General features: G+C 42.6%; 2 protein-coding genes across 4 annotated transcripts; one reads left to right on the top strand and one right to left on the bottom strand.

Annotated features, from left to right (window-relative positions):
- The first annotated feature begins 1,422 nt into the window (after window positions 1-1,422).
- LOC139312830 (unconventional myosin-Ia-like) lies at window positions 1,423-60,700 on the top strand. 2 transcript variants are annotated; one of them, XM_070937957.1, is made up of 28 exons: window positions 1,423-1,545; window positions 4,755-4,870; window positions 5,011-5,105; window positions 8,043-8,147; window positions 10,660-10,706; window positions 12,295-12,358; window positions 15,582-15,680; window positions 17,139-17,242; window positions 18,566-18,713; window positions 22,367-22,485; window positions 26,011-26,097; window positions 29,023-29,088; window positions 32,486-32,590; window positions 35,265-35,327; window positions 36,400-36,600; window positions 38,370-38,596; window positions 38,724-38,924; window positions 39,645-39,738; window positions 42,298-42,447; window positions 43,838-43,906; window positions 46,026-46,112; window positions 47,576-47,650; window positions 49,834-49,968; window positions 52,475-52,581; window positions 52,679-52,811; window positions 54,167-54,319; window positions 58,703-58,830; window positions 60,393-60,700. In XM_070937957.1, exons 1-28 carry the CDS (start codon window positions 1,426-1,428, stop codon window positions 60,514-60,516), a joined length of 3,222 nt encoding a protein of 1,073 aa, XP_070794058.1. In that variant the 5' UTR covers window positions 1,423-1,425; the 3' UTR covers window positions 60,517-60,700. The 2 variants fall into 2 exon arrangements, with proteins under 2 accessions (XP_070794058.1, XP_070794057.1); XM_070937956.1 differs by lacking the exon at window positions 46,026-46,112 and having other exon boundaries at window positions 1,426-1,545.
- LOC139312831 (retinol dehydrogenase 16-like) lies at window positions 44,667-89,203 on the bottom strand. 2 transcript variants are annotated; one of them, XM_070937960.1, is made up of 5 exons: window positions 89,133-89,203; window positions 85,796-86,129; window positions 82,363-82,621; window positions 74,851-75,014; window positions 44,667-44,725 (listed from the first exon to the last, which is right to left on the bottom strand). In XM_070937960.1, exons 2-5 carry the CDS (start codon window positions 86,106-86,108, stop codon window positions 44,721-44,723), a joined length of 741 nt encoding a protein of 246 aa, XP_070794061.1. In that variant the 5' UTR covers window positions 86,109-86,129; window positions 89,133-89,203; the 3' UTR covers window positions 44,667-44,720. The 2 variants fall into 2 exon arrangements, with proteins under 2 accessions (XP_070794061.1, XP_070794059.1); XM_070937958.1 differs by lacking the exon at window positions 44,667-44,725 and adding an exon at window positions 69,917-71,414.
- Between the last annotated feature and the right edge of the window lie 32,693 nt (window positions 89,204-121,896).

The raw sequence follows: 121,896 nt of genomic DNA, 5'->3' as shown, positions 1-121,896 counted from the left end.
ACTTTACTACAAACTCTTTTTATAAGAGGAACATACATTTTTTGCTCATCAAAATGTCTCACGTTCAGATAATACACAGAATCGTCTAATTTAGTGTATTTCATCTGTGTTGCTACTTATACATTACCCTTTAAATCAAACTGCATCTCTAGTGAACTGCCCATTCGGGAAAAAAAATATGAAGTACTAAAGGACATTTCCCATCTAGAATAACTTTTGACAGAACCATGATAAACCTGTTCACTGTAACCACGTTATAAATTTACAACATCGTAATAGAGAAGTAACATTCCACTGATAATAAATTTAACAGTGGTATGTGCAAAGGAAATAGTATTCTAGTTATGTAATGACTGATGAAACTTAGTTCATAACATGAAGTTTAGGGAAGTATCAGTGTAATTGAGAGAAAGATAATAAATTGAATAAATATAAGAAAGATACTAATTCGGGATTTGTCTAGAGTCTGAAGTATAATTATTTTGCAAAGATATCCATTTATATGGTTGATTGATTGGTTGATTGATTGATTGACTGATTGATTATATGTCATCAAGTCATTTTTGACTCCTAACAATCAGATAGATAGCCGTGGTGGCACAGTGGTTAGAATGCAGTACTGCAACAGGCTACTTCTGCTGACTGCCCGGCTGCCAGCAGTTTGGCAGTTCAAATCTCACTGGTTCAAAGCCTTCCATCCTTCCAAGGTCAGTAAAATGAGGACCCAGATTGTTGGGGGCAATAGGCTGACTCTGTAAACCACTTAGAGAGGGCTGTAAAGCACTGTAAAGCAGTATATAAATCTAAGTGCTATTGCTATATGCATTTTCTCCATGACAATCTGTCTCTAATCTGATCTTTCAGATCTTTGAATGGTACCCATTACCGCTGTAATTGAATTCAACTACCATGCTGCTGGTCATCCTCTTCTTCTATTTCCTTCCATTTCTCTCAGCATTACAGTCTTTTCCAGAGACCAAGATCTTCACATAGTGTCCAAAATAGGATAATTTAAGTCTGATCATTTATGCCTCAAGAGAACTCTGGATTGATTTGTTCAATGGTCCATCAGTTTGTTTTCTTGGTTGTCTATGGTATTCTTGGGATCCTTCTCCAAAACACCCATTTATGGGCCATTCTCTAAATTGCACAGTTAGTCAAGCAGTGACCTAGATCATCTTAATTATTTGATTATTTCTACTGTTATAAAACTCGCATTGGTCTTTATGCTTTTTTTTTTGTACTTTATTATCTATGGATTGTCATTGGTACCAAGAATGAAACCAAGAATCTGCAACTGTTTTTCATAAGTCATTGTGTGAAAAGCTCTTGATTGTGTGGCAAAAACATCTGGATTTAACCCGTGACTCACTCACTTGCAGGTTACTTTCCTCTGTGTTTGGAATCCCGGCCGTTCTTGCAACCATGGAGAGTATGGCAGTGCTTGACTCTGTGGGTGTAGGAGACCTGGTGTTGTTGGAGCCGCTGACTGAAGACACATTGATGCAGAACTTGAAGAAACGCTTCGAACATCAAGAAATCTATGTAAGTGGAGATGGGGAGGGATACAGAGAACAACAGATCTGGGAGTCTTTTCGTTTAGGGTCAACAAATTAGAACCTGCAAAGATCTACTAGGATGCATGCAATCAGAGCAAATACTTTCACTGTCACAATGAACAGTACGATCCTAAAAAGGAGGGAATACAACCAACACAAAGGGCCAAATGGTTTTCATAAGTATTTTCATGTGCTGATTATTATGCACTGCTGCAAAATGAAAAAAAAGTGCTATAAAAGGAAAGCAGGACATCTCAATAGGAGGATGATCCATGTATCTTCTATTCCTTATTGTGGATGGACAACTTCCTCTGATTAAACCAGGCAATTCTTCAGATAGAGGTTACCTTCCATTTTGAGAGCAGTCACTTCTCAAAATTGAAACTATTGTTGTTGTTGTTGTTGTTGTTGTTGGTCGCACATTCGGCAGATTGGTTTTGGCATTTTTATCTATCTATTGAGTCCATCCCAAGATTTGAGATAGACAGATATTGTTGTTAGATGGTGTTAAAGGTACCATCACAGGATGTAAGCTGCTTCAGATAGAGCTGCCTTTTGCAATTGATCGATGTTGATTTTGTCAATGTCGATAGTGTTCAAATAGTGCTTCAGAAGTCTTGGGATTGCATCCCAGGCGATCATTATTATTACATTTGTATCCTGCTTTTTCTAGATATAACTCAAGGTGGTGAATAGACCCAATGTTCCTGTCTCCTATTTTCCCCACAACCACAACCTGGGCTAAGAGAGAATCCCAAATCATCCAACCAGTTTTCATGCCTAAGGGAAGCCTACAAGTCTCCATTTCCTGGTTTCCAAGCCAGCACCTTCACCACTACACCAAATTAATTTTTGTGCACAGTCTATTCAGAAGTACCTCTGCGCTGTGTGTTCAACCATAGGAAACATTAAGGGAGTTCCATCCTAATAATATTTGTATTTTTCATGGTCACTTTTTATTAATAAATTCTGCTTTAAAAGCCAAGGTAGGACTGGCTTTCAAGAGAATACAATGCATAGTCAGCAGAGAATAACTAATAGCAATGCAAAAATTAATGGAAACATTCAACTTGCTTGTGCCTTCTAAGTACTAATAATTTGTTCCTTGTATCATTGCCATTTATTTATACGGAGTACACAAATATTTAATAAGGGATTTGGAATAAAGAGGTCCCAACCCACAGGAGTTTATTCCTTAAAAAAAAAATCCATTATATCCAGGTTTAACTCTGCCCAGCACAGAAGATCATTGGAAAATAAATACTGAATCTAATTGCCTCGTCTCATTCATGGCAGGTGGCAGCACCTTGCCAAGCTTTGTTGATCTCAAAAAACAAAGCAAAAGCAGAAAAAGAAACTTCACAACAGTAAGCAGAGTGAGACCTGGCTCGTATTTGGATAGGAAACACCTGATTAGACTGGGAAATTGGGGGGATTATTAAATCCCAGAAAGGGACCTTGGCAAAGCAGTTTTCATACCCCTGCAAAAAAAAAAAAAAAAAAAAAAGTCTATAAAATCATCAAGAGCTGAGTTTGGTTAAGGAGTCTTAACTTTCTATCAAATGAAATAATCCTCTCTTTGAAGTCTTCCTGTGTGTTTTCTTTTTCCGCTGGTGCAACAAAAGTTGGAATAGTGCACAGTATCCATTGATCGGTAACATGAGAGTTTATTCTTCTAGAATCATCAATTATCAGATGAGATGGAGTGGAGGGAAGATGAGGAAGTGAAGGAGCCATGGGAAAAGGCAATAAGGGAAAGGCCTGTTAAGTAGGGCAGGTGTCAGGCTCCAAAACCAAGAAAGACATGTTGAATTTCATATTGTTCCTCAGCTATAAACAGAAATCTTGCCAAACTAAAAATTCGCATCATAGCAAGATCTGACTTGGTCTTTTTTCTCCCAATCAAATTATCCAAACTTTTGCTGTCTCTTGCTTCTCTGGAATGCAGCCCCTCCCTCCCTGGACTCCAGACTATATTCCACCACAGCAGCAGGATCCCACTTAACCAGATTCCTCCTCTTTAACACAGGTAGTCCTCGACTTACGACCAAAATTGAAGCCCTAAATTTCCATTGCTAAGTGAGACAGTTGTTAAGTGAGTTTTGCCCCGTTTTACGACCTTTCTTGTCACAATTATTAAGTGAATCACTGCAGTTGTTAAGTTAGTAACACTAATTTGTTAAGTGAATCTGGTTTCCCCATTGACTTTCCTTGTCAGAGGGTCGCAAAAAGTGATCACATGACCCCGGGTCACTGCAATCGTCATAAATATGAACCAATTGCCAAGCATCTGAATTTTGATCGCGCGACCCTAGGTATGCTGCAACGGTTGTAGCTGTGAAAACCGGTCATAAGTCACTTTCTTCTGTGCTGTTTGTAATTTCAAAGGGTCACTAAATAAATTGTAGGACTACCCGTACCTGATTTATAGTAATGGGCAGAGCCCAATTTCCCCTACTAGTTCTACAAAGCTTGGGTAACGTGACATGACACAGCTAAAAGAGGAAAGATCAATGGAATTTATTAAATCTATCAGGCTCCATGTTATAGGAGACCTGCAGTGGGTAGATCTTCTTTACCAGCATTAGCAGGACTGGACCAAGATATTATATTGCCAAATCCTAAACCCCAGAAGAGGCCTTCCCTTGGTCCATATACAAAACTGTCTAGTCTGGCAGATTGCTCTTTCTTGTTGCCTTTGTTTTGACAGTGGTCACTGAGCAGCTGCCTTGCTCTACTCAATGAATAGGACCAGCCTATTTGCCCGCCAAGTAGATAAAAAACGATTAGCAAGAAGATCATGGCAATGAGGCCTCTTTGCTTCCTGGTTCCCCCTGGTCTTCCTGAGCCAGAGTAGGAAATAGGAATAGAAGCAAATGGCAATGGTGAACCAGAGGGACAGATGTCTATGGAGACTCTCAGTCATCCAGGTCATGGTTGTCTCAAAGGTGCTTTTTCAAGAGGCAACTATACTTTCTGGTTTTTCTTTGAAGACGCTTCGCTTCTCATCCAAGAAGCTTGTTCAGAGCTGAAGAAGCTTCTTGGATGAGAAGCGAAAGGTCTTCAAACAAAAACCAGAAAGTACGGTAGCCTCTTGAAAAAGCACCTTTGGGACAGATCCAACCTTTGACTCTTTCTCCTACAGCCTGAGCGCTGCCCTCTTGCTAACGAGAACAACCTATTTCTGCCTCACAGACCTACATTGGGAATGTGGTGATCTCACTGAACCCATATCAGCCACTGCCCATTTACTCGGCAAAAACAGTGGAAGAGTACAGGAACTGCAACTTCTTTGCTGTCAAGCCTCACATGTAAGTGAGATGGGAATGGAGTGGGAATGATCATACCCAACAACTCTCAGGAACGGATTCCAGGGGACGAGAGGGAGAAGGCAGGTCCTGGGGGAATCCAAAGCAACAGCCCTCTTCACTCTTCTCCCTTGTTTGCCCAGTTATGCCATTGCTGATGATGCTTACCACTCACTGAAGGATCAAGACAAAGATCAATGCATCCTTATTACTGGCGAGAGCGGGGCCGGAAAAACAGGTGAGTGAGGATTTCTGGGTTCCTCAAGATGGGCAGAGAAAAAAGAAAGCATTGGCAAGAGGCAACTCCTAGCCAAGCTTGGCGGAGTTTGGAAGGGACAGGAGAAAACCAGGGGTGGGATCACTCATGAATTTTTTTTAAATTTGATTTATATGCCGCCCTTTTCCGGAGACTCAGGGTGGCTTACAATGCGTTAAGCAATAGCCTTCATACTTTTGTATATTTATACAAAGTCAGTTTATTGCCCCCACAAACTGGGTCCACATTTTACCTACCTTAGAAAGGATGGAAGGCTGAGTCAACCTTGAATCTGGTGAGATTTGAACTTGCAGTAATTGCAGGCAGCAGATGTAAGTGGATGTTAATAACAGTGCTTTAGTCTGCTGAGTCACCAGAGCTCCTCTGGTGATCACTACAGGGTTGAGTTGATCACTACAGGGACAGGTAGGGGATGCAACTGAAAACACCAAAAGGGATGGGAAAGTCTTCAAACCAAGAGGATTCGTTGCACAATCATCTTATTCCCATCCTCAAACTTTGTGGGGGGAGGACATTCTGATAACTTTGCTTAACATTTGTAATTCTGCTTCTTCGGTCCTTTTTCTTGCTAGTGTTAGGAGTTGCGTATTTGAAGTACTCGGAGATGAGCAGAGATCAATACGTTTTTCAACCGTCATCTAAATAGCATGGGAGCAGATCACTCTTGAAAGGCTCTCTTTAAATAAATACATTTTAATATGAGCTTTCACAAATCAATGAAGCAGAATATAGAAGCGGGAGAGGGAACCCAGGGGCAAAGTGGTTCATTAGAATTAGTTTAGTGGCACTGCCAGATGTCTACAAATTTAAGCAATTGAAGCAAACGTCCACAGCCTGTGTTGTATTGGGCTAGAATACCCCTCATCCCTAGTCAGAAAATCCTATTGGCCACTGGTGGGTTTCAAATTTTTTTACTACCGGTTCTGTGGGTGTGGCTTGGTGGGTGTGGCAGGGGAAGGATACTGCAAAATCCCCATTTCCTCCCAATCAGCTGGGACTCAGGAGGCAGAGAATAGATGGGGGCGGGGCCAGCCAGAGGTGGTATTTACTGGTTCTCCGAACTACTCAAAATTTCCACTACCGGTTCTCCAGAACTGGTCAGAACCTGCTGAAACCAGGGGTGAAATGCTCCCGATTCAGACCGGCTCGGGCGAGTAGGTAGCGATGATAGCCGGTGGTTCGGAGAACCGGTAGCAATGGCAGCTGGAAGCTCCACCCACCCGCCCCATTCCCCAAACTCGGGAAATGCACCATTCCCGGACTCCTACTGCTCACCTTTCTCCCGCGGCTGGCTGTCAGGGAAGGCAAGCGCCCGAAAGGTAGCGGAGTCGCTCACTCTCCTTCTTGAATGAGCTGCTCTGGTCCATGCGCCAGTTGCGCAAGCGCACATCCAACCTGCCGCTGAATTAAATAAACTGTGCGCTTGCGCAGCCGGCGTGTGGATCAGAGCGGCTCATTCAAGAAGGAGAGTGAGTGACTCCGGTACCTTTCGGGTGCTTGCCTTCCCTGACAGCCAGCTGCGGGACAAAGGTGAGCAGTAGGAGTCCGGGGAATGGGGCGGGTGGGTGCAGCCGCGGGAGAAAGAAATTTAAAAAGTTTTCCTACCGGGTTCTGTGGGCGTGGCTTGGTGGAAGGGAGTCTTGTGACTGAGTGGGCGTGGCTGTGAGTGACATTGAGTTGGCCACGCCCACTCAGTCACAGGACACCCCCCCCCACCGAGCCACGCCCACAGAACCGGTAGGGAAAAATTTTAGATTTCACCCCTGGCTGAAACCCACCTATGCTATTGGCTCCATTCCTTGGGATGATAGCAATAGCTGTGCAACCAATTTGGGACTACCAGGTTGGAGAGAGTTCCTTTACAATTGCTACTGCTTCGGTGGCAAGTTACATGGAAATTATTCCTCCATGAGGGATATATTCTTGAATCACATGGAGTGATATAATAGATGTGCCCTCTCTCCTTCCCAAATAACATAATCCAGATGCCTACAAGCAATTCAGTTCACCAATGAAGTTCTAAATGCTTTCTATGATCACAAGGAGGAATTTCCTCATGAATTAAGAGGCCTTAAGCAGTGGCACAGCCTGTCTCAAACTGTGGGTCTCTCTGCAGAGAAATAAAAAGAATTATCTGGAACTGGATAGCCACCTACATTAGGGATTGTTTAGTAGTGGATTCCTACTGAGGATTTTTTTCTGAGTAGGGAACAAGACAGGATAGCGTATGCCCAGGGGTGGAATTGAAAAATTTCAGCAACTGGTTCACTGCCCAGTTGCTAGATGGGTGTGGCCATGGGGGCGTGGCCTACTTGGCCTCCTGCACCGCACCTGGGAGGGGGCGTTTTCACCCTCCCCAGGCTCCGGAGGCTTTCCTTGAGCCTACAGGAGGGCGAAAATGGCCTCTCCTGGGCAGCAGAGGCCCTCCAGAGGCCGGAAATGGGCACTTTTCCGGACTTCTGGTACTTCTGGTAGGCCCGTTTTTTGCCCTCCCAGAGCCTCTGCGTATGCCTTGCACTTACCTGGCATCCAAAACAGGCCACATGGAGACTCCTGGGAAGGGAGGGAAGGGGTGGGCAGGGTCAAGCAGTCCTTGGAACAACCGGTTCAACGAAGCAGATTAAAATTAACATCCAATTCGCCCAAACTGGTCCGAACCGGCTGAATCCCACCCCTTCTCCTCTTTGACATGCCCTTGTCTCCTTTTTAGGGACTAAGAGAGAGAGACTGGCCCAAGGTGACCCAGCTGGCCTAGGGAAGGACTTGATCACATTGCCTTCTGATTTTTAGCCTTGTGTCCTATTCACCTCACCAAAACTGGGTCTTTTTAAATATCCCTAGTAGCAAGTCATTTATTCTCTCACTGATTCTTTGCTGCTCACACCTTTTCTTCCTCAGAGGCCAGCAAGTTAGTAATGTCCTATGTGGCAGCTGTATGTGGAAAAGGGGAGGAGGTGAATCGTGTCAAGGAACAGCTTCTACAGTCCAATCCTGTCCTGGAAGGTATGTACTTGCAGCCTTTGTAAGGGATGGGAAAGGGAGGGATCAATTCTATAGGAGCTGATCAGTACGTATAGGCATTCACTGGGCAATTACCTATTATCACATTTCCCCATAATGCAAAAACAGTATTTTGTTGCTGAGAAAGTGCACATCTCCCAACTGGGCACCTACACTGCATTTGCAGCGGTTATAAGGAGGGGTTGTTGGAGTTTTTCTTCACAGCTGAGTCAAAGATCTGTTCTCCAGCTCTTGAACTGGCAAAGAAAAGAAAAAAAACCAGTACTGCATAAAATTTGCTACCTGTAATGGCAATCCCTAACTTACCACTGGCATGATTTATAAGGCACAGCCCCTTATAAATGGGGAATGGCCGAGAGTCCGCAATGCAACTGTGATGCACTGAATCAACTATAACACATATAGTTCAAGAATTTCTTCTCAGGAAATTTGAGGGCACCTGGGATGATTTCATTGCAGCTGCACCAGAACCAGTTTAGCTTCTTTAGATATTGAATTATAACATCTATCCCATTTTGGACAATACAATATAGGAAATAATATCATCTATACACATACATACATAGATACACACACAAACATATGTGTGTGTGTGTGTGTGTGTGTGTGTGTGTGTATATGTTTATGTAAGTTTTCACGGTTATGTATGTGTGTATAGTTAATATTTCGGGTTTCTTCCCGTGTAATTGTGGATATATCCCTAAAAGGGTAGAAGCGACGTTTCGACAGAATCCCATCTGCCATCATCAGGCTTATGTCAGCAGTCTTTTGCAGTAACTTATACATACATATATATATATGTGTGTGTGTGTGTGTGTGTGTGTGTTCATGTATGTATATGTATATATATATATAGTGTATGTGTATGTGTGTATCAGTGGTGGGTTTCAAATTTTTTTACTACCGGTTCTGTGGGTGTGGCTTGGTGGGTGTGGCGTGGTTTGGTGGCCATGGCTTGGTGGGCATTGCAGGGGAAGGATACTGTAAAATCTCCATTCCCTTACCAATCCAGGGGAAGGTTACTGCAAAATCCCCATTTCCTCCCGATCAGCTGGGACTTGGGAGGCAGAGAATAGATGGGGGTGGGACCAGTCAGAATTTTTACTACCGGTTCTCCGAACTACTCAAAATTTCCGCTACTGGTTCTCCAGAAGTGGTCAGAAACTGATGAAACCCACCTCTGGTGTGTATACACACACACACACACACACACACACACACACACACTTTATTTAAACTAAATTTGTATATCAGTGATTGCGTGGCCTCTATAGATGCCATATGCTAAATAAATAAATAAAATTTATAGGACAATGGGATTAATAGAGCATGGGCACTGGTAGATTCCCTGCTCTGTTTTCCTTCTGCTCCTGCCAAACATTTCCAGTTAGCAAGAAAACATCAAATAATCATGCTTCTTGGGACATGGGGGAGGAAATTTATTTATTTATAATTTCAATTTCTAAAGTGCTCACTCATAAAAGACTCTGGGATAACAAGGATTAAAACCAAGTTTAAAAGAAATTCCTTTACTTTTTTTTGTTTTTGCAATTCTGGGAGCACTGGGATATTCAGTCTTTCAGTAAGAAATACTGAAAGACCCGCCCTCCCTCTCCTTCTGGAATGGGACAATTTACCTCAGCCAACTCACTGTGGCCATCTTGCTGCCACCAGCGAACATGTTAAGGATACTTCTGGAAAAGTTGGAAAAGGTCAGTTCTCTGAAGCCAACTTGCCACAGCCATCTCGCCACAGGACAGCTCGCCACATCCAACTCATAGTACGCCAACTCACCACGGAAAATTCCACGCGGGATAACTCAACACAATAAATGTTACTTGCCACGGTTTCCTCAACATTATTTCCATTTTTGTCAATGGATATAATGTCAAAGAAACAGTCAATGGATATAATGTCAAAGAAACAGTGCCAATTGTCGCACTGCATAGAATTGGCTATGTCATTGTCCTGCAGCAAGATGGCCGTGGCAAGTTGGCTGTGGCAAAGTCACCTTTTCCAACTTTTCCAGAAGAATCCTCAACATGTTGGTTGGTTGGAATTCTCCCCTGTGTACATTGGCTATACTGGTTGGCTAATATGTTAGAAGGCACCAAATTGGGGGGAAACTGATGCACTGATAGTTGTTTATTGTTGGTCTATATTGCACCAGGGTTCTCCAAAGTGGTCGGTATTGACCCCCAGCTATCCATGGGATTATTCATTGCTGTTATTGTTGTTATTCATAGTACTATTAATTAAAGCAATATTTATTAAATTGTTTTCATATAATGAATGTTTGGGGGTCAATGAACAATCTGAAACTTCATGAAGGTGGTCAATGAATGAGCCCTTTGGGGACCCCTGGTCTATATTTACTGGTACATTGCCTCCCTAATTTTGCCTCAAGGCTTTATAATGCTGTGCTGCCAACAGCTAGACTTGCCTACAAAATTATTCCTAGGGAAATGAGCATTTTTTCCTCCTCTTCTTTCAGCCTTTGGGAATGCCAAAACCATCCGCAATGACAACTCCTCCCGATTTGTAAGTAGTTGATGGAGAATTACTACTGAGTAGATCTAGCACAACTTCTAACATTTCTTAAAAGATATGCGTTATCGATCTAGACTTGGGAGCAAATCTAGAGTTACAGTTTTTTTCAAATCCTGGGTCCTGCAACTCAAGTGGTGCACAAAGAAAAATTCTTCTGCTAGTCATAGAGCCAAGTAGATTTATCTTTTCACTTTTAGAAACGGTGGAAGTGCTTCTTTATTCTCTCTTTTTTTTCCCCTCCGTCTCACACACAAACTTACTTGGACTTTTCCAGGTACACAATTCTATTTTTGCTGTTTTGAAGGCTAACATGTTTTTAAGAAAATTAGAAATAGAATTGTGACCCAACTTGTACAATTAAATCACACTTAACATTTATCCTGATGTAAACACTTCCTGGAATCTACCAAAACAATTCTTGTGTAGCGCAACATTTCATTTTTGTGTTCTACAGTCAGTTCCCTCATATAGAACACAATGAAATTGTGCTGTGAAGCAGTTGCTATAGAAAAAAAAAAACCCGACATAATTTAAATGCATTTCTAACTGGACATGTTGTAGCTCACGAAAGTGCGTTAACAATGAAAGATGGGTCTCAACGTTGCAGTAATGAGACTTTAGAGCAAAGAAGGAAAGGAGAATTATCTTAAGTCCCTCTAGTGCCAATTCATCTAGATCCCATATGTAACTTTTACTTGTGCACTGCGGAATGTGTACATATCAAAAGTAATTTGATCCTTAGTTACTGCCTTCAGACAATTTCCAGAAGAGTAAATATGTCAAATCACTGCAACGAAACCAACAGCCTGTAGCAGAAGAGCCTGTAGTACAGTGGGCTAAAGCACTGTTATTAACAACTGCTGCTTGCAATTACTGCAAGTTCAAATCTCACCAGGCTCAAGGTTGACTCAGCCTTCCATCCTTTCAAAGGTAGGTGAAATGAGGACCCAGATTGTGGGGGGCAATAAGCTGACTTTGTATAAATATACAAAAGCATGAAGGCTATTGCTTAACGCATTGTAAGCCGCCCTGAGTCTCCGGAGAAGGGCGGCATATAAATTAAAGCAAAAAAAAAAAAAAACCAGATTGTTTTGTGTCACCTTAAATGCTAATCTGTATAGAGCTTTAAAATAGGAAATTCTTCTTTCAATCAAGATCAACTCCTGATGAGTTCAGGGATACAACCCAGCTACAACACAGAAATGGGCCGCTATTGTCTTTTGCAGAGTGCTAGACTGAATATGGTCTAATCTAGAGCCGTGGTTATCTCCCATGCAAGCAGACTTAGCTTGGCTTCCAACTTCAAAAAAGATCATTCAAGTGCTGCCACCTGCTGAGGCATTTATTGTTCACATCACAATAAGGAGATTAGTTTTTCGAATACCACCAGACTCCTCTGTTTTCAGAGAGTTAAGTTTCAAACGCACCCAGCTACATGTCTATGCAATACCTTGAACTAGCCCAAAGCAACAACAACAAAAAAAAAAAGGGGGGGGGCAGGGAAGCCGTCACATCCATTAGGGATTCAAGGCTTCTCATTCGAATCTAAATGTTCCCCTCTGTTTCTTTTTCTCTCCAGGGAAAATACATGGATATTGAGTTTGACTTCAAAGGCGATCCTCTAGGTGGTGTCATTAATAATTGTGAGTATGGTCTTCCAGATCGTTTCAATAGGAGGGGAACATCTGCTAAAATTGGAGTCAGAATCAGACATGTGCTATTTACCATACAGGTAGCCTTTGACTTATGGCCATTCATTTATTGACCATTCGATAAACAAATGGGGGGATTCTGACAAGCAAAGTCAATGGGGAAGCCGGATTCACTTAACAGCCACGTGACTCATGTAACAACTGAGGAAAAAAAGGTTTGAAAAATCGAGTCCTGACTCGATTAACAACTGCATCCCTTAGCGACAGAGGTTTCGGCCCCAACTGAGGTCATAAGCCGAGGACTTCCTGTACCAGAGGAACTCTTTGGGAACAGAGACTGAGGATATAAATTATTAACGATGCATATATGCACAGATAATCCTCGACTTATGACCACGATCGAGCCCAACGTTTCTGTGGTTCAGTGAGGCAGTCGTTAAGTGAGATTTGCCCCACGTTACAACCTTTCTTGTCACAGTGGTTAACTGAATCATTGCAGCGGATAGGTTAGTAACATGGTTAAGTGAATCTGGCTTCCCCCTTGACTTCGCTTGCCAGAAGGCCGCAAAAGGGGATCACACAGCACAGCGTGTGGGACACAGCAAAGATCTCAAGTATAATCCAGGTGCCAAGCATCTGAATTTTAATCACATGACCATGGGGATACTGCAAAGGTCATAACTGAGAAAAATGGTCATGTCACATTTTTCAATGCCGTTGTAGCTTTGAACGGTCACTAAATGAACTGTTGTAAGTCAAGGACTACCTGTACTTTCTAAATTAACGGCAGCCACCTTTACATGAAGATTTTGTGCCAAACTGGCTTCAGACCTAGTTATTGTTTCTGCGCTCATTCTGCTACGGTTTATTGAAAACTGGAGCAAAGTTGCTTTTTTTTCCTTTGCAATTTTGCAGCTTTGGAGGGCTTATGGGGGATCTGTTTTCAAACCAGTGGAAATTCTTAATTTACCTCCCATCCAAATACTGGTCTACTTAGCTTTTTGAGATGAGCTAAGATGGGACAGGTGCTACGGAATTATCCAATGGGGCATATATTTGATTGCCAACCAGTAACAGAAATTCTGTGTCATTCCAGGAGAGGCTGACCTCCAGATTTGCTAAGTGGCAATTTGCAACATTCCTCACCATTGGCCCAGAAGCTGGAAATGTAGGATTAAAGTTCAGCAATATCTGGAGGTCCAAAGCTTTTCTAATCCTGTGCTTATTTCCTTATTTAAATAATTTATATGTCTGCCCATCTCACAGAAGCAGAATAACACAGTTGGAAGGGACCTTGCAGGTATTCTAATCCAGCCCCCTGTTCAAGCAGGAGACTCTATACCAGTGTTGGGTAACCTTTTTGCCATCGCGTGCCAAAAGCAGGGGGGGTTGCCCGCACGTGTGCCCACACCCATAATTCAATGCATCCCACCCCCCGCGCATGCATGTGCGATCCCCCCCCAGCACTCCCCCCATAGGCCCATTTTTCGGCCTCCCCAGGCTCCAGAGGCTTTCTTGGAGCCTGGGGAGGGTGAAAACAGCCTTCCCCACCCCTCCGGAGGCCGGAAATGGCCCATTTCCTGACTTCCAGTGGACCCAGAAGACCCAAAAATCAGCTGGTTGGCACGCGCATGCGCACTGGAGCTGAGCTAGGGCAACACTCACGTGCCCACAGATATGGCTCCACGTGCCACCTGTGGCACACGTACCATAGGTTCGCCATCACGGCTCTATACCATTTCAGACAGATGGCTGCCCAGTCTCTTTTTAAAAGCCTCCAGTGATAAAGCACCCACAACTTCTGAAGGCAAGCCAATCCACTGGTTTATTGTTCTCACCGTCAGGAAATTTCTTCTTAGTTCTAGGTTGCTGCTCTCCTTTGTTAGTTTCCATCCATTGTTTCTTGTCTTTCTTGCCTTCCGGTGCTTTAGAAAATAGGTTGACCCCCTCGTCTCCCCCCTCTGGGAGGAGGTTTCAAAGTATTTCTAGCACGACTTCCAGATTCTGTAATAGCTTTGTTCCCTATGCCATCCGTCTGCTAAACTCACAAGATTTGTTTTTCTCACCATGCACGTGTATATATACATCCGAATTAGACAGCGTTGTTTCTCCATGTCATATTTATATCTGGATACATACATAATTTTGTATTTATTTATTTATCTTGTCATGTTTATGTAGTGCATATTAGAGGTAGGGACCTTTTGAGAGCTGTATGCAATGAAATTTCATTTTAATATATGCCGATTAGTGTACATTCAAAGTGACAATAAAGTTGTCACTAAATTCTAAGTCTTTTTGGCAGCCCCTCAAATATTGGAACACTGGTATCATGTTGCACATCTAAGTAGCATACAGAGATTAAAATAAAAAACACAACACAAAATCTGTAGCGTCCAGAGCTAAAACAGTAAACCTTAATTACTGTATTTTTCAGAGTATAAGACACACTTATTCCCCCTCTAAAAGAGGATGAAAATTTGGGTGCGTCTTATACACCGAATATAGCCCTGCCCACCCGCCGGCTCCCACCCTTCAGCCTCTGCCTCCCAGCAATTTGCGTCCTTGCAGCAAAGAGCAAACAGCCCGTTTCAGTTTCGGCACAGCCTGATTAGCACAAGCAGCTGATTGTCGGTTGGATTGGCCTCCCGACCATCAGCTGTTTCAGGCTTCAGGGATTGCCATTGCCTATTGCCGCCTCGGTGCACCCCATTTTCGGCCTCTGCTGTTTGCTGCAAGGAGGCAAATTGCTGGGAGGCAGAAGCAGATTTTTTTTTCTTGTTTTCCTCCCCAAAAAAGGTAACTGCGTCTTATAGTCCAGATCGTCTTATACTCCGAAAAATACGGTAATCACAAAAAGAAAGCACACCAACAACAGCAGAGTCTACTTAAATCTCCTGGTCCAGGTGCCTATATTGCAGTGATCACATAGTAATAACAGCATGGATGGATCAAGCAGGAAAAGTGGGTAAACTAGATAATGAACTTGAGAGCAAGCAAGCCCAGAGAGCACAAAGGACCCCTCATTTCAACCCTGAGCTACAAATATTCTCTTTTATTGGAACTTGAGAGTGCCATTGTGTTCCTTGGCTGATAGAGGACATGTTCTAGCCATCCACATCCGCAGAGGGAACAACTTGGCCTTAAATTCTCCCCACCGATGCCTATGTGTTTTCATACTTTTTTTTCATTCTTGTCCTGCATTTACTTGCAGACCTGCTGGAGAAATCCCGAGTGGTACATCATGTGAAGGGCGAGAGAAACTTCCACATCTTCTACCAACTCCTATCTGGAGGCTCAGACCAGTTGCTCAGTATGTCCTTCACACTTGACTTGGGTGGGATTATTAGTCCCCATACTCCCTCCCCCCCAAAAAAGAGAGAAAAGGACATGAGATGGGGGGAGGTTGAAATAAGGGGAATGCAGGAACAATCTATTTTCTGGAATTTGGAAAACTTGTTACAGGAAATGTTGAATCTTCTCAACTCATTTGAGGCGTGGCTAGCCAAAGATACTAAAGCAATGGTTCTCAACCTTTTCCTCACCATGGACCCACTTTAAATGGCCATAGATTATAGCCACGGACCCCCAAAGATTTAAATCATAACATTTCTTCAAGTCTGCGGATCACAAATTGAGAACCACTGTGCTAAATAGGTCTATGACAACTTGCCATGGCCAACTTGCTGCACGACAACTCATTCTGGGACAAGAGTTACACTTATATCAAAGAACTGATGGAACAGAATCATTAAAGAAAGGATACAAAAGGAGGGACAGAATGAAATGTGAATGGCAAAAATTTAAATAAATTTTTAAATAATATTATTTAATATTTAATATTAAAAAATAAAAATAAATTTTTATTTATTTTAAATAATTAAATTGAATCGGTAAATTGTCCCGCAGCAAGTTTTCCCGCAGGGAGTTTGCCATGATGAGTTGGCTGTTGCAAGTTGGCCATGGTGAGTTGGCCATAGCAAGTTGGCTATGGGAAAGTTGTCCCTTTCCCATGTGAAACCATTTCTTCCCAGCAGCTGGGAAGACATAGAATAGCCGGAACCAGAGCATCATTCCCATCCCAGTACATTGTATAAAAATCTCCATCATATTTCCCCACCAGCCTGCTAACTGGCTATGGTAGTTATAGACGATTGCATCTAGAAGATATCAGTTTATGATAAATGGAGTTATTCAAGTCAGTACTTTTGGCCAAAAATACCAAGTCATATTAAAGGCAAGATAGGGAATCTCTCCATTTGGTTGAAACTGATTGGCACATGAGAACTGAAGATACATTATAGGTAATCCTCTACTTACAACTGCAATTGAGCCTAAATTTTCTATTGCTAAGTGAGAGATTTGTTAAGAGAGTTTTGCCCCATTTTATGACCTTTCTTGCCACAGTTGCTAAGTGAATCACTGCAGTTATTAAATTAGTAACATGATTGTTCAGTGAATCTGGCTTCCCCCTCGACTTTGCTTCTCAGAAGGTCACCAAAGGTCATCACATAACCCCACGACACTGCAACCGTCATAAATATCCGTTGCCAAGTGTCTGAATTTTGATCATGGGGATGCTGCAATGGTTGTACGTGTGAAAAACGGTCATAAGTCACTTTTTTAAGTGTCTTTTTTTTAAAGTAACTTTGGCCGGTCACTAAATGAACTGTTGTAAGTTGAGGACTACTTGTATAGCATCTGAAAAAAAATCTTGACTGGAGGAGGCGCTACTCAGGACTCCGTTTCCACAATTCCTTCTCTTCAACAGAACAGCTGAAACTTGAAAGAAAATTCAGCCTTTATAACTACCTCAACAAGGAGGCTGCAAGCCTGCAGGGCATTGATGATGCAGCCAACTTCAAAGCTGTTCAGGTATGTGTTATATTATACTCTTTGTGCAAGGTATAATATAAATTATAATGGCTTAGCTCTAGAGCAAAAGAAATGCTACGCATACTAGCAGCTAGTAAATATCCAAAGTTTGACTCATGCATTGCAAAACCACAGTAACCAAAAGAGGGAGGCAGCAGCTAATTGCTGAAATTAGTGATCTATGAAACAACCTGAAAGAAAGAAAACAAAGGGAGAAATATCCCCCCCAAAAAAATAAAACCAAATTTTAATGGGAAACTGACCATGCCCCATGGTCAGAAAATGCTGACTGGTTGTTTCAAGGGAAAAACAGAGAAAATGGGTAGAAGGAGAATTCACTCTTCTGAACCAACACCTTCTTAAACAGAAGCCATTCAGGTACATTGCAACGTGCCCTGTTGTTACAGGTCCCACTTTTAAAATTATTTTTCTATGAATCCACAAACTAGTCTCAAGACCAGTGGTAGGTTTCAAATTTTTTTTACTACCAGTTCTTTTTTTTATTATTATTATTATTTTTAACATTTTATATTTTAAATTACTAACATTACAAACAACATATACAATATTTCACCCTGTGCTATACATAAGAAAGGAAGATTTGGTTCTTCGGATATATCCTCATGATCGCCAAAATCCACGTTCTCGGGGCACAGGTACTGAAGCATCCAATTTTCCCAGCGCATAGTCCACAAATGGTTTCCAAATTTTCCAGAAAATGTCTTCTTTATAGTCACCATTTCTAATTTTAATATCACATGTCATTTTATCATTTAAAGCTAATTTCCACATTTCACAATACCATTCTTCTATTCTAAAATTCACATCTAATTTCCAATATCTGGCTACCAGTTCTGTGGGTGCGGCTTGGTAGGCGGGGCATTGCTTGGTGGGCGTGGCTTGGTGGGCGTGTCAAGGGAAGGATACTGTAAAATCTCCATTCCCTCCTTAATTCAGGGGAAGGTTACTGCAAAATCCGCATTCCCTCCCGATCAGCTGGAACTCGGGAGGCAGAGAATAGATGGGGGCAGGGCCAGTCAGAATTTTTACTACCAATTCTCTGAACTACTCAAAATTTCCGCTACCAGTTCTTCAGAACTGGTCAGAACCTGATGAAACCCACCTCTGCTCGAGACCTTTTGAACTCTATGTAGCTGAGCAATCTAAAGGAGTTCTTTTCACTGGGTGTTCTCTGAAAATACCACTTGACTTTCCTTTCTACCTCAGTGCTATTAGGCACATATGGCTTTCCTTGGATGCGGAGAGAGGTGAGTCGTGCTCTTTCTGAGGTTCATGCTCTTCCCTGAAACTTCTTTCATGCAGGATGCCATGCGAGCCATTGGGTTCACATCCTCAGAGATGACAGAGGTGCTGGAGGTGACGGCGGTCGTCCTCAAACTCGGCAATGTGCAATTTGGAGAGCAATTTCAAGCTGGTGGGACGCAAGCTTGTGTTATCCAGAGTGACAAAGGTAAGTAGGCGAGAAGGATCATTTCCAGAGTTACATAGGAATGCAATGGCATTATATGAAAAGAATTCTTTCCAGTGGTGGGTTGTTCCTGGTTCGCACCGGTTCGCAAGAACCGGTAGTAAAAATTTGTAGTAGTTCGGAGAACCGGTAATAACATTGGCTGGCCACGCCCCCAAACCGGTCCCCGGCCCAGTCGCTGCTCAATTACCCTGCCCACCTCATCAGGCTTTTTTTTTTACTTTTAAAAGCATTTTTTCTACAACCTCTTCGGCCGAAAAAATGCTTTTAAAAGTAAAAAAAAAAAAAGCCTCTGATGATCGCGTGCAGTAGTGGGTTGTTCCCAGTTCGCACCGGTTCACAAGAACCGGTAGTAAAAAATTTTAGTAGTTTGGAGAACTGGTAATAACATTGGCTGGCCACGCCCCCAAACCAGTTCCTGGCCCGGTCGCTGTTCGCTTACCCCACATCACTGCCCGCATGCAGCCCCGGGACTCCGCCCTTTGCCAGCCAGGAGCGCTGCCGCCAGTCGCTCCTGTGCACCCGGCTGCCTGCCTGCCTTGTCACCGCCACCATGAGGAAAGGCCCCGAAATTGTGCTGCCTGGGATCCACGTGGGCTGCCGCAGGGAGAAGCCAGGTATGGCTGGCTGGATGCTGCCTGGAGCTGAGCTCAAGGCTGGCAGGAGGAGAAATGTTGCCTCTTAGCCGTCTCGAACTGTCTGCTGCCATAGCCTGCCACCATCCCCTCTCCCCTGCAAGCTGCTCCTGTGCGAGAACCGCTGCTGCCAAGGGTGAGGGGGTGGTGGTGGCAAGGATGGGCCATCCGGGGCTTCCTTGTCTCCCCACCCGAGCAGACTTCTGGCACAGCCCCGGCCTCTGGAGGGAGGGAGGGAAGCCCTGGCCTGCTGCTCCTGCCGCCACCAGCCCCTTGCCTCCAGCAAGAGGAGTTCTCGTGCTGCCGCTTCTCCAGCAGCACCAGGAGCAACTGCCGGGGCAGAGAAGGCGGGGCAGGCTATGGTGGCGGGGAGGCGAGCTGCTCCAGGAGGACCGGAGGAGAGCGCAGCTTCTCACTCATGGAGATCTACCGGTGGGGAAGTGGGCGCGGTACGGTGTGCGCTGGCCAGGAAGCAGTTATGCTGGAGTGAACAGTTGCACGTTCACTCCAGCAAAGGTTTGTGCAACCCTCTCTGGCCAGGGAGCATAACCGCTTCCTGGCCAGTGCACCTCATACCGCACCCACTTCCCCACTTCCATGAGTGAGAAGCTGCACTCTCCTCCGGTCCTCCTGGGGTGGCTCGCCTCCCTGCTGGCAGCTTCTCCTTCTTCTGGCTGCTCCAGGAGCAACCTGTCTATTACCCGGTGAGAACTGCCTGCCACCACAGCCTGCCCCACCCTCTCTGCCCCGGCAGTTGCTCCTGGTGCTGCCGGAGAAGCGGCAGCATGAGAACCGCTCTTGCTGGGGGCAAGGGGGTGGCTGTGGCAGGAGCAGCAGGCCAGGGTTTCCGACCCTCCCTCCCTCCCTCCAGAGGCCTGGGTCTATCTTTAGCTTCGCTCAGCTGGCGTGGGAAGCACGGGGCCCGGTGGATCCCCGGGTGAGGGATGGGAGGAAGGAGGCCTGATTGGCTGACAAAAATGTCCACAGAGGAACCGAGGACGCGCCTATCCTTGACCCTGCTTAGCACCTTTCTTCTTCCTAAAACCAGGGACCGCTCTGCTCTCGCAAGGCACAGGGACGTCCCATCCCATTCCCTCCGTCAGGACTGAGGAAGATGCACCAAGCTTCTCTTCAAGGGGTTGTTAAGGGGGGGGGAGAAGGGCAGCTGACAGAAAGAGCACCTGCAGGGGGCATAGGATGTGGGGGTTCGCCTCGGTGCCTCGACACCCCTCGACCTCCGTGGGCGCCAGCCCCAGACAAGCGCCTCCGTCTTTGTGGCTGCGGAGCTTGGGACGGGAGGTCAGCTGGGGTTTTCATTCAACGCCCACCAGGGGCTGAGTGAGCCTCCTTTCAGTGCACAAACTTGGGGGACCAGATAAAAGCCGGGCTGGCGGCTCCGGTGCTGCTTTGATGGAGCCGGGTAAACCAAGGGGAGGAAAGAGAAGGAACTGATGGGCATGCTAGAGTAGCTCGCTTTCCCCTCAGCGGGACTTCCCCATCGGAGCAGCAGGAGGAGGAGGAGGAAGCGGTGGGAGAGGCTTTGCGGGCTGCGCGGCCGGGACCCAAAGGCGGCGGCTGTAATAGGGCGCTGGGTACGCAGAGGGGAGTGAAAGAAGGGCGGGCGATTAAATGTCTTGTGAGTGTATCAATGGATGTTTTTTGCATCTTTTTCTGCAACCTCTTAAGGTTGTAGAAAAAAATGCTTTTAAAAGCAAAAAAAAGTTGGCCACGCCCACCCAGTCACATTACCCCTACAAGCCACGCCCACAGAATAAGCCGCGCCCACAGAATTGGTAGTAAAAAAATTTAGAACCCACCCCTAGTTCTTTCGTGATCTTTCGCCTTCAGTGTTCTGTTGCCTTAACAACCTTATCCCTGTCCTTGCCTCAGAGTTCCATTTATTAGAGTAGGTATACTGGCACATCTTGGGAAAACCCGAATCTGAGAGTTCTGGATTTTCTCTCAGTAAATCAAAACCCCCAAAACCATCCCCTCACTCCTCAGTCGATCACATGCTCCAATCACCATCTGATCCATCTTGAGACAGCACTCCAACCACTCCTTCTCCATGGGAAGAATGCTATTTTGTCTAAATACAAAACCCTCAAATAAATTCCCCCTCCTACTTTCCCACACACGAGAAGGTGGCAGCTTGGAAGCTTCTGGCCAAATATGGCTTCCAAAGCTGACACCCTTGGCACACTACACAGAGAAGCCAGGTTTTCATCACCTTGAAAATAGCTTTGTATTAGAAGTTGCACGTAACATTGGCTGCCGTGTGGAAAACAGCCAATAATGTAAGGCTGTTAGGGAGGTTGATCAATTGTTCCAGAGGAACTTCTTCTTCTACTCAAAGACAAAGCGCTACATCTGCTGTCCCTTCTTTAATATCAGACTAAGCAATACGTGCCATCCATTTTGAGTTTCTCCAGCCTTGCCTCCAGCAGTCAGTAAATAGAGATGAAGCCAGAGAAACTTGCAATGGCTTGCTGTTGTTACATCAGACAATGTCTGTAGGAGATGACCAGGCTGAGCCCAAGGGAGGGGTCAAACGCGTCATAAGTCATGAGTCCCTGCGTGCCTGCAAGAGATCTAAGTCCAGCCCTCCTTGAATGCCTTTCTTATCTCCCACTCATTTCCCTTGACTGTTCGTTGGTCAGATTCTTGTAGAGAGAACCTTGCAAGAAATCTTTATATTCATTTGAACTTCCTGAATTTCCTGATTTCCTCAGCGTTTAACAATATCTGGGTTTCCGCAGTGCATTTAACCAAGTCAGTTACTGATCCAGTAGACACACTAAGATGACATACTATAAGCTTGGTTAGTTTTAACTGTCCTTAGAAATTAGCTATATGGCTTAGGATACTGTGATATACCCACCCCATTTAGGTGGGAAATGATCCCATCACAAACCCAAGCCATGCTCACAACAGTTCAAACCTTCCTTGCCAGTGACTCACTATTGCATGCATTGTTTCCTCCATATTCTACTTCTACAGTGGTACAAGAGATCTGTCAGCTGATCCAACTGGATGAAATGGTACTGGAACAAGCTTTGTCTTCTCGAACAGTGGAAGCCCATCAAGATAAGGTGGTGACATCCCTGAATGTCTCACAAGTAAGTGTTGGGCAGGTTTGTGTACATGAGATCCCTGAAATATGGCTGGTTCCCAAGCAGAAGTGTTAGTTGGGATAATTCTGTTAGTTGTGATCAGTGGTGGGATTCAAATAATTTAACAACAGGTTCTGTGGGCATGGCTAAGTGGGCATGGCTAGATGGTCATGTGACTGGGTGAGCATGGCTAGGTGGTCAGGTGACTGGGTGGGCGTGGCTGCTGGGTGGGCGTGGCTGGATGGGTGTCATGTGACTGACTGGACGTGGCCAACTCTACACCACATGGGTGGTGCCTTTATGGGATCGGCAGGGTTGGTGAGGGAATCCAGAGGTCTCTGGTGGGGGGGGGGGGACCGGGAGGAAAGAAAGATCCAACATGTGTGTGTGTGTGTGTGTGTGCAATCTTTCCACAGGGGAAGGGAAAGTTTTATCGGTGCAGGAGCGTCACTCGGGCATGCCCCTCACCGCCTGTCTCTGCCCATTTGTGGCAGAGCAACTTCTCCCTCACTGGGTGTTAGCCAAGGGGAAGCAGCAAAATCAGTTTTTATTCCTTTGCTAAAGCTGCCGTTGCTTGGGATCGCCAAACAGTGGAGAGGGAGAGGGAGAAGAGGGCAGCGGCGGCCATTAGCATTGTCTGTGGAGCTAGCAAGAGCAGCAGCAATGCCACCACCTTCTCCTTCTCCCTCCCGGCTACTGGGCGATCCCGTGTGAAGAAGGGAACGGCAACTTTAGCCAAGGAATAAAAATTGATTTTGCTGCTTCCCTTTGGCTAACGCCCAGCGAGGGAGAAGTTGCTTGATATTTCCACCCCCGCAGACCCCAAGGCCAACTGGCAGAGCCCAATCATTCCACAGAGGAAGGGAAAATTTATTGGCGTAGGAGTGTCACTCAGGCATGCTCCTCACCACCCATCTCTGCCCGTTCTTGACAGAGCAACTTTTCCCTCGCTGGACATTAGCCAAGGGGAAGCAGCAAAATCAGTTTTTATTCCTTTGCTAAAGCTGCTGTTCCCTTCTTCACACGGGATCGCCCAGCAGCCAGGAGGGAGAGGGAGAAGGTGGCAGCATTCCTGTGTGCTGCTGCTCCTGCTAGCTCCACAGACAATGAGAGCAGCTGCCACTGCCCCCTTCTCCCTCTCCCTCTACGTGGCCTTTTTACTTTGTCCTAGGCTGAGGGGATGCACTGGGCACAGGTCATCATCAAAGGTATGGGCAGCCCAGCTCTCAGCTTCTGCTGGCCCTCCAGGTGGCTGCCATCCATTTGTCCTCCCCTCTGCCTCGGATCCTGCTGCTCACAAAGGGGAATGCACTTTTAGGCCAGCCTGGCTGGTGGGTGGGCGAACAGGCAGCCCACTCTGTGCCCGCTTCTCTGCTGTTGCCGATGGGCACAGACCACCCCTTGGGTGCCACCAGCTTGGGTGCAAATGTACTGTGATAAAGAGCCCCCCGGAATGGGCAGCACAAAGGCAAGTTACACTCTGCACACTTCGGCTTCGGCATTCGTTATCCGCCCGCACCGTCCCCTCTTGTTGCCACAGCATCATTACTTTTAGGAAACTGCCTCAAAGATCACACGGCAAGAGAAAAGGCAGCTGCATGTGCTGCCACTGCCTTCCAGTCTGCCCTCGTAATTGGACTCCCTTTCTTCCAGCACTTGTGCGCGGAACCCTGGAGCTTAGCAGCAGCATATTCCATGCCTTAACAAGCCCGCCAGTGACCTTAGTGTGCCTTTCCTCTAATTCCAGCAATTTAATAACCGGTTCGCCCGAACTGGGCCGAACCGGCTGAATCCCACCACCGGTTGTGATCATTCTGCTCCATGCTGAAAAGTGTACAGGATACTCAGCATAACATATACTTCAAGCACAGGTTCATTGGTTCAAATATAAAAACAACAGGATGCCAGGCATTTGAAGTCACAAGAGCCTTGGTAGTACAGTGGTCTAAAGCACCCTGTTATTAAGACCAGCTGCCTGCAATTACTGCAGGTTCGAATCTCACCAGGCTCAAGGTTGACTCAGCCTTCCATCCTTTCTAAGGTAGGTAAATTGAGGACCCAGCTGTGGGGGCAATAAGCTGACTTTGTATAAATATACAAAAGGATGAAGGCTATTGCTTAGCACATTGTAAGCCGCCCTGAGTCTCCGGAGAAGGGCGGCATATAAATCAAATTTAAAAAAAAAAAAAGTTACTCAGATGTTTGCAGGTAACACTATATCTGGATTTAGTTTTCTTCTCCAGAAGAACTATCAGGCTAACATAAGTTGATTGGTAACTTATTCCAGAGAGTCTTTGAAAAGAGCGAGCCCAGGCAGCTTTCATTACTATGTTGCTCTTGAAATATGCTTTATCTTGTTTTAATATGGGTCACTGTATGGTGAGTGTTTTGTTAGCTGACCTTAGGAAAAATACAGCCTGAGTGATGTGAATTTGATTTAGCGGGACAGGATCTGTTGAATTAATTAGATGCTGGACAAGCTACCAGTAATTTGAAGAGCATGAAGGAAGAAAACGGAGCAGAGGCAGAACAATACTGAAATAGCAATTCAGCATGAATATGATTTCTTTGGGGAAAAAACACAATTCTTTAAAGTTGAGCTCAATGCCTAGAGATTTCATGTCCGCATAGTTTTCTAGGCAAACACACAAAAGGACTTTGCCATGGTCGTCTTCCAGGTTTTTTAGTTTCTTGTTCTTAATTTCCAGTCTAGCTCACAGCCAGCCCCTTCACTCTGGAACAGCTGTCCGACTGTAGTCAGCATGGTCTCATCCTGTTTTTACAAACTGGAAGGCAGTGAAAACTGTGATCTTTGTTAGGGCCTTTGGCAAGAAGAACCCCAATTAGATGGACAATGGCATTAGGCGATTTTGAGACATTGTTTTAAGTGGGATGTTTGTTACAGCTTTATAACTGTAAACAGGCTTAATTCAGAGAGACAGCAGCATAGAAACAGCTGTACAGTATAAGCAAACAAAGAAAAAATAGGAAACCAATCAATTTATCTGCCTCTACTCACCAAATGCCAGTTGTTTGTATCCATTCTCTCTCTCTCTGTGTGTGTATGTGTGTGTGTGTGTGTGTGTGTGTGTGTGTGTGTATTAGAGAATATTAGTTCTATATGCTAAAAATGGATATCAAGATTCTACAAGTTTTATGGGTATGCAGCAGTGGTGGGTTGCCCCTGGTTCGGACCGGTTCTATAGAACCGGTAGTAAAACCAGAGGGAGGCTCCGCCCACCAACCATGACATCATCAGAACGCTTCTGCGCATGCGGCCCCGTTGTGAACTGGTAGTAAAGGTAAGTAGAACCCACCTCTGGTATGCAGAGAGTAACTGATGGAACTAAAATGTCTTTAAAAGTTGTTTAAACCTGAACAATAGACATGTGCAGTGAATGTTTAAATCTGGAATGATTCTAACCCAAGCTCTAGTGCAGGGATTAATTCCTTCCCCCCCCCCCCACACACACATGATTTTTAGTCTTTCTTAGCTTCTGAATGACTAACCACCACTGTCTTTGCTCCTAGGGCTACTATGTGCGGGATGCCTTAGCAAAGAACATTTATAATCGTCTCTTTAATTGGCTTATTAACAGGATCAACGAGAGCATCAAAGTGAGTATGCCTCACCCTGCTTCATAGTTAGATTCCATTCACAATAATTGAATGAGATCTTTTGAGAGAGCTTTTCTCGGAATTTCTAACTAATACTGTATGGCCATTGCCTTTTAAGTCAAATTGTAATCTAGGACACCTGGAGGCACTGCGTTGGATAAGCCTGGCTAGAGTATTGTATTAGTTTTCAGTCTTCGTTGAAAAGGCAGGAGGTGTATAGAAATTAAAGCTTTTAACCATGGAAAAGAACACAAAGATGTTCCAGTTATACAAATATAGCTTTTTAAAAGGTATGCAACAGCTGTTATGAAAACAGCAGCTTAGTCTGGAAAGATGGGAGAGGTGAGGAAGAAACTAAAAATTGCCATTCTTTAGTTCTTTTTGGTATAAGAGGGAAAGAGAGCGAAATTTTCAAAATTTGGTTTCAATTCCATGTGATGATAGAATAGATTTCTTGATGACATCATAGGAGAGCCATATCCGATTATGGTGCAAAAAATCAGGAGAAATCTAACAGGATCTTTTCCAATTAACATATTTTAATAAAAGCCACACGCTTTTGTGAATTGCAGCTCACTTGATCGGATGCACAGGGCAGCATTTGATGAAGTGAACGGCAGCTCACAAAGCCTTATGACTTTTAATTCCATTTGTTAATCAGAAAAGGTGTTATCTGATTCCTTCTGAGTGTTTCTTGCTAGGTCTGCTGACCTGGACTATCTTGAAGTAACACTGCCTCTTGCAGCCTTAGTTCACTACATGGAGGAGAAGAAGCTACATTAAGGATTCCCATTAAGGATTTGGAAGTTCCTAACAAGTAGAAACAGACATTTTGCTGTTATGTCACTGAGGGTCTTTGGGCAAGATGCCCTTTCAACCTCACCTTCTTCTTAAGCTTATAGAGAGGATAAAAATGGGAAAACAACACTTTGTTCCTGCTTTCGATAGGGCCGTGATGGCGCGGTGCCACCCTCTCTGCTGGCACCGTGCCATCGCCCCAGGTCAGACCTCCATGGTGTTTATTTCGTGAGCTTCTGTTTCCCTGCAAATGACGAAACAGAAGCTCACGAAAGAAAAAGATCTTACCTCTTGCCTCACTGCCGGTGTTGGGATACCCTGTCTCCTGCCGGGCAGCTGGTCTTCGGATCTCTGCTGCGCATGCATGCATGTGCGTGCACGTTCATGCATGTGTACGTCCGCACATATGCACCAGTGGTGGGTTCCTCCCAGTTCGGTCCGGTTCGGCCGAGCTGATAGCGGTGACGATATGACATCACCGAACCGGTTCTCCCCCCCACCCCTCCCCCCCACCCCCAATCTATTGCTGCCACCTGAGTCCCAGCTGATGACTAGAGGGGAAAAAACTGTTTAAACTCTTGCCGGGGGGCTTCAAAGGGCCGTCCTACAGCTGATCAGTGTTAAAAGCAAACAAATGAGTCGGGTCGTAAGTGCGAGGACTGGTCGTAAGTGCGAGGACCTTCCAGAAATGATTCTGAGCAGCTAGCCACACCCACCTAGTCACATGACCTCCAAGCCACACCCACAAAATAAGCCACGCCCACAGAACCGGTAGTAAAAAAATTTAGAACCCACCCCTGATACGCACCTTTCCATTTGGGCATGCGCGCGCGTGCAGTTTAGGCACTTGGTGTCTAAAAGGTTCTCCATCACTGTCATAGAGGCTTCTAATTTTAGGCCCTGGTCTTATTTTTCCTTGTTTTAATGGTGTGAATTGCAAGAATTAAACCATCCTTCAATATTCAAATCCCTTTCACAATTGGCTAGAAATTGCATTTCAGGTGCCAAATTTAGTCTCTGAATCCCTGAAATGAATGCGCCATGCAGTACGGGGCCTGTCATGCTCTGTCATTTCACACGTTACCACTTTACACTGCCACTTTCTTTATTCGATTTATACAGCCACATTTATCTAATACTTGGCTCACAAAGTTGAAACAAAATATAAAAACCAACAGTAACAAAAAAACCAGCAAAAAACAAATCAAAGCAATTAAAAACAAGGAACCCATAAAACATAAAACATGAAATGAGAAATGCGGAAGAGTACCAACCAACACCTTAGGAACAATATAGCCATCTCACCAGCTCCATACAGCCATGAAATCCCCAGGCCTGGGGACAGAACCCTGTCTTCAGGGTTTCCCAAAAGGCCAATAGGGTTGGGGACCAATCTAACCTCAATAAGGATGATGTTCCAGAGGACGGATGCTGTGGCTTCAAATATCCTATGATCAGTGCTGGGATTCAAATAATTTAAGAACCAGTTCTCTGCCCTAATGACCAGCTGAGTAGACGTGGCTCGGTGATCATGTGACCGTGTGGGTGTGGCCAACTCAATGTCACTCACATCGATGGCCGCTTTGCCTTAGCTGTTACAATGTAATAAGGGTTAACCAGAGAGGCAGTTTCTGTAAGCAGGGCAATACAGATTAGGCTAGAAACAACACCAGAATGTTTCCTTCCTGCCTTCCTTACAGGATTAGCGCTGTAAAGTGGAAAAAAAAAACAAAATAAGATTTCTTCCAACAACCGGTTCTCCGATCTGCTTAGAAAGTTAACAACCGGTTCTCCCGAATACGTGCGAACTGGCTGAATCCCATCATTGCCTATGATCCTTGCACATTGCTCATGCTGTCAGTGTATGATGGGAGCAATAGCACATCCAAACTGTAGGGACCCAAGCCAGGCAAGTCTGCCTTATATGTTGCTTTGCAGCTACTTGGAATAAGATGGAACATAGCAATGAGGTGTGGGGTGCTTTTTCCCTTCCATGCTAGAATTGGTATTCACAATCTGGGTTCAGTATACAAGTGATGCCCTGATTAAAAGAGAAAATTGGGGATACTTTCAGAACATTGGGATTCTTTGAAATTAATCCTCATTTCCACATACACTTCCTCTTAGGTGACAACAACTGAGCGGAAGAAAGTGATGGGTGTTCTGGATATATATGGTTTTGAGATTTTTCAGGTAAGTGTTGGATATTCCTGGAATTATCTTCCTGAACGCATGGATTTAATAAAGAACTACAAATTGGTTTCAGAATTAACTGAGGTTTACTAGTGCTTTAAAGTGTGTGGGTCTGTGTCTGTGGGTCCATATGTGTGTGTGTGTGTGTGTGTGTGTGTGTGTGTGTGTGTGTGTGTGTATCTGAAAAACATCACAAGGGATTCAAATATTCCAAACTAATTTAGGTCATGTTTTGATGTATACTTGCCATGAGAACCTGTCAATTTTAGCAATAGTGCAACCTGCAATCACACATCCTACATTCTAGCTTCTTTTGAATTAATATTCCCTATACAGTAGTAGCCAAAATTGTGAAAACCTTTTGGGAAAAGTGTATTTTTGAGGTTTGATGGTTAATAACACCACTCTTTTTTGGATTTTTGAACATAATCATATTCCACTGCTGGAATGGCCTGGGAATAGCCCAAACCTTAACCCAATTGAAAATCTATAGAGCCGAATAAAGAAACCTGTTACGTCAGAAGTGACCCAGCAATAAAACCCAGTTAATAGAAGCAATCATTCAATCTTGGTTTCACATTATAACAGATGCAGAACTAAAAGACTTGGCTCACTCCATGGGAAGATGTTGTAAGGCCGTAAATCATGCTAGAGGTTACCCAACTAAATATTAACTGATGTGATAATTTGAACTGTAGAAAGCATTTGTAAAAGGGGCCTTTGCAAAGTGCACTGGTGTGAGAAAAACACCCCACTTCAAAGCACCGAAGCAGCTTTCCTCCGGAAAGGTTGGTGCAGCTTCTCTGAAGTGTTTTCCTACCTTCAGAGAAGCTTCTACCTGTTTGCATACCTGTACATGCAAGGCACTTCCTGGACATGAACAGAGGACTGAGTCAGTTTTCAAAGGTATATACTGTAAGGCTTTAAAAAGACGTGGCTGCTTTAAGAGAGGTGCATGTTTTCTTAATTTGTACACCAAATTACAGCTCATTTAGTGCGACCTTAAAAAAAAACACCCAGAAATTTGAAAAAATGAAATTGACAATCTGCAAAAGTAGTAGGAACTGAACTTGACAGATTCACACGGAAGAAAAACCAACACAGACAGATTCATTAATCTGTAATCAAGAGAGGAAGCTGTTCTCTATCCATTTTGGAACTACCAAAGATAGAAGATTTTCAGCTGATTGTCCCTCATTCTGCAGGCTATGACCAATGTTCTTTCTAAAAACATTATTAACTCCAAACTTGGTCATGTGGTGAGAAATGGCTCATTGAGCCTGCAAAATGCTAATAACTTGGTTTAAAACCTGATGTCCATTATATCTTGTTGGAAAAGGCAAAATAAGAACACTTGAGAAATATGGTGGTACATATAACACCTCTGCTATGCAAGCTGCTTTGGGTGCCACTTTACTTCCTGATCCAATTCAAGGTGTTGGTTTACCCATCATGGCATGGGACCAGGATACTCGAGGAACCATTTTTCCCCAATTACATCAACCCATCCCATCAAGTAAGGAAGACATGCTGCATATCCTGTCAGTCAAGATGTGTTAACTGGTGGGATCTAGGAGGAACCTGACTAGGTGGCTCAGTGGCTAAGACAATGAGCTTGTCGATCAGAAAGGTCGGCAGTTTGGCGGTTCAAATCCCTAGTATAGTTCTCCTGTGTGAGCAGGGGGTTGGATTAGATGACCTCCAAGCTCCCTTCCAACTCTGTTACTGTTACCTTCTCAGCCCTTGGGAGTACCTTACTCATAGAAGCAAGACGAGTCCCCTACTCTTCTGGTTTTCCAGAAGAGTGTTAAGATCTTTGGCAATAAGCATGGAGGTCTACAAATATGATGCAACCCTAGCAATAGCTGGTGGCCTAAGGACACTTCTACTGCCTTATTAACCTCCTAGCCTCTTGAATTTTGTACCTTGATTTTTGTAATCTTTACCTGGTAGATTTTAACCTGTTTTTAGTTCTGTTCTTCCTTTAAGCTTTTCTTTGTGTATTTATACAGTTTTATTACTATGCCGTAAACTGCTCAAAAGTCACTTAGGTGAGATGTGCAGTATAGAAATTTTATAATGTAAATGAATAAATAATAAATAAATGAGACACAGGTATGTCCTTGCCAGATCTGAAGAGTAATTCCCCAGTGGAATGCTTTCATAACACAGAGTATTTTGCCTGCCAATTTATCATTAGAGAGAGAGAAAGAAAGCAGATGTCAAGACATAATATTCCTGTGATTGAACTGATTATTAGCAGTCCCTTCCATAATAAACAGTTGTAATATTAACATAACAGCCTTAAAACCTATAGTTGTTCATTCCTGAAGTACATATGCCTGAGGCTTACTTGTAGCAGAGTAGTACAAATAAGCCATGGCAACTGCAGAAAAGAAGAAGAAGCTAACCTAATCTCCAAAGCACCTGAAGGCAGGACAAGAAGCAATGGGTGGAAACTAATAAAGGAGAGAAGCAACCTAGAACTAATGAAAAATTTCCTGATAGTGAGAACTATTAATCAGTGGAACAACTTGCCACTAGAAGTTGTGGATGCTCTAACACTGGAGGTTTTTAAGAAGAGATTGGAGAACCATTTGTCCAGAATGGTATACAAGAGCCGAGGTATACAAGAGTCGAGGTGGCGCAGTGGTTAGAATGCAGTACTGCAGCTACTTCAGCTGACTGCTAGTTCAGCAGATCAGCAGATCAAATCTCACCGGCTCAAGGTTGACTCAGCCTTCCATCCTTCCGAGGTGGGTAAAATGAGGACCCAGATTGTGGGGGCAATATGCTAATGCTAATGCAATATGCTAATATGCAATATGCTATATGCTAACTTTGTAAACCGCTTAGAGAGGGCTGTAAAAGCACTATGAAGCGGTGTAGAAGTCTAAATAATAAATATATGATCTCCTGCCTGAGCTAACTGATGGTAGATAAGGTTCAAATAGAAGACCTCGAAGGCCCCTTCCAACTCTTATTCTGTTAAAATATTCTCAGCAAGTGTCGAGTGCCTGTAGGAGATGACCAGGCTGAGCCCAAGGGAGGGGTCAAATGCATTATAAGTCTTGAATCCCTTCGTGCCCACAAGAGATTAAGTCCAGCCCATGTTAAATCCCATTAACTCTTATCTACCATTAATTAGCTTTGACTCTTAGGAGTTCAGATTCTTGTAGAGTGCATAAGCTTGCAGTAAACGGTTGTATTCATTTGAAGGGCCTGGACTTTCCCCATGCTTGACAGTTTCTTTTCTAATAAAATTCTTTCGCAACACAGATAATCAGGCTTGTTGAACTAAGTAGAACTTTAAATGTGTTATTAGACCTCCTAGCTACACACATCCTTTAGCCTGTTGTCTTTGGTTTTTGATATTTGTCTTGTCTCTTCTTCCCAGGATAACAGTTTTGAGCAGTTCATTATCAATTACTGTAATGAGAAGCTGCAGCAAATCTTCATCCTGCTCACCTTAAAGGAGGAACAAGAGGAATATATTCGTGAGGTAGCCAATTATTTTGTATCTGGGTTGGGTTCACTGATAGAAATATTCATATTCTGTGCCAAAAAAAATTGACCAAATAATCCAAATGTGTTGAGGTCTACCTTAAACTCAAGGTTAAATGGAATATTTTTTTAAAAAAAATAAACTGGGGTTCTGATAGATTTTACACAAGGGAGGAAATGGCAGATTTGGCTGAATCGGTGATACAAAATGAAGTGATATCTGCAGGACACATATGTTTCAGTGTACTGTAGTCCATCATGAAGAGCCAGTTTGTTCTACAGGTAATCCTCATTTAACGATTGCCTCGTTTAGTGACTGTTCCCAATTACAATGGTGATAGCAATAGCACTTAGACTTATATACCGCTTCACAGTGCTTTACAGCCTCTCTAAGCGGTTTACACAATCAGCATATTGCCCCCAACAATTTGGGTCCTCATTTTACCCACCTCGGAAGGATGGAAGGCTGAGTCAACCTTGAGCCTAGTGAGATTTGAACTGCTAAATTGCAGACAGCCAGCAGTTAGCAGAAGTAGCCTGCAGTACTGCACTCTAATCACATGCGGCACCGTGATGAAAAGGTATGAACAATCCTTTTATTTTTTTAAAAACAGTTTTATTAAAAGTTTTTAAAAAGAAGATTAAAAACCCATACGGACTAGTAAATGCAAGAAAGAAAGAAAAAAGAAATTAAGGAGAAATCTAAAAGTGCAAGAAAAGAAAAGTTAAAGAAAAGAAAAGAAAGAAAAAAGATACAAAGAAATAGCTTCCAATCTTCTTTGCAGCAGTTATCAGTATAATTATAAATTTATCTCTTACTCCATGATTGCAACATAACTCTCTTCTTTCTATAATCTTTCCTTTCTAATCATCAAAACCATAAATCGTAAGTTCATTTTTTTTCTGTTTTCCGCAAGAAGTCTATAAGGGTTTCCAGTCAACAATAAATGTAGATATTGTCTTTTCTCTAATCAAAGAAGTTAATTTAGCATCTCAGCAAGTTCCACCATCTTCACCAATCATTCTTCCAGTATAAGTATTGCCAAATCTTTGCATCTTTGTGTGTATAATAATCTCGCTGCAATTATCATATACAAAAACGAAGTTCCATGGCTTTTTTTCAACTGTTTGTCCATCATGTTCCTGTCCCAGTGGCAATCATTCCCAAAAGAAAGGCCTCTGGTCTCAATTGTATACTGATCCTTAAAATCTTTGGTATCAAAATATGTATTTAAATCCAATTTCTTTGGATTGTTATATGTTCATCAAGCATGATAATATTTCCAACATATATTTGAACCACCTTTTAAATGTTGCAGTCATCTTTTTGCCAAACTCTTCAAACATTTTCTGCAATAAATTTGATGAAATGCTCTTTGTCTGTAAGTTCTTCTAGTGAACTCTTGTGTTTTCACCAAATTTGGCAGCTTTGCTTGGTTGTTATGGAGAGAAAGTATGTCAGCTACTACTGTGAAAGTAAAAGCAGACTTCTCTCCACTCCCCCAGGGGTGGCTTCAAAACTTTTAGCAAGGGGTTCTCTGCCTGGTTGCTGGGTGGGAGTGGCCATGGTGGGCGTAGCCTAGTTGGCCTCCTGCACCATGACGGGAGAGGGGCGTTTTTGCCCTCCCCAGGCTCCGGTGGCTTTCTTCGACCCTCCGGGAGGGCGAAAATGGCCTCCCCAGGCTCTGGAGGCCCTCTGGAGTTCCTGAACTTCCGGTAGGCCCATTTTTCGCCCTTTTGTGCATGCCCTGCACTTACCTGCATCCAAAATGGGCCATGTGGGGACTCCTGGGAGGGGTGGGGTGGGGTGATGGGGCCAGTCAGGAGTGGGATTTGGGGGTTCTCCAAACTGCACAGAATCTTAGCTAGAGGTTTTCCCGAACCCCTGCGAACCCCCAGCAGCCCCCCTGCTCCCCATTTTGCATCTTTCTATTTTGAACACTTTTGTTCCAACTCTGTAGTTACAATCCCACAATTTAGCTCATATTATCCTTCTTTTTTTTTTAAATAATCCAATTACTACTAGCCTTAAAAAAAAACAATCAACAGTCCTATGAAGTTCTGGTCTATTAATTGAATTAATTTTATTATTTTCAAAGGTACTTTAAATTATACAAAAATCCATGTCTCCTTTGTCCATTTAAAACTTTCTTAGATCATGATCTTGTTAATTTTTTTGCTTTTAAATTGAAACACTTTAAAATAGTGAGGGGGGTTCCTCTTCTTAATTTCAAAAAGAAGGCACTCACCGAGAGTCTTTGACCTTCACTGTTGCTCAGAATATCTCTTTCAGGATGTAAAGTAATTAAAAATCATAAAGTGTTTTAAAATGTGAAGCTTTTACCAGTCAAATGTCTCTGAAGGCTGCACAAAAATTAAGGGCACCTTGTAAATTTCACCCAAGGCATTCAACCCACAATCAACCACAAGAAACTAAATTCCTGGGCAATTCTGGAGCACCAGTGGGTAATCTCCTGATTTCTCCTTCCTCCAGAGAAATTTGAATCAGATCTAGGCCGTTGATCAACCAGGAGTTGGTCTCAAGAGTTTCTCCCTGCCACTTCTCTGTCTTGGTCAGATGTCATAAGAGTTTTCCACACACACATTGTAATAAGCAGTATCATAAGACTCCTTCTATTGCTGATGTAACTTTCTTTTTTCCTCCCTCCCAGGGCATTACCTGGACCCATGTGGATTATTTTGATAACAGCATCATTTGTAACTTGATAGAAGATGTAAGTTGCTTTCAAAACAAGGGAGGGTGAAGTAGGGGCAATGTCAGTACCAGCCAAATCTATTCTTTTTGTTAATGCCTATAGAGTTTTCCAGAGTCTTTGCAATGTATTGCAGTGCTGGCACTCTGACTAAAAAAACCTGGATGCAAATCTGCATAAATCGTTGGGAATTTGATAGCTTAGAGTAGACCATTATTCCCTGACCTTAGCATTCTGCAGATATGGGCATTTTAACTTCCAGAAATAGTCATGCTGGTTGGGGAAGTTTGGATACCTAGAATATTTATTTATTTATTTATTTGTTTGTTTGTTTGTTTGTTTGTTTGTTTATTTATTTATTTATTTTGTCAAGCACGTATTAGATAATATATATATTATCTAATAATATATATAAACATGATTTGAGTACAAAAAATAGATACAAATAAAGGGAACATTAGGACAGGGATGGTAGGCACGCTGGTGCTCTTATGCACGCCCCTTACCGACCTCTTAGGAATGGGGTGAGGTCAACAGCAGACAGTCTTAGGTTAAAATTTTGGGGGTTTGGGGAAGAAACCAGAGTCAGGTAGTGCATTCCAGGCATTGACCACTCTGTTGCTGAAGTCGTATTTTCTGCAATCGAGTTTGGAGCTGTTCACTTGAAGTTTGTATCTATTGTGTGCTTGTGTATTGTTGTGGTTGAAGCTGAATTAAGTCATTGACAGATAGGACATTGTAGCAGATAATTTTATGAGCTACGCTTAAGTCAGACCGAAGGCGGAGTAGTTCTATGTCCAGGTTGGGGGATACTGACTTAGAATCTATGCCAAAGTAACTTTGAAAATTGATGGGTAAGATTTTCTAGCTGTCTGTGAGCCCCCACCCCACTCCATATCTCTCCATAGCTTCAAGGAGCCCCTATCAGCAAGATGTGGTGTGGTCTGGAGAGCTTCAGGGTATATAGATTTTTTTTTAAAGATCACCATTGCCTTTTTTTTTCTGATGTTTCGGACAATTGTTCAAACTGTGCAAGGTCTGGAGTGAAAAAATACAGGGAGAACAGCATTATAATTGGTACCTCTTTTAACAGAACAAAAGCGGAATTCTAGCTATGTTGGATGAAGAGTGCCTTCGCCCTGGGAAAGTGAATGAAGAAACATTCCTGAACAAACTTAACCAGGTCTTTGCAACACATCAGTGCTTTGAGAGCAGAGTTACCCAGAATGCCAAGCGCATCATGGATGCCAGCTTACCTGTCAACTGCTTTCGAATCCAACACTATGCTGGAAAGGCAAGTACTGTTGGGGGTCGTTCTCAGTTCTTGGAAGCAAAGAAGGAAGAGAATAAGAAGACCACTGTATTTGGGGACGGAGGGCACATAAGCCCAGTTTTCTAAACTTGGTGATCTTGGTCTCTTTGGAGAGGTTCTCAATATTATTAGTGATACGGTCCCTAGCACTATAAAACTAATTAAAAGAGTTCAGTCAGGGAAGTTAGATGAGTATTTTGTGTCCGGACTGAAATGTAAGCCAGGCAAGGGTAAATAACAAAGGGTAGATAACAAAATGTATGATGTAACGATGTAGAATGAGTGAGAACTCATACATATGTAGATACATGAATGTATGTATATATATTATATACATTAAAATATTTCTCTTTGGGAGTAAATAATATTATGCAACATGTAGAATAAGAATAAAGGGTGGTGAACAAATACATTAAGGCAAGAGATAATAAAGAAGGTGTTAAGGATATTGTTGTGTTACCAACCAGCAGAGTAAGTGCTCAGAGAAACGGTACTGAGAGCAATGAATACAATACATACAAACTGGTTTAACAAAGCTTTTACTTTGTAGTGAAAAACAATTGCATAGTCTTTTAGTCAATCCAAGTCTTCAGCCATTCAAATCAGTCCGAAGTTACAGATATCTTCTTACCATACAAACAGCAGTTGGTAATAAACAGCAATTCAACGCTGGTAACAAATCATGATGATAGCATATCCATCCACGTCTTCACACACGACAGTAACAGTTTTAACCAGCAAGTCAAGCAGCAAGTCAAGCAATGATGACAGCAGGTCCAACAGTGACTATAGCTCGGCTTCCTCCTTATATACAGTTTACACTAGTAATTATCCACTTAAGATAAGTGAAGTCAGCAGTGCAATGACTCAACAGTACAATTATGATAATTGCAGTCAGCAGTTAGTCAGCAGTCAGTTACAATGACTCATCAGTACAATTACTCAGCATTACATCTGTTACAGCATTACATAAAGTTACAGAATAACAGAAGGGATTTGAATCAAATGGAACCAGGACTATATGGTTATAGTAGTATAGAAAAGGAAAATGTGACACAAACTTTATTATCTCTAGTGTCATTAAAAATGGGAAGGAAGCAGTGGTGGGATTCAGCCAGTTCACACCACCAGGAGAACCGATTGTTAACTTTCTGAGCAGTTTGGCAAACTGGTTGTTGGAAGAAATCATTAGGGTAGAGAACCGGTTGTTAAATTACTTGAATCCCTCCACTGGAAAGAAGACAGAGGAATTATGTACCAGGAACAAAATTCATAGTCATGGAAACTAGATAAGGGCTAGTTTATCATAGAAACAGATACAGTTTGGGGAGCAGGAACAAATTTAGAAATCTGAGAGCACTTTCATAAATTGGCTGCTACCTTGCAAATTGGCAAAATTTATGACATGGTAAGTCAGACAAAAAAGCTTCGCATTTACCAGAAAATAAACTAGATGCCCAGGATGTTCTCCACCTCTGGGACTCCTTAGTGGGGTTCCAAGACATAATAACAAATAATAAATAAATGCTAATAAATATGATGCTAAAAGCAGATTAAATTGCAGCACAGAGAAATACGTTGTGAAGTTCCTTTAGGAAAAATGATGAACAGAGTTGTGGGCGTAAGCCAGAATATTTAGTAACCATTTAATGGTGGACATGATGCTTCCTTTCCGTGAGTTTCCTAAACACAATGACAGATGAAGCACTGTGCCTGCTAAAGGATATGACTAAAGCCAGTCTCTCCCACAGGTAACTTACAATGTGACTGGATTCATTGAGAAGAACAACGACCTGCTCTTTCGAGACCTGTCACAAGCCATGTGGAAGGCCAAGCATGTCCTATTACGCAGCCTCTTCCCTGAAGGGGACCCCCAAAAAGCCTCACTCAAGCGCCCACCTACAGCCGGTTCTCAGTTCAAAGCCTCTGTGTTCACCCTCATGAAAAACCTCTATTCCAAGAACCCCAATTATATCAGGTAATGAATGCCTACTTCCATATGAGGAACTCCAATTTAGGATTAAATTGCATTGGGCTTTAGCTAAATGTATGGATTAGTTTATTCTGTCTCAACAAGGCTCTGCTCATATTCCCTCTGCTGTCAGGTGTATCAAGCCTAACGATAACAAGATGCCGGCTGTATTCACCGATGGTCTGGTCCGAGCACAGGTGCGCTACCTTGGGCTGTTGGAAAATGTGCAGGTCCGGCGGGCTGGATATGCCTTTAGGCAGGCTTATGAGCCATGTCTGGAGCGTTATAAGATACTCTGCAAGGAGACCTGGCCACGTTGGAAAGGAAGTGGAAGGTAGGCCAAAGTCCTGTGCTAGAGTTGTTGTTGGCAAGGCCTTGTGATAACCTTCAGTATTCAGCAGAAGGTCCAGATGGTGAAAGCTAATGGTTTAACACAGTATAATGTGCTTCAAAGGAATTTTGAAAAATTGTGATGAACAGATATGGTTGCAGAGAACATGACAGGGACATCCCATAACTACAGGTAGTCCTCAACTTAGAACAGTTCGTTTAGTGACTTATGACCGTTTTTCACACAACCTTTGTAGCAACCCCATGTTCATGTGGTTTAAATTCAAGCGCTTGGCAACTGGTTCATACTTATGACGGTCGCTGTGTCCCAAGGTCACGTGAGCCCCTTTTGGTCTTCTGAGAAGCCGTCAATGGGGAAATGGGGATTCACTTAACAACCATGGTACTAACTTATCAAATGCAGTGATTCACTTAACAACCTTGGCAAGAAATGGGGCAAAACTCACTCAACAAAGCTCTCACTTAAAAACAGAAATTGGGGGGGGTTCAATTGTGATCATAAGTCGAGGACTATATGTATTCTAGGCATGAGTCTGTATAAAATTGAGACACTATCTGGGGAATTTAGTTGGTGGTGGCATAACCAATACCTCTTGATGTTTGGCCAAGGAACTGTGGACACACAGTTGTTTGCCAAACTTGTGACCACAGCACTTATTTGCCTACTTAAATAATATCTGATCTCTTCTCCTTTCTGGTACAGGGATGGTGTTCAAAGTATCTTGAACAGTTTGCCTATTGACCTCAAAGAACTGGCATATGGACACACCAAGATTTTCATCCGAAGCCCATCCACGGTGAGCTAATGGTACTTCAGGGCAACAGAGGCTGAAGAGATCATGATCGCTATGCTAGTTAAAAGGAAAAGAAGATTTTGCTTGTAGGACTCTGCTGGATAACTCCTCGCTTTGAATTTCCTAGTTGAAAGCAGGGATTTTAATGCCTCCTAAAAATATGCCTGTGCAGCTAATCCATTTTTTTCCTTTATATTCTCTCGCTTCAGTGATACCAGACTCTTGCCGCTGTTGCTTCCTCTTTTTTTTTTTTTATTCCACTGGTGTATTGATTACACAGTGAAAGATTTGCTCATCATAATATGATGCGCTCAACCAGATTTGGCTGTCTAATTACATACGGAGAACAAGAAAGAGCAATTGAAACAAATGTTTTGGAAAGAAGTGCTGAAATAACATACAAAATATTGTCAACCCCGCCAGCACTGTTAGAATAATTATCGCTTAGCTGCAACTGCTCATCTTTATATAGTGTGATATGAATAAATCTAAAGTATATCACTGCTTCCTGCTGAGTCTTATCAATCCCTTAACTAAAACAAAAGGGGGAAAAAATGACAAATCCTTCCCAGTGCTCTTCCAATTCCTTAGGAATTTATTGTAGTTTTCTAAAGTTTACATTAACTAACCCAGAACTGAACTACTGAAAGGAGTAATGAAACCTAATGAATCTTGACTGGCCTAGAGTGATAAGCAGGATCAGATTAGCTGGGTTGGAACCATCAAGAAATCCTAGTGCTGCAGGCAAGACAGGGAAATCAAAAAAGCATTTCATAAGAAAGCAATGGCAAAATCCCTTCCGGGCCATGCCAAGAAAACTGTGTGAAGGTGTTGAAGGAGATATTACAGGTAGCCCTCGACTTACAACAGTTCATTTAATGACCATTACAGCAGTACTGAAAGAAGTGACTTTATGACCGTTTTTCACACTTTAGGACCATTGCAGCATCCCCTTGGTCACATGATCATTGCCATTTCAGATACTTGACAACTGACTCACATTTATGACGGTTGCCGTGTCCCGGGCTCATGTGATTCCCTTTTGCGACCTTCTGACAAGCAAAGCCAATAGGAAAGCCAGATTCACTTTACAACCGTGTTACTAACTTTAACAACTGCAACGATTCACTTAACGACTGTGTCGAGAAAGGTCGTAAAAGGAGCAAAAGTCACTTAACAATTGTTTCACTTAGTGACATGCATTTCGGGTTCAATTGTGGTTGTAAGTCGAGGACCACCTGTAATTGGTAGCCATACTGGAGATGTTTCCTTGAAAAAAGAAGAAGAAAAAAGACTGTGTTGAGGAGAGAAGAGGGACATATTCTTAAACAACGAGAAAGGGGAAATTTTGCAGGAAATAATCTTCCAAACCTCACAAGATTCTCGAGACAAAACCCACAAAGAACAGGACCTACTGACATTTAACCAATTAGGCCTGTGATGGCGAACCTATGGCACGTGTGCCACAGGTGGCACGCAGAACCCTCTCTGCAGGCACGTGAACTGTCGCCCAGCTCAGCTCCATTGCACATGGGCGCGTGCGCCTCCCTCTGGCCAGCTGATTTTTGGGATGCGCAGGGGGTGGGGTGCATGCAGGAGACCCGTGCAAGTGCGTAGGGTGTTGTGCACGGATGCACTGGGGGCGAGGAGAGCATGGGGGTGTGGTGTGCCCCCCACAGCCCATTTTTTGGCCCAGGAGGCTCCCAGGAGTCTCCACGCGACCCGTTTTGGATGCCAGGTAAGGGCAGGGCCCACACGGAACCAGAGGAGGGCAAAAAAAAGTCCTCCCAGAAGTTCCGGAAGTCCGGAAATGGGCTCATTTCTGACTCTGGAGGGCCTCCAGAGCTTGGGGAGGGTGAAAACGCCCCACCCTCCCCGCTGTGGTGCAGGCATCCGAGTAGGCCAAGCCCACCATGGCCATGCCCAGCCAGCAACCAGGCAGAGAACTGGTTGCTAAAATTTTTGCATGTGCAAGGGTGCAGGGGGTTGTGGGGGGTCGTCCATGTATGCACGGGGGCATTGCATTATGGGTGCTGGCATGTGCACGCACTATCGCACATGCGTGCGTGCACTTTTGGCACACAAAGAGAAAAAGGTTAGCCATCACTGAATTAGGCTTAGGTTAAAGAACTACAGGGAGTCCTTGACTTATGATCATTTGTTTAACAGTTGTTCGAAGTTACGATGATACTGAAAAAAGTAACTTACAACAGGTCCTAAGACTTACAACCCTTACAGCATCCCCACAGTCATGTGGGGTATGTGGCAACCGGCATGTATTTATGCCGGTTGCAGCATCCCAGTTCGCATGATTCGCATTTATTACCTTCCCAGGGGGTTTCAGACAAGCAAAGTCAATGGGGAAACCTGGATGACCGTGGTGATTCACATAACTGTGTCAAATATAGTCATAAAATCAGGCACAGTTCACTTAATGACCACATTGCTTAGCGACGGAAGTTCTGGTCCCAATTGTGGTTGTAGGTCAAGAATTACCTGTGTAAAATGCTACCTGTAGTCAAATCTCAGTCCATCTTGGTGACTTTCCAACCTTCTTTACAGCTTTTTGATTTGGAGAGGAGACGCCAGCAGCGAGTAGAGGAGTTGGTTGCCTTAATCCAAGCAGCTTTCCGAGCATGGAAGTGTCGTAAGCATTACCAAGAGATTCGCAGGAGCCAGATCCTTATTTCGGCTTGGTTTCGGGGCCAAAGAGTAAGAAGCAAACAGACACTGCATTGTATATGTTTAGCTGCTTTTAACAAGCAAAGTCTAGTGATTTTGGTGCAGAGAGTGCAGAGAAGAGCAACAAGGATGATCAGGGGACTGGAAGCTAAAACATTTGAAGAAGAGTTGCTGGAATTGGGTATGTTTAGTTTAATAAAAAGAAGGATTAGGAGTGACATGATAGCAGTGTTCCAATATTTCAGGGGTTGCCAAAAAGAGGGAGTCAAGCTATTATCCAAAGTACCTGAGGGTAGAACAAGAAGTAATGGGTGGAAACTAATCAAGGAGTGAAGCAACCTAGAACTAAGAAGAAATTTCCTGACAGTGAGAACAATTAATCAGTGGAACAGCTTGCCTCCAGAAGTTGTGAATGCTCCAACATTGGAAGTTTTTAAGAAGAGATTGGACTGGCCATTTGTCTGAAATGGCATAGGGTTTCCTGCCTGAGCAGGGAGTTCAACTAGAAGACCTCCAAGATCCCTTCCAACTCTGTTATTCTGGTTTTGCAAAGGTCTCTATGGCAGTTCAGCTTTAAGTCTTTGTGTAGCCTGTGCCCATAACAACCAGTGCCAGATCCACCCAACTACATTGTACTTTCCTGGGTGCGCATCTCTATTAGGATTTACCTTCTGTGCTGAGAGCAGCCTTCAGAAATTATTGAGTTTGCTTAGTGGCAAGATATGGAGAATATGCATCCAACTCCCACTGTAGCATGGGGACAGAACAAGAAACACAGAACATATTCTATTAATGCGATTAATTTCAGTAACAGGACTACAGTGGCAGGATATCACACGTACTGAAGATAGTGTGTGCTTTTCCTCTCCATTTTCATGTTGAAAAACCATATAAAATTGCACTTCTTGTACAATCCTGTCTCTTGGGTCTTCAAGGCTGGAGTGGGGAGGGGGATTCAGTAGCCACATGATATCCATAGGCTGACGATCACACACACGTGGAATAGAACTTCTGCCAGGATGAAACTAAGTAAATGTTGGTGTGCACCAGTGGTGGGTTTCAAATTTTTTTACGACCGGTTCTGTGGGTGTGGCATGGCTTGGTGGGCATGGCTTGGTGGGCGTGGCAGGGGAAGGATACTGTAAAATCTCCATTCCCTCCCCAATCCAGGGGAAGGTTACTGCAAAATCCCTATTTCCTCCCGATCAGTTGGGATTTGGTAGGCAGAGAATATTTGCTGGTTCTCTGAACTACTCAAAATTTCCGCTACCGGTTCTCCAGAACTGGTCAGAACCTGCTGAAACCCACTTCTGGTGTGCACAATATCTTTGGCTGCTATGCGTGCAGATCAAACAAAAAACTGGTTTGCCTACTATCTGTTTCTGCATCTCTCTAGTAAAGTAGACGTTTTATTTTGCAGGAAAGGAAGAAATATTTAAAAATCCAAACATCAGCTATTCTTATTCAGGCCTATATCCGAAGTTGGAAGGTAAGGAATTGCGTGTAATGGATATAGCCAGGCATTTAGAGATTCTGGATTAAATGCAAAGTTAACATTTGTAATTAAGAAATTGGAGATGTGTTGCTAAATTTATCTTTATTTGCCTTATTTTATATTCAAACCATTACAGAACAAAATGTGCAATCATAGTATTCTGTTCTTTTAAGCATAGTCAACATAGGACAGTCTTCTGATTCCTGTTGCCTTTTAGATATCCTAAACTTAATGTTCCTAGTTTTCACCAAGATGCTAAACAGAAGGATGAATAAATGAATTTTCATACAATTTCCTGGATATTGATAACATGCTTTTGAAATATGCATGCAAACCACAGATGTACAGTCAATGACTTTGCAGAATGTCAGGGTAGAAACTAGATATAATATGTGATGTTCACTTGTCTATGAGAAATAGGAATGAATTCAATAGAAATGAACAAACAACTCAATCCTTCCCCTCACCCCCCCCCCAAAAAAAAGTCTGTTCCGTATACAAGACATAATATGGGAAATAGATATCACAATTGGTGCAGGACTGGAGCTAATGTGATTATTGTGCTAGATAAAATATGCAGCAGGATTTTGTTGACCGTATAGAAAATCTTGGTTATTCCTGGTTTTCCAGTGATATCTTCAGTTGCATTTTCATAATTTGAAGGGCCTTAGAATCCTATTTCCCATCGCCTATTATATTTGAATTGGTGCGATCCGATCAGTAGAGCAGGACACAGAAATGGTTAATGATGAAGGGAATGAAAGTGGTTTTCAGAGACCTTGAACCAATTCCAAATGACACAATAGGATCATGCTATCAAAAGAAATTGCAAAATGCCAAATGTGAGGTGAGGAAAACGAAACCACTGCTTTATTTACTGGCACAATATACTTAATGACAGGATTCCAGTTATACTATGATACCCACATTTTATGAAAAGTCCTTTCTTTTTTCCTGATATATATATACTTACTTACATATGTAAAAAGTTAAAATCTCGGGTGTATATATATGCATGCATGATGTGTGCCCAACACCGGACTCAAGATAACACATGACACCACCACCAATCATCCTCACCAGATTCAAACCCAAACCCATCCCATAGATGAAACACAACCACTATCCAGGAGCCAAACCACGGCGGCATCACCAGCTGCTGCACCCCCCTCCGATCCCCGCACAAAGCAAACTGACACACGCCATGAACACATGGCAAGACCTCAAACTCGGAGCCAAACCAAAGCCCGGGATGTGGCATCACAGCCATCTGCTCAGGACATTACATCAAAAAACTCAGGATATCACAACACTAGAACTCAGGATGTTAACACAGAGCCCATTATCCAGGTCGTTAAAACACAAAAGACTAATGGGCACACATCAAGGACCTCACCCAAACAGGATGTTACGAAACAGCTGACTAATGTGCAAACATCAACTCCTTCAACCAATCAAGATGTAACAACACAGGCAACCAACCTGCTCACAGCAACAAAGCCAGCACCCCAAACCTCCCCACCAGTATTTATAGAGACGGCAGCTCCGATCATGCTTTCCTCGCACAAGCACAAAGCCGAAGACACCAGCCTGAAGATGACGAGTGAGACCTCGTCGAAAGGTCGAAAATAAGACCCTGTCTTATATTTTTTTGAACTCTGAAATAAGCGCTTGGCCTTATTGCCATGCACTCAAAAGCCCAATTGGGTTTATTATCAGCGGATGTCTTATTTTGGGGGGAAACAGGGTATACACATATACACACACACACACACAAACATATATAATATGTATATAAATATAATATATATTTATAAAATTATTGAATTTTTATAAATTAAATTAACATAATTAAACATATTAGGTTTAATTATGTTAATGAACATATGAAGAACGGTTGCAGGAATTGGGTATGGCTAGTTAGAGAAAAGAAGGACTAGATGACAGGTCTACTGTGCCACAGTTTACACAACAAGGAGTCCTGTGGCACCTTAGAGACTGAGTAGTATAACAGCAACCTCAAGACAAACTATGAAAATGGAATCTGCTCACTGTCTCCCTTTTTCTATGGGCTCCTTTGGGTTTCTTATCTATCCTTTCCTTTCCTCTACAGTCTCGTAAACTCCTGCGAGAGTTAAGGCAACAGAAATGTCGAGCTCAGGCTGCCACCACCATTTCTGCTTACTGGAAAGGTTATCAGGTATGGTTGGGGAACATGCCTAGATCTAAGCACAGTGGCCCTGATTAGCCCTCCCTTATTCATACCTCTTTAGTCAGGGGTAAAATCCAAAATTTTTCCCTACTGATTCTGTGGGCATGGCTTGGTGGGTGTGGCAGGGGAAGGATACTGCAAAATCCCCATTCCTTTCCCACTCCTGGGGGAAGGATATTGCAAAATCTCCATTCCCACCCCACTTTGAGGCCAGCCAGAGGTAGTATTTGCCGGTTCTCCGAACTGCTCAAAATTTCCGCTACCGGTTCTCCAAAATCTGTTAGAACCTGCTGGATTTCACCCCTGCTCTTAGTTAATTCTCTGTTTTCAGGATGTTCAGCTTAAAACCTAAACTACTCTTCTTTATGGAATGCAGAAGAATCGGCATGAATTAGAATTAACTCTTGCCTTTGTAACACAGTTATACTGAACATTACCTATGGTAATAGTACAAAATGAGTCCCAATTGACTTTCCCAAGAATTTCTCCCCTTATGGGAATCTATGCAGTACATTAAAAGATATAACTTTGCAGGAGAAGTTGCTTCTACATTCACAAAACCTTTTCCCCAGTTTTCTGAAAGAAGAGGCAAAAGTGACATCCACATATATTTATATTAGTTCAGTGCAGATTAATAGTCATCCCTTTTTTTTTTGTTCTCTGGTGTTCTAGCTTGGTGGAGGGTATTCTTTTCTTTAGAGATCCTATCTTCCTTCCTGTCACCCCTCATATATTCATCTAGTCCTCAAGTTACAACCATTTGTTTAATAACCATTCAAAGTTACAGTGGTGCTAAAAAAAAAGTGATTAACAACCAGTCTTTGCACGTATGACCATCAAAACATCCTTGCAGTCATGTGATCAAAATTTGGACCCTTGGCAACAGGCATGTACTTACAAAGTTTGCAGCATCCTGGAGTCATACAATTACCATTGGTAACCTTTGCAGGTGCCTTCCAACAAGCAAAGTCAATGGGGGAAGCTGGATTCACTTAATGACTGTGATGATCAGTGGTCCCTGATGTTGTAAAATCAGGGACCACTCACTAAATGACTGCATCGCTTAGCAACAGACGTTCTGGCCCCAATTGTGTTTATAAATTGAGGACTATATAGTACAATTCCCACAATGACCCAGAGAATAGAAACAAGGTAGCTACTTCCAGAACTTTAGAACTGTGCAGGAATGTAGCCTTAAGAATACAAGAATATAAAAATAAGAACAACAAATGTAAATATTATATACAAGAGCCATAAGGAAGAAACAATCGTTCAGTCCTGAATTGTATGCTTTGTGCACAAAGTCACAGATTCACTACCTGGTGCATTACCCAATAAGAAATGTTAGCAGATAAAGATCAGACAGCAGATAACATCAGAAAGTATGAATAAAAACTCTGTCCATGGTATTCCTGTAACATGTTGCTAACATCTATTTTTCCTCCTCACAGACAAGGAAGGAGTATAAGAAATATTTCCGCTCTGGGGCCTCTGACCGTATTGCCAATTTTGTTTACCGAAGACTGGTAAGTGTCTCCCGGAATGACTTCAAAGTGGAAAATAACTAGCCAAAAAAAAAAAGTCTACTGAACCTATAACTAGTAAAAAAAAGTCTGTTGAAACAATCCATTGAACCATAACTAGCAAAAAAAAGTCTATTGAACCATAATTAGCAAAAAAAAAAAAAAAAAACCCCAACCCTCTAGGAATTGAATACCTAGAACCTTTTGGGCTCAGCGTATCAAAAATTCGGACCATGCCTAATTTGACTCTCAGTTTGTCATACCCCCTCACCCACAAACAAGGGATCTAGGCCAACTTAAACAGCGGCCCTTGGCAGCAGCATTCAGGCTGGGCCTGAAGTAGAATCTCGGTCCGCAACTCAGGCCTAACCCCACCACCGCCACACTCAAAAAGAGCACCTCACACCATCCCCCAAAGTATTTGGGTCTTGGGGAAACAGCACAATTGTCTCCATGGCCCAGCACCCTCAGGGATGTAGCGTGTCCTGCTTACCTTCGAGCAGTGTTCTCTTTCTGGTGACAGGCCCTTGCTGCCTGTCCGAGGCTGCTCTGGGTCTCACGAAGGTCTTTGTTCTCAAAACAGCTTTGAGAAGTACTCTTATATGTCCTCTGCAGCATCCAAAAACCACACAAAACTGTGCCCCATTCTCACGTGTCTTTCAGTGGTTTTCGAGGCTACGCAAGAGTTTTACCCAATTCCCATACAACTTCCATGGCTTCCAACTTTTGCATAAGAACAGGGCGTGCTTTTGGGAATGTTTGCTGTTAATTTTGATTTAGGTTGATATGTCACTCAGAACGTGGTGTGGCAACTTTGATGCTTACCATTACTGACTTAGAGTAACAACTCTTGCCTTTATAAGAGGATGCATAGACATAGCTGCATATATACAGTTTCTGATACATGACGTCCAGTGGTTAGCCAAGGAACAGTCTATAGCTCAGGATAAGAACTTAGGAGATTCAGTCTTTGGAACCTACAGCCATGGTAAAAGGACTCTGACCTAACCTTTGTGAACTGCACCATTTTCAGTAAACAGATTCAGTTTGTTAAATAATCATATCAGTGAAAGTACCTGCATGTGTGCAGTTATTCTTTCTCACAAGCCATCTTACTTACGTTTATCTTGTTTTGCAAACTCAAAGATCTTTGGCTTAAAGCAGGGGTCACCAACCTTTTGGACCTCAGGGACCACTAAATTCATAATTTTAAATCCCGCGGACCACTAATATGAATTTTTAAAAAAGATAAATAGTATTTAGTGCAATATAAAAAAATGCAAATAATTTTTCTGCGGAAAAATTTTCCGCAAAAATTCCACCAAAATTTTCTCACGGGCCACCAGTGGCCCATGGACTACCAGTTGGTGACTGCTGGCTTAAAGCACCTTAAAGAACCCATGAAAACTCATTTGCTGTCACTAGTAGTACATGATGTACTGCAACTTGGAAAACTGCCAGCAAGACATCGATGGCTGATTACAAGTTGCCTAATTTAAGAAGAAGGAGCAATTTTAGCATATATGCTTAAACCCAAGATGCAGATCTTGTCGTGCTTTGCCCACAGCCCCAAAACTGTATTTTCGCAGCCCCAAAACAGTCAAAGTAAGGAAGCAGTAGCTGCTTCTTGGCTAAAGATTGAAGATACATTGCATGCTGTAATTCAAGATGCTAGAAGGAAGCTATGTATGCAGTTTCTTTCAGTTTAGGTTCAATAGCAGTGGTGAATTTATAAACATAATGTAATCAGAATATCCAAGTACAAGTAGTCCTCAACTTAGGGCCACAACTGAGCCCAACCTATCTGTTGTTAAGCGAGACACTTGTTAAGTGGGGCTCGCCCCATTTTACAACCTTTCTTGCCACCGTTATTAAGTTAATCACTGCAGTTGATAAGTTAGTAACCCAGTCATTCAGTGAATCTAGCTTCCCCATTGACTTTGCTTGTCAGATGGTCACAAAAGGGGATCACATGACCTTGGGACCCAGCAATGGTCATAAATCTGAATTTTGACCACATTATTATGGGGATGCTGCAATGATGGTAACTGTGCAAAATGGCCATGTCACATTTTTTCAGTGCCGTTGTAACTTTGAATAGCCACTAAATGAACTGTTGTAAGTCAAGGACTACCTGTAACCTTCTAACACAGGTCTCACAATTTCTGCTTCTGTTCTGCTTCTAGGTACAAAAATTCTTCTTGGGCCTGAAGGACAACCTCCCTTCCATGTCAGTGATCAATCAAAATTGGCCCCCAGCCCCATACAAATTTCTCACAAATACCAATCAAGAATTGAAGAACATATTCCACCACTGGAGGGTTAGGCACTAATTTTGACTCATTCTATTCATTGCTCTTTCAATCTAAAGCAGGCTCTTGGGGTTTGTTCCTTTAAGAGGTTCAGAAGCAAGTTTATATGTTTCTGGCCTGTATTTAATAGTGATATTATGGATGTGTTGGGAGGATGAAAGCTTGCCTCTCACTTTGCTTAATCTTAACATGCTGCAATGCATTCTTCTGAAAGCTCTCCCTCTGTGTTGAAAAGAGATGGCATTGCAAGACCAAATCTGAAAATGCTTCACCCCTCCCTCATTTTATCTTTCTATCTTTCTATGAACTAAACACTAAACAGTGGCAAGTGCCAGGCATTTTCTCAGGTTGCTTGGAATGATCTTAATCTTTGCCCTGATCATGGATCTTCTAATGTCAGCTGTCAAAGGGAATTCTATGTTGTTAGCTAAAACGCCTGGCTGATTTGTTCAATCCAGGGTGCAATACTCAGGAATGATGCTTTAAAAAAAAAAAAAACTTTATTTCTGCACAGATTTATTTCGTCTACAGTCAGGTCCAGAAATATTGGGACATCGACACAATTCTAACATCTTTGGCTCTATACACCACCACAATGGAGTTGGAATGAAACAAACACAATGTGCGTTAACTGCAGACTGTCAGCTTTAATTTGAGGGTATGTACATCCAACTCAGGTGAACGGTGTAGGACTTACAGCAGTTTGTATATGTGCCCCCCACTTGTTAAGGGACCAAAAGTAATGGGACAATTGGCTTCTCAGCTGTTCCATGGCCAGGTGTGTGATATTCCCTCATTACCCCAATTACAATGTGCAGATAAAAGGCCCAGAGTTCATTTCAAGTGTGCTATTTGCATTTGGAATCTGTTGCTGTCAACTCTCAAGATGAGATCCAAAGAGCTGTCACTATCAGTGAAGCAAGCCATCATTAGCCTGAAGAAACAAAACAAACCCATCAGAGAGATAGCAAGAACATTAGGCGTGGCCAAAACAACTGTTTGAAACATTCTCAAAAAGAAGGAATGCACCGGTGAGCTCAGCAACACCAAAAGACCCGGGAGACCATGGAAAACAAGTGTGGTGGATGACCGAAGAATTCTTTCCCTGGTGAAGAAAACACCCTTCACAACAGTTGGCCAGATCAAGAACACTCTCCAGGAGGTAGGTGTATGTGTGTCAAAGTCAACAATCAAGAGAAGACTTCACCAGAGTGAATACAGAGGGTTCACCACAAGATGTAAACCATTGGTGAGCCTCAAAAACAGGAAGGCCAGATTAGAGTTTGCCAAACAACATCTAACAAAGCCTTCACAGTTCTGGAACAAGATCCTATGGACAGATGAGACCAAGATCAACTTGTACCAGAGTGATGGGAAGAGAAGAGTATGGAGAAGGAAAGGAATTGCTCATGATCCTAAGCATACCACCTCATCAGTGAAGCATGGTGGTGGTAGTGTCATGGCATGGGCATGTATGGCTGCCAATGGAACTGGTTCTCTTGTATTTATTGATGATGTGACTGCTGACAAAAGCAGCAGGATGAATTCTGAAGTGTTTCAGGCAATATTATCTGCTCACATTCAGCCAAATGCTGCAGAACTCATTGAATGGCGCTTCACAGTGCAGATGGACAATGACCCAAAGCATACTGCAAAAGCAACCAAAGAGTTTTTGAAGGGACAGAAGTGGAATGTTATGCAATGGCCAAGTCAATCACCTGACCTGAATCCCATTGAGCATGCATTTCACTTGCTGAAAGCAAAACTGAAGGGAAAATGCCCCAAGAACAAGCAGGAACTGAAGACAGTTGCAGTAGAGGCCTGGCAGAGCATCACCAGGGATGAAACCCAGCGTCTGGTGATGTCTATGCGTTCCAGACTTCAGGCTGTGATTGACTGCAAAGGATTTGCAACCAAGTATTAAGAAGGGAAAGTTTGATTTATGATTATTATTCTGTCCCATTACCTTTGGTCCCTTAACAAGTGGGAGGCACATATGCAAACTGCTGTAAGTCCTACACCGTTCACCTGAGTTGGATGTACATACCCTCAAATTAAAGCTGACAGTCTGCAATTAACGCACATTGTGTTTGTTTCATTCCAACTCCATTGTGGTGGTGTATAGAGCCAAAGATGTTAGAATTGTGTCAATGTCCCAATATTTCTGGACCTGACTGTATATTACAGAAGATTGAATTGGGCACGGAGCAGTTCCTACTACTATAGTAAGAAAGAAGGATTTCTTACTCACCGATGTCCTGCGATGCGCGGCATAGGAGGAGTGGATTTCCTCCTTCGTGGACATTCTGTGAGCTCTGGAACTTAAAATTTTAAACTAATTAAAAATTTTAATTATTTTAAAATTTTAAATTCCGGAGCTCGCAGAATATATAAATATGCAGTATCTAATGTTCTCAAACCACTTTAAGCCTTTTGGGTGGGGTCTCTGTATTTTATAAGAAGGAATGTTGCATTTTGTCCCCTCCCTTGTTTGCTCCATGCCTTTCTGGTACAGTGTAAGAAGTATCGAGAGCAGCTTTCCCCAAAGGATAAAGAAGCCTTGCAGGACAAGTTGTGTGCCAGTGAACTTTTTAAGGGGAAGAAAAGTTTGTACCCTAAGAGGTGAGTGCAAAGCATGAAACTTACACCACCTAGGCCAAGAGGCCTTGACCTCCCCAGGAATGGGGCAGATCACAATCCAGATTTTATGCTTTTTCAGCCTCCCCCAGCCTTTCCGAGGGGAATACCTTGGGTTGAAAGAGAACCCCAAATACCGCAAGCTCCAAACCACTGCCAACGACAAGCTAGTGATGGCCGACCATGTGAAGAAAGTCAACCGAGGTGATGGAAAGGTGGGACATGTCTCTTTAACTTGCTTTGGCTTCCAAGGGGAGGAGACCAGGAACTACAACAAGAACATGCACAGTTTCTCTCACTTTGCTCCTGTAAAGGGAAGAGACCAGAGGTGATATTCAGCAGGTTCTGACCAGTTCTGGAGAACCGGTAGCGGAAATTTTGAGTAGTTCAGAGAACTGGTAAATACCACCTCTGACTAGCCCTACCCCCATCTATTTTCTGTCTCCCAAGTCCCAGTTGATCAGGAGGAAATGGAGATTTTGCAGTAACCTTCGCCTGGAATGAGATGGGAATGGAGATTTTACCTGCCTGCCACGCCCACCAAGCCACGCCATGTCATGCCTACCAAGCCACACCCACAGAACCAGTAGTAAAAAAGTTTGAATCCCACCACTGGAAGAGATCCTGGAATGAGCAAATACTTTGCAACATGTTTTGCTGTAACATTTGGGAAGCTACACCCACATAGATTTCACACTCAGTTGATCTCCTCAACAATCAAGATAATAATTATCTGATAATAATTCATTATCAGGACAGGCTTCCTTGTGGCTAAAACTATTTTTTTCTCCATCTCATCTTTTTCTTAACTTACGTCTGCCATCGCTGAGGCTAAAATAAAATACGGCTGCTAGAGTCCCATCTATGAGAAGGTTCTTATCAGGGGATCGTTTTTGGGCATTTGCAAACACTCACTGCGCTATTATAGCCATTTTGGCAGGCAGTCTGGGGGAACTCTATGGTCATCCAGGTCATGCATATCTAACAGAAGCATTTGGACAGAAGCAATACACTTGGTTTGTATTAATCTTGAGGGAGGGGATGTTTTCGAGTTGCATAGCATGTCATGCAAGGTTTATGGGGCAATATATAATGCACATGGAAATAATGGTTAATTTAGGAATTGGGTTAACCGCATTGCATGAAAGAACCCATAATAGCTACTTCTGTTTTATCAGCCACATGTTTAACAATGATGTCAGAAATCATGGTAAGGAATTGTTGTTTTCTTGCTTGGAAATAACCCATGATCCTTACAAATACAGAGGAAGTAAACTTTCAGCTCAGACCCACAAGTGTTTTTTCAAAAGGCAATTGGACTTTCTGGAAGGATTTATATTCCTAATAGTAATCCTTCTATTCTCCACCATCCAGTCAGAGCTGAAGAAGCTTCTTGGATGAGAAGTGATACGTCTTCAAAGAAAAACAAGAAAGTCCAGTTGCCTCTTGGGGGGAAAAAAAGCACCTTTGGGACAACCATGTCCTGGATGACTGAGAATCTCCGTAGACTTTCAGCTCAGACAAGCAGATATAGTACATGAAATAGGAGCTTTTCCTCTCTTTGTTTCAGACTTCTTCTCGGATACTCCTTCTCACGAAGAGTCACATCATCCTGGCTGATCTCAAGGCTGCTCAGCCTAAAACAGTCATCACATTGAATGACATTGAGAGTGTTTCTGTCAGTTGCTATTCAGATGGGCTTCTTGTTCTGCACATTAGAGAGGTAAGTGGAGGGGGAATGGGAGGGAGAAGAGAAAAAGCCTTTCTCTTTCAAGATTGGTGGGGAGAGAAGGTATAACCGATGACAGGTAGTCCTTGATTTACAACAGGTCATTATGGGCTGTTCAAAGTTAAAATTAAAGTTAAAAAAGAGCCTTGATAGTACAAGGGTTTAGTGCACCCTGTTATTAACACAGCTGCCTGCAATTTCTGCTGGTTCGAATCTCTCCAAGGCTCAAGGTTGACTCAGCCTTCCATCCTTTCTAAGGTAGGTGAAATGAGGACCCAGTTTGTGGGGGCAATAAGCTGACTTTGTATAAAATATACAAAAGAATGAAGGCTATTGCTTAAAGCATTGTAAGCCGCCCTGAGTCTCCGGAGAAGGGCGGCATATAAATCAAATTAAAAAAAAAAAAATGGCATTGGAAAAAGTGATTTATGATCACGAGACGCAACAAGAGCTGTGGTGGTGCAATTGTTAGAATGCAATATTACAGGCTTATTGCAATATTACAATATTCTGCCATCTGCCAGCAGTTCGATTCTCACCAGCTCAAGATTGACCCAACCTTCCATCCTTCTAAAGTGGCTAAACTAAGGGACCCAGATTGTTGGGGAAAATATGCTGACTCTGTAACTGCTTAGAAGCTGTAAAAGCATTGTGAAGTGGTATATAAGTCTAGGTGCTATTGCTATTGCTATAGTTTGTTCTAGTGCACCACAGTTGCATTGCGGGCTCTCGGCCATTCTCCACTTAAGGGGCTTTGCCTTATGATTCTGAAATTGGAAACAATATATATAAGTCTACGTGCTATTGCTATTTTCACCCTTATAACCATTGCCACATACATACGGTCCTGTGATCAAAACTCAGATGCTTGGAAACTGACTCATATTTATGATGGTTGCAGTGTCCCTTGGCTATGAGATCACCTTTTGCGAACTTCGGACAAGCAAACTCAATGGGGAAGCTAGATTCACTTAACAACTGTGGCAGGAAAGATTATAAAATGGGGCAAAACTCACTTAAAAACTGCCTCACTTAGCAATGGAAATTTGGGGCTCAATTTTGGTCAATCAATCGAGGACTACCTGTGTTAAAGAGGAGGAATCTGGTTAAGTGGGACCCTGCTGCTGTGGTGGATTATAGTCTGGAGTCCAGGGAGGGAGGGCCTGCAATTCCAGAGAAGCAAGAGAAAGCAAAAGTTTGGATAGCTTGATTGGGAGAAAAAAGACCAAGTCAGATCCTGCTATGAGTTCTCAGAGTATGTTTTTAATGATGCGTACAGTTTGTTTTAATTTGGCAAGATTTCTTGTCTACAGCTGAGGAACAATGTGAAATTCAACATGTCTTTCTTGGTTTTGGAGCCTGACACCTGCCCTATTTATATTCAATTATATTCAACGTAATTTTGGGGCACAATTTGATTGTACGTTCAGGATTACCTGTATTGTAGAACAGCGGTCCCCAACCTTTGCAGCTTGGCAGTCCAGCAGACGGGGGAGGGGGTAAATGGGTTGTGCGAGCAGCAAACTGGCATGGATGCGCAGCTCAACTTGTGCAAGTCGAGCTATGCGTGCATGTGCATGCTCACCGGCCCACTGCTTGTGCAAGTCAACCTGTGTGTGCATGTGCGAGTTGCAAATAGGCCACAGCCCAGTAATGGGCTATAGCCCCAGGGTTGGTGATCCTTGCCTATAGAAAGCTCCCTATAGACAATTTTATTTTGCTTATAGCTATTTGCTTTGGAATAGCATAGCTATCCCCATTCAAAATGTGAAGTTGCATCAAGTTTAGGGTTTGGGGAAGAACATATTTATAATGCCACAGTTGAAATAAAAACTCACTTGAGTTTGAAAAGCTAAATCTGATGTTCAGGTTAGTTTCTTAAAAATCGGCTTTGAGGAACATACCTTTTTGAAAGAAAAGACTGGGTGTTCATCAGGGGTGAAATGCTCCCGGTTCGGACCGGATCGCCCAATCCGGTAGCGATGGCGGCGGGTGGTTCGGAGAAGCGGTAGCAAAAATCCCTCCCCACCCCTATGCCCAGCTGAGCCGCCCAATCATCAGAGGCTTTTTATTTTATTTTTAAAAGCATTTTTTCTACAACCTCTTCAGCCGAAAAATGCTTTTAAAAGTAAAAACAAAGCCTCTGCTGATCAGGCAACTCAGCTGGGATGGTCAGAGGCTTTAAAAAAAAAAAAAAGAAAGGAAAGCCTCTGCTGATCAGGCAAGTCAGCTGGGATCGTCAGAAGCTTTTAAAAGCATTTTTTTTACAACCTCTTCAGCCGAAGAGGTTGTAGAAAAAATGGTTTTAAAAGTAAAAAAAAAAAAAAAGTTGGCCACGCCCGCTCAGTCATATTACACCACCACCACCAAGCCATGCCCACAGAACCAGTAGTAACAAATTTTACATTTCACCACTGGTGTACATCAACAAGGCTGTCAACTGACTGAAGGGACTTCAGTCCTACATATATAAGTAGTGCTTGACTTACGACTAGCCACTTAGTGACCGTTCAAAATTACGACACATCCCCAAAAAAGGATCTTATGATCCACATTCACTGTTCCAATGTTTGCCACCACCACCTCCAGTCACATGACCGCATTTTGGGCACTTAGAAAATGCCCTGCATTTTTGGCCATTTGCAGCATCCTAGTGTCATGTGATTGCAATTTATGACCTTTTTAGCAGAAACTGACATATACTTCAAATTTCCGGCAAAAAACACCACGTAGCAGACAATGGGTTCACTTAACGACTGTGGTGTTCCCTTTATGACAGTCACTTTCACTTAATAGCAATAGCACTTAGCACTTAGACTTATAGACAGCTTCATAGTGCTTTACAGGACTCTCTGACCAGTTTACAGTCAGCCTATTGCCCCCAACAATCTGGGTCCTCATTTTATCCACCTCAGAAGGATGAAGGGCTGAGTCAACCTTGAACCGGTCAGGATCGAACTGCTGGCAGTCAGCAGAATTAGCCTGCAATACTACAGTCTAACCACTGCGCCACCACGGCTCTGTGGCTAATGACCACCACAAAAAAGGTATAATTGGTGCAGTCATGGGATGACCTGCTTACAGCTGTCATGATTTACAACTGAAATTACAGACTAGTTATGGTCATAAGTCAGGGAAGTCTGTTTTTAAGGTATGATTTTAAAGAGTGGGACTCTACGGCTGGGTAAATATATTAGGGTATGTTTTTAATTAATTAAATCACATTTTTTCTCTAGGAAATTTATCATTGAACTGCCAAGTATCTCACTGTTTTCCCCGTAAATGTTGAGGTGTATTTTAGTACAAAAGAGAGGAAGGGAATAGAATAATAGAATAGAATAGAATAGAATAGAATAGAATAGAATAGAATAGAATAGAATAGAATACAATACAATACAATACAATACAATACAATACAATACAATACAATACAATACAATACAATACAATACAACAGAACAGAACAGAACAGAACAGAATCAGATTTGGAAGAGACCTTGGAGATCTTTTAGTCCAACTCCCTGCTTAGGCAGGAAACCCCATACCATTTCAGACAAGTGATTGCTCAATCTCTTCTTAAAAAGTTCCAGTGTTGGAGCATTCACAACTTCTGCAGGCAAGTTGTTCCACTTATTAATTGTTCTAACTGTCAGGAAATTTCTCCTTAGTTCTAGGTTGCTTCTCTCCTTGATTAGTTTCCATCCATTGCTTCTTGTTCTACCCTTAGGTGCTTTGGATAATAGCATGACTCCCTCTTCTTTGTAGCAGCTCCTGAAATATTGGAACACTGCTATCATGTCACTCCTAATCCTTCTTTTTATTAAACTAAACATACCCAATTCCAGCAACCGTTCTTTAAATGTTTTAGCCTCCAGTCCCCTAATCATCTTTGCTGCTCTTCTCTGCACTCTTTCTAGAGTCTCAACATCTTTTTTTACATCGTGGTGACCAAAATTGGATGCAGTATTCCAAGTGTGGCCTTACCAAGGCATTATAAAGTGGTATTAACACTTCATGTGATCTTGATTCCATCCCTCTTTATGCAGCCTAGAACTGTGTTGGCTTTTTTGGCAGCTGCAGCACACTGCTGGCTCATATTTAAATGATTGTCCACTAGGACTCCCAAGATCTCTCTCACAGTTACTACTATTGAGCAAGGTACCACATATACCTTGCTCAATAGTAAATGCATTTACATGCAATGTGCATTTTGTTTTTCTTGCCTAATTGTAGAACCTTCCTTTTTTTCACCATTGGATTTCATTTTGTTAGATAGCGCCCAGTGTTCAAGTCTGCCAAGATCCTTCTGTACCTTAAGCCTACCTTCTGGAAAGATATTGAGTATCTCCAACACATGTGACTACTGTTCTCTTACAGTCTTCCACAGCGGACACCAAAGGGGACTTCCTCCTTATTAGTGACCACGTGATTGAACTGGTTACCCGGCTTCACCAGACCATGCTAGAGGCTACGAAGCAAAAACTGAAACTCCAAGTGGCTGATGAGTAAGGACGGAGTTGGTCACGGGTGGGAAAAGGGAAGGGTTTGGATGACAGCTTTTATTTAGATTTTTTCTACCTTGGTTCTCTTGTACTGGTATTGAAAACCTAGCAAGATTTAAACTGAAAGGGTTCTGAAAATCCAGACATTGAAAGTCCTTTTTATCCTTTCTTGGAGCCTCCATGAGGGAGTCACTCCATTGGAGACCTCTGACTTTCAAGGGGACAAAGGAGGGTTTGGATCCAATTTTGCCAAATCTTTCCTCCCCTCCCCCCACAATTAAAAAGCTCTGGTGTGTCAGAAAAGGAAAAGGGGTCTGCCTTTCGCCTTACTGGGTTTAAGGAAGCAGGCCTTGATGTCAGAAGCTATCTGAATACGCAGATAAAACTTGCCACCAAATTCCCATTTTGGTAATAACAAGCTTATGTAAATTATATATTATGGCCTGTACATCTGGAGCTTGTACACCCCTAATTATAGTTCGCGTGGTTTGTTGCATTGTATTCAGGTTGTTTAGCTGCAGCAATTAATACATTTCACATCCCTTTTCCAATTACAGTAACTAATAATTAAATGATGAAACATTTTAGCTTCAAGAGCTTGTAAATATAATTGTAAATCTGATCATGCCCACAGACTATTGAATATTATACCCTATTTGACTGAAAATAGTACACCGCAAACCTACTACTGTATTTCTTTATTAGGGACAGGAAAGTTCCCAAATTGTCCAGCAGTGACCTTACATTGGAGTTAAATATGTTTGCAGAGTTAATCTCCCCCAACCCTTCTTTGAAATCCATAGTTCACTTGATAAGGTTTCAGAAGAAGTTTACCCTTGTCTGCTTCTTAGGGCTCAGAGAATGTGACTGGCTCAAGGTTACCCAGCTGTCTTTGTGCCCAAAGCAGATTAGAACTCACAATCTCTCAGTTTCTAGCTTGGTGCCTTAAACATTAAAGCAAACTGGCTGTAATCCTAAAATTAAGGCTGCCTTATAGTCAAGGATGGGCTTCAAAAACTTTAGCAAGGGGTTCTCTGCCCAGTTGCTGGGTGGGCATGGTCATAGTGGGTGTGGCCTAGTTGGCCTCCTGCACCATGGTGGGGGGGCGTTTTTGCCCTCCCCAGGCTCTGGAGGCTTTCCTTGAGCCTCCAGGAGGGGGAAAATGGCCTCCACAGGCTCCGGAGGCCCTCTGGGCCCATTTCCAGCCTTCCCAAATTTCCGGTAGACTTGGTTTTAGCCCTCCCTGAGCCTCCGCATATGCCCTGCACTTACCTGCATCCAAAACGGCCCGCATGGGGACTCCTGAAAGGGGAAGGGTGGGCTGGACGGGGCCAGCCAGGAGCTAGAGGTTGTCCCAAACCCCCGCGAACACCCAGCAGCCCACCCCTGCTTATAGTTGTACTCCCCACGCTTGTATATAAGGTTTTGATCCAACATGGCATGGAAGCCTCCACAAGACAGACAAATTGTGATGCAAAGTTAAAACAAGGGTTGTGTTGTGTTGTGTTGTGTTGTGTTGTGTTGTGTTGTGTTGTTCAGCTGACCTTTGATTTGATCTCTTACAGATTTCTGGTAAAGTTTAAGCAAAGCAACATCACTGTCAAACTTGTGAAGACAGATGAGACACAAGGCACAGCTCCTGTTTGCAGGAAGAAAGGCAGCCATAGGATGGAGGTGTTGGTCCATTAAAGTGAAGTTATTGCTGATTCAAAGGCAGCTACCTTGGACAGTGGATCACAAAGTATTGAGAATATGATTTAGACTTGACCCACTCCAGGCATTGATGCCTTCTAGGTTTCTCATCAGAACGTTTACAGCATGGAGCAACATGAATTGCATACATTCCAAGGCCAATCAATACATTTGCAGAAAGTGTAAATGGCACCTTCCTCTGTCTTGTCAATATCTTCAGAATTGGCTTCTTTCTATAGATGGTTTAAGTGGAAAATTTGGGGAGAATGTCAATTAAAAACAAACAAATGGAATGAAATGTCAACTCTGCTTTGATTTAAGCTGCTTCGCAAGGCTATACTATCTTTAAGGACACCAAAGAATCCAAAGCTCGAATTTGGCTACAGACTACAATTTTTTTTGAAGCTACCTGAATAATCTCCATCCTATTTTGAATTTTTTTTTTTTTTTTTTTTTTTTGCTTTTCTCCAGAGATATTCAACCGGGCAAGTGGCAAAGTCTCATTGATTTATTCTTTGGTCACACTAGGTCTCTGCTCGAATTTAATTTTAAAATGAATGGGAAACTAGCATACTAAAAAGCAAATCACTAATTGCACACATACATTATGGGCTACATAGACCAGAAACAGTTTTAGAAAGTGAAATGGTGCAGAGGTAAAAATAAAGGTAAAGGTTTCCCCTGCCCAGTCAAATCCGGCTCTGCTCATTTCCATTTCTTAGCTGAATGAAGACACTTCCGTTGTCCTCTGGCCAGTATTGCTCAAAGGCACACAGAAGGCTGTTACCTTCCCACAGAAGTGGTGCCTATTTACCTACTCGCAATTGCATGCTTTGCTTTGCTTCCCTTATGGGTATTTTCTGATCAGCTATTCCCATGACACATCTCAAAATTTCACATGTAGAATTGGTCAAAAAGCTTTGGGTGGGTGCCTGGCTTTTTCATACATAGCCAGCCTTTCCACTAAGAAGCCCTAGAATAGTGATGGCTAACCTTTTCCGGACTGAGTGCCAAAAGCGTGTGTGTGTATGCCCGAACCCCCAAAATGTAATGTGCATGCCCCACATGCATGCCCCCTGCCCCCACGTATGCGCGTGACCCCGCTGCATGCACCCCCTGTGCATACGCATGTGACTCCCCTGCATGTGCCCTCCCCCCCGCACATGTGTGCGTGGGCCCTCACATGCGTGCACAGGCCCCCTGCATGCGCCCCACCCCCATGCATGCACACGTGCCCCCTGTGCACCCCGCTGTGCATGCATGGCAGAGACCTGAAGACCAGCTGGCCAGCGGGAAGCATGCAATCATGCGTGGCAGAGCTGAGCTGGGCGACAGCTCGTGTGCCCACATCTCTGGCACGCATGCCATTGGTTCACCATCATATGCTTAGGGTCATCCCTGATTTATTCTTAAAATAATTCTGTGAAATCACTTAAGTTGAAGGAAAGGGATTGATTCAAAGTCATTCAGTGAGTTCAATGGTCAAGTGGGAATATTTTAACTATTTCATCACATCAACATATTGTGGTTTATTTCATCACATCAGCATCAATGGTGGGTTCCTCCCGGTTCGGCCTGGTTTGGTCCAGTTTGGTCAAGCCAATAGTGGTGACGATGTGACATCACCGAACCGGTTCTCTTTGTCCGAGAGCTGGGCCCTCCCACCCCCGCGTTATTTCTACCTTTATTTCTTCTTTTTTAGCCCAGCTGATAGGTGCGGCAGAGTGGATTGCTGCACCTCAGCTGGGCAGATACCTAACACGCTTGCGTGGCACGTTAGTTTGGCACGCATGTGAGTGAAGCAAGCATGCGCGCAGCGATCGTGCACAAAGCATGTACATGAAGAGAACCGGTAGTAAAGCTGTTTGGAACCCACCACTGATCATCATATTAAGTGGTTTTGTAGCACTTGCATATTTATCCTATTCATGGTAACTAATTTACTCAAAGTTGAGCAGATCAACAGCAGAAAAGCAAAGGGATATCAGTCAGAGTTTCTGAAGCAAAGGCTTCCCTGAGTCATTTTGCTTCTCACAGGAGTCTGTAGAAAAGTAGCCAAGATTCAATCCAAATTTCAGAGAGCCAAACAAGGTTTACCAGCCTGTCCAGGGCCGAGAACAGTGGTGGGTTTCAAAAATTTTTACTACCTGTTCTGTGGGTGTGGCTTGGTGGGCGTGGCAGGGGAAAGTTACTGCAAAATCCCCATTTCCTCCCGATCAGCTGGGACTCGGGAGGCAAAGAAAAGGTGGGAGCGGGGCCAGTCAGTATTTACCAGTTCTCCAAACTACTCAAAATTTCCACTACTAGTTCTCCAGAACTGGTCAGAACCTGCTGAAACCCACCTCTGGCCCAGAGTTTTACACGTCTTACACAAATCAAAGGCAATGACACACCAGACACAAGAAATCAGATGGTTGTTTGGGTCAAAGCCACCTCTTAAGTGCGTTTGCAACCAGATGTTAAGACAAGAAGACTTATTTGGTAAGGAGCCTCATTGAATATTATTGCTGTGTGCCAAAACCAACTACTTGGGAGCCATGACCTAATCATTCTGTTCCTGCCTGTGTTTGAACCTCACATAACCCGCATACAAATCACATGATTTGTATCTTCTGAGACTGGAATTCCACTGGTGCAACTTCTTCAGATTCAAAGCCCTGGTCCAAGACACTATCTTGATCTGTGAAAAAGTATAACCTTTCTCCTTGAGAATAAGATTGTAGGAGGTGAAAGAGTCATATTACAAAAGTCTAATGGGATGCATGGCTTTCCAAATAGCCATTTTGAAAGAGTATGATATAAAATTGCTTTCATAATATTTAACTAGGACTCTTTGATACATTTAGTACAGATATGTATTAAGCAAGAAACACTGGAGAAATAGCTCCACCAAATGGCAAATGGCATTTTGCCCACCTTTTAATTTGAAAAGGCAGAAATGTTTATTGTACGGCAAACTGATCTCCCTTTTATAAAATGGGCTTCCTGGAACAAAAAAGGGAAATTCACAACATAGTACACCATGGAAGATTACAGGGTTTCTAAAGATGTCATTTAACAGATTAACAGAATTGGGAGCAGTGGTGAAATCCAATTTTTTTTTACTACCGGTTCTGTGGGCGTGGTTTGGTGGGCATGGTGTGGCTTGGTGGGCGTGGCAGGGGAAGGATACTGCAAAATCTCCATTCCCACTTCACTCCAGGGGAAGGATACTGCAAAATCCCCATTCCTTCCCCACTCCTGGGGGGAGGATATTGCAAAATCTCCATTCCCACCCCACTCTGCAGCCAGCCAGAGGTAGTATTTGCTGGTTCTCTGGACTACTCAAAATTTCTGCTGCCGGTTCTCCGAACTGCTCAAAATTTCCACTACCAGTTATCCAGAACCTGTCAGAACCTGCTGGTTTTCACCCCTGGTTGGGAGGGACCTTGTAGGCCATCTAGTCCAACCCTCCACCCTCCACCATTTCTGACACATGGCAGTCCAGTCTCTTCTTGAAAGCTTCCAGTGATGAAGCTCCCACAACTTCTGAAGACAAGCTGTTCCATTGATTGATTGCTCTCACTGTCAGAAAATTTCTCCTCATTTCCAGGTTGAACCTCTCCCTTGTTCAGTTAGGAGAAGTTCAACCTGGAAATGAGAATTTTTTTTACTAAGGCATCTTTATACCACAGCGAGCAGGACACATTGATCCAGTGGTGGGTTTCAAATTTTTTTACTATTGGTTCTGTGGGTGTGGCTTGGTGGGCGTGATGTGGCTTGGTGGGCGTGGCTTGGTGGGCGTGGCAGGGCTAGGATACTATAAAATCTCCATTCCCACCCCACTCCAGGGGAAGGATACTATGAAATCTCTATTCCCTCTCTAATCCAGTGGAAGGTTACTGCAAAATCCCCATTTCCTCCCGATCAGCTGGGATTTGGGAGGCAGAGAATAGATGGGGGCAGGGCCAGTCAGAATTTTTACTACCGGTTTTCCGAACTACTCAAAATTTCCGCTACTGGTTCTCCAGAATTGGTCAGAACCTGCTGAAACCCACCTCTGCACTGATCCCTATCAATCTGATCCCTATCTCAAGATTAATAATCTGCTCTGGAAAATGAAGGAAATCTCCAGGGAGCCCTGGACTGTTTGACTGCCTCAGACCAGTTTTCAAAAAAGGGTGCCATAGGAAACGGATGGCAGGCAAATTTAGGATTGAGCAAAGGGTGCAAACTTACCATTATGACCAGCTGATGTCTTGAGGGTAATAATGCTTCAGAACTGAACCATTCTTTAACATAGAAACGGAAAACTGATGGCAGAAAAAGACCTAGTGGTCCATCAAGTCTGGCCTTTGAGGGTTGTTGTTTTTTTAATTGAAAGTTGGACATGTGTTTGTCTCAAGCATATTTAAACACAATTACTGATAACCCATCAGTAATTTCTAACCAACCCTGGAAGTTGGTTCCAAGCTTCCACTACTCTTTCTCTGAAGTAATACTTTCTAAAATTAATAGTTTGTTACAGGTCTTTTAATTTAACAGGTCAGGCAGATGGGCCTTCTTATCTTTTCTGATGTGTCCATGGGAGCAACTTTAGTTTAATAGTAACAGCAGTCATCAGGGAGAAGGCTTGGAAACAATGGGATTCTCCATTCTATGCATGCTTATTCCTGTATTGACAGATAGGCCACAGTCAGTAAGGATGGGATCTCACCATTCCTCTACTCTGATACTAAGCACAGGAGCCCCCCAGGGTTGTGTGCTAAGCCCTTTCCTTTATTCCTTGTACACACATGATTGCACCCCATTGTATAACTCCAATGCAATTATTAAATTTGTGGATGACACAACAGTGGTGGGGCTCATTAATAAGAACAATGAGTCTGCTTACAGGAAGGAAGTACAAGGGCTGACATTGTGGTGTAAAGAAAATAATCTTACACTTAATACCAAAAAAACTAAAGAACTTATAATTGACTTCAGGAGAGATGTACATTTACCATTGTACATAAATGATGAGGAGGTGGAGAGGGTTGGTAGTTTTAAATTTCTGGGCATTTATATCTCGAAGGACCTCGAAGGACTATGAATGTTAACCTGCTTGTGAAGAAGGCACAGAAGAGGCTGTACTTCCTGAGAATGCTCAGGAAGATAAATCTATCTCAGCATCTACTTCTGTCCTACTATCGCAACACCCTTGAGAGTGTCCTGACATACGGCATTCTTGCATGGTATGGGAGCAGCTCTGTAACAGACAAAAAAGCTCTACAGAGAATCATTAAAACTGCCTGGAATATCATTGGACTCCAGCTACCAGCCCTGGATGACATCTTCGAATCCCGCTGTTTGAGAAAGTTGCATAACATTCTCAGAGACTCATCCCATCCTGCTTACAATCTTTTTGGACTGTTGCTTACTGGCAGAAGATACAGAACAATTAAAACTCGGACCACACGTATTCTGAATAGTTTTTATCCCAGAGCTATAATTGCACTCAACAATGAACTAAAGGGCCACCATCAGTGAGCTGTTGGACAGCATTATTTGGTCTGTTGTGTAGATGTTTGGGTGGTTTAGGGGTGGGGAATTGTGGTGGGTGGGAGTGTGTTTGGGGATTGTTATGTGTGTTGGACCTGGTCTTTGGGTGTTAAGTGAATTTCGTTGTATGGGTATACGTACAATGACAATAAAGTTATTATTATTCATTGCGGTGGAACAACTTGCCTCTAGAAGTTGTGAATGATCCAACACTGGAAATTTTTAAGAAGAGGTTGGACAACCATTTGTCTGAAGTGGTATAGGGTTTCCTGCCTGAGCAGTGGGTTGGACTATAAGACCTCCAAGGTCCCTTCCAATTCTGCTATGCTATGCTATGCTATGCTATGCTATGCTATGCTATGCTATGCTGTGCTATTCCCATTCCCATTCCATTCTTTACTGTGCAAATAGGCTGTATCCAGTAACTATTGAGTTGAAATTGCTAAATAGATCTCTTATGTGTACTTTTGAGTCTTTCACAATCTAGCATTTTCTATACATAACCCATCATCTCCCATTGTGACTGAAGGGGCCAAGGAATTATAGATGTACAGGCAGTCCTTGACTTACAACTACAGTTGGAATTTTGGTCACTAAGGGGTACAGCCATTAAGCAAGCCATCATATGATTGGCCCCAATGTTTATAATTTTTACTGCGCTTGTCAAGTGAATCAAACTTCTCCTATTGACTTTGCTTGGCAGAAGCTGGCTGGGAAGGTCCCAAATTGTGATCATGTGCTTCAAACCATCATTCAGCAAATGTTAATATATTGAGGACTACTTGCATTCCAGCTTTCCTTGGGGGGGGGGTCAGTATCTTGGGAAGAACAGGATATTTTCCATAAGGCCACAAATAGTTCAACATGATTTGAAGTTTTCCTGAATCCCAAGGCATATATGTCATAAATGCCAAAAGAGGACAGGTCTATGAAGATTCTCAGTCATCTCAGTCATGGTTGTCCCAAAAATGCTTTTTCAGGAGGCAACTGGACTTCATGTTGTTTTTTTTAATTTTGAAGACATTTTGCTTCTCATCCAAGAAGCTTCTTCAGCTCTGACTGGATGGAGGGGAATGGAAGGATTTATATTCCTTGCAGACAGCTGGTCACTTGCATTCTTTTTAGAGAGTCATTGAGGCCACTTGGAGGTTTATCTGTGTCCTCAAGGTCACCTGAGTAGTGCAAATAAGTGAGGAGCCTTCTTGGCTGCAGGAAGTTTGCTGCCCTGTGTCCTGCAGGCTGTTGGGGATGAGTCTGTCCTGCCTGTATCTCAAACTGAAATGCAAATGGTTTCTGTAATCTGATTTTTTTTTTTTCCTGGAAATTCATACTCCCGCACCATTCAAAGGGTGTTCATCCCAAAGTGCATAGTTAAGTCTGTGGAGATTCTCAGTCATCCAGGCTCAAAGGTGCTTTTTCAGGAGACAGCTGGACTTTGTTGTTTTTTTTTCTTTTGAAGATGTTTCGCATCTCAGCTTGTTTTTTCTTCTGAAGACGTTTCGCTTGTCAGCTGAAGAAGCTTCTTGGATGAAAAGTGAAACGTCTTCAAAATAACAATAACAAGAAGAAAGTCCTGACAGTTAGCCAGTCTCTCTTGATTTTATGATTTTATGGTTGGTTTTAAATTTTGATATGGATTTTAAATTGATAAATTTTAAACTATGGGCCAAATTTAATTATTTTAAATCTATTTTTAATCGTACCTTATGTATAAATGTTTTTATTTTGGCTGTTCACCGCCCTGAGTCCGAAAGGAGAAGGGCAGTATAGAAATTCGAATAATAAATAAATAAATAAAAGAGGACAAGGTATATGGCATGAAAGATGACAAATTATATATTAGTGTAGGCAACAAGATAATGTTGGGTATTAGTTTGTCCACACGTATTTCCCTTGGCCTCTGCCAGGACTCATTCCCAGGTTATTTTGGACATTCTTTTAATTTAGATAAGAAACAGATAAGCTTCAAAATAAAGTGCCACCATCCTTTAGCTCCGCATAGGACCCAATGGCACTTTTATAAAATAAAAATGATGGACGGCTAAAACCATGGCTGAAATAAGCTGCATCTAATGTTGGCATCATCTTGTTTTCTAATTCTATGTCTGTTTTGATAGTCAATATTAGCGATGGCTATTTTGTGACAGCATGTCCAGCATTCTTGCAACCTTCCCATTAATTTTTTTTTAAAAAAGACAGGCATAAGGAAATCCATAGTTTTATTCATTTTATCCATTCACAATGACTTACATTTTTAACAAACTAAGAATGAAAGAAAATGATAAAAAGCATCGATGTCTTTGGCAATTTATGGTCTCCTCAGGAACTGAATGCTTTAGCTCCTGTTCTCCATCGCGGTATACAAACCAGGGGTTAGCAATAACAAATGAGGTTTTATCAAAAGGATGGGGATTGCAGGTAGTCCTTGAAATATGACTGTAATGGAGCCTGCCCATCATGATGGTAAGTTGTAATGGTTGTAAAACATTACTGATCTGATTTTGTTATTTTTTTGGGTGGTGGTCATTGTGTGAACACAGTGGTCATAAGTGCATACCCATTGTGGTGCAGTTTTGCTGGAAACCTTAAAAAGAAGTCACATCACTGTGGGACATTGCAAACAGCTCTAAACGTGGCCCTGTTGCCAAACGCCCAAACTCAGGTCACATGACCACAAAGGGGTGGCGACATTCAGAACTTCAGATCTGCATGTAAGTTCCTCTCCTTTTCAGATTGGTTGTAACTTCAAATGGTTGCTAAGCAACCAGTTGTAAGTCAAGGATTACCTATATTAGCTTTCCAGATATTTCTAAACTGCAGTTCTCAATACTTTTCACCATTGTTCCTACTGCCTGAGACTGTAGTCAATCAGACAGCTTTTCCACAACCCTCAATTGATTTCATAAGTTCTGTAAGATAACTGAAGAAGGCTTAGCTTCTACAGCTCTTTCAGGACATAATTCAATGGTGAAATCCATTTTTTTTTACTACCAGTTCTGTGGGCATGGCTTGGCGGGCATGGTATTGCAAAATCTCCATTCCCACCCCACTCTGGGGCCAGCCAGAGGTGGTATTTGCCAGTTCTCTGCTACTGGTTCTCCGAACTGCTCAAAATTTCTGCCACCGGTTCTCCAGAACCTGTCACAACCTGCGGGATTTCACCCCTGACATAATTGTCTCATTTGTGTTATTTGTTTTTGCTTTAGTTGATATGCTGCCTCCTTATCCTGCATGTACAAATATTTTTAAGGATTGTTGGATTCTTTAGTGTGAGATTTTATCATATTCTTTTAAATTTCCAAATAAACAAATTTTATTGCCATCCTTGAAACATTGCTGTAATTTTATACATATTTTGCTAAGACCTATGGTTGCATATACATGTTTCAAATACAAAAATTACAATGTTAATCTATCCTAGTGCCTGCTAAACATTTTGGACCAAAACTCTCATTATTATTAGTCCAATTGGTCACCTATCAATTGACAATGCTAAGAATAAGATCTCCGGTTGAGTGAAGCTGGCTATTAAATCACTGTCATCTACCTGTTTAATAGATATCAAACAACTACAGATTTCTGTTCTCTTCCAACCCTCATGCTTTTGACAGATTTTAGACTTTAAAAAATGTGGAACAATGATGTGCCCTTTGCCTTCTTCCCAGGTGGTTTTGGAAAGTCTTTGTTGCAAGCTAGCACCATTTTGTATGTTTTCAGATGGCCATCATACTGCATTCACAGCTATCCTCTACTACCAGCATGGCTTAAAAACCAGCTCTGTGTTTTCCTCCCCTCCCTTTTTCTCCTGGATCATTATAATTCTTTAAGTTTTCAGATTGCTTCACTTTCAAAGGAAGAAAGGTTCACATGTGCCACATCAATTTAATTACTCTGTTTTATTCCACGATGAGGTTACCATGTTTTTTTTTTTAATTATCATTTAAAACTGAAGCTAAGACACAAATTGTTAATATTGTGATTTAAACAATATAGACAAAAGGGAAATTGTGAAATTGCTCCAACAAGATTAATTTGGTTAGGACTTATGGTGATCAGCATTAAAAAGTAATTCTGAAAGAGCTGCGAATAGGCTAAGCAACAAATAGTAGAGCTGGCCTTCACAAGGGCTCTGGAAGATGGAGAGTCTGGGAGTAACTCTGTAGTAGAAAATCAAGCGAGTAAAAAATGTACAGAAGTGTAAGAATTTCCTAAGGGTGCCTGAAATAGTAGTCTCAGAGCAAGTTTTCCTTGTAGATTAGTTCTCAAATTAATAGAATGCAGTCAGGAGGACCATCTACCTACAGACTGTTGGGATTATCTGGCTGGAATCCTCAGCAGACTTTGAATCCATCCTGAACAACGGGCTCTATGTCATATTATTGCACAGCTATGGCAGTTCCAGGCTGCTGTTATGTATAAGTTGGGTTGACAAAATCAGAAATGAGGAAGTGATAAGCCGCCTGGGAAAGCCAAGGGAAATCATCAAAACCATAAAAAAGCGAAAGTTAGAATATTTTGGACATGTGATGTGACACCCAGAAAAATACAGCATACTTCACTTAAACCTCCAAAGAAAGATGGAAGGCAAATGAGGTCCAGGCAGAAGAAGAACATCTTGGCTTCAAAATCTAAGGGACTGGTTTGGACAAAACTCAACGGCACTTTTTCATGCGGCTGTGGATAAAAACAGGATCGCCAACATCCAATGATGGATATGGTACAAGAAGAAGATTGCAGTTCCCAACCATAGTTTAGTGACAGACATTTGGAGGTTCATCCTTCCTGCCACCAATTATCAGGACCTCAAAGATCCAAGGTTACACGCTAAGTTGGACAGATCAATGGTTTAGAGAAATTTTGTATGCTCTTGCCCTGATAATACTTTAGAGTCAAAATCTAGATGAGCATCACTCCTACAAAAGATAGAACAGGTGGATGGTGGGAATACCCATACCCACAATAACTATGTAACAAGGAAATTGGCCTGATGTAATGAAAGATAATTTAGGATATACAGTATTCTGGAAACAAGCATCATATAATAAAAGGACAGCCTATAAAAACCCACCCAAGAATGAAAGATTCTAAAAAGAATATGTTTCCGAGCCCAATCCACCAGTGTCAAACTTTCCTCTTGAAAACTAACATCTCCCCACCCTAAGTGCTCTCTTTTGGTTGAGGGTAAGACCACAAAAATAGTTGATCTGTTAGCCTAGTTGGCAAGTAGCTTACAGGGAGGTAAAAGAGTTTGGCATCCCAACCAGCTGAGTAGCGGAAGCGAGGATGCACAGCAGTCAATGCATGTTCCATGCAGTCGGTAACCAGATGAAGTTTAGTATTGCAGTTGGCTTGCAATTTAGAGGTTCCTTCCATCACTACCGAAAGAGAGATGGGGAAAAAATGAAATAAGAATACACTTGTTCTTCACGAAATATAAATTAGAACCACCCTAAGCTCTCATTTAACAATCCTGTATACAAATGGCCCAGGCCATACCTATTCTTTACAACTATAACTTTTGCTCATTACAAATTTAGGTGCCTGAAATTAATATCCTGAGAAGGGTGGGTTTCGTTTATAAAATAGTCAATGTGGTAAGAATGCATTCAACCAGAAATAATGCTCAGGATTACAGCGTAATTCGAATATATAGAAGACTTTCTGTAGATATGTGGCTCACTGTACCAAATGCATTGGCCCCAAGAAGATCGATCTCTTTCATCCAATAAACAGGGGAGGTTCTAACTAAGTAACTTCCACCCAGGCATACATCATGGCCACAGCTGCTTAGTAATTGGCGTGTTCCAAACCTCCAGGAGTTCCCAAAGAAAGCTAGGATACTTCAGAAAACTAGGATAGTTCATATAAGTTAGTTATTAGAAAACAAATATCAAACGTTCCAAAACTGTGTGTAATTTTTGACACATAAGACAGAATCTAGACACAGAGGGCAAGCAGATACAGACATTTATACCAGCAAAACATTTTTCATGGAACTAATTTGATTCAGCTTCATATGCTCCTTATATGAGTCATATGGTTATTATGTCCTTCTTTCTTACAATTTTCCCCTAATATTATGGACATGGAGGACAACATATTTATTTTGGAATCCAGCTGAACAAAGTTAATGTTTGCACCCATTGTTCTGATTATTACAATATTTTATTCAAGTTTCTGGCCCTTATCATTGCAAGGATAGGTATGACATTCTTCAGGTGGTTTCCAACAGGGTTTTTGAAGCCTACATATAAAGATAGTCCTCGATTTACATCCAAAGTGACTTACAGTCAGGTCCAGAAATATTGGGACATTGACACAATTCTAACATCTTTGGCTCTATACACCACCACAATGGAGTTGGAATGAAACAAACACAATGTGCGTTAATTGCAGACTGTCAGCTTTAATTTGAGGGTATGTACATCCAACTCAGGTGAACGGTGTAGGACTTACAGCAGTTTGCATATGTGCCTCCCACTTGTTAAGGGACCAAAGGTAATGGGACAGAATAATAATCATAAATCAAACTTTCCCTTCTTAATACTTGGTTGCAAATCCTTTGCAGTCAATCACAGCCTGAAGTCTGGAACGCATAGACATCACCAGACGCTGGGTTTCATCCCTGGTGATGCTCTGCCAGGCCTCTACAGCAACTGTCTTCAGTTCCTGCTTGTTCTTGGGGCATTTTCCCTTCAGTTTTGCTTTCAGCAAGTGAAATGCATGCTCAATGGGATTCAGGTCAGGTGATTGACTTGGCCATTGCATAACATTCCACTTCTGTCCCTTCAAAAACTCTTTGGTTGCTTTTGCAGTATGCTTTGGGTCATTGTCCATCTGCACTGTGAAGCGCCGTCCAATGAGTTCTGCAGCATTTGGCTGAATGTGAGCAGATAATATTGCCCGAAACACCAGAATTCATCCTGCTGCTTTTGTCAGCAGTCACATCATCAATAAATACAAGAGAACCAGTTCCATTGGCAGCCATACATGCCCACGCCATGACACTACCACCACCATGCTTCACTGATGAGGTGGTATGCTTAGGATCATGAGCAATTCCTTTCCTTCTCCATACTCTTCTCTTCCCATCACTCTGGTACAAGTTGATCTTGGTCTCATCTGTCCATAGGATCTTGTTCCAGAACTGTGAAGGCTTTGTTAGATGTTGTTTGGCAAACTCTAATCTGGCCTTCCTGTTTTTGAGGCTCACCAATGGTTTACATCTTGTGGTGAACCCTCTGTATTCACTCTGGTGAAGTCTTCTCTTGATTGTTGACTTCAACACACATACACCTACCTCCTGGAGAGTGTTCTTGATCTGGCCAACTGTTGTGAAGGGTGTTTTCTTCACCAGGGAAAGAATTCTTCGGTCTTCCACCACAGTTGTTTTCTGTGGTCTCCCGGGTCTTTTGGTGTTGCTGAGCTCACGGGTGCATTCCTTCTTTTTGAGAATGTTTCAAACAGTTGCTTTGGCCACGCCTAATGTTCTTGCTATCTCTCTGATGGGTTTATTTTGTTTCTTCAGCCTAATGATGTCTTGCTTCACTGATAGTGACAGCTCTTTGGATCTCATCTTGAGAGTTGACAGCAACAGATTCCAAATGCAAATAGCACACTTGAAATGAACTCTGGGCCTTTTATCTGCACATTGTAATTGGGGTAATGAGGGAATATCACACACCTGGCCATGGAACAGCTGAGAAGCCAATTGTCCCATTACCTTTGGTCCTTTAACAAGTGGGAGGCACATATGCAAACTGCTGTAAATCCTACACCGTTCACCTGAGTTGGATGTACATACCCTCAAATTAAAGCTGACAGTCTGCAGTTAAAGCACATTGTGTTTGTTTCATTCCAACTCCATTGTGGTGGTATATAGAGCCAAAGATGTTAGAATTGTGTCGATGTCCCAATATTTCTGGACCTGACTGTATGACCTCTTTTCACTTTTTATGGCTGCTGCAGCATTCACATGATCAAATTTAGGCACTTGGCATGTTTATGACAGTTGTACTGTCTTGGGGTGATATGATCACCGGGGTGGCACAGTGGTTAGAGTGCAGTACTGCAGGCTACTTCTGCTGACTGCCGGCTGACTGCAGTTCGGCAGTTCGAGTTCACCGGCTCAAGGTTGACTCAGCCTTCCATCCTTCTGAGGTGGGTAAAATGAGGACCCAGACTATTGGGGGCAGTATGCTGACTCTGTACACCACTTAGAGAGAGCTGTAAAGCACTATGCTATTGCTATCGCCATGTATAATCTTTCCAGCTAGCTTCTGAGAAGCAATGTCAATGGGAGGGGGGGACTGATTCCCTTAACGACCTCTTGGCTCACTTAACAACTGAAGTGATTCACTTAACGACTGTGGCAAAAGTTTGTAAAATGGGGCAACACTCACTTACCACATGCTCCACTTAGCCACCGAAATTTTGGTCCGTACGTCGAGGACGATCTGTACATAAACTCACATACTACTGTATAGAACAGGTAATGAGTAGTGCTAACTACTAAGGGATCTGCAACCTTAAACACTTAAACAAGAGCCATTTAGACCCATTTCCCAAAGAAAAGAAAACACCGGGAGCCACAAAACCTGGGTGGGTGTGGCCAACTCAACGTAACTCCCACCCAGTCACATGAACCCCCAAGCCACGCCCACCCAGATTTTGTGGCTCCTGGTGTTTTCTGTGGAAAATCTCTCTCTCTCCCTCCCTCCCTCCCTCCCTCCCTCCCTCCCTCCCTCCCTCCCTCCCTCCCTCCCTCCCTCCCTGACATCAGATTTGAGAAAATAGGAGAACCTCACTCACGTGAATTATAATAATCCTCTCCATACGCTTCCTTGGTTTCTTCTGGAAGACGCTCCCAGAGGTTCCTGAAGTTCTGGTGCAAGATTTTTTCATTGGTGACTGCAGTTTGGAAGTAACCTGGCTCTATTATGCAGACTTTCACTCCAAAGGGGGAGAGTTCAAGCCTGAAAAAAAATTAATATTACCTACTGCAGGTTCTGGAAGATAATTATGGCTGTGATATCTTGAAAAAAATGCGGGAGCATGGACAAAAGGAAAGAACGGGGAGTAAAAGAAAGTGGAAGGGGAAAAATACAAAAAGGAGAAAGTACAAATTCTACATTCTGTATGAAAAAGTATTATAAAACAGATTAATCTCCCCAAAGAAAGCATGGGAAATAATGTTAAGGCTCTTACTTCTATACACTACGCTTCTACAGCACATAATATAATTCTTTGTACATGAAAGTAAAAAGTCTGTGTTATAGAAGTACAGGTAGTCCTCTACTTACAACAGTTCATTTAGTGACCGTTCAAAGTTACAATGGTACTAAAAAAATGACTTATGTCAGTTTTTCACAATTAAGACTTTTGAAGCATTCCCATGATCATGCAATCAAAATTCAGATGCTTGGCAACTGGTTCATACTTATGACCGTTATGGTTCATACTTATGACCGTAAGTATGGTTATACGGTATGAATGTAACTGGTTCATACTTATGACCGTATGTCCCAAGGTCATGGGATCCCCTTTTGCGACCTTCTAACAAGCAAAGTCAATGGGGAAGCTAGATTCACTTAACAACTAGGTTACTAACTTACCAACTGTAGTGATTCACTTAACATGTGTGCCAAGAAAGATTGTAAATGGGGGCAAAACTCACTTAACAAATATCTCACTTAACAAGAGAAATTTTGGGTTCAATTGTGGTCATAAGTCGAGGACAACCTATATGTGGTGTTAGACGAATGGGAAGTATGAAAAAGGATGCTTGGTGAAATGATGAAACAAAAGTGACTGTGAATGAGGGATGGGGAGAAAAAAATGGAGGACAAGAGAAAAAAATGTGACAATGTGTTTTTTTTGGGTTGTGTGTGTGTGTGCAAAGAATATACTATAGGAGTTAGGAATAGCCCAGGATAAGAGAGGTAGAGAAAATGCAGAATGATTATGACAGATATAAAAAAATGTTGTGGAAGTAGGGGAAGAAAGGATAGGATGCAACAAATACAAATCTGAAAAGTGAATAGCAAAAGTTAGGTTTGATGGGGGAAATGGAAGTTATATCTACACAGAAAGAAACTGGAACACGTCAATTATTTTAGGTGCCGTGCTAGAATATTTACTGTTCTTCTGTCAACTCTATTATATGGAAGTGAGAATTGGATATACTGTAATATAATACATAAAAATGTAAAAATGCAGTAGGAATGATCTTAAATACCCCATCCCTACTATTGTATCTTGGTATGTATGCATGCATGGGTATGTCTATATAGTAAAGCAAGAAGAGAGGGCCCTTTTTTAAAAAAACAAACCAACTATTTTTATCTTACTTATACAGTTTATAGGCTGCCTGACTCCTATCTCTAAGTAACTTACAATTGAAACTTAAAAAAAAAATTACAAAAGGAAAACCAAAAACTTTATCAAATAGGGGCTCAACTTTCACTTTGCCCAGCCTGGGAGAACAGCCTTTAATAACGTCTTGAACATCCCCCAGGTGGGAACCATCTAGATCTCTAGGGGGATATAAATCCAGAGGGGAGGCATGACCCATTGTGAAAGAACAGATTGCTTAAGAAAATTGCAGGCACCTGTGCCACCTTAACAAAGAAGGCCTGCTTCCTGCACTATGACACTACTAGATTAATGGCATCTATACCATGTTCCCTCTGGCCAATCTCGCCAAATGGGCAGAAGAAAACTAGAGACAGGTGGTCACTCGAATAACTAGGCCCCTACGCCAGTGGTGGATTTCAAATTTTTTTATTACTGGTTCTGTGGGCGTGGCTTGGTGGGCATGGCAGGGGAAGGATACTGTAAAATCTCCATTCCCTCCCCACTCCAAGGGAAGGATACTGCAAAATCCCCATTTCCTAACGATCAGCTGGGACTCGGGAGGCAGAGAATAGATGGGGGCGGGGCCAGGCAGAGGTGGTATTTACCGGTTCTCCGAACTATTCAAAATTTCCACTACTGGTTCTCCAGAACTGGTCAGAACCTGCTGAAACCCACCTCTGCCCTACGCCATGGTGGGCTTTATGGGTGATAACTATGAGTTGGTGGCAGTTGTGGCTAGAAGAGCCTTTGCACAATTTCGTTTTGTGCACCTGTTGTGCCTTTTCCTGGATTTGAAGTTCCCATGCTCAGTCCTTCAAGCCCTGGTCATCTCACACTTGGACTACTGCAATGAATTCTATATGGGGCTACCTTTGAAGAATATCTGAAAACTTCTGCTGGTGCAGAACACAGCTGCATGGGCAATTCTTGGGGTCCCTAGCTTGGCTCATGTTATACCACTATTCCATGAGATACACTGACTGTCAGTTTGCTTCCGCATCCAATTCAAGGTGTTGGTTATCACCTTTAAAGCCCTTCATGGCATGGGTCCAAGCTATCTTGAGAAACTGGCTCACCCCAATGGCATTAGCTTGCCCCAGCTGTCCAGATAGAAGGAGCATACTGTGAGCCCCGTCAGCCAAGAAATTTTGGCTGGTGGATTCCAGAAGAGTCTTTTCTGCCATGGCTCCTGCCCAGTCTAGAACATCATGACCCCCCAAGGTCAGATCTGCTCCCACCCTTTTGGCCTTCTAAAAGTCCTTGAAGATGTGGCTATGCCAATTAGCCTGGGGCCCAATGGGAGTGTGGCAAGTTGGAGGTGTCTAATGAAGTAGAGAATGTTACACCTCCTCCTATGTGCACTTTGCTCCCTCCCTCTCCATCCTGCTTAGTTTTATTTTAATTGAAATTTTATTTCAATTAAAATGAAACTAAGATCTTGATTGTTTTAATGTTTTACACTGCATTTCATTCAATATCTATAAGTTGCCTACAGTCGTCTTTGGAGAGACAGGCAACATACAAGTTTGATAGATGATAGACACAGACAGACAGACAGACAGACAGACAGACAGACAGACAGACAGAGATAGATAGATAGATAGATAGATAGATAGATAGAAGATAAATGGATGGATGGATGGATAGATAGATAGATAAATAGAACATAAATGGATGGATGGATGGATGGATGGATAGATAGATGATGGATGGATGGATGGATGGATGGATGGATGGATAGATGGATGGATAGATAGATGATGGATGGATGGATGGATGAATAGATAGATTGATAGATAGATAGATAGATAGATAGATAGATAGATAGATAGGACCGACCGACAGACCGACCAGGATTATGAATTGTACCTGGAACTCAAATGTTAACCACTGCAGCTCCTGAAGTGATGGTGTCATGTGGGCATAATGAGCCATGCTCATCACTGCCCATGTTGGTCCCTTCCGCACCAGCTGGTGCTTCCAGGTGATCATCAAGAGAAGCCCACATGAAGTGCATTTCAGTAGTCCATTTGTACAGTGACTAAGGCAAGAGTGATTACCTGAAGAGCCTCCCAATCCAGGAGAGGGCGCACAAGATACACAGTGCAAAGACTCTCTTTGCACATACTTCTATGAATGAGTATTGAATGCATATGGATAAAAAGAGTGAGCAGTATGAAACAAGTACACCGAGATAGCTTGATCATACAAAGATGACTTTCTATCATGAAGATTTTTTTAACAGTCTGGCTTACAGTTCTGAGATTTCTTGACAAGTCTACATTCAAATATTACCCAACTCTGTCCTGGTTAGATTTTGAGCTCATCCAAGATCCAATATTTAGTTTCCAGTTTAAAACAATAGCTATATTTGATTTGATTTATTTGATTTACTTAAATTTGTATACCGCCCTTCTCCCGAAGGACTCAGGGCGGTGAACAGCCCTGTTCAAGATATATGAATATATCTTATTCTTTTGGCTAAAAACAACATTCATCAAAGAGAGGGAAATCATTTATACAAACTTTGTTTTGACTTCCCTCTTTCCTTTTTTAATTTGTTTCATTATTCTTGGTGTTTAGTTTATTTTTTATTTATTTTTAAAACTTATATGTCCCTTAGAATTCAGGCTACAGGCTTAAAATGGCAGGTCTGAATATTTTTTTTTCCCCTCAGTGCTTTGCAGACTGCAGACTGAAAAAGTCTGCAGACTGCAGATTTTCTGTCAAGTATTTGCAAGCCATTGGCACGTGTCTCATATAGACACCAGTGGAGGCAGAGAGTGTCACCACCCCTATGTGGAAAGGAGGGGCTTACCCTGAGTATAAAACCCCCTCCAACTTTTTCCACCTTGCTCTCTCTCTCTCCGTCTCTTCTTGCGTTTGTTCCTCATGAGACTTGATCTCTGATCAGGGTACATAGTTTGTACATAGTTTGTATGTAGTTAATATGATTTATTATATGAATAAATACATTTAAGACATTTATTCACGCATCTGCCTCTGAGCTCTTCTATGCTCTTGGGTGTTTCTACGATCCCAACTCCACATTTTCTATTCTCTAACTCTTCTTTTTAATTTAAACTCTGCTTGTTTCAGATAGGCTGAATAATAAGTTAACTCATTAATAATTGATAACAAACATTCAATAAAAGTCCAAGAAGGACTCTGAAGCAAGATCAGTGCAAAGGTTTTCTATTTTCTGTTTCCACCTAAGCAGCCTAATGCCTCAAAACAGACCAAACCAGAAATGAATTTTGCATCCTCATGCTTGTGTTGCACAACAGCTGTTCTTTCAAAATATCTCACTTTAGATACTGGTGGCAATACTGAACCGCAAGGGCTAGTATCCATGTATTCATTTAATTTCTTCTAAAAGTTGTTCATGCCGGTGATTATTATTACACCTTGTACTAAAATATTTCCTTATCTCTTCCTTGTTTAAATGCAGCAGTCAGATAACAAACCTCCAGATATTTTGGAGGTGAACTAATTTTCAGAAAGAGTAATGCAAATTTAGAGCAAGGGTGAGGAATCTTGTTCATCTGCCTGATTCCCTTGGGGGTATTGTCTAAATGGTTCTTGCTTGTCTTGCTTGTCTGCATGTTCCCAGGGAGTCATCTGTGGGTTTGAGTCTACAACTGTGGGATAACTCTAGAATTTAAATTGGCCAGGTCTGTCTTTTTTTTTTCTTTCCCTTCCCCCCCAGCCAAGGGCCCAGACCAGAGGTGGTATTCAGCAGGTTCTGACCAGTTCTGGAGAACCGGTAGTGGGAATTTTGAGTAGTTAGGAGATCCGGTAAATACCACCTCTGACTGGCCACGCCTCTATCTATTCTCTTCCGAGTGTCAGCTGATATGGAGGAAATGGGGATTTTGCAGTAACCTTCCCCTGGAGTGGGGAAGGAATGGAGATTTTACAGTATCCTTCCCCTGGAGTGGGGTGGGAATGGAGATTTTACAGTATTCTTCCCCTGTCATGCCCACCAAGCCACGCCACGCCACCAAGCCACACCCACAGAACTGGTAGTAAAAATGTTGAATCCCACCACTGGCCCAGACTTATCCAACCTGGTTCCCCCCCCATGCATAGGGCTTTACCTCTTATAACTCTGACCAGCATGGGCTTGAGGGGTAGAATTGTGGGAAGCCAAGGCAAATGCAGCTGGAGGAGATCAGACTGGGAAAGACCAAATTAATTCAAGCTGTGCAAATTTAAAATCTCACAAGGGATTAGCTATTCACACTGTGCTAACCATAAGGGGTTTTGTTCGGAACTCATTGTGAGGCATGAATTCAGTCACTGTAGGTTGTAATGTCATGTCTGGGAGCCTTGATGGAGGGGGTCATTTTTTTTTTTAATGTAGCCCTCCAATTGCATTTTTAACAATTGCACACACACACAAAAATTCTGCCCTGTCATAGTTATGACAAGTAAGGCAGTTGCTAATCAATTAAGCACTCCAGTGATCAGATCCCATCTTGGCTTGTAAAACAAGGGATGTGGCATTGCAATGAACATTTTATAGTGACCAGAACGGACAAGATTGCAAATACTACAAATATGGTTTTGCAAATCAAAAACCATCTATGCTGGGGAATTACTCGGTTTCAGAAAAGCATGTACTTGAAGCAGGTAGAAAGCTGGAGAGAAAAGCAGGGGTATTCTGTGTGAACTATTTCTATATTTTGGATAGAAATGGGTGACAGGCATCTGTTTCAATGGGAATAAGTTGTTGGCGCTGGAACCCAGAACTTTTGGGAGAAATCGACATTTACGATGCTGTGTTAACGTCATTTTTCAGAATGTATGCATTTGTGTATATTTAATAAAGTTTTACCTGCAGGCACAGGTAGTACTCGATGTACAGCCATAATTGAGTCTGGGATTATGGCTGTAAATTGTGTCGGTTGTTAAACAGGTCACCAGATGACTGAACCCGATTCTACAACCTTTTTTGTCGTGGTCATTAAGTCACCATAGTTATTAAGTGAAGACACCATTTGTTCAATGAATGCATTGTCTGCAATGGTTTTTTTTTTTTGCCAGAAACCAGAAGAGCGAGCTGCTTTCCAGCAAAAAAGCCATAAATTGTGGTCATGTGACTGCAGGACAATGGAAACAGCTGTAGATGCAGGCCAGTTGCTGAATGCAGTCACGTGTGTCTATGTGTCTCTGTGTGTGTGTGTGCACGCGCCATCAGAACTTCAAATCCAGGTTGTAAGTAACCTTGGACAGGTCTGCCATAAAAGGTTCTACCTGTATTCGACTTTGTTTTTTAGCCAGCAAGATTTACACTGATGTTTTATGTTTGTTATGCCTTTCTCATGTACCTGGATCTAACTGTCAGTTCTTTTAAAGGACAGCTCACTCAGTTTTACTCACAAATCAGTCTCCTTGCACTTGCAAAGGTTTAGCTCAATTTAATTTTCTGTTGGATTACAGTTCAAAACTTTTTCTTCTTTTAGCCTGAGCCAAACATCCATGAGTCACACACTCTGTTACTATTAGCAGAGGAGTTTCAACATGGCGATGGCCAAACATTCTTATTACAGTAATTAATAATTATCAATCATCTGTTTATGTATCAATTTTTCTTTTACTGTAACATTTTTTTAAAAAAAATAAAGCAATTGGGACATGCGTGATGTGTCAGGAGGGGGGGGTATTAAAATCCCTGGTTGGAACATAAACGTTTGCTCAGCAGTTTGGAATGTTGGTACTTATAAAAGTAGGGTCCAGGTTTGGATTGTAGACATTGTATTTAACTTTGGTGCTAAATGAGAAAATTGATCGGTCTGCAGTTACACTAGTGTTGTATCCTGCAACACTTCTGTAAACTAACACTTATTACTGCGACAGTGGCTTTTGTATTCTGAAATGCATCTGTTTTATGAAAGAATTCACCCCACCATCCCAGAAACATTTGAATTTTTGCCAATACTGTTAACAGAAAACAGCACTTACCTGAGACTATCAGAGAAAGATTCCACCCCATATTTTGAAGGACAGTAGCCTCCGCCAAAAAGACTTAATCGGCCCATTATGCTGGCAATGTTGACAATACGTCCCTTGGCTCTTCTCAACAATGGTAACATATGTAAAGTCACATCAATCACCCCAAGTAGATTGATATCTATGACTTTCTTGAAATCCTCCTTGGTTAGCCACTCATTTGGGGCAGTCGGGATAGAAATACCAGCATTATTTACCAATCCCCAAAGTCCTAATGAGAAGAAGAAAAACAGGGGACATCAACTAAGTGATAAGAGGTCTCTACAACAGCATCCCTCTGGAATACCTTCTCTCATTATACGTTAGGCAAGCCAATCTTGTTCTTGAAACATGTGAAGAAGACAGCTTAGAGATCTAATAGCAATAGCACTTAAGACTTATATACCGCTTCACAGTGCTTTACAGCCCTCTCTTAAGCAGTTTACAGAGTGGGCCTATTGCCCCCCAACAATCTGGGTCATTTTACCGACCTCGGAAGGGTGGAAGGCTGAGTCAACCTTGAGCCGGTGAGGATTGAACTGCCGAACTGCTGGCAGCCGGCAGTCAGCAGAAGTAGCCTGCAGTACTGCCTTTTAACCACTGCGCCACCATGGCTCTAAGACATCCGTACAGTATCTCATGAAAACAGAACAAAATTAAGTAACTGATAAATATTTCTTTCTTCTCCAACATCCTCCACTTTGTTATATCAAAACATTGGAGTTCATAAAAGTAAGGGGGAAAAGGACAGCTCAAACAAATCTAACTAATATTATCTCAGGGGTCAAACAGTTAAGGTGTTGGGTGAGGAACCCGGAGGCCCATGTTAATAAACTGGATTTAGGTATGCAGGGTCCAATTCAGCTCTCAAGAACTGGGATTTATGGAAGCCTAATCTCAACTCACAGACTTGGGAAGGTTAAGTAATATTTTTGACACCTCTCCCTAGTAAACAATAAGACACATTGCAATAAATATCTTGGTCACTTCTTTTAAAGTTATGTTTGCCTAAAAAGGATTAAGAGCATTTTGGTTTTGGCCATGTATTTTCCTTCTCATTAAAACCTGTTTGTAACTCAAGGTGGGGTACTCTTGAGCTTGCTTTCATTTTCCCTACAAGAATAACCCTTGACAAAGATTAGAGGAAAGTGACTGGCCCAAAGTCACAAAATGAGAATAAACTAGAATCTGGGCCTCCCTACTCTTAATCTTACATTTTAATCACATTGGTCCACTGGTGTGAACCGCACTGGTTCACACACGTCTCTGTTATGATTTCATGCAACAACCAATTTAAATATGATGGACATGTTTTTATTTGCCTTGGCATTTGATAGTTAATAACAAAATCTTTCCAGTACTTGTGATCATTATTTGCAATGGTCTGTGGAAATATCCTTGAGAGACAGGAGGAGGAGGAGGAGCTGCTGCCAGGACAGTAGTTGCCAGGGTTCCGACAAATGCCCTAATTCAGGGGTGGGCAAATGTGGCTCTTTTACAACCTGTGGACTTCAACTCCCAGAATTCCTGAGACAGCCAAGCTTGGCTGTCTCAGGAATTCTGGGAGTTGAAGTCCACAGGTTGTAAAAGAGCCACATTGGCCTACCCCTGCTCTAATTAAATCATGAGCCTTGAGCCATGGATGATTTGCAAGTTGACAATAGCCAGGTAAGAGACATCTCAGACCTCAGGAGAATGGAGATGTGGGACATGTCTTAGAAGAGACCCTCTCTAAGCCCTTGGAAAGTAAAGCCAAGGGGAAGAAATGTGCTTTCAATTCCATTATAGCAGCCTTCTATTGAAGGTAGTACTCAATTTTGCAAGTCCATACAAATTGGGACAGTGTCCAAATATTGTCAGATCTGTCAATCTGATATATGCCTGGCATGACAAATACCCACTGCTGCTGCTGGAAGTAGTAGTAGTATAGTTAGTCCTTGTTTAGCAACCACTGAATAGCTATAAATCTGGCTTAGTAGTTATGGCACCATATAAGAAACCATAAGATGTGAATTCTAGTCCTGATTTAGGTATGGAAACCAGCTGTATCACTCAGCTGTCTCTGAGGTCAATTCACCTCACAGAGTTGTGTGGGGAAAAGCAGAAAAGGTAGGAACATTAGGTACAGTATATTCAGTGTCTTCAGTCATTTATAAAAAATAATGAAGGCAGGATGAGACCTTGAAAAAAATTGAAATGGACAAGTTGATTGTTAAGTGAAGCAGTCACTAAGTGAGATCACCACTGTGCTTACGTTCTTACTTCAACTTTCCTTTGCTTTACAAACTTGTGAAAGTTGCAAATAACGGCTACAAAATTACTTTTTCATCATCATTATATCTGCAAATGGTTGCTATCCAAGGCAATCGCTACTATTGATAATAAAAATACTAATTGATGGGTAAACAGCTAGCATTGAATCTGGATGGGCAAGCAAAATCACTTCAGTATTTAAGTTGGTGTATTCTTTTCTGGATAAAACAAAGCTGGCCATATCAAAAGCCAGTTTATGTTAATGGATTTCTATGTATAATTTTTGAGGTTGGAAGGCCACCTTGGCTAAGATCATACCATAAATGCCATGACATAACAATTAACTGTTATACAATTACCATGAATCGAGGCAGGAAATGCTGGCTGCATTTAGTACTGAAGCCAGCAAATGTTAATAAAAAGTGAAGGCTAATCTTATGGGATGTATGTACTATATTTCAAGATTAGTGGGACAAGGGAAAAATTGAGCTTTCCTGATGTAGCTAACACATGGCTGTGTTGGTTGGAGCTGCATAGAACTTACACAACATCTGCATGGCCACGACAACCTGATTCAACCTGTGGTCAGGCATTTATATCTTTATTACCAATTGCAATGTGCAATTACTACTTCCTGAAACTGCTTGTGAGAAGAAAGATCAGTCGCAGCCTCAGAAGACACAATGAGCAAGAACAAAATTGTATGTAGTGAAGGGCAAGCAACTTGCAGGGGGGTTCTGGACAACTCCCGTAAATGTTTGCCATCGTCTGTACTCAGGCTGATGGGAGTCTAAAACACCTGGAGCGTATTAGGGCAACCGTTCTGTCCAGTTTAGTACTGGTAATACTTGTCTCCAGTACATACTGTAATAATGAAGAGTGTTGCACAATGGTCACATTGCCCAATATATACAGAGTGGCAATGTGTAGAGATGAGATTAAAAGAAATGGACTTCAGACCTAGAGAAGCTAAGGTCAAAAGCTCCTGCTTAGTCTCTCTTTTTTTTTTAATTTATCAGTTTCAGAGGCCTATTGTCACGAAAAGTGGGGCTAACTCTTCTAAAAATTCACCCTAATTTACACAAGAAGACTATTATTCCATTTTTAGTCAAACCCTAAAAAAAACCCAAGACGGCCTGAATTCTGTGCCAACCTTTGTCTCCTACTTGGCTTTTCACCCATTCCGTTGCTTTGTCCAAATTTTCTGGGCTGTTGACGTCTACGAGATTGGTCTGCAACCGTTCTGAAGTGGCTTCTTTCAGTTTTTCTGCACCCTGCTGAGTCAGACAACCTGCCAAGACCCGAAGGCCTTTCGCATCCAACTGCCGAGCCAGGAGATTGCCAAATCCAGAGTCACAGCCAGTTATGAAAACATATTTCTCTGTCAGGTTTGGCAAAATCTGTTTTTCACGGTACCAACGGAACAGGAAATAGAACCCCAGCAAGGCCACCACATAAAACCACATGGTCTTCTAATACTTCTGTGGCTGGAAGAGAAGAATGTTACTGGAAACATCAGATTATCAACCGAGCGGAGGGAGAGGAGGAGAGAATAATCCATAAACAATTATTTCTTGAATAAACCACATGCTTGGATTCACACAAGTTATACTATAACTCAAGTTTTACAAACCAGAGTGGTTAAGAGTTCCCACTCTACCGCAAGCCAAGCAGCTGAACGATGACGGTAATGTCATTATCTTTCAATAGTTTTTTTATCTGCTGTGTTTTTATAATGAATGATTTTAATGTTTTCAGTGTTGTTATATTGTAAGTTGCCCAGAGTTATTGGATACGAGATTGGTGGCAAATAAAACAGATAGACAGACAGACAGACAGACAGACAGACAGACAGATATAATAATGATGATAAATAAATGATGGTAGATAGAGATAATAATGATAGATAGAGATAGATGATGATGATAGAGGTAGATAGGTAGGTAGGTAGGTAGGTAGGTAGGTAGGTAGGTAGGTAGGTAGATAGATAGATAGATAGATAGATAGATAGATAGATAGATAGATAGATAGAAAAGAGAGGAAGAGAGAGAGTTTCTCTGCTAATCTGACCTTGCATGGAAGAGCAGCAAAGAGAGTGAGCCATAACTTCAAAATCCCCAGCTGAAAGGTGACATTTGGCCAAGGATACACAAAGTCGACTTCAGCAAAGGACTTCTCCCTTGCTGAATTACATTGCTTTTTGTTATAGAGTAAAGACCACCCCACAAAAATGCTATTATATTACTTTCCTACTTTAAAAAAAACCTTGAGAGATGATGCATGAATCTCTTCTCTCTCACACACACACACGCATACCTGCATGCCTACACACCCCAACACAACCACACATCCATCCACCACACCCATCACCACCACTTTATCCCAGTGGCTGTTCTGTAAAATCAGTGAAGCTAAAAAAGATGATTGTCCCAAAGCCATTCAATCAGGCTCAGGGCTAAATGGGGACTTTGAACTCAAGTCTTCTCAATTGAGGTCCAACACTGGTTTTTTGGAATAAACTCTTGATATAATTCTATTTATATTTACTATATTACAATTAATATTATATAATATTAATAAAAAGCATAGCTGAGAAATTCTTCAGGATGCAGGAAACCTCAGCAGGCTTTGCTCTTCTGGTGGATTCCCAACTGCTTACATTATTGCCCAAACCAAGAGACAGGTGTCATTTAATCACCTTGACTGGCATTCTGTATAAATCTACCATATAACAGCGGCCATTTAATGACAAATATTGGCGCCGGAGTTAATAGCCCTTTTCTCTCCAAGGGAGAAGTAGGGCACAATTACGGTTGTAATTCACCTCCTAGCTGAACTCCACCATTCATTTGTAAATGGGTCAGCCATAATCGTGTAACGTCTTGTTTTACTCCCTTTGGGAATAAAACAAGACGATACTATCTTTGCAAACCAGATTGTTCAGCCATTTTCAATTCACTGACCAAGGAAGCTGCAAATGTTATTCTAGGAAGGGATACATTTCCCTGCCCCCAAATGCTTAAATAGGACAGCTGGTAATCACACTTTTTTGGGGGGGGGCATTATTGTTGCTGTTGAGGCAGTTGTGGACTCCTGGCAACTGCCTGAACAAGAAAAACTGTAGTTATCTTGGCAAGATTTTCTGAAGTGAATTGCCCTTGCCTCTTTCTTAGGGCTGAGAAAGAGTGAATGTCCCAAAGCGAACTTTGTGAACTAAGGTGGAACTAGAACTCCCAGCCTCCCAGTTTTTAGCCTGGTGCTTTTAACTACTCCACCAATTCACAGGATCACAGGGCCTGCAAGACACTGACAGGGTTCATAATCTCAGAATCAGTTTGATATGAGAGCCAGTTGGGTCTAATGGTGAAGGCATCAGGCTAAAAACCAGGAGATGGTGAGTTCTAATCCCACAAAAAGGCTCAGTGGCTAAGACGCTGAGCTTGTTGATCGAAAGGTCGGCAGTTCAGCGGTTCGAATCCCTAGTGCCACGTAACAGGGTGAGCTCCCGTAACTTGTCCCATTTCTGCCATCCTAGCAGTTCGAAAGCACGTAAAAAATGCAAGTAGAAAAAATAGGGACCACTTTTGGTGGGAAGGTAACAGTGTTCCGTGTGCCTTATGACTAGCACATACATGCGAGGGGAACCTTTACCTTTAATCTCACTTTAAGGCGTGAAAGCTGCCAAAGTGAGTTTGAGCCACTCATTCTCTCTCAGCCCAACCCACCTCACAGGCTTGTTGTTGAAGAGAATTAGGCATATTTGCCACCTCAAGCCATTTGTAAAAAGTAACAAAGCTGGGATAATAAATAACATTAAATAAACAAAACCTTTTGTTAACTAAATGTCTTGCAGGGGCATCCAACGTCAAATCTCACTGGAATGACTGAAGGCTGGTTTAAAGTATGACATTCCCAGATTCATTGCCTCAGCAGTTAAAAAGAAACTATTTACAAGGTCTGGAAATCTCTGAACAAAACCAAACCAAGGGAAGTTCAAGGTGGCATATGGTGGTTATCACCATTCCTATTTTACCTTCACCAGCTGAGGTGGAAGTTTTGTGCTATGAGAAATAAATCAGGTGAAGGGAAGACTGGATATAAAACAAGTAAAGGGGGGGGGTGAACCCTAGGAGCTAAAAGACTTCTATTTGAGACACTTTAATTAGAGTTTTAAGAAATTAACAAAACACTGACTTGAAGCATTAATTAAAGCATTCTCCCCATTTTTCCAAAGTGAGCTCAGCTAACCTCAGCAGGATTGGGGTTTTTGGGGAGAGGCGGTTAAAGGGGAGACGAAAGAGACCAGAGTGGATTCAATATTTCATAAACCGTTTCAGGTTTACTCTACTTTGAAAATAAGCCGCCCTGTTCAATTTTACGAAAACGGAGCACTTTTCGCCATTTCTTCTTAGCTAAAAAAGAGGGGAGCCGACACACACCCAGCAATACCGCACCGATTAAATCACCGTAAACCCCATAAAAGAAGTTACCTGTTCAAACGTCCCCTTGCTTAGCCGAAGCCACGACAAGCGCTTCAGGAACCGCGATCGTCTGACTTGTTTTTGCCGATTTCTTTGCATTGAAAAACTGAAACTAGGTGGAGTTTACTGCCCTCAGAGCCCGCCCACTCAACTGGAAAGGCAGGCAGGGATCTGAATGGGGATTCTGTCACTAACGTCTTGTGTGTAGCCTGTTGCCTACGGTAATTGTTTAAATAAACTATATTCATTACAGTAGGAGGAGAGACGCTAGAACAAAAGATGTGGCTGCAAGACCGATGAAGCCATTGTGCCGAATGGCCATCAGTAGAGATGTAAATGATTAAGTTTTGATAAGGCTGGACTGAATTTATATTTATATAATTTTAATTTTATAAATATAAAATGATTTACAGTTTGTACAATTTTAATTATAATTTATATTTATGTAGATTTATAAACCGAATGCAATTTATATAAACTTAAAATATATAACTGAAACAGAATACCAGTAAATGGCCCGAATCTATAAGTCAGGAAAGCCTAAGTCTCAGAATTTAGTAAGACTTGCAAAAAATGCCAAAAATAAAAAATAAAAAAGTTTTTTTCAACATGTAAGAAACAAAAAAAAAGCCAAGGAAATATGGGTCCACTAATGGGAAAAGATGAGCCAAGGAGGTTATGGGTAATAAGGATCTACAGTATATTGCATATAAATGCCACAGAACTGCATCCAATTCTGGTGACCAAGATACAAAAAAAGATTATGATATTCTACTAATCCACATGATGAATGACTGAAAGAACAAGGTATGTCTAATCTGACAAAGAGAAGGACTAAGGTTCACCCCTGATTCAGGGGTGGGTTCTACTTACCTTTACTACTGGTTTGCAATGGGGCCGCGCACGTGCCTGCATGCGCAGAAGCATTTTCATGACGTCAGGGTCAGTGTGTGGGGCCTCCCGCCGGTTTTACTACCGGTTCTATAGAACCGGTGCACAAACCGGGGGCAACCCACCACTGCTAAGGTTGATATAATAGCAGTCTTTCAGTACTTGGGCTGTCACAGAGAAGAGGAAGTCAGTTTATTCTCCAAAGCACTTGAGAGCAGAATAAGAAGTAACAGATGGAATCATATCAAAGAGAGATTCAACCTAGATTTAAGAGAAATTTCCTGACAACGAGAATCATTGGAATAACTTGCCTCCAGGAGTTGTGGGTGCTCCATCACTAGAGGTTTTCAAGAAGAGACTGGACAATCATTTGTTGGAAATGGTATAGGATCTTCTGTTATTGTCAGGGGGTTGGACTAGAAGATCTCCAAGTTCCCTTCCAACCCTATTGTACTCTATCAATTGTTTAGATCTATGTCAGCCAGGCTTCCGGATGGGTTGTGGAAAACAAATTGCTTTGGCTAGTATGAAGGATGGCCTTGGCTGAGAGAAAGCAGAGTGTGGTAGGGTCATGCCAGGGGTGAAATCCAGCAGGTTCTGACAGGTTCTGGAGAACTGGTAGTGGAAATTTTGAGCAGTTTGGATAACCGGCAAATACCACCTCTGGCTGGCCCCAAAGTGGGGTGGGAATGGAGATTTTGCAATATCCTTCCCCTGCCATGCCCACCAAGCCATGCCCACCAAGCCACACCACACCCATCAAGCCACGCCCCACAGAACCGGTAGTAAAAAAAAAATTGGATTTCACCACTGGGTCATGCTAATTCTCTTTGATCGCCTAACAGCTCATATCCTTTTCCATTGCTGTATAGATAGTGTGTGGGGTGTGTGTGTGTGTGTGTGTGTGTGTCTTAGTGCTTTCTGAACTTGGTGGTTTTCTTGCAGATGTTTCATTACGAAATTAGGTAACTTGCTTTATGGTACACTTCAAAGTTTGAGCAGGCAAGTCTATCTCTCTCTTTGGAATTTTATTTGACCCCAAGTCTTTTTCTGCTCCACATGAGGAGGAGGAGGAGTTGGAACTGGGACTGTCCAACAGGGATGGCACATCTCCCTTGGCATGTTTGGAGAAGCCAGAGGCTGAGCAACATGCTGTCCCAGGCCCCTCAGTCATTGGGGGAGGTAGTCGACCGGATGAAGAGCTACCTGCTCTCACAAACACAGGGGAGGATTGGCTGCTGACAGACAATGGTGCTGATAGGCAGCAGATCCCCTCTGATGACGAACAGCTGCCTCCCCCACTCCATCCAAGGGCACAGAGAGTGGAGTGTAGGCAAGCATAGAGAAGGGCTGCAATGCTGCTTGGGAGAAGGTTACACCACCCATTCTCACAAGGAACACCTGGAGTAGAGTGACTTAAGGAGAAGCTGTGGAGAGTTAGTTTTTGCCAGGAACAATTGTTTGTTTTGCATTACACTCCCCCACCTCCCCAGCTTTGATTCATGCCTTTTTGCCTTGCTTCAAGGACTGCTTTTTTTGCCTTTGCTTTGAGGACTGCCAGGGACGCGGTGGCTCAGTGCCTAAGAAAGGTCGGCAGTTCAGCAGTTCGAATCCCTAGTGCCGCGTAACGGGGTGAGCTCCCGTTACTTGTCCCAGCTTTTGCCAACTTAGCAGTTCGAAAGCACGTAAAAAATGCAAGTAGAAAAATAGGGACCACCTTTGGTGGGAAGATAACAGTGTTCCGTGGCGTTTAGTCATGCCAGCCACATGACCATGGAGATGTCTTTGGACAGCGCTGGTTCTTCGGCTTTGAAACAGAGATGAGCACCACCCCCTAGAGTCGGGAATGACTAGCACATATGTGCAAGGGGAACCTTTACCGTTTACCTTGAGGCCACTTGTCTTGCTCTAACCTCGTGGACTGTTTATGCCTTTGCTTTGCTTTACCTTCAGAACTGCCTTTGCCTTGTATTTTGTCTTTGCCCCGAGGACTGCCATTTGTCTTATGCCTGGGCTTTGCCTTGTGGACTTTCCTGGTAATATATGTGTCAACTTGCAAAGCTTTCAAGTTGCCATGAGCAGGAGGGAGGGAGAACTGATAGAGCTGATTGATTTCCCTAACTGAAGTGCATTCCATACATTCTTCCTGACTGCAATCAGAAGGAGGGTGTTGGATTTCACAGCCAGCCAAAGGGGTTAATTGGAGAATGTGATTTATGACATGGCCAGAGAGGAGGGGAGAGACAGGGTCATAGGGGAACGTAAATCTACGTGGGATTAGTTCTAACTGCATCCGAATATTGCCGAAATGATGCTCCTAATAAATGACTGTATTTCTTTTGAAGTTCAGCTCATGGCTCATGAATTAATTAGGGCATCTTTCGGAAACTTCACAATATGGGCTGTTGTTCAGGGGACTGAGGCAGGGGTGAAATCTAAAAATTTTTGCTACTGGTTCTGTGGCCATGGCTTAATTAGTGGGCGGGGCTTGGTGGTAAGGTGACTGGGTGGGCGTGGCCAAATCAATGTCACTTCTTTGCCCTTTTTTAACCTACAAAACACAACACAACACAACTGGCTCACCCACAATGTAAAAGCAGCTGTGCTAGACTCAAAATGGCCCCGCAACAAGCAGGAACCTCACACAGCCACAAAAAGCTCAAAAAAACAACTTTCACACTTTACACACACACAACACAACACAACACAACACAACTGGCTCACCCACAATGTAAAAGCAGCTGTGCTAGACCCAAAATGGCCCCTGCAACAAGCAGGAACCTCACACAGCCACAAAAAGCCCAAAAAAACAACTTTCACACTTTACACACACACAACACAACACAACACAACACAACTGGCTCACCCACAATGTAAAAGCAGCTGTGCTAGACCCAAAATGGCCCCTGCAACAAGCAGGAACCTCACACAGCCACAAAAAACCCAAAAAACCAACTTTCACACTTTACACACACAAAATTCCACATACAGCTTTGTGAGATTTTGTGTGTTTGTGTAGTTAGAGTGAAACACTACAGAAACACACTAAATCTCAGAAAGCTGCACAAATATTATTTTATTTTAATTTATTTTTATTTTTATATAAAAGCAGCTAAATTTAAAACTTCCTAAACTTTAAATGGCTAGGTCTAAAAAAAGAACAACTAAAAAAAACCCCAATTAACTATTTTTTTTAAAGCTGCCAAAGGGGGAAAAAACTTACCCAATAGAACAGGGGTCTCCAACCTTGGCAACTTTAAGACTTGTGGACTTCAACTCCCAGAATTCCTCAGCCAGCTTTGCTGGGAGTTGAAGTCCACAAGTCTAGGCAGGCAGGCAGAAAGAGCTGCTCACCGATTAGCTTGATTGCAGGCAGGGAGATTCAGTTGCTTGCTGATGCATGGATTGCGATTGTCATGCAATCAGCAGCTAAGGTAAGCAAGCTGGAGGCTGGGAGTGGGGGGGAGAATAAAAGAAACTTTTTTTCTTTTACATGGCTCTGGCGATCCAAGCTGAGTTGCCTGATTAGCAGGCAACTCTGCTGGGATGTCAGAGCTTGGCTGGTCAGAGCCATTTAAAAGGAAAAAAAAGCTCTGATGATCACGGGGCTCAGCTGGGCATGGGGGGCGGGGGCAGGGATTTTTGCTACCAGTTCTCTGAACTGCCCGCCGCCATCACTACCTACTCGCCCGAGCCGGTCCGAACCGGGAGCATTTCACCCCTGGACTGAGGGTGGCTGTCTTCAGGGTAGCATGGGTGGAGCCTTACTAGTCGTTGGAGGGGCACTCGTTGAACATTTCTTGAGGACAATAAAGGACTCTCTAAAAGGCCTGCCTTGCTTTGACCACTGGGTCATAACTATCTCTTGCCCCCTTCTCCATCAGCCAACAGAGATTTACCTGCCTATGGACCTGGGACTTGAAACTTCCTGCTGGTTTCTGCACTGACCTTTATTGTGGGAAGCCAGCAATTAGAAGCCTCACCTAATGACTGTGAGTGTCAGCCTTGGAAGCCATCTTTTGCATTGGATCTTCAGACCTGCCACATTTAGTGCTGTGGGAAACTGGGAGGGGGTATTGTATGGAGCAGGGGAGATATATAGTCATAATAACATTCCTTTCTCTGAGAGTCAAGGACATCTTGCCCTTGCACCTGGAGTGGTGTGACTGGGAGGCATCTCCAGTTGGGACGGTGCAATGATTGGGCCATGTGATGGACATGTGGGTGCAGAGGGAAGGGACCTGGACTTTCTTTTGGGTGGGGAAAACCTGGAGGCTTTCAGATTCAGGTTTTCCCAGATGTGCCAATATGACATCTCTAATAAAATGGAACTTTGAGGAACTTCTAGCCTCGGAGTCTTCTTTCATTGGGGAAGTTACTTGGAACCCTGACAGTGAGATTCAATTATTGATAACAGCTGGGATGGCAAGATTTCCATCGCTAAGCAACATCATCATTCTTTATGACCACATCACTTAGCAATGAAAATTCTAATCTAATTGTTGTCATAGGTCAAGGATTATGTGTATAATGGGGCAATTAGGAAGTCCATCCATTAATGGGACTGAAATAAACCTTGTTTATATGTTGAAGAAGTTGGATCAGTGGTGGGTTCCTCCGGTTCAGCCTGGTTCCCCCAAACCGGTAACAGTGATGATATGACTATGGTGTTATAAGAAAACAAATGAGTAGACCAGTGCCTGCAAAAATACATGAGTAGACCAGTGCCTGCAAAAATACATGGGTAGATCGGTACAGCTCTGCAAGCAGTTAAAAGCCTGGTAGACCAGTACCTCTGCTAAATCCTAAATAATTGTCACATGACCATCAAGCCATGCCCACAAAATAAGCCACACCCACAGAACTGGTAGTAAAAAATTTTAGAATCCACCCCTGAGTTGGATCACTATCTGGGTAGTCATTAGATTTAACTGAGTAATGACTGGATGGCAGCCGAAGATACAGCAGAAGAAAAAAATGAATATGATGGAACTTGGCTATGCAACTTTACTGTTGTATAATATCCATTGTAGCAGATGCCCTGAGGACTATATGAAGGCCCAGTGTGATTTTAATGAACCCAGACAGAACATGCATTCTTATTTATTTCAGTATTTCTTTTTGTAGCTATTATGCACATACAGAGGGGATTTTGCAGTACAAAGTAGGGCAAATGGTTTCTGACTTTACCCCCATCTTAGTGTTTTACAGGGAGTCCTTGACTTACAACCATTTGTTTAGTTATCATTAGAAGTTACAACAGCATTGAAAAAAGGGACTTATGCCCGTTGTTCACGATCATTGCAGCATCCCCTTGGTTGCAGGATCAAAATTTGAACGCTTGGCAACTGGCATGTATATATGACGGTTGCAGTGTCTCAGGGTCATGTGGTCACCTTTTGCGACCTTCTAACAAAGTCAATGGAGAAGCCAGATACACTAACAACCATGTTATTAGCTTAATAGCTACAGTGATTCACTTAACAATTGTGGCAAGAAAGGTTGTAAAATGGGCCATATTTCACTTAATGACTGTCTTGCTTAGCAACAGAAATTTTGGGCTCAGTTGTGGTCATAAATCGATGACTACTTCCTATCGCCCATCTCCTCCCAACTTACGACTGTATGACTAACCTTGTTGCTGGTATCCTTACGATTTATATTGACTGTTTCCTAATATGATTTGATTGCTTATTTTGTACCCTATGACTATCATTAAGCATTGTGCCTTATGATTCTTGACGAATGTATCTTTTCTTTTATGCAGACTGAGAGCGTATGCACCAAGACAAATTCCTTGTGTGTCCAATCACACTTGGCCAATAAAGAATTCTATTCTATTCTACTTATAGTTGTTCAAGTAACAAAGTAAGCCTTTAACACTTTAATACCATTGGCTTTTTTTCCCAGTGACAACTCTATCTTCTATGTAGCTAAATTTGTGTGTAAAACAAACTGGGACACACAGAGAGCAGAACTTTCTTGTCTGAACTAATTGAACGTTTAAAAGATTTGATATGATGGCATCTTTCTTGGAAAACCTTGGAGAAGAACACTTCATATCAGAGCAGGGTGGGAAATTGATTTATTGAATCTCTTCCAGTACTATGATCACATGGCGGTCCACAGTAAAATGTATTTATTTTTATTTTGTTTATTATATTTGTACGCTGCTCGATTCCCAACAATTCTGGATGACACATATGTAAAAACATTTTTTAAAATACAATAAAGGTAAAGGTTTCCCATGTCCAGTTGATTCTTACTCTAGGGGTGATGCTCATTTCTGTTTCTTAGCTGAGGGAGCCAGCGTTGTTCGAAGACACTTTCCATGACCATGGGACAGCATGATTATATGCGAGGCACATGGAATGCTGTTACTTTCTTACCAAAGTGGTACCTATTTATCTACTCGCATTTGCATGCTTTCGAACTTCTAGGTGAGCAGGAGCTGGGGCAGGAATGGGAGCTCACCCCATTAAGTAGCACTCAGGTCTCAAACCCAGGATGGCAGCTTTCCAGATGATAAGCTCAGAATCTTTAACCGCTAAGCCTCCGCACCCTCTAAAAAATACAATGCCATGCCATGCTGTACCGTACCATACCATACCATACCATACCATACCAGCAATGGATGGAAACTAGTCAAGGAGAGAAGCAACCTAGAACTAAGAAGAAATTTCCTAACAGTTAGAACAATTAGTCAGTGGAACAACTTGCCTCCAGAAGTTATGGATGCTCCAACACTGGACCTTTTAAGAAGAGATTGGACAACCATTTGTCTGAAATGGTATAGGGTTTCCTGCCTGAGGATGGGGTTGGACTAGAAGACCAAATCCTATCCTGTCCTGTCCTGTCCTGTCCTGTCCTGTTCTACCCTACCCTACCCTACCCTACCCTACCCTACCCTACCCTACCCTACCCTACCCTACCCTACCCTACTCTTTCTTTTACACCTGACTCAAAATATGAACTGGTAACTTTTGGATACCCAAAGCATTTTCCTGCCAGAGGTTATATACCCGTGATGGCGAACCTATGGCATGTGTGCCACAGGTGGCACGCGGAGCCATATCTGTGGGCACGTGAGCGTTGCCCTAGCTCAGCTTCAGTGTGCATGCGCGTGCCAGCTGATTTTTTAGCCTTCTGGAAGCTGGGAAATGGGCCGTTTCCGGCCTCTGGAGGGCCTCTGGGGAGGTGGGGAAGGCTGTTTTTGCCCTCCCCAGGCTCCAAGAAAGCCTCTGGAGCCTGGGGAGGGTGAAAAATGGGCCTACCAGGCCCACCATGCCATCACATGCCAAAAGCGGGGGGAGTGGGGGGGTCATGTGCATGCTTGGGGCGCATTGAATTATGGGTGTGGACACGTCCGCACATTACCCCCCCCCCGCACTCCCCCTGCTTTTGGCACACGACAGCTAAAAGGTTAGCCATCACTGTTATATACAGAGGGGCAAAAAGCTACCAGTTAGCTAACAAAACATGGTCTGTTTGCAATCTTAAAGTGGACAATTTATTCTCTGGTAGCTGTAGCAAGATACAGAGGCTAATCCCTTCCCAGATTTACAACACAAAGGTCCTCTGGGCCGTGGGAGACCTTGTTACGCCCCAAACAAGCAGATTGTATCCTGGTTCTGTAACCCTTCTTCTCCCAACAGATGCAAGATTGCAGTTTCTAGCAGGCAGTGCAGAAGTGGTTGGCACATGCTCCTATCTTCACTTTAAGCTTCAGCTTGTATTGATTGTCAGCACTTCAAACTACATTTGTTCCAGTGCTGACATAAGGAGGAGAAGAGGTGGCAGCTGGCAAGAGGACGCTTGACTTTTCACCTACTTATTTTCCCTGAAGATAATATCCCCTAGGAGATAGGTTGAGAGGGGGGACATTCCTGGGAGCTGAAGTAGTAGATATGGGGAGAGTGATTTGGAAGATGGCCAATGAGACGCAGAGAATTGGGGAACGGAAAGGGAAGGTTTGGGGTCAGGAAGTCAGTGTTGGCTTCGACATAATCGGGGACAGATTGTCGTGCTTAATAAATGAAAGATTTCATCAAAGACTATCTGTTTGGAAATGCAATTTATTTGAGACGACATCGAAACCTGACATTGATCCAAGAAAAAAGATAAATCTTTTAAAGCCAAATCTCCAGTTTTGCCTACCTCTATCAAACAACAGCAGCTGAAATGCTGCCAGTGATGGGAAGTTGTTCACAAGAAAACACATGGAAGCAGCCATTACAACAAAAAGAGTTCCTTACCAATTACTGTAGTTTTAACCAGGTAGACAAAGAAAAAAAGAGAGAATTCTGATACAGGTTAAAAGAAAATGGGTATTTGATTAATGTACTTCGGGGTGTCAAACTGGCGTCCGCAGGCCAGATGTGTCGTGCAGACCATGCCCACCCCAGCTCCGCAAAGGCAAAAACATTGCGATACAACATGTGACATGATTGAGTTTTACACCCGTGGCTGGAGATTGATAGTAGTTGCAATTCTTACAGCTATTATTTAGGTTGCCTTATTCTTACTGAGTAGTGTTATAAATCCCATTTGGCTCACTTTTCCTGTTCCTGAAAGCTTGGTCCAGGAACACCCTTCCCCCAGGTTCCTTGTTTAACTTGGCTTTAATCTAAACGTAATTAAACTGAAAGAAAATGGCTGTGTTGCAAAGCAAAATGATCTAATAAGTGAGAGAAACAAAGATGTTATGTTCCGATAATGTGGCTTGCTTAGCTGATAACATTGGTCGTTATTCATTATTAGAAACTATCTCTTTATATCACAGGGAATCGATAGATTTGCTCTGTTTGCTCTGTTCTGCACTTTTTCCAAAGTCTCAACATCTTTTTTTTTATAATGTGGCAATTTTAATTTATTTGATTTCATTCTGCAGTTCCTCTGGTTCAGGATTTCAAAGGGATTCCTGATGTTCCTCTATAAAATGTGTGTCTATATGTGCAAAATCACATTTAGAAACCGGTTGGTTTTGTTCTTTAGCTTACATTGGAACCTGCGCAAGAACAGTATGATTTGTTCCAGTCAGCCCTGGGATAGATTTTCCATTACAACTGAGCTCTTAATTTCCTTGCGCAAATTATACAATCAATTTGATTTATGTGTGCTTTGTCCGTTGATGCCCAGGTATCCAGGGTGAAATATTTGGAAGATGTGAACCAGGGGTGAAATGCTCCCAGTTCGGACCGGATCGCCCGATCCAGTAGCGATGGAGGCGGGTGGTTCGGAGAACCGGTAGCAAAAATCCCTGCCGCCCTCCCCCGCATTTCCCAGCTGAGCCGCGCAATCATCAGAGGCTTTTTTAAAAAAAATGTAAAGCATTTTTTCTACAACCTCTTCGACCAAAGAGGTTGTATAAAAAATGTTTTTAAAAGGAAAAAAAGCCTCTGCCGATCAGGCAAGTCAGCTGGGATCATCAGAGGCTTTAAAAAAAAAAAGCTTCTGCCAGTCAGGCAAGTCAGCTGGGATTGTCAGAGGCTTTTTAAAAAAAAGCTTCTGCCAGTCAGGTAAGTCAGCTGGGATCGTCAGAGGCTTTAAAAAAAAAAGCCTCTGCCGATCAAGCAAGTCAGCTGGGATCGTCAGAGGCTGTAAAAGCATTTTTTTTACAACCTCTTCAGCTGTAAAAGTAAAAAGTAAAAAAAAAAAAAAAGTTGGCCACGCCCACTCAGTCATATTACCCCCACACACACCAGGCCACGCCCACAGAACCAGTAGTAACAAATTTTACATTTCACCACTGATGTGAACTCTTCTTTTTTATGTACATCAGTAACAAACTATGGCTGGAAAAGATTGAGAAACAATTACGTTCATCTCAAGGCATAAACTGTACAGTCAAGACAGGCACAAACCTGCAGTCAAGAAAGTTCCATTTTTAAAAGTATTACACGAAATACACAGGGGTGGGTTCTACTTACCTTTACTACCAGTTCGCAACGTGCGCAGAAGCTTCCTGATGACGTTGGGGTCGGTGGGCGGAGCCTCCCTCCATTTTTACTACTGGTCCTTGCGAACCGGTCCGAACTGGGAGCAACCCACCACTGGAAATACACAACAAAAGGCATATATGTCATAGTATTTTCATATAAATAAGCAGCCACATATATTAGATAGGAAGATATAGGAAAATGCTGGAGATGGCTGATTATGACAAATGCATAATTTTCTACTGCATGAGAGAAAGCAGTGGTAACTGAATTTTACTAAGAAAAACCATTTTATTCCCCTGCTCCCATTTTTGAAACAGCTTTAAATAGAATTCTTCTGTATAGGTAATCCTTAAAGTTAACATAAACAAAGGAAACTATAGAAACAATGGCAGAGGGCACATCCTAATAGGATTTAGGGGTCATGAGGTTGAACAGCAATTAAGAGCGGTGCTAGACACAACAATTCACAGTCCTTATTGAGTTTCAGCCACTTAACAAAAGTCTTGAGGAGTGTAAACAGGAAGACTTTCAAACAATGTATGCTTTTAGTGAGGTAAAGGTTAATCTCAGTTGAGCTCCATTTGAAAGACTTAATCCCTTCAGTAGTAGAAAAAAGATCTAGTAAATTTAGGATGCATTGGAAGAATAATAACACAGGTAGACCTTTTTTTTTTTTTTTTTTTTTTAAATTTGATTTATATGCCGCCCTTCTCCGAAGACTCAGGGTGGCTTACAATGCGTTAAGCAATAGCCTTCATACTTTTGTATATTTATACAAAGTCAGCTTATTGCCCCCACAAACTGGGTCCTCATTTCACCTACCTTAGAAAGGATGGAAGGCTGAGTCAACCTTGAGCCTTGGCGAGATTCGAACCCTGCAGTAATTGCAGGCAGCTGGTCTTAATAACCAGCTTAATAACAGGGTGCCTTAAACCCCTGTACTACCTTGACTTACGACCACAATTGAACCCAAAATTTCCGCTGTTAAGGGAGACATTTGTTAAGTAATCACCAGAGTTGATAAGTTAGTAACCCAGTCATTAAGTGGATCTGGCTTCCCATGGATTTTGCTTGTCAAAAGGTCGCAAAAGATTATCACATGACCATGGAGAGACCATGCGACAGCATCGTAACAATGCAAAATGGTCATAAGTCACTTTCTCAGTGCCGTTGTAACTTTGAACCATTACTAAATGAACTGTTGTAAATTGAGGACTACCTGTAGTTCCAGATTAATCTGTACATGCCTTTTTAAAATTTATCTAAGCACTTTGCTATATCCTTTTGAGCAGGTAATAGAAGGGATGATCAGACCATCTGAAAACTCATAGACTTGCTCTAGCAGTGATGTCTAACAGCTAAGAGCCAGTTTGGTCTAGTCTAGTGGTTAAGGTACTAGGCTAGAAAGTGGGAGACTATGAGTTCTAATCCTGCCTTAGCCATGAAAGCCAGTTGGGTGACTTTGGGCCAGTTATCAAAGTCATAAGAGGATTGTCACCTCACAGGGCAGTGGTGGGTTTCAGATTTTTTTACTACCGGTTCTGTTGGTGTGGATTAGTGGGCGTGGCAGGGGAAGGATCTCCATTCCCTCCCCACTCCAGGGGAAGGTTACAGCAAAATCCCCATTTCCTCCCGATCAGCTGGGACTTGGGAGGCAGAGAATAGATGGGGGTGGGGCCAGTCAGAATTGTTATTACTGCTGCTCTGCTGCTACTCAAAATTTCCACTACCGGTTCTCCAGAACTGGTCAGAACCTGCTGCAACCCACCTCTGTCACAGGGTTGTTGTTATGGGAAAAATAGGAAGAAGGTGGTATGTTGGATAAATGTCCTTTGCTTTTTCTGGATAAACAATGGCAATAATTCCTTCTTGCCATGCTACTTCCACTGAAGATGTAGATCTTCATCTTCCCACGATTGTTAGCATATTGGATCTATTTCACTATCCTGTATGGAGCCTGCCATTTTGCCTGCCACTATCACATTCTTTAGTCCTTCTCATTTATCTATCAAATTTGTTCTTTTACAGTTTCTGATACTCTTCTTGGCTGCCTACTAAGTAGCTTCAAAAGGACGAAGCCCAAAAGAGCCACCTTGCTATATGCAAAATAACAAATTTGGGATTGACTGTTTAAGATCCTTCCTGTCCCATTTGCTTCTTGTGACTGGTTCATCCAATTAGTCAAATAATCAATATGATAAGGGGGTGATTAGAATTGGTTCCTATTCCTATAATCCCTGAAAAGACAGATATGTATCTTAAAAAAAAACCTGACTGCAAATCTATATACCTTGATCCATTTGGATCTCATGTGGTATCCTCCTTCTACTGAAAACAGTGGCTGCTATTTTCTTAGATGAAATGTTTCTTAAGGAAACTGCTTCAGGGTAATGAGTAGCAAGGTAAATTGGCACCAGATAAAAGTCAATGGACTTCAAGGGGGGGGTTGTACTTGGGGCATAGGGAGTCCAAATAGATGATGCATTTGACTCCACCCTTTGGCTCAGCCTGGTCATTTCCTACAGGTGATCAGAGAAAGTACATTTCCATTCTAGTTCAAAAAGTGTCAAAAGTAGATGAATGGGCAGGGGAGCCCATAATGTATTGGCATCTCCACTTTCACTGGTTTAGAAACCCAAACAAGCACTTGTGCACAGCGGGGAGAAGGCATGCCCAGCAGGTCCGCTGCAGCCTCTCATAAGCAAAGAAATGAGCCTTGGTAAACAATGACCAATAGCTGATATCTCCAAAATAAGTTGTGTTGCACAGGAAAGCTCCATATACTTTTAATGTTAGAATAGGAGCCCGGCACATCTTAAAATGTGAAATGCATGCAGGATTTTGAAATATGTGCTGGGATGAGATGTGCACAGCCACTAGGAGGTCACAGATCAAAGGAACCTGTGACCATTCAGTGTTTTTCCAGTTTTTCCTGTATTCTCAGGGACCTCCTACAGACACACTGAGAACCACAGACCTTCCCTCCCTCTTCATATGGGTGAACCATAAGAAAGCAAGGAATATCAAGGACCCAGGATACTAAGTGATCTGCCACCTTGTATATATTGTGCTTGTTGCCTGGGCATGCATATATGTGCCCAGGAGACAATGAAGTAGGAAAAACGATCTCCCTCTCCCTCTCCCTCTCTCCTCTCTCTCTCCTCCCTCCCTCCCTCTGTTGGAAGAAATGTCCTTCTGGGTTCAGTTCTAAGTGGGAGGAAAGACACTGGAAACATGGTGGCTACTTGGAAAGATAGTTTTAATGGTGGGCAGGATCACATGCCTTGAAGATCTTGGGTGAAGAAAAAAAGGGGAAGAGATGCTGGGAGTGCCTGGGTTTTATGCCCTCTGTGGGCTTTTAAATTTGAGCTTGTATTCTGATTGGTTTTCAGACTCCCATGGAGCCATACAGGGGCAACTCTGTAGGCTGTCCTGAGTCCCAAGCTTGATTGACTCTTGCTGGGTGATGATGTAATGAAAGGACTTTGGGATTCGTATTATGACTCTGCCTGAAGGAGGTAGATCTTTGTTAGGTAGAATAGACTGGCCCAGGCCTTAATGGCCCATTGACAAAAGTGTGTGTAGGGGTAAGTTTCTGCCTCCTTTTAGGGGAAATATTCTGCCCTTTTTAATATTTCCTAAAATATCTCATTTTCCTAGGAGAGGAGTGGGTGCTAACTTCCTACAATCCCCTCCTTTTTTTCCAAAACATGTGAGTGGAACACACATGTTCTTGGCAAAAGAATAAAAATTGATCAGATCAGGGAGACTTGATGAGTGCTTTTAATTTTTCTGATGCAAAGGGGAAGGCAGTGATAGAGGCAGCAGCAGAAGGATTCCTTCAGTGGTGCACAAAGGGAGAGCTTCTAACCATGAAAGCCTAGCAGCCAGGGCAAAAGTTCTGGAAAGAAATTTACAGTATCCAATTTTCCATGCCAATTATTTTCAGATGTTTATATCACTTTCTGTGAGCTTCCAGACAGGTTTCAAGCAAGCACAATTCTTCACAGCCATGGTTTTCCTTTAAATTACAGGCTGCCCATTTCCAAAGGATAGTTACTAAACGTGCCCTAGCTCTTACTTTTGTGAGGCCAAATTGAGGTTAGTCTTTGTGCAAACCAGGCTATTTAGTATTTTTAAAATTACACATAATGGGCCCTGGGACTCCTACTCATGAGACCACCAGTGCAACATATCCTGCTTTACTGGGAAGCTGGGCAGCATCATTTGTGAATCACAGTCAGGGCTTGGGTTTTGGAGATCTCTTTTCTGCTCTCTCTTCAAGTGAGTCAACTGCCTGAGGATGATGCGCCTCCCCCGTGGAATTAGCAGGGAGTGGCTGCTTGGGTCCTAATGTCACAAAGCAAAAACAAACCTAGGAAAAGCTTTGTGTGGAGGTAGGTGAAGGAGATCGTTTCAATCTAATTCTGAATGGGGTGTCTCTCTGTGTGTGTGCACATGTGTATGCAGCTGTATGTGTATACAGGCAATACAAACAATACAAACATGCTGGACAAATTTCCCTACCACCAGATAGAAGTCCAAGATGTTCAGAACTTGCTGTGCCAATCACTCCCAAATACAATCTGTCCAAGCATCCATTTAACTCGTTACAACATAAGTGAGACAAGAAAAAAAAATCTTACAATGAATTTCCACCCTCCCCCATAGTTTTCCAGCTGTCTTCTGGGGATTGAAAAGAGTCTTTTAGTCTTTACTTGTCTATCTCAGAATCCTTTCTTTCATGTCTGCTGGGTGACAAGGCTGGTCAGTCAGGCTTGGGAAGGTCTGCTCCACTCTGGTTGCTCTGATTACTTTCTAGTGGAGAGCTGGATCCAAACCCAATTCCTGGATCAATAAATGGAAGGTTTCCTCTGGAGGCAGCATCTGGATCCATGTGCTCTGCTTCCACAGGTTGCAGAGTCATCTGTGCAGGGCTGAAAGACATGAGAACAGGGTCCCCTCCCCCCATTTGTGGGTGCGGAAAGGCATTGTAGGGGAATAAGAGATGGAGAGATAGAGTGTGGGTGGGTAGATGGCTTGCAGGCAGAGTTTGAAAAGAAACAACAACACATCAGTATTGCAGTTACTAAACAGATAAACTGGTAACAATATGGGGATATCACAGATGAGAAAAGGGAGCAGGATTCACCTGCTTCAGGAAAGAGATGAACAGGTAAAACCATTTAAATACATACAGTAAGTGCAAGACTGAATTTTTTTCTGGAAATGAACTTAAAACATTCCCTCATAATCTTGAGTTGTTACTTTAAGGTACAGAGAGGCAAGGAAGAATTTTAACAAAGGTTTTTCTTCTCTTTTCTTTTTCCTTCTTCACTCAGTTTTGTGGGCCCAACAAAATGGAGTGAAGGCCATTTCTGCCAGTTTACTCTTTTCTTCCTTTGAACAATTTAAAATTCTTGTCTTTTTTGGGATTGGAGACATTTTACAATTGCAATTACCTCGAGGGCGCACAAAGACTTAGACACACATATACACAAAGACAAGGAGAAAATAAGAGGAAAAAAACCCCAGAAGTCTCAGGTTTACACACCCTAGTCATTCTCACCACAAATCTGAGTTAAATTAGGAAAGGCACAGATCTTAACAAACATACCACCTGGTTGCATAGAAGACAGAGAAAGATACAAACAAACAAACCCAATGTTCCTATTTATATATTTCCCTTTTCTTTTAAGTACTTTTATTTAGCCAAATTTGTCTTCCTCAGCAAAACCCATTTTTTGCATACTTCTCTTGCTCCCAATCCTTGAGCAAATCTCCTAGCGGACTCCAAATTGTCACCTTTGAATTGCCTCTTCCCATGCTCTCTCTCAGATGTGGGGCTCACTTTGGCTCAATCAGGCACAAACAAAAAGGAAAAAAAACTTCAGCCCACGGTTTTTGGACAAAAAGGCATCCACGGGGGACTCCAGTTCCCTTACAGAGTCTGGCACCCCCTCTCTAGGGAACTATCTGGATCCAGAAGGACCTCCACCTTTGCGGTAGTACTGGCACCTCCTATCGGCCCACAGTTTTCAGACCCCTTGATGGATCTGGGAGGACCTTTTGCCCCCTTTCTATGCAGTAGATACTGGCACCTCCGGAACTAGGCTTTGCTTTTGGGCTTTCACAGGAAAAAACAAAAACAACAAAATTGTCCTGCCCACCCTTCAATCACAGCCCTCTCGGATTTCTCTTTTATATACAGAAGGTCCCACACTCTGATGCCCGCTCTTGCTTTCCCTGTTCTGTTGGTCACGGCTCTAGCAACAGGCAGGGGTGCGGCTAGAGACCAAACAGAGAAATGAGATCCAGCTACTATCCAAGGGTGAAGCCACTCTCTCTCTCACACACACAGGCATACGCACATTTCCCATACTTTTCTGGACTATAAAATGTAAACTTTAGAAGTACTCACTTTCTTTCCAAGCAGCCTTTGAGCTCAAAACTCAAAACCCCTTTAAAACCTTTCTTCCAAATGGCCAAGGTCCAGGAAAACTCACCCACAGACTCAATGGGTCTGTGCCAGCAAGGGAGGTTTACCTGGTCTAGGTCCATTGGTTAGGTTAGCTTGGAGTCCCATCTGGGGTGCTAAATTGTTGGAAGAAATATCCTTCTGAGTTCAGTTCCAAGTGGGGAAAAAGACACTGGAAACATGGTGGCTGATTGGAAAGATGGTTTTAATGGTGGGCAGGATCACGTGCCTTGAAGATCTTGAGTGAAGAAAAAAAAAGGGGAAGAGGTGCTGAGAGTGCCTGGGTTTTATGCCCTCTGTGGGCTTTTGAATTTGAGCTTGTATTCTGTTTGGTTGTCAGACTCCCATGGGGCCATGCAGGGGCAACTCTGTAGGCTGTCCTGAATCCCAAGCTTGGTTGTCTCTTGCTGGGTGATGATGTAATGGAAGGACTTTGAGATTCCTACTATGGCTCTGCCTGAAGGAGGTAGATCTTTGTTATGTAGAATAGACTGGCCCAAGCCTTAATGGCCCATTGTTAAAGGTGGGGGGAGCTGAGTTTCTGCCTCCCTTTTAGGGGAAATAATCTGCCCTTTTTAATATTTCCTAAAATATCTCATTTTCCTAGGAGAGGAGTGGGTGCTAACTTCCTACACCTCCCTCCCTCCCTCCCTCCCTCCCTCTCTGTCACACAAACACACACACAAATATGCAATTGGAGTAGAAGAGTATGTTGACTCGACCAAAACTGATTCTCTTGGGAAATGGTTTTTAGGAAGGAATAGGAAAGAAATATTTGGAGACAGAATAGCACTGAGAATGTTCTGATAGAGATTTATCTGCCTTTTTTTTTTTTTAATTTGATTTATATGCCGCCGGAGTCTTCTCCGGAGACTCAGGGCGGCTTACAGTGCGTTAAGCAATAGCCTTCATACTTTTGTATATTTTATACAAAGTCAGCTTATTGTCCCCACAAACTGGGTCCTCATTTCACCTACCTAAGAAAGGATGGAAGGCTGAGTCAACCTTGAGCCTTGGAGAGATTCGAACCAGCAGAAATTGCAGGCAGCTGTGTTAATAACAGGGTGCATAGACCACTGTACTATCAAGGCTCTGCCTTGTATTCTAATCAGCTTTTCTGATCAATCAGGCAGTCTGTTTTTGGCAGTAGGGCTGTGATGCTGGTGGTGCAGCAGACTAAAGCACTGTTATTAACATCAAGCTGTCTGCAATTACTGTAAGTTCAAATCTCACCAGGCTCAAGGTTGACTCAGCCTTCTATCCTTTCTAAGGTAGGTAAAATGAGGACCCAGATTGTGGGAGCAATAAGCTGACTTTGTATAAATATACAAAAGTATGAAGGCTATTGCTTAACCCATTGTAAGCCGCCCTGAGTCTCCGGAGAAGGGCAGCATATAAATCAAATTTTTTAAAAATGTCTTGGTTGTTCAACATAGGATATCACTCTTCTATTTCTCTGATGGGACTAGAGATCTCCCAGGATCTGAAAGATCTCTAGATGGCAGCAGATCTATAGGAAAACAATAGTTTTATCAGAAATAGTATGTACAGTAGAAGGGAAAAATACATTACTTAGAAACTACCTTGCCTTAACAAATACAACCAAAAAGCAAGGGAAAAAAACCACAACAGTGATTACAAGAAATTAATACATTGATTAATATGAATTAAAATAGAAGGGGAAAAAAGGATATCAGTGGCATCTGCAGGAGTTCGAAACATGTCAAAATGGTGGCTCATGCATGTGTGCACACATATGAATTTAACAGAGCCAGTTTGATGTAATGGTTAAGGCACCAAGATAGAAACTGGGAGACTGTGAATTCTAGTTCTGCCTTAGGCATGAAAGCCAACTGAGTGACTTTAGGCTTGTCATACTCTCAACTCAATCCACCTCGCAGGGTTGTTGTTGAGGGGAAAACAGGAAGAAGAAATTGTATTAAGTAAAGTTCACCACCTTAAGTTACCAGTATTTATAAAAATAAATAAATATAAATATAAATATATAAAAACAAACAAACAAACAAACAAACTCATGTATCAAAGAGTTTTGATTGGTTATGCTGCTCTCTTGACATTTATTACCCTCTCCACTTTGCAAACACCTTTGATCCATATAGTATTAATGGAAATGTAGCTCAATCCTTCAACATGCTACTTAATTTTGATTGATTATGGCATCAGACAGGGGTAAAATCCAGCAGGTTCTGACAGGTTCTGGAGAACCGGTAGTGGAAATTTTGAGCAGTTCAGAGAACCAGCAAATACCACCTCTGGCTGGCCCTAGAGTGGGGTGGGAATGGAGACTTTGCAATATCCTTCCCCCAGGAGTGGGGAGGGAATGGGGATTTTCCAGTATCCTTCCCCTGGAATGGGGTGGGAATGGAGATTTGGCAGTATCCTTCCCCTGGAGTGGGGTGGGGATGGAGATTTAGCAGTATCCTTCCCCTGCTATGCCCACCAAGCAACACCACGCCCACCAAGCCACGCCCACAGAACCGGTAGTAAAAAAAAATGGATTTCACCACTGCCATCAGGTCATTGTCCACCCTTACCGACCACATTGATAGAGTTTCTTCATGATGATCTGTCTCCAATCTAGTTTTTCAGAACATGTTATGTTAATATTCCTGAAACTGCCACGCATTTAATTGTGTAACAACAGCAATCATGAGGTAAACTATGGAGGCCTAATTTATCTCAAAATGTTTTCTTTCCAACTCAAGTGCAGGAAGGAAGCACTTTAATGTGCCCATGAAAAATAATCTTAACTTCCAACTGGTAGAAAACAAAGCAGTTATGAAGGACTGCTTTTAAGGGCCTTTAGAAGTAATGTGTTGGTAACTGCTATAGAGTCATTTTTAAAGGAGCAGAAAATGAGTTGTCTCCTGCAAGAGGTCATCAGTTAGGGAAACCAAGGCTAGGTGTTGTGTTTCAAAATCAGGCCTGAAGTCAGACTTAAAACAATTAAGATAACTGGTATCTAAAAAGGACATCTTCAGCTTTGTAGATACCTAGTTCTTTAAAACATTGTTGTGGTTACAAGGGCATCTTGTGTCTTTAAAATACCTCCAGCTTTTAAAATGAGCAAGAAATCAAGTGATTTAAGAATTGTCAGGTTTTCTGTAGACATTTTTCCCCTAGTCATGATACATTTGAAGATGGCCCATTCCACATCAGCAATTGTAGAAGGAGAGTTGTATTAGTCTATAGTAGCAAAATAAATAAATTAGGAGGAGTCTGGTAAGATCTTATCTAACTAACACATTTTATTAAAAGGCATAAGCTTGAGATTCACTGACAATATTTTCATCATCTTGACTCATGGAAATGAATCTCTCATCAAATTCCATAATGACTTCAACAATTTGCATCCATCATCAATCTTAACCTCATCCACCATTAATCTACAGAACAAGTTCATTTCCTTGATGTCATGATAAAAATACACAATGGATCCACAAGCACCATGTTATAAAGAAAACCTATAGGTTGCCATGCAGACCCATGCTTCCCTTTCCACCGAGAACAATCCCCCAAATCTATCAACTATAGCCAGACTATAATGATACAACTACATTTGTTTTAATCACTTGATAAAGATGCTCAACTGGTAGAATTAAGCCAGGCATTCAGGAGAGTGAACTACTTACCCTACAAGATCAATGCAGAAATCAATAGAACCAGATTAATTCTCAGAGCGGGCCTATTAAAATACAGACAGAATCTCAATAACTGTCACCTGTAGCTCACGGTGCAAACCAATCAAATGCATTATTAATAAACCACACCCCATAATTCACCATGATACTGCACTTTCTTGAGCATTGGGTGGCAAGCCCATTATTGCACCCAGGCAGCAATCCAACCTGAAGGAGATTTTCAGAAGCAACTAATCAAGGCAACGATGTTAACTTGGGAGGGAAACAACCTCACAACAAACTAAATATGTACCCACACACACACCTACAAGTTCAGCACCATCACAGGCCAAAACAAGTAAACATACAAGATCAGAGGTGCCTTCACATAATTTTCCTCAGAATGATAGGATCTCTTCCTTGAGCAGGGGTTGGACTAGAACAGGGGTCCCCAACCCCCGGTTTGTGGACCAGCACTGGGCCACGGCATGCCAGAAACTAGGCCGCACAAATTAGCCCCATCCACAGAACTGATCCCTGGTGCCCAAAAGGTTGGGGGCCTCTAGATTAGAAGATTTCCAAGGTCCGTTCCATCTCCGTAATTCTGTAACTGGGTGAGAGACTGTTGAATTCAGATACTTCAAAAGATTTCATGCAATTTGAAAAAGACTCAACAAACAAATGGATTCTAGCACATCACGATTGTTTAATTGATAAGAGACAGTACTTGAAATTTGTTTCACATGTATCTTGCATCTGTATAACCAGCCTTCCTGTGCCATCCCAATTTAACCCTGCATCCAATCTAGCCCGGTGTTGGCTTGGGAATTCTGATAATTGAAGTCCACACAACTTCAAGCTGCTATGGCTGAGAAACACTCTTCTAGTCACTCTATGTCTCTGATGGAGTAGGTTGCAATTCATGCCTTTTAATAAAAATTATCAGTGGACAAAGTGCATATCGATAATAGGACTTCATTAAGTCTATGTCTTTGTTTTCAAACACAGCTATCCATGGATTGACTGAATTGATCCAACTTCCTTGCATTTGTATAACACAATGTATTGTAAATTTACTATAACCATTGAGTTTGCATAACTCTATAGACAAAAGAGTACCAAGCTAGTGTACAATAGACTGTGGTGTGGTAGCTCAAGTTTTGTCATGTATTGTTGTCAACTACCAAGAAGCACAGTTCTCTGGAGAGAGGGGGAGAAGGAGGGAGGGAGAGGGAGAGAAGTAGAGAGGGAGGGAGGGGGAGAGAGAGAAGTAGAGAGGGAGGGAGGGGGAGAGAGAGAGAAGTAGAGGGAGGGAGAGGGAGAGAGAGAGAGAGAGAGAGAGAGAGAGAGAGAAGTAGAAAAGGAGGGAGGGAGAGAGAGAGAAGTACGGAGGGAGGGAGGGAGAGAGAGAGAGAGAGAGAGAGAGAGAGAGAGAGAGAGAGAGAGAGAGAGAGAGAGAGAGAAGTAGCTGGAAATAAACTACACCAACCATATATACTGGGGTTGTTCTAGTCATACTTCCTCTGTGTGTCTTTTTCATTTCTTTCTCTAGATGGACGCACTTTGGTGAAATGAAGCATTGATCCCAATCAGACCACCACAACATCAACATTATCATCACTACGTCTAAACATTAATCAAGGAAGTGATAGCTTACCAGACTGTAAAGGAATTTGGACTCGCCTTGAGAAGTGGGTGGGAGAAGTGAAATGGTTGAGAAAGAGATTCCGAACATCTATTGTCCTTAAAAAGAGGCTGTGAATGTTTGGGAGCAATGGTTTGTCAATGTAACATGTTACGTTGTATTCCTGCATTGTCTGCTTCTTGACCTGGTACATCTCAAATGGCTGCACACATAGAAGAAATACCTGGAATGTGCTCTAGATTGGCATTCTTGTCATAATTTTGGTTCCCTAGACCAGGGTTTCTCAAAGTATGATCTTAGGACCCTTGAGGGGGGGGGTGTCACCCAAGACCCTCTCAGGACTCTCAAAATCAAAATGGTTTGCCAGAATACAATATGTTGAAAATTAAGATCTTATCAAATGATTATGAGATGTGATCAGCAATAAATGCACCCATTTTAATTTTTAAAATGGTAAATATCAATACATATAAACCATTCTGAGGTCCTCCAGAAAAATGGAGAGTGATTGCAACTCTTTGTTGTGAAATGTGTCTAAAGAGAACAAATGCACTTTTATATGGTAGAAAAATAGCTGGATCTACAGGTATGCTATTACCAACTCGGGATTCAATAAATGAAGGAACTGTTGTTTTTTGTTAGAGTATGAAGATGGTTGGTTGCTAAGGCCTGCAGCCCTTGTTGTGATTAAAGGATTAAGATTCACACAGATAAAAAAAATTGGCTCTTTGCTCAGATTCAAAAAACAAAGAACTGCTTTAGTAAAATTGGCTGTATAACCTTGTCATTCAGCTTTTTAATTTTAATGCTAGATTTCTCTGAGAACCACTTTCCAGAAAGATACAGTTTTGGACTCAGCATTTAATGCAACTCTAATAATAGAGGGCAGCCTTGAACCCATAACTTTTCAGATGAGTTGGAATACACAACTCGGAAGTTACCATATTGGTTGGGAATTCCGGGAACTGTAGTCCCAATGTATCTAGAGGACATCAGGTACCAAGAAAGCTGTTGGAGAGGTTTGGTTTTAGATGATAAATTGCCCGTAGAAAAATTCATCAAAAATATTTCTTTAAAAGTTCTAAATATTCTCTTTTGATTGTTCTGAAAGCAAACTTCTTTTTCTTTCTTGTACTCATTAATATTAATCCCATTCAAGGCTAATATTAATAGCACTTGAGACCTCTTTCTATGCTTTTAACTACGGCTGGACATTCTGATATTAAAGCACCATTGGCAGGAAGTTGAAGAAAAACAGGGTGAAAATCTGTGTCAGTCTTCTGAAAAGCAAGTTTTGAAGCAGGCATGTCCAACCTGCAGCCTGTGGGCATCATTCAACCCCGGACAGCTAATAATGTGGCCCTACAAGATTGTAAACTTTAACAAACAATCTTTATGTAAACTTTATGGTACTATAAAACCATACTTTATATGCGGCTGAAGACAATTCCTCTTCACTCAATACAGCTCAGGAAAGCCAAAAGGTGGGACACCCATGCTTTAGAGGTACTTTCCTGGACCCGGGGTCCGTTTTAGCATTTGAGTTGAAAAAAAAATTGACGACCTGGAGCCTCACATCCCCGATCCTGGCATCAGGAATTTTCTTTGCCGGGGGACCAAATATGGTTTATTTTTAAAAAAAGCAACCACCACCATTTTTAAGCATCAAATTCAACCCAGAATCTTGTCCAGGGGTGAAATCCATTTACCTTCGCTACTGGTTCGCAAATGTGAGCATGCACGCCTCCTCCACATGGGTTATATTATATGTATTGATATTTACCACTTTAAAAATTAAAATGGGTGCATTTATTGCTGCTCACATCTCATAATCATTTGATAAGATCTTAATTTTCAACCGAAATGCTAAAACATATGCTGGGACAAGATCAGTGGTGAAATGCAGCCAGTTCTATCTGGCTCGGGCAAACCAGTAGCGCCGGCTATGGGAGGCTCCGCCCACCCGCCTGGAGGTCATGACGTCCATTTTTGACCCTCTGTCAGCAAGCCCATTGCGCCGCAAATTACTATGGCACTGATCAAGGGTCTTCTTTTGCACTGGTGCAGCTGGTGTTTCTCTTACATGCAGCCAGGGCCCCATTCATGAAAGCTAAAAAGCACGAAAGAAGGCCTTAGGTAGGGTGTGAAAAAAGGAGCTATGTTAGGGAATTGTGCAGCAAATGTCCATGAAGTCAGAGGCACTGACATGAACCTGCAGCTTTATATAAATAAATATATTTTAGATTTACAGTGTCGAGCCCCGGATGGGTCTCGCCATTGTTGGGGAGGAAGATAAGAAGGGGCCGAGCGGCTGTAAACTCCGGTGACGTGCTCCCAGCTGTTTGAAGGGGGGGGTGATGTTAACTGTTTGATTGCCAAATGGTAAATTGCTTGTTACTAAGTGTATAAAGAGCGCTACATAGGGGCTGCATGTAGCGCTAACTTTAAACGTCGATGCCGGCTTGTGCCTGTGTTGCTGTGCTAAACCTGATTAAAGACGCTGCAAACTGCTTCATTTCCTTCTGGTTGTTGTTTGCTTCCAGAGCGGTTGGGTGGACAAGCCAAGATACAGTGCATTCAGAAAGTATTCAGACCAGTGGTGGGTTCTAACCAATTTTACCACCGATTTTCATGGTGCATGCGCTTTGCGTGCGATTAAAAATCCAGGTTTGCAAAGCTTGTGGTGTCATACCCAAAAAGACTCGAGGCTGTAATTGCTGCCAAAGGTGCTTCAACAAAGTACTGTGTGAAGGCTCTGAATACTTATGCCAATACTTATTTCAGGGTTTTTTCCCCTCTTTTTAATAAATTTACAGACATTTCTAAAATTCTGTTTTCACTTTGTCATTATAGGGAACTGAGTGTAGATTAACAAGGGGAAAAAATGAATTCCAACAACTGCAGAATCAAGCTGCAGCATAACAACTGGCAAAAGTGAAGGGGGTCTGAATGCTTTCTGAAGGCACTGTAAATTTACAGCAGACAAGATAGTCAGGAACACAGGAACATCATGAGGTAAAGCATCAGACAGTATACAGAACACACAGAAGAAAATGGTGGGGAAAAGGGAAACTCCCCCTTTACTCTCCCTTTACACCAGGGGTCCTCAAACCTTTTAAAAAGGGGGCCAATTCACTGTCCCTTAGACTCTTGGGAGGGTGGACTGGGAGGGCGGGCGTGGCTAGGTAGTCATGTGACTGGGTGGGTGTGGCTAGGTCATGTGACTAGGTGGGCATGGCCAATTTAACAGTCCCATTAAACCAGTGGTCCCCAACCCCCGGTCCGCGGACCGGTGCCGGGCCGTGAAGTACCTGGCACCGGGCCGCGCAGCGGCCGGGGGACAGGAACGCTTCAGCACAAAGGCTCCTGGGCCGTGCGCAATGGGCCTGCGCAAAGGCTCAGGCTCCTGGGCCGTGCGCAATGGGCCTGCGCAAAGGCTCCTGGGCCGTGGCCCCACCCCTGCGCGTGCTCAGCGGGCCGCGGCCCCACCCCTGTGCGCGCTCAGCGGGCCGCGGCCCCACCCCTGCGCGCGCTCAGCGGGCCGCGGCGATAAAAAGGTTGGGGACCACTGCATTAAACAATTCACGAGGGACGTGGTGGCTCAGTGGGTAAGACACTGAGCTTGTCAATCGAAAGGTCGGCAGTTCAGCGGTTTGAATCCCTAGTGCCGCGTAATGGGGTGAGCTCCCTTTACTTGTCTCAGCTTCTGCCAACCTAGCAGTTTGAAAGCACGTAAAAAATGCAAGTAGAAAAATAGGGACCACCTATGGTGGGAAGGTAACAGCATTCCGTGCTCCTTTGGCATTTAATCATGCCAGCCACATGACCACGGAGACGTCTTTGGAAAGCTCTGGCTCTTTGGCTTTGAAACAGAGATGAGCACCACTCCCTGGAGTCGGGAACGACTAGCACATGTGTGCGAGGGGAACCTTTACCTTTAAACAATGCACACAAATTAAACTTTAATTTGTTTTGTTCCTGGGGGTATTTTGTTTGCTTTTGTTTGCATGTTGCTTTTTTGGTTGACTTTTCTTTTTACTAGATCATTTTTTCAGTTTTATTTAGGAGTCTAGTGGTCCACTTCAGGAAACCAGTTTTGCAGCAATTCTTCACAGCCCTAAGGAGCTTGAGAAATCTCTCTCTCTCTCTCTCTCTCTCTCCCTCCCTCTTTCTCTGTCTGTGTCTGTGTCTGTGTCTCTGTCTCTCTCTCTCTTTTTCTATCTATCTTCTGGAGGCGGGGGAGGTGAAAAACAGGCCCATTTTTGGCCTCCCGGGTCATCCGCGCACCCTGTTTTTCACCTCCCCCATCTCCAGAAGCATTCTGCAGGCCAAAAATGGGCCGTTATGCCTGTTTTTTGGCCTCCTGGGGCGTCTGTGTGCCCCATTTTTCACCTTCCCCACCTCCAGAACATCTCTTCAGGCCAAAATTGTTGGCCTTACCTTTCAGTTCCAGCTCGCGGGGCTCATGACGGTAAGTCCTATGCTCAGCTGAAGGGTGGGCAGGGTGATGTGGGCGGGGCAGCCTCATGGTCGCACCTTCCGCCGCGAGCTGAAGACTCTTTTATTTCATCAAGCTGGCCTCGCCTAAATCTTCTCCCTTTTAAGTGCAAATTTTAAATTTTAATGTGTTTTAAAATATGGGTATTTTAAATTATGGGTATTAATTCAGCCAAATTTATTTAATTCATTTTATTCGATTTTAAATTTTTATATGTATATGTTTTATTTCGTGGCTGTTCACCGCCCTGAGTCCTTCGGGAGTAGGGCGGTATAGAAATTCAATTAAATAAATAAATAAATAAATAAATAAATAAATAAATAAATAAATAAATGGTCCTGCACAGGCCAGATTAATGGCTTTGGTAGGCCACATGCGGCCCGCGGGCTGTAGTTTGAGGACCCTTGCTTTACACCCACAGGAACCAATTATAATGTAGATTACCAGCCTTATGCAAGAGCCAGCACTCTTGTACACATTACTGTTCCAGCTACATATCCTAACACTCTGGCTGGTATAGTGGTGCTGCACAGTGTAGCAGTTGGGGTAACTATGGGCAAGGCCAGGTGGCGGTGGGCAGCTGGTGGAAGTGGTTAAATGGTCAGTTAAGAGGTAATCATAAAATATGGGTGCCCCTGAGTGGGCTGGGAATTTGTTTATGTGACTGAAGCACAAGTCTTTTGTCCCTTTGTTCAGCACCCTCGTAAATTCAAATGGTCACTGAGTTAATGAATGTTAAGCAAGGACTACCTGTAGCAGCACGGCAAATGTCAGCTCAAGCTAGAGACTTAGGTATATTTTAGGATGACATTTCCTCATTGGTCGCTTTATCACTGTTAGACTGATTAGCAACTGTTCTGCTAAAGCAGAGGTGCAGGGCCTGAGGCCAAAGGTGGAAGCCTTTAGAGACTGGTGAAAGTTGCTATTAATTTGTAACATGTCTGAACAAATAACCAGAGAATAGTAACTGTGTGGCATGGGGGGGGAAATGCTATAATTAATTTTAATTAAATGTAGAAGAGAACAAATCAAATTTTGTCATGACTGCCTGGATGTGAGCCAGAAAGGCTCTTCAAAGACTAAGCATCTGTTTTGGCTCCGAAAAATATATTCACCACTGTTTCTTTGACTCAAGAAAAATATATTCACCACTGTTTTTCTGACTCAACAAAAATATAGTCACCACAGTTTCTTTGACTCAGAGCTGTCTTATTAAAAATGAGATATTTAACACAGGCCTGAATGTCTTTTGCCACTTTCAGATCAGAATAAGGTGACCAGACGTCCCGCTTTTGGCGGGACAGTCCCGCTTTTGAGCAATTTGTCCCGCGTCCCGCGGCGTTTTAAAAAAGTCCCGATTTTTCATTCTGCCTCCCGAGTCCCCGCTGATGGCTAGAGGGAAAAAAAACTGTTTGAACTCTTGCCGCGGGGCTTCAAAGGGCCAACCTACAGCTGATCAGTGTTAAAAAAAAAAACTTGGTATATTTGCAGCGCAAGGCAGCCCTCCTCTCCTGTCGCTTGGGACTCGGAGCGGTAAACAGCGTCTGGTTCGGGGAGCAGCCGGATTTTGCTCTCCATTGCTCTCTCGGCCCCCTGCAAGCTCTCATCTCTCGAGAAGCCCAACCAAAGTTTCCCGCGCCATTTCAGGGAGCGCTCCTCGAGAGACGAGAGCTTGCAGGGGGCCGACAGAGCAATGGAGAGCAAAATCCGGCTGCTCCCCGAACCAGACGCTGTTTACCGCTCCGAGTCCCAAGCGACAGGAGAGGAGGGCTGCCTTGCGCTGCAAATATACCAAGGTGGAATCCTGATGCCGCCCTTACAGTGGAGAGAAGAAGCCGGATTTTGCTCTCCATTGCAGACACCAGATCGTAATGCACCACCTGCAAAAATGCGAAAATTTCCAAATGTAGCCCTGCCCTCTTACAGCTCTCCTGATGTTCAACTGTTGTCTCTCAAGGAGGATACTTGGCCAGCCTCATGCTTGATGTCTCCCACCTTGGCAGCTTTAAGACTTGTGGACTTCAACTCCCAGAATTCTCCACAATTCCCCAGAATGGGCTCGACGGGAGTTGAAGTCCACAGGTTGTAAAAGAGCCACAATTGCCCAGCCCTGGGCTAGGGTAGGCTAATGCCGCGCGGATGGGAGGCGGGGCAGGGCGAGGGGCGGGCGACCCAGCAATTAAGTTGTGGTTTGGAGGAATATATGGGGGAAATTATTTGGTTTATTATTATTGGTAAATATAATTAATTGATTTGTAAGAAATTGGATTGCATGGAAATAATTGGAATATTCATGTTCATATTGATTAATATACAAAAAAGATAGTTATATAACTAATTGATTTATATTAAAATGTTGAATTTGTATTAAACAACTGTATTACATAATTACATAATTAACCAATGTGAGGATGGATATAAAAATAGATGACAATGGGAAGGGGTATAATATAGAATAGAAGGGAAAAATTGAATTTGATTAAGATTAGAGATGAGGATGAAGGGTAATATTGGTTTTTTTAAAAAATAGATGAGGAATAAATATGGCAAAAAGGAAATATAGAAATTGTAAATTTAATTGAAATGACTAAACGCTGTTTAAATTTGTGAACCAGCCAAATATTCTGTTCAAAGAAAATACATTGTATGTTTGTATGTGTGTTTCTAATTATTGCTATTTATTCATATTTGTTCTCTTTTATTCTTTAAAGTTTAACAATTCATTCTTTATCTTAATATCTTTATATTTGCTTGGGGTTGGCTTTCTTCCCTTTCATCTTTTTTATTGTACAGCAGTCTTTCTCCTCAAACCTACCACCTCTCTCTTTTCTTTCCTTCTTACTTTCTCTTCCCCCACCCTCTTTTTCTCCTCCCTACTTCCTCTTCCTTTCTCCTTCTCCTCCTCTCTTCCTCCCTCTCTTACCCTCACTCCTACTCTAATTTCCCTTCCTTCATCCCTCTCTATTGCTGTATCCTTTAATGCATATGGACTACTCAGAGGGCTGAAAAAGTTATTTTTGACTGGTCCTCACACTTTTGACCAGTCCTCGAACTTACGACTGTCCTCACATTTTACATTTTTGCCCTATCTTGTCATCATGGTGAAGAGAAGCAGTTTTGAAATGAGTGACATGGTTGTTAAGAATGCTGCATGGGCATAAATGTGAGGATGGTCATAAGTGTGAGGACCAGTCAAAAGTGCGAGGACCTGTCAGAAATGACTTTTTTCAGCCCTCTGGTTAGTCCTTTTGTGCATATGGACTACTCAGAGGGCTGAAAAAGTTATTTTTGACTGGTCCTCGCACTTTTGACCAGTCCTCGCACTTACGACTGTCCTCACATTTTACATTTTTGCCCTATCTTGTCATCATGGTGAAGAGAAGGAGTTGTGAAATGAGTGACATGGTTGTTAAGATTGCTGCACGGGCATAAATATGAGGATGGTCATAAGTGTGAGGACCAGTCAAAAGTGTGAGGACCTGTCAGAAATGACTTTTTTCAGCCCTCTGGTTAGTCCTTTTGTGCATATGGACTACTCGGAGGGCTGAAAAAGTTATTTTTGACTGGTCCTCGCACTTTTGACCAGTCCTCGAACTTACGACTGTCCTCACATTTTACGTTTTTGCCCTATCTTGTCACCATGGTGAAGAGAAGCAGTTGTGAAATGAGTGACATGGTTGTTAAGAATGCTGCACGGGCATAAATGTGAGGATGGTCATAAGTGTGAGGACCAGTCAAAAGTGTGAGGACCTGTCAGAAATGACTTTTCAGCCCTCTGAGTAGTCCCTATACACATAGCCATGGCCACCCGGTCACATGACCAGCTAGCCATGCCCACCCAGTCACATGGCCTCCAAGCCACGCCCACACAATAAGCCACGCCCACAATGGTGTCCTTCTTACCAATGTTAAAATCTGTTCACCTTACCCTATACACATAGCCATGGCCACCCGGTCACATGACCAGCTAGCCACGCCCACCCAGTCACATGACCAGCTAGCCACGCCCACAAAATAAGCCACGCCCACAATGTCCCTCTTTACCAATGTTAAAATCTGGTCACCTTAGATCAGAACCATTTGGTCTACTGGTTAAGTTACGAGGCTAGAACCCAGAGACTGAATTTTAGTCCTGCCCAGGCCATGAAAGCTAGGTGGGTGCCCTTGGGCCAATCACTCTTTCTCAGCTCAATTCACCTCACAGGGCTATTGTTATGGAGAAAACAGCAGGAAGAAGGAGTATTAGATATGTTCACCAACTTTTTATTTTAAAAAAAGGCAGAAGATACAGATCAGGGATGTCAAACTCGCGGCACCACGTCGTCATGCGATGTACTTTTTTCCCTTTCGCTAAAACGGTGATGGGCATGGCCAGCACATGACACATCCGGCCTGTGGGCCGCGAGTTTGACACCCCTGAGATAGACAGACAGACAGACAGATAGACACACACACACACACACACACACACACACACACACACACTATGTTTCAAGAAAAAAAAGTAAAAGAGGGATATGTTGGGAATGTTGCTATACTGACTTACAGGAAAAAAATAGCCTTAAAGAAACAAAGAGAACAAGAGAGAGAGAGAGAGAAAGATCCTTCAGAAATACAACATTCCACTCTTTTTGTAGAGAATTTTTTCCCCTGAGGCACAAGTGTTACAACTTGACCAAAGAAAAATATGGGGAAGAGAATGTGGCAAACAGAAACTAGAAACAAAATAAAACAGGAAGGGATGAATATTGCCTGGAGGCTCAATTGTTTTACTCCTTGCAGGACCAAATAATTGCAAAAGTTCTGGCTTCTTCACAATGATTTAATAGAATAACAAGAGTTGGAAGGGACCTTGGAGGTCTTCTAGTCCAAATCCCTGCTCAAGCAGGAGACCTTATACCATTTCAAAAAAAACAGTAGACCAGTCTTTTCTGAAAGACCTCCAGTGATGGAGCAATCACAATTTCTGGAGGCAAGCTGTTCCACTGGTTTATTGTTCTCACTGTTGGGAAATCTCTCCTTACTTCTAGGTTGCTTCTCTCCTTGATTAGTTTCCATCTGTTGTTTCTTGTCCTGCCCTCAGGTGCTTTGGAGAATAGCTTGACTCCCTCTTCTTTGCAGCAGCCCCTGAGATATTGGAACACTGCTATCATGTCACCCCAAGTCCTTCTTTTCACTAGACTTAAACAAACCCAATTCCTGCAACCGTACTTCGTATGTTTTTTTTTCAGATCCCTAATCATCTTTGTTGCCTTTTCTGCACTCTTTCCAGAGTCTCTACATATTTTTTATAATATGGTGACCAGTGCTGAAATGTATTTAAGTGATTGTCCACTAAGACTCCAAGATCCCCCTCACAGTTATTGCTATTGAGCCAATTTCACCTAATCTGTTACCTGCACATTTGATTTTTCTTGCTTAAGTGTAAAACCTTACTTTTCTCTACATTAAATTTCATTTTGTTAGATAGGGCCCAAGGGTTCAAGTCTGTGGAGATCCATGGTTCTTGTTCAAAGAGAATTCAGGATCTGGAAACATTCCAACGTAAATACCTTCTACTATGGCTTGGACTTTTTTTTTTTTTTTTTAAATTTGATTTATATGCCGCCCTTCTCAGGAGACTCAGGGCGGCTTACAGTGCGTTAAGCAATAGCCTTCATACTTTTGTATATTTTATAC

The sequence above is a fragment of the Pituophis catenifer genome, unplaced genomic scaffold (genome assembly GCF_029215685.1).
Source record: "Pituophis catenifer annectens isolate HBS135680 unplaced genomic scaffold, rPitCat1.0.hap2 SCAF_2, whole genome shotgun sequence".
In the NCBI taxonomy this organism is placed as follows: domain Eukaryota; kingdom Metazoa; phylum Chordata; class Lepidosauria; order Squamata; family Colubridae; genus Pituophis; species Pituophis catenifer.
The sequence above is the reverse complement of the archived record's forward strand: the minus strand, read 5'-3'. Positions and strand labels throughout refer to the sequence as shown.

What these genes read in the sequence shown, in the direction of transcription:
- LOC139312830 (XM_070937957.1), top strand. Translation starts at nt 1,426, where the DNA reads ATGGAGAGTATGGCAGTGCTTGACTCTGTGGGTGTAGGAGACCTGGTG. An exon ending in CATCCCTGAATGTCTCACAA is followed by an intron (nt 22,486 to 26,010) that starts GTAAGTGTTGGG and finishes CTTTGCTCCTAG; the next exon opens with GGCTACTATGTGCGGGATGC. An exon ending in TCAACCGAGGTGATGGAAAG is followed by an intron (nt 52,812 to 54,166) that starts GTGGGACATGTC and finishes TCTTTGTTTCAG; the next exon opens with ACTTCTTCTCGGATACTCCT.
- LOC139312831 (XM_070937958.1), bottom strand. Translation starts at nt 86,108, where the DNA reads ATGTGGTTTTATGTGGTGGCCTTGCTGGGGTTCTATTTCCTGTTCCGT. An exon ending in TCTTTCTCTGATAGTCTCAG is followed by an intron (nt 75,015 to 82,362) that starts GTAAGTGCTGTT and finishes ATTTTTTTTCAG; the next exon opens with GCTTGAACTCTCCCCCTTTG. An exon ending in AGAGGATTATTATAATTCAC is followed by an intron (nt 71,415 to 74,850) that starts GTGAGTGAGGTT and finishes CTCTTTCGGTAG; the next exon opens with TGATGGAAGGAACCTCTAAA.